This window comes from Oryza sativa, chromosome 7, assembly GCF_034140825.1.
Source record: "Oryza sativa Japonica Group chromosome 7, ASM3414082v1".
Taxonomy (NCBI): domain Eukaryota; kingdom Viridiplantae; phylum Streptophyta; class Magnoliopsida; order Poales; family Poaceae; genus Oryza; species Oryza sativa.
In genome coordinates this window covers 32653-171985 of record NC_089041.1, presented here as the reverse complement: position 1 = coordinate 171985, position 139333 = coordinate 32653, and the positions used below count along the sequence as shown (strand labels likewise).

The 139333-nt window shown below is 43.8% G+C and overlaps 16 protein-coding genes and 1 long non-coding RNA gene across 43 annotated transcripts; 10 read left to right on the top strand and 7 right to left on the bottom strand.

The window, feature by feature from the left end:
• Nucleotides 1-5726: 5726 nt before the first annotated feature.
• On the top strand, nt 5727-9577 carry LOC4342177 (la-related protein 6C). The gene is made up of 8 exons (XM_015790797.3): nt 5727-6316; nt 6455-6549; nt 6699-6770; nt 6932-7011; nt 7191-7272; nt 8454-8501; nt 8721-8789; nt 8921-9577. The coding sequence occupies exons 1-8, from the start codon at nt 5869-5871 to the stop codon at nt 9341-9343; spliced, it is 1317 nt and encodes a 438-aa protein (XP_015646283.1). The 5' UTR covers nt 5727-5868; the 3' UTR covers nt 9344-9577.
• Nucleotides 9578-14277: 4700 nt separating this feature from the next.
• Nucleotides 14278-17315, top strand: LOC4342176 (tobamovirus multiplication protein 1). The gene is made up of 10 exons (XM_015789264.3): nt 14278-14506; nt 14626-14716; nt 14866-14918; nt 15005-15097; nt 15184-15255; nt 15444-15562; nt 15670-15733; nt 16442-16495; nt 16769-16846; nt 16964-17315. Exons 1-10 carry the CDS (start codon nt 14363-14365, stop codon nt 17054-17056), a joined length of 861 nt encoding a protein of 286 aa, XP_015644750.1. The 5' UTR covers nt 14278-14362; the 3' UTR covers nt 17057-17315.
• Nucleotides 17316-20957: 3642 nt separating this feature from the next.
• On the top strand, nt 20958-30302 carry LOC4342175 (uncharacterized GPI-anchored protein At1g61900). 4 transcript variants are annotated; one of them, XR_010742284.1, is made up of 8 exons: nt 20958-21098; nt 21264-21428; nt 21554-22138; nt 23119-23364; nt 23519-23587; nt 28806-28949; nt 29638-29682; nt 29834-30302. XR_010742284.1 is itself a non-coding variant. In XM_015789084.3 (8 exons), the coding sequence occupies exons 1-8, from the start codon at nt 21050-21052 to the stop codon at nt 29911-29913; spliced, it is 1326 nt and encodes a 441-aa protein (XP_015644570.1). In that variant the 5' UTR covers nt 20958-21049; the 3' UTR covers nt 29914-30302. The 4 variants fall into 4 exon arrangements, 3 of the variants coding, with proteins under 3 accessions (XP_015644570.1, XP_066168139.1, XP_066168138.1); XM_015789084.3 differs by having other exon boundaries at nt 23519-23530; XM_066312042.1 differs by lacking the exon at nt 23519-23587.
• Nucleotides 30303-33074: 2772 nt separating this feature from the next.
• On the top strand, nt 33075-35908 carry LOC4342174 (uncharacterized). Its single transcript, XM_015790072.3, has 3 exons — nt 33075-33415; nt 34097-34222; nt 34306-35908. The coding sequence occupies exons 1-3, from the start codon at nt 33230-33232 to the stop codon at nt 35605-35607; spliced, it is 1614 nt and encodes a 537-aa protein (XP_015645558.1). The 5' UTR covers nt 33075-33229; the 3' UTR covers nt 35608-35908.
• A 617-nt stretch (nt 35909-36525) lies between these two features.
• Nucleotides 36526-42204, bottom strand: LOC4342173 (potassium transporter 22-like). The gene is made up of 2 exons (NM_001421953.1): nt 41364-42204; nt 36526-38846 (listed from the first exon to the last, which is right to left on the bottom strand). The coding sequence occupies exons 1-2, from the start codon at nt 42082-42084 to the stop codon at nt 36985-36987; spliced, it is 2583 nt and encodes an 860-aa protein (NP_001408882.1). The 5' UTR covers nt 42085-42204; the 3' UTR covers nt 36526-36984.
• A 4166-nt stretch (nt 42205-46370) lies between these two features.
• On the top strand, nt 46371-49115 carry LOC4342172 (probable tetraacyldisaccharide 4'-kinase, mitochondrial). Of its 2 annotated transcripts, none has more exons than XR_001547267.3 (6): nt 46371-46710; nt 46780-47088; nt 47262-47471; nt 48094-48188; nt 48503-48583; nt 48684-49115. XR_001547267.3 is itself a non-coding variant. In XM_015789673.3 (6 exons), exons 1-6 carry the CDS (start codon nt 46420-46422, stop codon nt 48840-48842), a joined length of 1110 nt encoding a protein of 369 aa, XP_015645159.1. In that variant the 5' UTR covers nt 46371-46419; the 3' UTR covers nt 48843-49115. The 2 variants fall into 2 exon arrangements, 1 of the variants encoding a protein (XP_015645159.1); XM_015789673.3 differs by having other exon boundaries at nt 48129-48188.
• Nucleotides 49116-53988: 4873 nt separating this feature from the next.
• Nucleotides 53989-55305, bottom strand: LOC107278403 (zinc finger protein 10). The gene has a single exon (XM_015790071.3). The coding sequence runs from the start codon at nt 55175-55177 to the stop codon at nt 54314-54316; it is 864 nt and encodes a 287-aa protein (XP_015645557.1). The 5' UTR covers nt 55178-55305; the 3' UTR covers nt 53989-54313.
• An 18996-nt stretch (nt 55306-74301) lies between these two features.
• LOC4342171 (very-long-chain aldehyde decarbonylase GL1-8) lies at nt 74302-76400 on the bottom strand. 4 transcript variants are annotated; one of them, XR_001547579.3, is made up of 8 exons: nt 76132-76400; nt 75479-75624; nt 75250-75369; nt 74949-75161; nt 74772-74852; nt 74577-74652; nt 74437-74488; nt 74302-74363 (listed from the first exon to the last, which is right to left on the bottom strand). XR_001547579.3 is itself a non-coding variant. In XM_015791107.3 (7 exons), exons 1-6 carry the CDS (start codon nt 76303-76305, stop codon nt 74580-74582), a joined length of 807 nt encoding a protein of 268 aa, XP_015646593.1. In that variant the 5' UTR covers nt 76306-76400; the 3' UTR covers nt 74302-74488; nt 74577-74579. The 4 variants fall into 4 exon arrangements, 2 of the variants coding, with proteins under 2 accessions (XP_015646593.1, XP_015646592.1); XR_001547578.3 differs by having other exon boundaries at nt 74437-74652; XM_015791107.3 differs by having other exon boundaries at nt 74302-74488.
• Nucleotides 76401-78902: 2502 nt separating this feature from the next.
• Nucleotides 78903-82353, top strand: LOC4342170 (BTB/POZ and MATH domain-containing protein 3). The gene is made up of 4 exons (XM_015791105.3): nt 78903-79506; nt 79597-79945; nt 80165-80441; nt 81894-82353. Exons 1-4 carry the CDS (start codon nt 79142-79144, stop codon nt 82088-82090), a joined length of 1188 nt encoding a protein of 395 aa, XP_015646591.1. The 5' UTR covers nt 78903-79141; the 3' UTR covers nt 82091-82353.
• LOC4342169 (transcription factor EMB1444) lies at nt 82354-88274 on the bottom strand. 14 transcript variants are annotated; one of them, XM_066312127.1, is made up of 14 exons: nt 87696-87842; nt 86867-86971; nt 86655-86781; nt 86023-86489; nt 85670-85870; nt 85245-85338; nt 85108-85149; nt 84939-84998; nt 83778-84699; nt 83515-83702; nt 83302-83379; nt 83096-83200; nt 82884-83009; nt 82354-82652 (listed from the first exon to the last, which is right to left on the bottom strand). In XM_066312127.1, exons 4-14 carry the CDS (start codon nt 86124-86126, stop codon nt 82578-82580), a joined length of 1995 nt encoding a protein of 664 aa, XP_066168224.1. In that variant the 5' UTR covers nt 86127-86489; nt 86655-86781; nt 86867-86971; nt 87696-87842; the 3' UTR covers nt 82354-82577. The 14 variants fall into 14 exon arrangements, with proteins under 14 accessions (XP_066168224.1, XP_066168225.1, XP_066168215.1 ...); XM_066312128.1 differs by having other exon boundaries at nt 85245-85323; XM_066312118.1 differs by having other exon boundaries at nt 83515-84699; nt 86863-86971; nt 87710-87855.
• Nucleotides 88275-89074: 800 nt separating this feature from the next.
• LOC136357163 (putative pentatricopeptide repeat-containing protein At1g74580) lies at nt 89075-91828 on the bottom strand. The gene has a single exon (XM_066312114.1). The coding sequence runs from the start codon at nt 91631-91633 to the stop codon at nt 89417-89419; it is 2217 nt and encodes a 738-aa protein (XP_066168211.1). The 5' UTR covers nt 91634-91828; the 3' UTR covers nt 89075-89416.
• A 5152-nt stretch (nt 91829-96980) lies between these two features.
• On the top strand, nt 96981-98136 carry LOC9268212 (uncharacterized). Its single transcript, XR_010742810.1, has 3 exons — nt 96981-97246; nt 97334-97497; nt 97724-98136. It is a non-coding gene; the product is annotated as an uncharacterized lncRNA (long non-coding RNA).
• Nucleotides 98137-103936: 5800 nt separating this feature from the next.
• LOC9272497 (laccase-14) lies at nt 103937-106120 on the top strand. Its single transcript, XM_015792243.3, has 2 exons — nt 103937-104249; nt 104329-106120. The coding sequence occupies exons 1-2, from the start codon at nt 104136-104138 to the stop codon at nt 105964-105966; spliced, it is 1752 nt and encodes a 583-aa protein (XP_015647729.1). The 5' UTR covers nt 103937-104135; the 3' UTR covers nt 105967-106120.
• A 459-nt stretch (nt 106121-106579) lies between these two features.
• On the top strand, nt 106580-107977 carry LOC4342167 (uncharacterized). The gene has a single exon (NM_001424598.1). It carries the CDS (start codon nt 106691-106693, stop codon nt 107606-107608), a length of 918 nt encoding a protein of 305 aa, NP_001411527.1. The 5' UTR covers nt 106580-106690; the 3' UTR covers nt 107609-107977.
• A 3287-nt stretch (nt 107978-111264) lies between these two features.
• LOC4342166 (probable proline transporter 2) lies at nt 111265-116005 on the top strand. Of its 7 annotated transcripts, XM_015789683.3 has the most exons (10): nt 111571-111719; nt 112345-112395; nt 113389-113503; nt 113586-113673; nt 113761-113985; nt 114233-114327; nt 114572-114761; nt 114874-114998; nt 115081-115296; nt 115413-116001. In XM_015789683.3, exons 4-10 carry the CDS (start codon nt 113646-113648, stop codon nt 115791-115793), a joined length of 1260 nt encoding a protein of 419 aa, XP_015645169.1. In that variant the 5' UTR covers nt 111571-111719; nt 112345-112395; nt 113389-113503; nt 113586-113645; the 3' UTR covers nt 115794-116001. The 7 variants fall into 7 exon arrangements, with proteins under 7 accessions (XP_015645170.1, XP_025882682.1, XP_015645168.1 ...); XM_015789682.3 differs by lacking the exon at nt 112345-112395 and having other exon boundaries at nt 111556-111719; XM_066311952.1 differs by lacking the exon at nt 113586-113673 and having other exon boundaries at nt 111556-111719.
• A 4261-nt stretch (nt 116006-120266) lies between these two features.
• Nucleotides 120267-122512, bottom strand: LOC136351048 (protein NRT1/ PTR FAMILY 8.2-like). The gene has a single exon (XM_066312606.1). The coding sequence runs from the start codon at nt 122169-122171 to the stop codon at nt 120387-120389; it is 1785 nt and encodes a 594-aa protein (XP_066168703.1). The 5' UTR covers nt 122172-122512; the 3' UTR covers nt 120267-120386.
• A 218-nt stretch (nt 122513-122730) lies between these two features.
• Nucleotides 122731-128654, bottom strand: LOC4342164 (uncharacterized). The gene is made up of 5 exons (XM_015791036.3): nt 128259-128654; nt 128060-128175; nt 124505-124748; nt 123214-124341; nt 122731-123135 (listed from the first exon to the last, which is right to left on the bottom strand). The coding sequence occupies exons 1-5, from the start codon at nt 128490-128492 to the stop codon at nt 122959-122961; spliced, it is 1899 nt and encodes a 632-aa protein (XP_015646522.1). The 5' UTR covers nt 128493-128654; the 3' UTR covers nt 122731-122958.
• Between the last annotated feature and the right edge of the window lie 10679 nt (nt 128655-139333).

Sequence of the window (139333 nt, the reverse complement as noted above, 5' to 3'; positions counted from 1 at the left end):
GGAGAGGCGGCGCGACGCGGCTGGACTCGGCGGTGGCGGCGGAGAGAGATGGTGAACACGGCGGCGGCGTTCCAGGGGCAGGGAGGGGAAACGGAGTAGGGGCCGGGGTGCGGCGAGGGACGGCGTTGCCGATGGCGGTGGTAGCGCAGCGCGGCAGCGACGGGAGCGGTGGTGGCGCGCGACTGGAGGTGACGAGAGGCAGCTGTGGCTCGGGTGCACGGTGGATGTGGTGTTTCGGCGGAGTTTTGTGGAAACGGAGCGGTGGCCGGTGTGCGGCAAAGAGCGGCGGAGCCGACGGTGCAAGCGGTGCGGCGCGGCGGCGGCTACAGCGACGGCGGCGTGCAGCCGGAGCTCGCCGGAAAGCGGCAGAGCGCGGGGGCAACGAGGGGAGAGCGGTTGGGAGTGCAGCGGGTTCGGGAAAATTGGGGAAAAGGGGGAGGATGGCACGGGGACCATTTTTATAGGCTCGGGGAGGAGAAATCGTGGCCGGACGTGGCGGATTTGAAGCGGCAACGGCCGGCGACGTGGGTGACATCGTGGGCGAAGTGGGGCTCGATTCGGTGCCAAAAATTGGGGAAAAACGGGGGAGGAGGTGGAGGAGAGGGATGGCTCCCGGTCCCACGCGAGAGAGGGCTCGAGGAGGCCGGGAATGGTGGCGACGTGGGCGGTTTTCGGCGGCCATGGCAGTTGCCGGCCCGGGCTGGAGGTTGGGGATGACAGGTGGGGCCCACGGGTCCCACCTGTCGGCCTGAGTGAGAGGGGAGGCCGGGAGGGAGGAAAAACAGACTTGCGCCAAAAGGGGAGGCAAGCCGGGCCGCGGGAGGGGAAGGAGAGAGGATTTTGGGCCGAGCCCGAAAGGGAGGAAGGGGAAGTTTATTTTGTTTTCTTTTTATTTAAATTAGTTTAATGAACTTTGTGACTTTAAAATTATTTCTTGAACTCCGAAAATTCACGGAAAAATCCGGAGAGTATTTTAGGGCACAAAGAATATTTCAAAATATTCCCGGCCAATGATTTTTAAGGGAAAATTTTAATTCTCCCATTATTTCACTTGATTAAATTGATTTAACTTTTATTTAATTTCTAGAAAATGCATTATTTAATGATTTTTAATCCCGAACGAAAATCGGGGCGTTACAAAGTCTAAACAATTTGAAGTCAATATTTTAGCTAAAATCACCTCAGCAAAAGGTCTGATGTATTTGCTGTTGTAAATCTGATCAAATTCTTCATAGCTCCAGTGTGTAGTTGATATGTGTTGCTCATATGTCATATCCTGCTGCTCTTCTAGTTCTGGAGAAAATCTACTGGTTGTTAAGATCATTGAATTCTGCAATATCAAAAAACATTAGTTAGTACTGATTTAAATGACTAATTAGGGAATTGTTACATAAGTATTCATAAATTTTTATTCTTACATCAAATGCTGGTGTCCGAAGTAGACTTGTAAAGCTTTCTTGTCCTCCCTGCATATTCATAGTTTACATATCAGTTCATTTATTATTTTCTCTTTTTTTGTTAGGTATATAATGTAAGTTGATATGCTTATTGTTTGTTGCTGTATGGTGACAGTTGGACTATGAATTATTTGGTGCATGAGGTTAGTGTAGCTCAACTGTCCTTCCTGCACAGTTATATGTTTATTAGTTTATAACTGCATGTATAAAATAGTTTTATATGCTACATCTATGCTTTTTGATTAGTGTACCTGTCTTGGGTCTGAGTTTAGCAATGTGAATTGATCATATAGCATTTGTCCTCCATAATTGACAACTTTTGATGCAATTGTTCCTATGGTATTGCTTAATTCTGGTGAATTGAAGTTTTTTCCTACGTGTTGTATTTTCCTGCATCCTGCATTTTGAAAAAGATAAAGATCAGAATATTAGATCAGTGTATGTTGCAATTGTTTTGTTGGAGCTTGTCGACCTGGTAGTTTAGAAACTTACTTAGTACCTAAATGGGGCATTTTGCTGCTGCTTCCTTCACCCTCCTGCAAATTGTAGATATTAGGACTTCCTGCATATGCCAGCCTCCCTGTAAAATTTATATAAATCATTAGAGCATATGTTAGAATCAACAAACATAATTGTAGATACCTTTATTTATTCTTAGAGCAAAATTTATCCAAATATATTTTCTGACTTGGAGCCATGTTGATGTTTCTTTTGCTTCCTTCAATCTGCATTGCATCATTTTTGCTCTCCTCTGATTGTTGTCTAATTGTTTCTCTTTCTTGTATTGCTTCACGACCTGTGCCATGGGAGAAATGAAGTATATGAGGTACTGATTTGTTAAATAGGTATGTCTTTTGAGAAACATTTGTATTTTTTAGCATGTATTGAGCTTTAGCAGTATATGTTCAGTGTGGCATTTGCATGTTTTATGTCAAACATGAATATATTTTTCAAATACGTTGTGGTTGCACCAAAATTACAATACACATACATGTTACACTTCAATTATACCAAAATTATAGTGTACTTACATGACAAATAAACTGAATTTACAAATGTAATTTTAGTCATAAATTGTTGTAATTTTAGTTATAAACTGAACCACATTTGTAGTGCACTTACTTGTCATATAAACTATTTTTACAATTGTAATTTTAGTTATAAATCACTGTAAGTTTTATACTTTTTGGATTTATTACATGTTGTATCAACTGAACTTACAAATGTAATTTTAGATATAAAGAACTGTAATTTTTGGCCATAATATTTAGGTCAAATTATGATTGTTAGCCTAGAATGGTTTTGCATATATTTTTAAAATTTCTGTATTTAGGCACATATGTGATTGTATTTCTGTGTGTTTGGTATTGAGTGGCAAGTGAAAGGAGTGGTATATATGTGATTATTATATTTGGCTATGTAGTTGAAGTTTTTGAAATTGTGAGATGTTTTGTACTTGAATAAGTAGTGTAGTGTTTCAATACCTTTTTTCTCCATGGATCCAACCTTGACTGGTTCAGTAAATTTCATTCCTGCAAAATTCATGGAATAAATTAGTATACATGTCCACTGAAACCATCTTACTAGAATAAAGTATTACATATTTATTTACATAGCTTATTCACAAAAATTACAGTGAAGTTACACGCAATATAAATTGTTTTTACAACTGTAATTTCTAATTTTAATTTTAATTTCAAATCACTGTAATTTCTACTTCCAGTGTTTGATTTTGCATATGTATGGCAGCATGGATAGTGCTATTTAAGATTGGGTGCTATGTTAATGTGTTTTGAGTGTTTAACCCTTTTCTAGTTTTGATAACAATGGTGTGAAAGTAGTAGTGTTTAACCCTTAATGTATTTTTTAATATTTTGCATCCTTCACCCTGCAGCTGAACATTTTCCTGTGATTTTTTTTTCAAAGTTGTACTATGATATTTTTTTAAATTTCTACATGATGTTCAGATCAACATAGTATGTGATTTTTTTAAAAGAAAATACCTAATTGTAGTTTTTCCTTGTTTGTCTCCCCAGATTCCTTGTTCTGCCTGATGCTAATTTTGACAGGATCTGCATATGACTTCATTTCTGCAAAATTTTATTGAATGTATTAGAATACAGCAATACATCATAGAGTAATACATTATAACTTACACAACAAATGTATAAAAATTACAATACACTTACATACACAATGACCTGAATTTACAAATGTAATTTTAGTTATGTAGGACTGTAATTTTTGTATTCCATGTGTATCATCTAGTCATGTTGATCTAATGAATCTATCCTGATCTAGAGATATAGATTTGATGTGCATAAATGATTCTCAATGATGATGTAACTGTTGCATAATGCATATATACTTGTAGTTGTATTAGTTAAATAAGTACTAAAATATTGTGGATTGGGCTCTGCATGTATTAAGATTGTTTATATGGCAGATCGAGTCATCACACATTTCCAAGATATTGAGTACCCTAGATTGTTTACTATGATGTTTTTGGAGTGATATTCTTTTAATCCTAGATTTGATTTGAATGGATTATTGGAGGGTCCTGCTCCTATATAATTCCTGAATGTTCTGTATGAGAGTATTAAATGTGATCTATGGTCTATATTCTAAGCCAAATATATAGAGAACTATGAATCTGTTTTGCTAGTTCCAAATTGGAAATTATTTTATCCAGCCATTTGTCTTAAATGAGTGAATACCTAGTATTGAGAAGTGAAATATGCAGGTGTTCTGTATGACAGATTACTAATCAAGCATCATTTTATCAATTACACTTCAATAATGCAAAAATTTATGTTACCCAAATTTACAGTGCAATTGTACTAAAATTACAGTGCACTTACATGCCATATGTACTGTTTTTACAAATGTAATTTTAGTGCAAATGCAATGTAAATTTCTACTTTTGAGCATATATGAATGTGAAATTGATTTGGTGGGTTGTTTTTTAGTTTCTGAACTTGTTTTTCATTATTTATCCCTTGTGCATATATTTGTTTTTCATATGGATTGTGCCCTATACCAATTGGTTTGTAAGTGAAGTTTACTATGGAACATGTCCTAATTCATGCTTGTGTTCTCTTAATTTTAGTTTGGTTCTGACTCCATGGATCTCAACTATCCTATCCAGCATCAAGACCAAACCCGGCAGCCATCATGCAGGTTAGTTGTCTCTAACCCATATCACCATACTACTCACTATTGTGGTTTTATTTTCTTTTTTGTGCTGCCCAACTGATACAGATATGTTTTGGAATATATGATGTATTTGGTGCTGGAACTCCTGAGTTCATGTTTGAATAGATGTATTCAGTTTTTAGATAGTAAACAACAGAAGTTGTTCTGTATGGTCTACCTGTTTGATTGATTGATAATTTTACAGTGCATTTGTACTAAACTTACAGTGCACTTACATGTCATATATACTGTTTTTACAAATGTAATTTTAGTGCAAATGCACTGTAAGTTTTACTTTCAGTGTATGAACTGTGCCCTGTATTTTGTTCAAAACACTCCTTATGCATATGGGATGGGGGCACGTATGGTGCTATGATCTAAGATTTGTAGTCAATTTTGAGGATGAGCACAGGTTTATGGAACATACCTAGTTTGGATTTCTTCCTTATTTCTTGTTTCTCCCCTGTGATTTCACTTTGATTTGAAGAATTTTGCTTTGGTTCAACCTTTTTTCTCTTCTTTCTCTCCTACTCGTTCTCCATGGTGTGCGTGGTGTTGCTTTTTTGGATCTGGTGTGTTAGTTTGGATTTGTGTTTGTCCTTTTTCTTTTAGCTTTCTTGGCAGCCAAGTTGATGCTTTTGGACAGGGTTGACTTTACTTCTTTGGGCCTCTCAGATCTGTTCTTTGTTTGATTTATTTTTCTAATTTGTTGTTTGGGCCAGATTGCAGCCCATGTTTTATCTGTTTTTTTTAGTGTGTTGGCCCAGTCATTTTTGGCCTTTTTTGGCTGTCTGTTTGGTTTTTTTTTACTCCATTGGATGAAAATCTAAGGGCAAGGAAAAATCTAGGTGATTTTTGAGAAAAAATCACCCGACAGATGCATAGGTAGTTCCGTGAAGGAATAATAAATTAAGGAAAGCGAGGCGAGTGGTGGTGGTGGATCGGAGGAATGGCCCTACATGTAAGCGAGTGGCCATTAGTTGCATGCTGACCTCGATCTGCGCGGGAGAAAAACACGGTCTCGCCTCAAAATCATGGCCTCCTTCTTCTCCTCCTCCAACCCTTAGCTTCTCGGTCGATCGATCCATCTAGCTTCATTTATATATATATGTCATCCATCCAATGCATGCAGTCGCTTCGCTAGCTATCGATCGATCGGTCGATCCAAGCTGCAGACACAATATTAATTCAATTCAATTGAATTCTTCGATCATCCATGGCGACGGCGCAGCAGGAGAGCATCAGCAGCGGTGGTGACGGCAACAATAATAATAATAAGCAGGTGGCGGTGGTGGTTGTTGAGGAGGCGTCGACGCCGTCGTCGGCCTTCAAGTTCAACGTGCACGCGCCGGAGTTCGTGCCTGCCATGTCGCCGACGGCCAGTCCGATGTCGGCGCCCGCCGGCAGCAGCAGCTTCTACTCCCCCTTCGGGCTCCACGTGCAGCCCGATCACTGGAGCTTCTTCCATGACCACGAGCCCGTCTTCTTCATGCCCGACTTCAAGTTCGCCGCCGCCGCCGCCGCCAGCGCGCAGCCCAAGCCCACCTCCGCCGCCGACATGCCCCACAAGATCGTCAAGCAGGTCGAGTACCAATTCAGCGACATTAACCTCGTCGCCAACGAGTTCTTGCTCAAGATCATGAACAAAGATTCTGAAGGTTACGGTACGTACGTCATTCCATTATATATATATATATATATATATATATATATATATATATATATATATATATATACTCCTATATATATTTCTGCTTGCTAGCTTAATTAGCTCCTAAAACCGTACGTGATTTTGCATTCAGTCCCCTTATCCGTGATTGCTTCTTGGAAGAAGATCAAGTCTCTTGGAGCAACCAATCAAATGCTGGTCAAGGCTCTTCGCACCTCCACCAAGCTGGTAATCAACAAACTAACTAATTAAGCATCGATCGATCGATCGATCGATATAGTTAGTATATGGTTCATCGAATATATACTTGCTTTGGGTACGTACATACTCCGATCCATCTGTGTGTTTTCGTTAATATATATATTTCGTGCATGCAGATTGTGAGTGATGACGGCAAGAAAGTCCGGCGGAGGCAGCCATTCACGGAGAAGCACAAGGAGGAGCTTCAGGTCTCATCACTCTGCTCTCTCTCTGTCTCGATGCATGTGTATATCTGATTAATTAGCTAGCTAGCTATATATAGTGACAATCAAATTAAAATTAAACAAATATATATGATACTTAAATTAATTAATTGTTGGTGCACGTTTATACGTACGCGCGCGCGCAGTCAAGGATGATCATAGCTGAGAATTTGCCAGAGGACTCATCGAGAAACAGCCTGGAGAAAATCTTCGGTGTCGTTGGAAGGTCAGGAAGTGCCGCCGGGCCTCAGATAGTCGTGTTGCATGCTTCCCACATTGTATACGAGTGTATTGTTTTGTGTGTATTATATTACTACTACGTTGTTGAAATAAATTATATTACTACTTGGCGTGCATATATATGTGAAAAATCGATCGATGGGGTGGGCCGGCATGCATGTGCAGTGTGAAGAACATAAAGATGTGCCACCCTCAAGAGCCTAGCACGGCAAGAGCTTCCAAGTCAGACACTCTAGTCAGTAACAAGGTATTTATATGTTGAGTAGTACTTTGTTAAGCTATATATACATCACTGTTTGTTTGTACTTTTCTTTTAACTACTCACACCAGATAGTGCGAAGTTCATATTGATATAGTAGGAAAAAAAATTATAAGATTACAACCCTCGGAGATTGTAACCAGGAAAAACAAAGAAAACAAATACACCGCTACCGAGAGTTAGTATATCTCCTCACACCACACCCTGGAGAAGACACTAGCACAAAATCAACCACCGCTAAGCGTGATTGATCGCCACTAGGCTAACAAGGGGGGTTGCAAATGCCCCGCCTAACACCGATTCAACCCAGAAGGACATCGAAAGACTTACGGTTATCCTCATGTAGAGAGATTGAGGAGAGGGAGAAGGCGAGAGAGAAGGAGATCCACTCGTCCCTCGCCTCAACTTGATGTAGACATCCGAGAGCCGTGAGCGGCAAATAAGAGAGAAGGCGATGAAGGCAAGGAACAGGACCTCCTAGACAGCGCCTTCAGAAAGACCATGGCATCTTAGACTTCATCGTTACCCGTTCAGAAGGACTTGGTTTTCACATGGAGGGCCCTGTCAAGGGTGAAAGGGTAGTCGCTCGATAGTGCCGCAAAGGGGAACGCGGCGTCCGAAAATGTCGCCATTGCCAGCCCGAGTAGTCCCAAGCTAGGCTTTCACCTGCAAACCGCCCCACGACACCAGTCTTTGCCACTCTCAAGCTCTGCCACCTGCACAACCTCTGCCACACCAGGCACCAACACCCCACCACCAGCCAAGCCTGTCCTGGACTCTCATGGACACAGGCTGCAACGGCCTTCCTGTTGTCGTGGTGAGCCGAATCCATCGCGCCAAACCACTCCGGCCGCCGGTCTCCGCACCCGACTCGTGCTCCGCCTCCCGCACCGAGGAGGAGCTTCGTTGGGGTTGATTTTCCCGCCACCGCCTTCTCGGCTGGCCGCTAGCTCGGGCTCCGGTGGCAAGGAGGGGTAAGGGGGGTGGCAGTGTGGGCGGCTAGGGTTTCGCTCATGAGCCGCCCGCGCAAGAGCGACATGGTTTTTTTTTTTTGCAGCAATAAAGTTTGTTTGTATTGTAGCAGACGACTCACTCAGAAATTCCATGGTAGAAACTAATTAAGATGCATGCAGTAACTGGTGTTATTGACGTATGTTCGTTGTGTGTAGATGCATGCACTGGTGGAGTACGAGAGCTCGCAGCAAGCTGAGAAAGCAGTGAGTAGAGTAGAGTAGTCGTTTTGTTTTTCCAGAAGAATATATATATATATATATATATATATATATATATATATATATATATATATATATATATATATATATATATATATATATATATATATATATATATATATATATATATATATATATATACAGTATGTGAATATACGCAAGCTAGGAGAAAAGAAATCAAGTGGAATGCATGCATGTATGCAGGTGGAGAAGCTGAACGACGAACGGAACTGGAGGAAAGGCCTTCGGGTGCGCACCGTCCTCAGGCGATCGGTACTAAATTAATTTTTATATATGATCGATCCCAAATTAAACTATAATAACCGTCCGGGCAATTGGATCATCAAATTAAATTTAAATTTTGAAATGATTTTTGATGCATGCATGGTCGCGTCGGTGGACAGCCCAAGTCGGTGATGAGGCTGAAGCGGACGGAGTTCGACCTCAACTCGGACGACGAGCAGTCACCGATGTCGTCGGACTTATCCCCCACGGCGACGGCGACGGCGGCGGAGTTGTCGGCGGAGGCGGCGGGTCACGATCAGGGCGGGGAGCAGCAGATGATGAACAGCAGCAAGAAAGGAGGAGGGTGGGCGCGAGGGGGCCGAGGGAAGCTGCAGGTGGCGGCGCCGCACAGCCCGCAGTCGGCCCCCGCCGGCAGTGTGGGGCACTTCGAGCCGGCGAGCCCTCGTCACAAGCTGCCGGCGAGCCCCCGCCACAAGTGCCCCTCCAGCCCACGCCAGCCGCCTCCTCACGCCCACGGCCCCAGGATGCCCGACGGCACCCGCGGCTTCACCATGGGCCGCGGCAAGCCCCTCCTTGTCTAGCTCCGATCCAGTCACATCACATCTCTACGTGTACGATTGCATACATGCCATGGATACTTCAGGCCCTCGATCGATCTTCTCTCCTTTCATTTTCTCCTCTTCTCTTCTCTTCTTCTTCTTCTTCTTTCTTTATTTTTTGGATTTTCACACCCCTTAAATAAAGAGCAACGGACTGGCTGTCTGCTATATCATATTCAAATACTTCAAGGTTATAATATTTTTTTTGTTACCCCAGTCACACAGAGTTTAAATTTGCTCTTAATTAAATGATGCCGCGCGACTTCAGATATGTTATTATGATCTTCAGTCTCCATATACCAGCTAGCTGTTCCCCAATAATATAATTAACCCGCTGCTATTTGCTTATTTGATCAACTAGGAAGGTAGCCCACGCATTCGCGCGGGCATACGTCGTACGCTAAGTATGCGACATTTATAAGAGTGAAATATTAATCGGAGATCAACCGTCACGATTTCTCCATAAATTGTTTTCACCGGTATTAATTGCTTATATAATATTAATTGCTTATATAATATTTAATTGCTTATATAATTGTTTTCTAACCTATTACTTTTATGTTATATCATATTTAAAGAATATCTATAAGCAATTATTTATAATCTTCTTCATCATTTGAAAAGAATATAGTCTTATTTTCTTTAGAAAATATGTCAACGAAAGTAAAACTAATGTGTTTTTCTTTTTTTTAATTGCATATATCATGGTTTATTAGAGGATGAATTGGGCAGGACATGAGGCTTCACTAAATGTATGGGTTTATATAGCCTAATATGATTGATGTAGTTTGAGAGGTGATCCATCCATGAACATTTTCATTTAGAGTGGGTTAGAGGCTCCACACAACCTAACATGAATACGATAATCACGAAATATAGTTGTGCGGTAATATTTTTGAAATGTGATGTCCCATGAATACACGCTTGTTTGTTATATAACATAGATCTAACGGTTAGAAATAATAATGGTTCCACCGGTTTAAAAGGCATAGTAGTATTCAAAAAATATAGCTTGAAAATTATGGTTGTTTTAATATCCAATATTATTGCGAAGTGAGTGTAGCTCAACTGGTTATGTTCCTTGTGATAGAACATGCCCACCTGGATTCAAGTCTTAGACTTGATACGGGTGCTCGTATTTACCGCTAATTATTCCTTCAGTGCTGACATACCCGTCGGCAGCGAGACGCTCGTGGTGATTTCGTCAATCTCAAAATATGTCGGCTCAGTCTTTAGGAGATACTTATAGGGGTAGGATGTGCGTGTGTGCGTTTATAGGGGTGAGTGTGCGCGTGTTGTCAGTGTCTGCGATTGTATGGTGTTTCTTAAACAAATACCCAATATTATAGATTGTTTCTCTTTGTGTGTTTTCATAAGGGTGAGTGTGCGCGCATTTAGAGTGCATGTGTTTTATAGTCTTTCTTAAAAAATGAATATTATTGACTGATTCTCTTTAGTTTGATAGCTAAAAAATAGGGAGAGGACGGACGATGTTTTGTGCGTGTGAGGGCGGGGAGGAGGTGGAGGAGATTTTATTCTTCTAATTTTTCTATATTATTTAAGTGAAATCCGATGATGGGGTGTTTCATTTTTTCTAAGAATTTCTAAGATTCTTAAAAAATAATGGGTAAAAAAAATATATTTTCCACCTTTCTAAAAGAGGAAAATATGAGAGAAAGGAAATAGGTGGTATTCCTTTTTTACTTGGACAAATAATTTAATGGTAGAAAACAATGAGTCCACCGTAAATTACTGAAAATCGATAGCCAAATGTTTTGTTTATTCTCAATATTTTTATAATTTTCTAATTTATTAAATGTCATGCGGCGACGTAGGAGCATTTGTAGGAGTGCTACGTGACATCCTGAGTATGTTTATAGGATGTTTAATGGACTTTTAGTATATAATAGACGATACTAAGAGGAAGTAGGCTAATGTAAAGGTATAAAGGATCCATTAATTTAAATATAGTGTGACGTGAGATTATAAGTGCCACGTAATGGCCTAAGAGCGCTTATAGAAGCACCACGTGACTATGTGACTATATTTGTAGAGTTATAAATTTTATTTCTTATAGTATAGAAGATCCTATTTTAAAAAGACTGTCGATTTTTTTTCGATGGTTATAACACCGTACATATATTTTTCTTTAGGGCTTTATAGCATTTTTTTATCGTGCGTTCACCGTACATACGTTCGTATGTCCCTTTGTATTTTTCCATCCAAGTGAACAGTTTATCAATATTCTTTTTTTGTCTTTATAGGTTTATCGTACACACGTACATTCTTTGTTTCTTTTTTAATAAACAGTACCTAAAGATATACTCCATCATACACGTATGTAAGTATTTTCATACGTGTACGTATGTATGTATTTCCATCGTACGTAACTATTTTCATTTTTCATGTATATAAGTATTTCCAAGTAAATGGCTCGGATATAGAAAGCATAAACTTTTTAAATAAATCTAATCCGACGGTGTAAAATAATGGGTCCACCAATTTAAATGAAAATCGATGGTGGGATTGTAGAATGCCACATGGCGGTTTAGGAGCGCTTGTAGAAGCGCCACGTGGCGGCTTCGGAGCGTTTATAGGATGTTTAATGGACTTTTAGTATATAATAGATAATAGATAGAAGATTTCAGGTGTGCAGCTAGCTGTGAGCATTTCATTTTGGCTAGCTAGAAACAGCAGTCCAACTATGATTCAGACATGTACGTTAGAATACAGTTGCATATACTACCTGACATAACAAAAATTCTGCATTTTTTAGAATTTGTACCGAATATGCTCTTCCGAAGTTTGCTATATAAATTAGAAATTGGAGTTGTAATAGGTACACAACATAAATTAGAGTCAGATCTATCATATGATCTCTTAATAGAAAGGCACATATATTGTGACCAAATGACGAGAGTGCGATGCATAGGCAAGGGAAAACTTGCTGGCCGAATAACCGCTCGATGGTCGTGACTAACCTGATACGTTGTAGTTATGCTGGAACAACGAGGAGCACCTATAATCAATGTATCGGAGATGTAGGCTATCGTTGAACTCTATTACCAAATATCGCGTCAATGTCATCCTAATCTTTGTATCTTCTATGACATTATTCTACGTCCAGTTACTAATGTCGATTTCAGAGTCGGTTTGTATAACAAGTGGTATAAGAACCTGCCCTGGAGGGAGATCCAATGAAAGAGGGACGATGGAGGTGCTCACACCGCGCAAGGTTACGCGTAGTGTTCGTGATATGATATTGTGCAATGTGGAGCACGTTGGCGATCAATTTGATCGATGGAGCTAGACACTTCGAGCAAGCAGTCTTGATTGTTTGATAAGTTGCTTTTACAAGGGAGATGGGTAGACATGATGTTCAAGATTGATTGAAACTGGAGACAATCGACAATTTGATGAGTGGAGTCGAACACTTCGAGCAGATGGCCCGAGCCTTTCGATAAGCTGTAGTCGACGGGGAGATAGCCTGACGTGGCACTCAGGGCTGATTGGTTGTTGATGAAGATGACGCCAATGGTGGCAACTTTTGCGTGCTACATGAGGATGTCTCGTGGCATGATGCGCAATTTTGTGCATGTGATGGGTTCGGGGTGTGCCTGTAATACTTGTCCCGGTTATCCATACTTGAAGCAGGAACAATAATAGGTTGCTATGTGGTGATCCGGTCTCGTTTCAGTCAGTATATTTTTCAAAATTCTCTTTTTCATTCGCATTTCAACTGCATTGTGCTGCTTAACCTCCCTCATCTACAATTGTAAACCACCTTTGTCATAGAGATTAAATAATAATAAATCATACGGATATCTGAAAGATTACTTTCCTCGTATGTGCTGCAAATTTCATGGTTTTGCGTGTCTTTAATACGGATAACCATGCAAATCATAAGCATAAATTCTCATTGCTCTTTGGAAAAGACATGAAAGAACTGTAATTATATTGAAGATAACACGCAATAGGGTAGCATGTTAAAAATTTACTTGATAGTACTTCTTCTGTTTTTTATTGTAAGATTTTCTAGCATGAATGTGGATAATGCTAGAAAGTATTACAGTATATAAACGGAGGGAGTACTAGTTATTGTCGGTTATGCTGATCTATTTAGCTTTTTAACGGAATTATTGAAACAAAATATTCGTTGCGCTATTTGAAAAATAAGTAATCAATAACTTTTTTTTACTGAAACATAGTACAAATGCATGTGTCCATAACGCGTGTATACTCACCCCTATAAACGAACACACGCACACCATATCTCTATGAGCATCTCCGAAATATTGGGCCGATAATTTTGAGATTAACGAAGTCACCATAGATGCCTCGCCGTTGACGGATACGTCGCATACCACTGAAAGAATAATTAAACGTAATTGCGAGTACATGTGTCAATTTAGAATTTGAACACTAATGGATTGGTTTCACCACAATAAACCGAAAGCTAAACTCACTTGGATTCTAAATATTTTTATTCGAATAGATGAATAGGTGTATTCCTTAAATATAATGTGTGGCAATTTTTAAAATAAATTAAGCATGGACTAGAATAGTCCACATGTTGTATTTTTTATATTATCTTGTTATTAGTAATTTGATATGAGACGGTGCGACGCAATGTTATCCATTTTGGAATGAACTCCACTTTGGGCCATATCCTATCATTAGGACATGACTCGGTCTTGTGTCGCTGACAGTGGGCCCTAAATAGCGCTATCGGTCGCCACGTGGAGCCCAGCTGTCCACGTACAATCTGCTGACGAGACGCCGTCCACCGCCCCCGGTTGGTCACTGTTAGGTGGGCCCCGAAGCGCCCGAGGCCGGGAAGAGACAGACGACAGACTGATGCGTGGGACCCACCACCACCACCCCTCTTTTCTTCTCCGCAGGCGCAGCTCGCAGCTATCCTCTCCTCTCGCATCGCAACTCGCGCGCACACAGAAAAAGAAAAAAAGAAAGAGTCAAGGGGAGGGAAGGCGAGAGAGAGAGATGAGGGAGCCGGTGGTCGTGGCAGCTTCTTCTGCGGCGGCGTTGCGGGGTTTCTGGGAGGAAGTCAACGAGTCGCCGGCATGGCAGGACGGCGCCTTCTTCTCCCTCTCCGCCGCATACGCCCTCGTCTCCGCCGTCGCGCTGGTCCGTCTCCCAAACTCTCATTCATTCACCTATAGCTACTCGATCTCTTCGCCGACGAATTAGCTCACCTCACCTGCAATATACGTACTATATATATATTCGATTTGATTTGAGTGCAGATTCAATTGATCAGGATCCAGCGCCGAGTGCCCGAATTCGGATGGACCACGCAGAAGGTCTTTCACCTCATGAACTTCCTTGTCAATGGAGGTAATGCAACGTCCCACGATCCCATCCCCTTTTCTTTTCTTCTTCTTATTCTTATTAATTCACTCGCGTTTGCTGATGCTTCGTATCATAATTTCTGGAGTAATTTTTACTGTTCCTTCACAAATTAAACACTTGTCTTTCTGCTGCAGTCCGTGCTCTCGTCTTTGGATTCCATCTCCATGTCTTCCTTCTCTCCGCAAAAGTAAGACCCCACTTACTTGAATACTAGTACTACTAAAAACTAACCATCAACAACTGATTGATTGATCAAAAAGCCGGCCTCCACAGGTTTATAAGTTGGTGCTGCTAGACCTCCCCGGCTTGTTGTTTTTCTCCACCTACACTCTGCTTGTTCTCTTCTGGGCAGAAATATACCATCAGGCATGCTTGCTTTTCACCATCCCCTTTTTCTTCACTGCCCATCTGTTATCCATTATTCCAATCAGTGAATCATCTCATTTTTGCAGGCCAGGAGCCTCCCAACAGATAAGTTAAGGATTATATACATAGCCGTCAATGCCATCATTTACACAATTCAGGTCTGTTCAGTCTCATCTTTGCACACACTTATATACTAGCTGTAGTAGCTTCTTCTCTTCCTGTAAAACCTATCTTCATAAGTATCTAGTACCTTTTCTGTGTCCCAAGTGATGTTGCTTAGGTACATCGTCTTTCTTAACTAGCTATAAAGCCTAGAATTGCTACATCTCATTGGGCTTGTCGACAGGTTTGTATTTGGGTATACCTCGGAATCAACGACAACCCATTGGTTGAGCTGGTCAGCAAAATCTTCATAGTAGTTGTCTCTTTTGTGGCTCTTCTTGGCTTTTCAGTATATGGTGGAAGGTAACTCCACGTCCAAAGCCTTGTGCCCATATTCTATTCTCTGCCTTAATTGTTCACTATTTATTTCCTTTTCTGAATGAATTGTAAGCTCTGTTAATCTGTGATAGGCTGTTCTTCTTGCTGAGACGTTTCCCCATTGAATCTAAGGGGCGAAAAAAGAAGCTTTATGAGGTGCCTGCGCGCTTCAAAACTTGCTCTAATTAAACATATTTCCTGTTTGGTGCACATAGAACTGGCTGTTGTAAATAAATTTATCTGTTTGATTAGTTGTTCGAGCCTATCATTTGGCTGATATTTAGCCACACCAATATTAGTTCTTATTCAATACTAGAAAATGAGGAGCATTGAACACTGAATTGCTTGTTATGTTTATATGTTGTCATGTAGTCCTGTAACTGTTATATGTTGTGTTGCCTTACCCTTTTGCATAACAACTCTAATTTATGATATAACTATCCTTTAATAGTGCCTAACTAGCATGATGCATTTGTTTGTGTGTGAAACTAAAAGAGCTACAACTCTAGTGCTTTTGTTAATAGTCGGATATACAGTTGTTATTGTCATAAAACTGCAGTTAAATGTATTTGACCAATGCACAGCTATAATCTGGACCCACCTCAATCGATGGTGGATAATACTATCTTTTGTCCACCAGTTAAACATGGTTATTTTCAGCCCTTGAGAGGAATCATCGTTCTTCTCGTTATTTGTTTGTTTCAGTAATTGATTAGAATAGAAAATTGAAAAAAATCTTTAATAGTTGTGTGGTCTACAGACTTTACATTGCTTGTCACAGATTGCAACTTGGAGTGGAAACATTTAAACTGTTTTGTGGCTACAGAATTTTCATTCTACCGTTGTTTTTTTGAAATGTCACAGGTTGGGACAGTGACTGCAATCTGCTGTGCTTGTTTCCTGATAAGGTGCATAGTGGTAAGTACTTGATTCATCATGACTCATTGATAGGCATTCAAGTATCAAGAATCACACTTATTTTTCTGGTTGGTCTGAAAGGGAACTTTGATGTTGACCTATTGTGAGAACGTGAAACATATCAACTATGGAGTGTTGTGCTAAGAGCACTATATTTATGGTTTACAAATACTGTTCCGAAACATCGGACATATATATAGATATATGTGGTTTCGTTTTTTGTTCTTGTAATAACGAGAGTTTCTCCTTGCTTTTGGTTTGACTTGATTGTAGGTGGCGATATCAGCATTTGATTCTGATGTATCTCTGGAGGTTTTGGACCATCCAATTCTTGATTTCTTCTACTATATGGTAAGCAACTACTAGTCCAGTAATTAAGACATTTGGAACTGGTACATACTAGTAGAGTATCGATAAATGCCTGCCCTGGACTAGTGCTCATGTGCATTATGGATTTATGGTGTACAGTTGACAGAGATACTGCCTTCAGCTCTTGTCCTTTTCATCCTCCGGAAGCTCCCTCCTAAGCGGGTGTCAGCGCAGTACCACCCAATCAACTAGCTAGAGGCCTCCTAGTTAGTTACTACATAATATGATGTTATTATATACTACTGTACTTAGTATGTTAGTTATGGGAAAACTTTGAACTCCTCCCAAAAAGAAGAAAGAAAACAAACTAGAATTGCGCCTGGCAAGCAGGAGCGGGATGCTGGTAGTGCTTTGAGCTGTAAATGATTGAAAGCGTCAACAAGGCCTTGTTACTTGGATGGATAGTCAGCTGCTCCATTAATGATGAATGAATTTTGGTGCTTGTGTAGTATTGTATAGTTCTCTCATATGCATGCATGTTTAGAGCGTACAGAGGTGATGCTGATTTGTGTGTGTTACAGCCAAACGTTTCCATCAGTGCAGGTGCAGTGCAGTGTAATGCAATGCACGGTGTTGTCCCCAACTATATCTTGGGCCTGTTTAGCTGATAAAATGAAAATTTTTGGGTGTCATATCGGACGTTTGACCGGATGTTGGAAGAGGTTTTCGGACATGAATGAAAAAACTAATTTCATAACTCGCCTGGAAACCGCGAGACGAATCTTTTGAGCCTAATTAAGCCGTCATTAGTACATGTGGGTTACTGTAGCACTTATGGCTAATTATGGACTAATTAGGCTTAAAATATTCGTCTCGTGATTTACATGCAAACTGTGCAATTAATTTTTCTTTCTATCTATATTTAATGCTTCTGAAGATTCGATGTGATGTTTTTACGAAAAGTTTTTAGGAACTAAACATGGCCTTGGATTATAGGTAGGTGGAGAGGTAAGCCTCATCCATCAAGGGTAGTCATTTTTATTAAAAATATATTCTACGGTTCCTAATACGCCATTACAATTTCATCTATTTTTTAAAGTTGTAACGATGCTATTATAACTCTACCGCTCTATTTGAGATATGCCACTTAGCCACTACATAAAGCTCATTCGGTGTGTTTTATCAAATATCTTGCAACTACCTTATCTTCTCTCTTCCCACCGACAGGTGTTGTTGCTCGCTTAGGCGGCTCCTTCACCTCTCTACTCACTCCAACGGCGATGTGCGCAAGGTCGAGATTGGTAGCTACTCTCTTTTCTTCTCTCCTCTGTCTGATATTTCAAATAGAAATCAAAGCTAGGGTTCCGTAACAAGAAAACGGTGATATAACCGATTACGAATTTACTAGGAAAAATAGCAATAGTTAAACTTTAATATAAATAAAACTCAAGAGACCCTAAAGAGATAACTAACTATGTAACGAGGTAGGAGAACGACCAAAGAGTCCTTACTGCCGTTCTTCACCAGGTTGAGGCGCACTTTATTTGGGCCAAGGTCCCAAATAAAGTTATAGGCGCAAAGACCCATGGCAGATGGTATAACACCATATTTCTTTAATTTCTGACAACCCATAATGAATTTTAAGATGAGGCTGGATCCTTTGAAAGGAGGGATCCAAGAGCTTTTCATTATATACTTGGACACAATGAAATTCATATGCACATTTGAGGGCTGTCTAAAGTTAGCGTTGTTTTAAGTTGTTGAATTGAATTCCAGACCTGGTTATGTTTGTCCTATGGTTATGAGTTGTGGTTGTGTAACTTTCCTATACCTCATCGCTAAAGTGGTCACCTATGGCTTCCTCCGCTTAACCTTGTCTCTACCAACCATCAGCTAAAAAGTTTCGTATAAAATCTGGAATAAAACCAATTATAAAATAAAATATGATATGCCATTTTTAGCCATTTCGTTAATTAATTAGCGTGTCAACGACAATAGAATACTACTCCTTATTGTCTCGTACAGTAATGTGTCCATTACATTTGGATTCGGGACCTTGTTTTAATTAGTTTGGTTTGTAAGCCATGCATACGCAACGCATGGCTTCCCTTTGCGTCCCTTGATCGCTAGCTTCTTCTCTTCTTCTGGGAGTCCTCATGCGCCATGGCCACGCTGACAGGTGGGGCCGGGACGGAGAGAGCAATTACTCCTAACCAGGGAAGAGAGAGAGTACATAGTAGACGTAGCTGACGGGTGGGGACCGCGTGTGCGGTGGGGTGGGTCCCGGTGCGCAGTGAGAGAAAGGGGACAGGGTGGCGAGGGGGGGATTCAAGTGCAGTAATGCACGTATTTAATGGCCACATCAATACTCAGCCTCCCCACACTCTTTTCCTCTACTATGCCTACCCTCACTTTTCTACCCCCAAAACCCTCCCTCCCTTCTCCCTTCTTCAAACATGGACTACTCCTACTAAAACTCTGATGATTTAATTGCCTAAGTCTTTCTCTTATAGTAGTACTCTCTCCGCTTCACAATGTAAGTTATTCTAGCATTTTTCATATTCATATTAATATTAACATCAATATGAATGTGGAAAATGCTAAAATGACTTACATTGTGAAACGGAGGAAGTAGTATTTTACTACTAGTGCATTTATAATAAATATCGATAATATCATTATTATATCACATCTAAATATGCAAATATCGATAATATCATTATTATATCACATCTAAATATGCAAGTGTGTCAATACTTAACTCTCTTTTCTTTGAAAGTTTGACTTGAAACATATCAAAAACAAATTTAAAAAAATTTGAGAGGCAGTCTTTAATCTTTTTGACAATTCAAGATGAGTATTTAATATTGGTTAACATGAGGATATATATTTTTTATAATAAATTCATGTCATAATTATATTTACGTGAAAAAGGAGTTTCATGTCTGGACACACTTGAGCACTTTATTTGCAACATGTAGCGGTACATAAAGAAGCACCGCCACACATAGGATACATTTTGTCGAATGAACGCTCGAGAGGGAACCCGTTCCGTTAAGGTGAACGCGAGCCAGTTAGTTATAGGCTCGACAGTCCAGCTAGAATATCTTTTTATAGACATTGAAATAACGTGAAGTAAAGACGAGCAATTAGAGGATTGAAGGGTATGCGAGATAGAGGGAGATGTAGAAGACAGAGATAGGGGTAACAGATTGTCGACGTTTGATGTATCGACTACGGTATTTATATGGTATGGGGATAATTGGTACTAGAATATACGCGAGACTGAGGTAAAAGAGATGGAGATAGGGATTTTTATATAGGTTCGGGCCCCTGAATTGTCAGGTAATAACCCTACATCCTATTGGCCGAAGCCGGTATTGCTCTTATTCATGATAATCACACCAGTACAATATTTGGGGTAACCTATCTAACTGTTGTCGATCTGGCGGTCTGACGATCTGACTCGTAGTCGACAACAGGGTAGCCTTCCTCCTCGAATCCGTGCCCAGCGAGATCAGAGATAGCGCTTTCGTCTCTCCTGACAGTATCCGGAGACACCGTAGGGTACCAGCCGTGCTTATCCCTGAAGTCGATATCCGGCGGCGTGTCTTGGCGTATGTAGGCTTCTATGTTGTGGCTTCTATGTCGATTGTGTTGGGTGTTGATCCTTGTCTCCCCTCTCCTCCTAGGGGGGCTTATATTTATACCCATAGGTGTCGCTTTGTCCAAGTAGAACTAGGGAAACCAATATGGATATAATCTGAGTAGTCCTTGTCGTTTCCATGTAGAACTCTGGTTGTCTTTCCTTATCCGGAACTCCTCATATATCCGAAGGTTGCTTCCGTATAGAACATGTATGTAGTGGGTCCTGCCGAGATTTAGTCAACTACTATTAGGTATGTGGTATCCATAACCCTGACACAGATTGATTTTTGTTTTCAATCGGTGTTGGCTGCGAGTATATAATTTAATAATGGAGTATTTATTTGTTTTAGGAGGAGTGAGGGAGTCACAAGTCAAAAGGCATGCATTTGGAATTGGAGTAGAAAGGGGGCGGGTGTACGTAGCGAATTTGCAGGTTTTGCTGCTGTCCGCCTGCCTGCCTACTTTCTCCACTTTTTTCTCCTCCTCCTCCTCTTCTTCTTCCTTCGTTTCGCCTCCTCTACTCTTCTAAGTTCCAACTTCCAACTAGCTCGACTCAAGTGAAGAGTCCGCCGCCTTTCCCTCCTCGCCGCCGCTCGGATGGGGATGGCCCCCGCCGGTCGCCTCCTCCTCATCTCCTGCCTCCTCTGTCAGTAGTTTGCCTCTTGATCCCTCCTCTGTTTCCTTTCCTTTCCAGTTTCCCATGCATTTCTTCTCTGTTTCACCAAATCTAATTGGGTTGTTTCTTGATTTTGATCTGTATGTGTGTGGCCACTGCTCTGAATCCGTTAATTAAATAAATATAAATGCGCAGGTGTGCCCAATTCATTTGGATTTGCATTTGCTGTGGAGGAGGAGGAGGACGGCAGCGGGCTGATGCCACAGCTCTCACCCACCGGCTCTCCCAACCCCTTGGTTCCCTTCCTCGCGCCCGCCCCTCTCGCGCCATTCTTCAACACCACCCCTCCTAACTTGTCAGGTACCCTTAATTACCTCTCCTCCTTCGATCTTCTTACACTTCTCTTATAGGAGTATAATATATAGGAGTATTAATTAATTAAGAGTACAAATAAGTAATTGCCAATGTAATTTTGGTGGATGCAGGCAAGTGCTCATTGAATTTTACTGCTGTCGGTGACCTCATCACCACCACTGCTGTCGACTGCTTTGCGTCCTTCGCCCCGTTCCTCGCCAATGTCATCTGCTGCCCCCAGCTCCAGGCCATGCTCACCATCCTCATTGGGCAGTCCAGCAAGCAGACTGGCTCCCTTGCTTTGGATCCCACCGTCGCTACCTACTGCCTCTCCGATGTTCAGCAGCTATTGTTGAGCCAGGGCGCTAGTGATGAGCTCCACAACATTTGCTCCCTTCACCTCTCCAATGTCACCGAGGGATCATGCCCCGTTAGCACCGTCGATGCCTTTGAAGCTGTCATCGACTCCTCAAAGCTCCTCGAGGCCTGTCACAAGATTGATCCTGTCAACGAGTGCTGCAGCCGCACCTGCCAGAATGCTATCAACGATGCCTCCCAGAAGATCTCTTTCAAAGACGGCGGTTTGACAAGCTACGCTGGTAGCCCCAAAGTTGATAGCTGCAGGAATGTCGTGCTCAGATGGCTATCCAGTAGGCTTGGCCCATCATCTGCAAAGCAAATGCTCAGGCAGATATCTAACTGCAATGTCAATGGAGGTACCCCCTCAAACTAGCAACTTCAATCTACTACCGGCCTTTACAATGCCATCAGCCAGTATGTTATGTTCTTTACAATAGACCACACACCCTGCTCCTGATCTATATTGCTTAGCATTTATTTAGCTTAGTTATTATTTAGTCCCTCTATAAATCAAACTGTTAGAAGTGCACCAGTCTGTTCTCACATCTTGCCCTGTGTAGTTTGCAACTGTATTCATGTAAACTTGCTTTCACGTGTCACTATATAGCACTATCCCCTGCAAGTTAGATTGATTTAGTTGAGTTTATATAGGCTATAGGGAATCAATGTTGGTATGTAAGTATCAAACTGATAGAAAGACCATTGATTCAGACAAGCACCAAAGAGGGAAAAATTAGTTCAAGTTGATGGACGCATAAGAATAAAATAGCTCACTCTTACTGTCTTACATGACCATAAAGGTATGCAAGTGCTGCAGACAGATCCTTTGGATTTAAGGGCGGCAGTTGATTTTCTTCCAAAGAGAACACCGTAATTTAAAGCAAAGCACTAAACAATCCATACATGATATATCTACATCTAAGCATAGTCTCTTGTGTCCATGTGGGTCTTTCGGAACACTTTGCTGCCATTGGAAGTTGACTGCATGGAACTCAATAGGAGCCTTAGTTCTTTACTTCAAGTATCTAGGTCAGTGCTATCATAATATGCTAGGTTCTGAAAACATGTGGGCCGTTGCCACTTATATTAGGTCTGATGGATCTCAGATGTATGAACTGGATGGAAATAATAAGAATCTTTAGTACACTAGAACTGTCATGTATGTACATTGAACAAGTTACAGAAATTTTCTGTACCTAGTCTTTATGACAAATTGTATTTTTCTTTTTTTTATCACCATCATTTTAACATAAGCAATTATGTCTTAAGTTTTGTTCTCACTGTTCAGTGCTTGTGTTCTTTATGCTGAGAAATTGTTTGCGTTTCAACTCTCCAGTTTGTCCACTAAGCTTTCCAGACACGAGTAAAGTGGCAAAAGAGTGCAGTGGAACTGTCAAGAATGGTACTTCATGTTGCAAGGCTATGGACAGTTATGTATCTCACTTGCAAAAGCAAAGCTTCATAACAAATTTGCAAGCTTTAGATTGTGCCCAATTCCTTGGTGACAAGTTGCAAAAGATGAATGTCAGTATGAATGTTTATAGCTCATGTCAGATAACTCTCAAGGACTTTTCTCTTCAAGGTAAGTTAGAAAAGAACATTCAGTTGTTTGTGCATTAAGATCATATTTTAAATGTCATTTGTGTATTTCTTGGAAACTGAATTGATGGAGTTTCTTTCCGTCGTTCAACTTACGTGTTTGACCGATTGGACCACCCTGCTGATTTGACAAACAGTTGGATCTCAAGGTATGTGAACATTTTCAATTATTTTTACCGGTCATATAACAGTTTATATTAACGAGAGTATGTGCATCTTCAGTTCTTCTGTTTGACTAGCCTAGCATTGGTAGAAAAATTTTTGGAAATATACTTGTTTTTGACTGGAATTGCAAGAATAGGCTGATTAGGGGAAGTTTTGCGGAAATATACTGGTGTCGCGCCTTGAATGAGCGAGAGAGCGATATCACGTAAACCATGCGCGAAAGCGGCGGCGCTATCGCTAATTGAGAGAGAGAGAGAGAGAGGGGTAATGCGTCGGTCTCGCATTCGGAAAGCGCGAGAACGAAGCGGTATCGCACTTTTGTAAATCGAAAGCGTGGGCCGTCCGACGCCGCCTGACGTACGCGGGCCACGAAGCGGTCTCGAGCTTTGAGTGCGCGATAACGCGTGCGGTATCGCTGTCGGCTCGCGCGAGACCGTAGTGGCGGGGGCCGTCTGACGCACGTGAGGCCCGGAGCAGTCTCGCGCTATGCGCCAGCGAGAGCGCGGTCGGTCTCGCGCTTTGCGCGAACGAGAGCGCCAGCGGTATCGCGGTCGGCTAGCGCGATACCGTTGCGGCGTGGCCCACCCCCCTAATCGGCTGATAATCCCGTAGGTGGCGACAGCAACGGCTTCGGTCAATATCGCGCTTCGGGAGCGCGAGAGCGGTCAGCTAATTGCGCATGCAAATCAGGTGCAAGTCGTTAATATTTCATGAGCCGTTGCTATGTAGAAAGTATAATTTTTTTTCATATTTTTTTATTATGTGTGCAACATATATACATAAATGAACATGAGAATATGTATATATTGAAAATAGGCAAAGATTGTGTACGCGGCTATGAGAAGAAAAATAAATATCTTGGAATTTGCAAAATAATGATATCAGTTACAGATACATATAGGAAAGAAACAATATATTACCTATAGAAAAATAGAAATTGAATATATATTTATTAAAAATATATAAAGGAGTAGAGAGATCATTCAAGAGCAATTTTTACAAAGTTAACAAAGAATATGAATTTAGAATATGTCATATTCACAGAGAAAATCACATTTGCATATTCATAGACTCGGATCTTATGACAAGAACCGTGTAGCGAGTTAACGAACTACCTAGTTCTTGCCACAAGATCGGGCCTAAGAATATGCAACACCGAGTTTATGAATTTGCAGTAGTAGGTCATATTCACAAAAGGACGCTGGAACTTGAAAAAAAGAGTGGGTGTAAGAATGTATTAAAAAAATCACATTTGTATATTCATAGACTCGATCTTAGGGCAGGAACCGTGTAGCGAGTGAACGAACAAGATAGAGCGAGTTCACCAACTACTCAGTTTTTGCCTCAAGATTGGGCCTAAGAATATGCAACACGAAGTTGGAACCAGCAGAACGTTTATGGAGAAGAGATGTAGTTGTGTGCTAGGTTTGGTTATTTATAGGGGATGGGAAGAAGCTGCGCGTAGTCTCAATTATTAGAAAGAGATGACGACGCGTCGGACTGCTTCACTAATCAATCCAATAATTACAAAGAGAGGACGCACTTTCGGCGCATCAGACTGTTTCACTCGTGAAGTTACTAATTACAAAGGGACACAGGTTTCTTCAGTCATGCCATGCCTATCGAGAAAAGTGATTGGACACTGTCACTTTCGGCGGCACATGCTGCTTCTTGTTTTCTTTAGTTATTACAAAGCGACGACGGCACTTTCGGCGCGGCGGAATCTTCACTGTTAAATGTGAATGATTGATTCTCTGTGAAATGTCCCGTGATTGGAAAGAGAGGATGCCATTTTAGGTGCGTATGATTGTATCTCTGTGAAAAGAAATTAGTGTGTAATGTAAGTCATAGTAGTAAAAAATAAAAGTAATATCCAATTTGAATCGCACGAGTAACATCGAAACTGCACTATTAATTTAATTAGTGAGACTATAATTTGTGTTAGCTGTCATACGAAAAATTATTAGTTAACCAAAAATCATGTGTTAACTGCCTGCAAAATAGGGCGTAAAAATATGATATATTTCGGAACTACGAAACATTGTACATAACATGAAGAATAACCAGTACAAAGAAATAATGTTCACTGCTAGTAATAGAAAGCCAAAAGCATAACAAGGTCCAGTTAGGTTTGCCAGCGAACTTAAAGACATAATGTTCACTTCTACTCGTCATCATTGTTAGTCATAGTCCTAGATGTTCCAGCTCGCTTTTTTGTAGTCTTTTTCCTTGCTCCTGCGGCATGTCGAGGGCCTGAGATTGACAGACGGTTTAGCTCATGGCGCTCACGGTTAGATCGACGCGGGTCATTGTTGTTTCCTTCTAAATCGCCAACCTCTGGTTGTGTGGGCTGTCACCTGGGCGCATCAACAATTTGCGAAGCCCAAAGCTCATTGGGTACCGATGACGACCCTCCACCGAAGCTAGACATGTCGCCGTACGATGCCGTGTAAGGCATCTGACTGCTTGCACCCGAGGATCTAGACGAGCGAGGACTACCCACTATTGAGTAAATATATGATATGCAGCTAGCACCCTTGACTCACTTGACGGTACTACTCGCATTGAAATATTTTGTTGCATCGGTTTGTCGTTATACATGGGCTTGCACTTTCTTACATTGTTGCTACCTTCCATGCAGACCGATATTGCAGGGGAGTTAGTAAGGGATGCGAAAACTTTGTGGGAGAAGCTTAGAGATGGTATCGCGGGTACTAACCAGGAAGTTATAGCCGCGGTTGACTCCCTCCGTAGAAAAGGTAAGCGAATCATGCGGCTCGCATCGTGCCGACATTCCTCGGACGTCTATACTCTGGCAACATCAAGGACGTTCGAGCCAATGCCGGAGCGTCCCTCTACCTCTTCCCGGCCGTCCACCTCAGCCCAGCCTTCAGCCTCCGCGCGACGATCCAATGATGGTCGGGCTACAGGAAGGTCAACTTCGTTTCGTGAGGCACCCATTATTCCGATAAATTATGTAGAAACTTGAGGTAGAACCTAGTGGGTGTAGAATTTATCAGAATAGTGGGTGCCTCACGAAACGAAGTTGACATTCCTGTAGCCCGACCATCATTGGATCGTCGTGCGGAGGCTGAAGGGTGGGCTAAGGTGGACGGCCGGGAAGAGGTAGAGGGACGCTCCGGAATTGGCTCGAACGTCCTTCTTGATGTTGCCGAGTATAGACGTCTGAGGAATGTCGGCACGACGAGAGCTGCATGATTCGCTTACCTTTTCTACGGAGGGAGTCGACCGCGGCCATAACTTCCTGGTTAGTACCCGCGATACCATCTCTAAGCTTCTCCCACAAAGTTTTCGCATCCCTTACTAACTCCCCTGCAATATCGGTCTGCATGGAAGGTAGCCACAATGTAAGAAAGTGCAAGCCCATGTATAACGACAAACCGATGTAACAAAATATTTCAATGCGAGTAGTACCGTCAAGTGAGCCGGAGGGTGCTAGCTGCATATCATATATTTGCTCAATAGTGGGTGGTCCTCGCTCGTCTGGATCCTCGGGTGCAAGCAGCCGGATGCCTTACACAGCATCGTACGACGACATGTCCAGCTTCGGTGGAGGGTTGTCATCGGTATCCAATGAGCTTCGGGCTTCGCAAACTGTTGATGCGCCCCAGGTGACAGCCCACACAACCAGAGGTTAGTGATTTAGAAGGAAACGACAATGACCCGTGTCGATCTAACCGTGAGCGCCATGAGCCAAACCGTGTGTCACTCTCAGGCCCTCGACATGCCGGAGGAGCAAGGAAAAGACTATAAAAAAGCGAGCTGGAACATCTAGAACTATGACTGACATTGATGACGAGTAGAAGTGAACATTATGTCTTTAAGTTCGCTGGCAAACCTAACTGGACCTTGTTATGCTTTTGGCTTTCTATTACTAGCAGTGAACATTATTTCTTTGTACCGGTTATTCTTCATGTTATGTACGATGTTTCGTAGTTCCTAAATATATCATATTTTTACGCCCTATTTTGCAGGCAGTTAACACATGATTTTTGGTTAACTAATAATTTTTCGTACGACAGCTAACACAAATTATAGTCTCACTAATTAAATTAATAGTGCAGTTTCGATGTTACTCGTGCGGTTCAAATTGGATATTACTTTTACTTTTTACTACTATGACTTATATTACACACTAATTTCTTTTCACAGAGATGCAATCATACGCACCTAAAATGGCATCCTCTCTTTCCAATCACGGGACATTTCACAGAGAATCAATCATTCACATTTAACAGTGAAGATTCCGCCACGCCGAAAGTGCCGTCGTCGCTTTGTAATTACTAAAGAAAACAAAGAAGCAGCATGTGCCGCCGAAAGTGACAGCGTCCAATTACTTTTCTCGATAGGCATGGCGTGACTGAAGAAACCTGTGTCCCTTTGTAATTATTAACTTCACGAGTGAAACAGTCTGACGCGCCGAAAGTGCGTCCTCTCTTTGTAATTATTGGATTGATTAGTGAAGCAGTCCGACGCGCCGTCGTCTCTTTCTAATAATTGAGACTATGTGCAGCTTCTTCCCATCCCCTATAAATAACAACCAAACCTAGCACACAACTACGCTATTTCACATCGCGATATCGCCATGTTATCGCACTTCCAAACAGCGAACATCGGTATCACACAGCGATACCCATGGTATATTCCCGCAAAACCTTCGCAATCCGGTATATTTTTGCAAAATCATCCGATAAACAGTATATTTTCAAAAAAATTTCAGCATTGGTAGTGGTAAGGAAATCTTTGCTATGTGAGGGAAGTCTATTTATTCTGTCAAAATAAATGAAGTCATTTTCACCTTGCCCAAAACAAAATCAGGAAAAGGAACCGAACTCTGAATATTCTTTCCTGTCCACTAACCTAGCTAGGTGAGGGTGGGAAAAGAAACCATTCTACCCTACATTTCTGAATATTGGGCTGCTCATTTTGATTTTGTTAAGGGATTGTAAAATGATCATGATTTGCTTGGCGTGGGAGTTAGTACATGAATTAGATTGATCAGCTTGTACCAATTGTTTAACTGAACTTGTTTTTATAGCAAAGTGCTGCTTTTTTAGTCTGCATTGTAGATTTACGTTGTGTTACCTTGACAAAATTCTATTATACTGACCAAACTGTATGCAATAGCGTTTTTGAGGCTTCACTAGCTACATTGAATTTAACCTTGTCAACTTGTGAATTGCGTATCAATTGATTGCATTAATTGTTCCTGATTAGTTTTTTTATCGTTTTATGCAGAATCTGGATGCCTTCTTCCAAGTATGCCCTCGGATGCATCTTTTGACCCAGCTACTGGGATTAGTTTCACATGCGATCTGAATGATAATATTGCTGCCCCATGGCCATCTTCTATGCAAGCATCGTCTTCTTCATGCAATAAATGTATGTTGTATATCTATTGATCATGTATTCCTATGCGCTAGTTGTATTTACATGTTTACGCACGTGCGCCTTTTTTGTTGTTTCTTAGGCTCCTTTTGGATCATAGGAAAAGTTTCCTGATCCCTGCAGGAATTGAACTATTTTAAAGTGAATTTAATGCCAAATTCCTATGTTGCAGACAGGTCCAAAAAAAGTTACTCAGCCAAATAGATTAGTTGTGAGCTTAAAAGTTGAACCCTTCTTTAATTCATCTACTGTTATTTTTCTACCTTCTTCTGTAAAAACAATATGCAATTAAGTCTGAGTTGCCAATTCTATGGTAGAGTGTAAAATATTCCCCTTGATTCCCTCGCTAAAAAAATTTTAAAACCTTCTGTTTCTATGTTGCTGCTTCCTCTTTTTTATTTTTTTTGATCATTTTGAAGAAAGTTGTGGATTTTTTTTTTCACTTGTTGAGGGCATCCTCTTCTTCTGGGAAAGAAACCTCTTTGATCAATAAATTGCTTGTCTCTATACAGCTTTTGTCCTGGCTTTTTAGGTTCTGATTTTTTAGCGGTTCTAGCAAAGCTGTAGTGACACCTTTACAGTTGCATGGTGTCACAAGCTTCTTGTGGTGCTTGAATGTATGTGCTCTGTTGCTTTTATTTATTTTAGGTTCTCACTGTAAGTTCTGTTATTTTGTATTCAGCTGTTAATATTCCAGAGAGACCTGCTGCGACATCGGCACAAAATGGTAAGGCAACATGTTTATTTTTCTCTATCCATTCCGTGGAAACAGTATTCAACAATCAACACTATACTTGAGCTATGATATATCTCTGAATCAGTATAGGAGCTTTATATTTTGTGGTCATATGAATTAAAGGTGATGTTTCCTGTCGCAGGTGTCAACCAGAACAGACTGGAGCTTAGCCTACTTATTTATCTGGGCACCCTTGTTGTTGCTATTTGGCTACAAGTCTAGTCCAGTTAGCGAATTATTAATTTCAGATTCAGGAGAGCTGATTGGAATTGTCAACTGCGGAGTTTTTGTGCTTGATGATCACATCAAAGTGTTGTAGGTTACATGTGCTTTTTAGTTCCTGATAGCTGTTAGTGTAATTTCTTGTAAGCCATATAATAGTAGTAATAATTTATTATGCCTTTGTATAGAGAGAAAGAAGGGAAAAAAATTAAAGGGTGTGAAATGCGCAGGACAATTTAGCAAGACCACTGTTGTCTGATGGGAGTACATCATATTGGGATGGACTACACTCCATTATTGTTTAGAATTTATATTATTCAATTGTTCATTTTCTGATGTATGAATTAATCATGACAGAGAATCATATAATCTCATCTGAACTTTGACAAGGCTCTGTAGCATTGAATTGGACAATTAGCAGATGGAGAGGGATTCCTGTGAATGTGGACATGCCTATGCCAGTTGTTGCTCACCTGAACAGATAAATGGAAGGAGGCTGCTTACCGTGATCTCTCCTTCTTGCAGACACACACACACACACACACAGCAGGAAGATTGATTCGTCCGTTCAAGATACAGGTTCTGCAGCCTAGCAACAGTTTAATTTGTGCTGTTGCAGTTGCATGACAGCTTACCGTGACATTACAAGCTAGTAGGTCCATGCCACTAGTACAGATAAGCAGACACATGGAGTAGTATAAAGAAGGATAAATAAAGAAACGTGCAGAGATAGTTGTATATGGGTTGACAAGCAGATTATGCCATGAACTACCTGGGGGACCAAAATTAAATCAGCAAGCATTGCATAGTATGTTATGTCTCAATATACAGTAAGAGAAATGGCGTGTAGCCTGCTTGCCTGAAACGCCAGAAGAAGCAGCAACAAACTGGTGCTCATACTGTAGTACTTTGCGAGATCAATATGCAAAAGTAATACTCCTATATATGTGCCATATATATAGTCCATTATATATATGTTGGAACTTGGAGTGAGTACGTAATCGATCGATGTAGGTCATTAGAATACATATATTATCCAATATAGTACTTCCTCCGTTTCGAAATGTTTGACACCGTTGACTTTTTAGCACATGTTTGACCGTTCGTCTTATTCAAAAACTTTTGTGAGATATGTAAAATTATATGCCTGCATAAAAATATATTTAACAATGAATCAAATGATAGGAAAAGAATTAATAATTACTTAAATTTTTTAAATAAGACGAACGGTCAAACATGTGATAAAAAGTCAACAGCGTCAGATATTTCGAAACGGAGGGAGTAGTATTATAGTTTAACCCCGACTTGATATATCAGGCAGGCAGGTGCACATCAGCGTTGGGTAAGGATCCAAATCTGCATGTATCCCACAACGCCAACATCAGCGTCAAACATGGCCCTGTCAATTTGGCATATAGTATACACTTCCTCCGGTATTTTAACGTATGACGCCATTGACTTTATAACCAACAACCAACGTTTGACCACTCGTCTTATTCAAAAATTTATGTAAATATAAAAATACTTATGTCATGCTTAAAGAACATTTGATAATAAATCAAGTCACAATAAAATAAATTATAATTATATAAATTTTTTAAATAAGACGAAAGGTCAAACGTTTGTCAAAAAGTCAACGGCGTTATACATTAAAATATGGATGGAGTATATAATATGGTTTCCCTCCCTGATATATATATTCTAGTCCTCTTACAAGAGTCTAGATATAGATCAGAGATTTAATCAGATGTATACTTTTCTATCCTGCTTTATATTCCCCTAGATAGCTAATTAATTAAACTAGAGCTAGCTCCCCTTAAGTTCCATGCATAAACTAGGAGTACTCTAGTGTCGATCGTACTCATGGATGCGATGTTATTTTATTAATCGAATGCAGATCTAGCAAGCAAGCACAATGGCATGAAGTAGCTAGCCTAACCAGGTTGAAATATATGTAATCTCAGTGAGAAAAAAGTGTTAGGCAGGATAGTATCTATCAATATCATCGCCTGTATAATCACAGATTCCTTTACATGTCCTTCTTTCGATCTTTACATGTACACTATAGTGATGAATAATGCAACCTAAAAATATATATTACGCACACGCAAATAGCTATCAACATGAATTTTACGAGATCGGAGCGGATACGATACGTACTTATTTGAAAATCGAGGAGTTGCTGGATACGTATCGGAGCGTATCCGTACTCCGTCGGCGTGTCGGATATTGATACGTGGCCTGAGTGGTGTATCGGGGTAACGTAGCCTGTCACTACCCCAGGCAAGAGGAGGAGCAGCAGCAGGAGGCAGCAGAGAAAGAAGAAGAGTAGGCAACACTGTTGGCGGTTGGTGCGGGGCAAGGGAAATATGGCGAGCATCTCAGTTCCAACATTTCTCTACTATTATAAAAATTAAAGATATTTTTATGAGTTAGATTTTAAGTTCGTTTGCTTTTGTAAATACATATCCGTATTTGAGTTAGTTTTAAGATCGTTCACTTTTGGTAATACAAAAGGAATCATATAAAAAAATATGTTTAAAAAAACTCGCATGTTAATTTGAGACGATCGGACTCCTAACTGCAACTCATGATTTTCTAAAATATATATATATCCAAGAGAACTCCCACCATGAATTTCATCTTAACTAAACCATATAACAATAATAGGACTAAAATAGACTTCACCTGTTGCAACGCATGGACATTTTTTCTAGTCAAGAAAAAAAGAAAGATGTATAATGTTAGATCTTGGTAGGTTCAAAAATATAACAATAGTGTAGATTGATCGATATCGTCATAGAAATTGAAAGAAAGTTATATATGAAATCTAAGTGTGGTATAAAAATCTAAATTGTTTTCCACTAGTCTAAGAAAATAAAAAGGAGGCAATCTTTTATAAGAATCTGTAGATTTTACACCAAGAAAAAGAAGTTGAAACACAAAAATTTTTGGACATAAATGTGGGGAGGAGGAAGAATGGATGGACGTGGTGAAGAGTGAGGAATCTAAAATAGTAGAACTATTGAGGGCATGGCCAGCCAAGCAAACCAAATGACTTGTTGCTCATCATCATCATCATGGAAATACTCTATTTTGTATATGCACATGCACATGGGCATACAATGCAATCCCCAAAGGCCAAAGGCCAAAGGAAGGAGAGAGAAAGAGAGAGTTGTAGTTGTAGTAGTACCTCCTCCTTCTCCTGTGATGGTCTCCCGGCCTCACACATGACATGTGCATGCGAATTGCCAAATGCAAACGCAATTCGTCGGATCCTCCAATCCAATAACTCTGCCGCCGCCTTCCCCTTTCCATGATCCCCTCCGCCCCTCGCCGGACCGCCTGCCCCTGCCGGTCCCGTCGCCGCAATGTCGCCGCTGGGAAGGCGCCTCCGCTCGTCGCCTCGTCGGTCACGGCCAGGGCCCTCGCCGCCGGCCTATGGAGGCTGCGCCAAGCGGAGCGCTCCGCCGCCGCCGCTGCTCGCCGGCAAGACAACCAGGTGCGCGCTCCTCCCTCGTCATCATCACTCGTTGACTGGATGGATGCATCATTTCATTTGGGGACATTCTTTTTCCCCTTTGTGTTTATTCATGCAAGAGATTTAATCCGTTTTCGATCGTCACGCGATTTAATGCCTTCTTCTTCATCATCATCTTTTCTTTTTCTTAAAACAAATATAGATCAAATCTAGTTGGTTGTAATTTTGACTTTTGTCCACTAAAGTTGCCTCCTTTTGTGAGTTTTGACTGCCCAAAGATTATTTTTTTCCCCTTCACTCGGCGGCGCCCCTTAATTTGATGATGATGATCCTAGTCTTGTTTGGCAGGCATGACTAATTTGGTCTGTAAATTCAATTCAGGTCCAAATTGATTGTCCTTTATGTACTTGTCTTGTGTTTGATTCCTTGATCAGGGCCTGACATTTGTGTACTACTGCTAGTACCTGCTGTTGCTGGTCCCTTCCTTTTTATTACCCCCAATTCCCCAAAGCTAAATGCAGCAAGCAACTATAACTGTAATAATCCGATAGATCGATTGGCTCTTGATAAAAATAAAAAAAACCAAACCATATGCCAAATCATAGAATGAAAATGCAATCAGCCATGTAAGCTTTGTGTGTGTGGGGGTGAAAAAGATATGAACGAGGAGTCTGATTGGGGATTGCTTTTTTTTTGGTGCAGCCTAGGCCTAGCCTCCTTGGTGTTGGTGGACGGAAAGGGAAAGCGCCGAGTGAAATTCATTTTGGAATTGGGAGGAAGCAGCAATGTTGTAGGAGCCATGGCAATGGCAATGGAATCTTAGACAAGGTACACACTACATATAAGTACTAGTAGTAGATTGCAATTGGCAATACTAGCAATGAACTGATGATGATGTATGTATGGATCAGATTGAGGCGGCCTGCTCTTCTTCATATTCATATTGTGGTTCCATGGAGAAGGCAACCAAATGGGACAATGGCAAGAAGCAGAGCTTGGTGAAGAAGGAAATTGGTTCCAGCAGCAGCAGGAGGATGCGATCATTGGAGAATGCGCTGGAGAAGGCGCGAGCAGAGATTGTTGAGATGGAGGAGGAAAAACGGTTGATGAGCAGGAAGCTGAGGAAGGTGGCGGAGGAGAAGGCGGCTGCGAGGGAGGAGCTGAAGCTGGAGCGTCATCACCGGCGGGAGCTGGAGGGCGCGAACGGCAAGCTGGTGAAGGAGGTGGCGAGGGCGAGGCAGAGGGTGGAGACGGAGCGGAAGGCGCGGGAGCTGATGGAGGAGGCGTGCGAGGAGCTGAGCAAGGAGGTGGAGGAGGACCAGGCGGAGGTGGAGGCGCTCCGCCGCGAGTGCGTGTCGATGCGGGAGGAGATGGAGGAGGAGCGGCGGATGCTGCAGATGGCGGAGGTGTGGCGGGAGGAGCGGGTGCAGATGAAGCTCTCCGACGCCAAGGCGGTGCTGGAGCACAAGTACGCCCACCTCAACACCCTCCAGTCCGAGATGGAGTCCTTCCTCCTCCGCCATGGCCACCGCACCCACAACCACGCCCAGCACCGCCGCACCGTCGACATGTTGGCCGCATCCGTCCGCGGCGCCAACGCCGACGACGGCCTCTTCCCCCCCGCCAACACCTACAAGAGCCCCCACGCGCCCGACGACGTGGACAAGGTGTTCGACCACTTCCGCCGCAACAACACTGACACCTCCAGCAGTGTTGCCAGCCCAGCAACCGACCTTTTCCTAGAAAAACTGGAGGACGACGATGATGGTGGCTGGCCATGGGAAAGGGAAACCCCTCGTCCTCCTCCTCATCATACTAGCAATGCTGCTTGCAGTAATAGCAACGACCATGGCGGGAGGAGCGGAGTAACGGAGGAGGAGGGCGGGTCCGGCCGGAGCAGGCGGTCGGGGAACTTCAACACAGCGCTGATACGCAGGCTGTGGCAGTCAGCCATCAGCGAGAGCAGGAGGAAGACAGCAGCTTCAGCTTCAGGGAGAAACAGAGTCTTGCACAACGGCTTCTCACCATCGAGGTCCAGTACTGTGGTCGATCAAGCAGGATCAGCAGCTATGGAGAAGGAGAATGAGATTAATAGCAAGAATAAGAAAAAGAAGAAGAAGAGCCTGATGGAGAAGCTGATGGAGGCGAGGATGGACGATCATCACACTGCAGACAAGCCTTGCCAACCACAGATTATCAATTATGCAAGCTAACAACACACAGATTATTACGGACTACCTTATTACCAGTTCAAAATGCACGGATATAGTACATCTAGCTCCATCCATTGATACAAGACAACATCATGTAAGTATATGCACATTCATATGCTGGTGTATGTATGTACTTAGTAGTATATCTCATCTCTTCTCTGTACATTATATATTCGCTTTATTACTCACTCCATTGTACAGACTACACAATACTGATCGATCCAATCATCCCATCCACACATCTATGGTCCTTACGCAAGGGCCAAGTCTCGCTGTACATATGGACCTCATTTGCTACCTACCTCTTTGTTGGTCATTTTCCTCCATATGCGTAGGCTAAAGTCTATTGACCCTCCCTGAAACTTAGCGAGTTTCTTTTTAGGAGTAGCTATATTCGTGGCACCATATTTTTCACCAAAAATAGTCGGATCCTTTTTACACTATAAATCACCTACACTATACCGCTAAATTTATTTGTCATTCAAAAGTTTGAAATAATAATATACTAGAGTTACCGTGTAATTATATTGTAAGTGCAATGTAAGTACTGTGTAAGTGCACTCTAGTTTTTCTATTTTATCTGCCACTTCCTCACCTCATCTTTGTGCTCTAGCTACTTCCTCCGTTTCACATAACGTAAGACTTTATAGCATTGCCCACGTTCATATATATGTTAATGAATATGTGGGCAATGCTAGAAGGTCTTATATGTATTATTCTAAAATTTATTATAAATATGTAAAAGTATAGGTTAAGATTATAATTTCTCTGACGATAAAACACATTAAAAAATAGATACTTTTAACTTTTTAAATAAAACAAATGATCAAACGTCACGTTAAAAGTCAACGTGTCATATATTAAAAAACAGATTAGCACGTTTATACAGCGCAACACAAGTAGGGGTGATAAGTTAAATGGAGGTTGCAACAAGGAATTGACAATCATATGATCAATATATCTGTGCAAGCTTCTACAAGCATACATACATACAAACATGTAGGAAGAACCTGGATCAATTCAGTGGTCTCCCATCCCATGCATCCAATTGTACAATTAATTATCAATCAGCAATACTAGCAACTAGTTACATACTCCTCCGCTAGTATATGTGTATGTATATATATGATCACTATATATACTGGCATGCATGCATCAATAAAGGCACTTATAGTTATGAAGCTAGCTTAGCTTAGCTTAGCTGCTAGTACTAACCATAACCAGTGGAGTATACTGGAGTAGCAGAGAAGAAATGAAGAACTAGTAGTAGAGTAGATGGATCGAGATTGAAATAATGAAGAAGGAAGAAGAAATGAAAGCAATAATTAAGGAAGGTTTGCTTATGAAGGAATGGATGGGGGATGCATGAGAGATCGATCAGATCTCGTAGGACATGCCGACTTTGAGGAGTTGGCTCCTGGGGATGGCGAGCATCTTGTCGCCCTGCCTGCAGTTGCGGCGGAGGAAGGAGTAGGCGTAGTTGACGACGAGCTTCTTGAGGAGGGAGGAGTGAGGCCTCGCCACCACCTCGCTCTCCCCGAGGATGAACACCACCCCTTTCTCCATCTCCCTCTGTATGAACCGCTGCTCCTCCTCGATCCGCGCCATCTCCTCCAGGCTCATCTTCACCGCCACCGCCATCAGCTGCCGCCCGCTCGCCGCCATCGTCCCCATCTCCGAGAACGACTCCGCCGGAGTAAGCATCTCCTCCGCGTAAACGGAGCGGCGCTGCTGCTCTCCCGTGGATGCCGAGTACTGAAGCAGCTGGCCCAGCTGCTGAGGCAGAGGCTGTTGCTGATGCTGAGAATGCGAGTGGAGCATGGCCACCGACCTGGCCCTCTGCAGCTGCAGCCTCTCCGCGTAGGAAGCCGACTTGGGTATGCCCATGCTGTCGCAACGAGAGCTCGGGTAGCTCACCTTATTATTGGCGGCGGCGCCGTACAGGTTGACGTCCCGCACGTAGTACTGCAGCCTTTCCACGAGGTTGGCGACGAAGTCGCGGGCGTCCTCGAGGCGGTCGCGGTAGCCGTAGCGCGCGACGCAGCGGAAGAGCTTGTGCTCCTGCGGCTCCACCTGGCGGAAGAGGAAGCGCTCCGAGGGGTCGACGTGCGGGACGGGGAGGTGCTTGACGGAGACGAAGAGGAGGACGGTGTGGATGGAGGGGATCTTGTCGATGAGGTGAGGGAACACCGGGGGGATCCCCTGCACGAGGTCCGTGTAGAAGAGCCCCACACCGGGCACCCTCTGCAGCTCCCTCCGAGACACAAGCTCCCTCACCCTCTCCGTCGACACCGTCCTCTCCATCTCGTACTTGTACCTCCTGACGTGCACGTAGTGCCACACCCCCATCACCCCCATCAGCACCGCCGACATGGCCACCGGTATGTACCCGCCGTGCGCGAACTTGTAGAGCACCGACGTCAGGTACACCGACTCGGTGGAGGCGAAGACGCAGGCGAACACCAGCACCCACCCGATGTTCACCCGCCACACCAGCACCATCACCACCGTCAGCAGCAGCGTGGTGATGAGCATCACCAGCACCACGCAGATGCCGTGCGCCTCGCCGATCACCACCGTGTCCCGCGCCGCCACCGTCACCACACAGGCGGCCGCGCCCAGCAGGAGGTTGATCTCCGGGATGTACACCTGCCCCTGGTACTGCCTGGACGTGTGCACCACCTTCACGCGCGGGAAGCACCCCATGGCCTGCGAGTGGGAGATGGTGGCGAAGGCGCAGGAGATCATGGCCTGGCTGCCCACCACGGACGCCGCCAGCGCCAGCACCAGGGTTGGCCAGAACAGCACCTGCGGCGTCGACGCGTAGAAGGCGTCGCCGACGTGGTCCGGGTACACGCGCAGGTAGGCGGCCTGCCCGGCGTAGGCCAGCAGCACGGCCGGGACGAGGCCGAAGGCGAAGCTGAGCTGGATGGAGCGGATGCTGAAGCAGCCGAGGTCGGCGAAGAGTGCCTCGGTGCCGGTGAAGCAGAGGAGGACGCCGCCGAGGGAGACCCAGCCGTGGCGTCCGTTGCGGCGGAAGTAGTCGAGGATGTACTTTGGGTTGAAGGCGCGGAGGACGCCGACGTCGTGGGCGGCGAGGTTGTACACCCCGACGCCGCCGATGAGGAGGAGCCACAGCAAAACGACGGGGGCGAACAGGTACCCCACCTTGTCTGTCCCGAACCTCTGCACCGCGAACAGCATCACCAGGATGCCCACCGTCACCCACACCACCTGCTCTGCAATGCATTTCCATTCCATTCCATTCTCATCTTATTAGTTTAACTATTCAAATTCAAATGTTTTTATAAATATAATAATTCTTTCTTCACATGAATATCTACTTGTACCGACATACTAATTACTGAATACTTCTACTACGTACTATATATGACATGGATGGATTCATTTTGTAGCAATTATACGTTGACTGTGTTGAAGCAGTGAACGATGGTGACAGTACTGCATAGGTGTCGACCTTATGTCTGCATCAAATATATTTTTCACAGGTTTCACACCAAATTAAAGATGTACAGTACTGTGTGTACTGTAGGTGATAGATACTCCTAGATGCTTAGTTATGACCGTGTTTAGTTTCAAATTTTTTCTTTAAACTTTCAATTTTTTCATCACATTAAAACTTTCCTACATACACAAACTTCTAACTTTTTCGTCACATCGTTCCAATTTCAACCAAACTTCTAATTTTAACGTGAACTAAACACACTTATGGAATACTATTGCAAGCTCGCTTTGTAAGCTCTGTACCATTGACTGACACTTTTATCTCTATTTACACTACTCCCTCCGTTTGAGGTTATTTGACGTTTTGACTTTAGTCAAAATTAAACTGTTTTAAATTTGACTAAGTTTATAGATAAATATAGTAATATATATAATACTAAATTAGTTTCATCAAATCAATAATTGAATATATTTTCATAATAAATTTATCTTGGGTTGAAAATGTTACTACTTTTTTTCTACAAACTTGGTCAAACTTAAAACAGTTTGACTTTGATTAAAGTCAAAACATCTTATAAACTGAAACGGAGGGAGTACAATTCATTGGTACATCTCTAACCCCACTAAAATTATATTGAAAACCCACATACATGTACATAATATTTGTGAGCATTAGTATTTAAAATCGTGACCCTGAATTAAAATAGGAAGTTCTAAGTAGGATTACAATTATAAAATCGTAAACATAAAAATCGTGAAAATGATATATTTATACCTATATAAAATCATAAAAATCAAACACTTTAGTTAGGATCGTAAAGTCATAATATGATATGACATAATCGAGATCGGTTTTGACACTTTTGCTATATGTACGTGGTTATATATGCCCACCGGCCTTGCAAAGTACATGTATGTATGGTTTATCAATTCCTACTATTTCAACTAACCCGATAATTAGATTGTAGCTTTTGCTGCAAACTGACGAGATATGGGAATGCATGATTCATACTGCTGGTCCGGGCTTAGCTAATAGTAGTATTGATCCTGCACTCTTCCCTCTCGGGTCAAAAAGGAGTGATTAATTAAGCCGGAAAATGATGTTTTAGCTAGAATTAACGCATGCAGGACCAATATATACAAGGGGATATAAATCAGCGCAATTAATAGCAGCTAGCAGTCTGTATCTGTCTGTCTATCAATCATCTGAAGCTGCAGGTACCACGCACAATACTACGCGTTAACCCAGCCTTGTTGATTGATTATAAATAATTACCTGCATATATCTATCTCCATCATATCGATCGCTATGTCCATCGATCACACTATCTAGCGAGCTAATAGCTCCTCCCTTTTTTTTGTAATTACTAGTATTCTTCTATATTAACCAAGTTCATATTAGATTGAATATACAAATGTCAATAATATTCATGATATGGTTCAGATGGCATGGATATTCATATCCCTGGATCGAGATGAAGATGCAGGGATATATCAGAATCGGTCGTAGGCCATAGATAATATGAGTTTGAAGCTACTGCAGGAGCAGCATCGATGGCGAAAGCAACGCAACGACAAACAGAGGTTCCAAAGTCGTGGTTTTCTCTTAACTGCGGGAGAGCTACGTGTATACTATATGATCATCTATCTATATATATAAAGTTTTGTACGTCTATCAACTCCATAGACACACCAAACTAACAAATATCACTAAAAAAAATAGTTAGAAAAAAAATTGTATTAAAGTTATTACATCCACTTATAAAGTCCTACCTTCAAATTCATCCTACATAAAAAGAAAAAAAATATTCCGACAAATTTATATACAATGAATTTGAGGTTCAGATTTTATACGTATGTGTAATACTTATGCACAAAATTTTCTAGATTTTTCAGTGATATATTTGGTAATTAGTGTGGACGTAAAGCTTATGTGTACAAGATATATATATATTTTCCCCGCACATACATATAGCTAGTTACATGTTGCTTTATTTGCAATTAATTAACATCTTAATCATCTTAATTGATTTTGTTTGATCGATCGGTTTCGATCAGCGTCTTGCCAAGCAAGCCATCTGCAGGAGCAACAACCTAAACCTACAGGAGTACAGGTACATGTACAGTAGCTAGCTAGCAAAGCTGTATATATACGTATCATGGATATATGTATGATATATACATGCATGCAGATTAATCGTGGAAATTAAATAAAGCAAAAATATATTAATAGGTAATAGAAAAGGAGTAGAGCAAATACTAGACTAGTAGGAGTAGGAGTAGGTAGGTACCAGTGTTGAGGTGTGGCGCCTTGTCCTTGAGGCCACCGACGGCGGAGAGGACGGAGATGGCGGGCGTGAGGCAGGCGTCGCTGATGACCATGGCGGTGGCGAGGATGGTGAGGAGGAAGAGGGAGATGCGGACGGGGCGGCTGTTCTCGAGGAGGTCCTTGACCCACTGGGCGCGCTCCTCGGCGGTGGAGGCGAGGCGCTGGACGGAGGGGCGGCGGAGCGAGGAGGACTTGCTGATGTGGAGGTGGAGCTCGTCCTCGGCCTGCTGGTTGGGGACGAGGCTGACCTTGGCGTGGCGGGAGATGAGGGAGTAGAGGGCGAAAGTGCCGCCGTCTCCGTCGTCGTTGGCGCGGAGGGCGATGTAGACGTACTTGATGATGGTGAAGAGGAGGAAGCTGTAGATGATGAGGGAGAGGACGCCGAGGAGGTCGTCGGTGTGGCGGATGCCGCCGTCGAAGGTGGTGGAGTAGACGTAGAGTGGGGAGGTGCCGATGTCGCCGTAGAGGACGCCGAAGCACTGGAAGGCCAGACGCAGCGTGCGCGCCCACCCCTCGCCATGCGCCTGCTCATGCTGCCCGGCGCGGCTCGCGTCCCTGTACAGCGAGTCCTGCCGCTGCACCGCCAGGCTCAGCTCACCCTCGCCGGAGTAGTAGTAGCTCGGGTTCCGGCTCATCATCGCCACTGTAGTAGTACCCGCCCCCTGCCCCTGCTGCTGCGCCATCGACAGAAAGGATCACTGCAACGAAATCACTAGTTGTATTGTATTGATGGAAGCAGCTGCAGGGAAGGAGTACGCTTCGCCCCTTCCCCTGCTCTGCATATGCTCTGCTCTCTACCTATATATATGGAGTTTGCATATGCTCTGCTCTTTATAAGGGCAAACTCCTCTGCTCTGCTCCACGTGTCAAACACACATATACAAGAAATATTCAGTCCCACCTGCAAATTGACCATCATATTATATATGTTACTGTATAATTTACTAGAAAAAAAAATATCCATGCGTTATAATGGGTGAAGTCTATTTTAATCTCATTATTGTTATATGATTTAGTTAAGATAAAATTCACTATTGGAGCGAAGTTCGCATGGATATATATATATTTTAGAAAATCATGAGCTACGGTTAGCAGTCCAATCGTCTCAAGTTAGCATGCGAGGTTTTTTATACATATTTCTTATATGATTCCTTCTGTATTACCAAAAGTGAATGATCTTAAAAACCAACTGAATTACGGATATGTATTTTCAAAAACAAACGAACTTAAAAACCGACTCATACACGGATGACGTACCAAAATACTATAATAATAGAGATAGAGAAGAGATATAGATTAAAATCAAAACATAAAATTAAAACCGACTTAAACACGGATGGCGGACTGCGGAAACATCTTCAATTTTTATAATCCACTTAAACACGGATAATGAACCGCGGAAATATCTTCAATTTTTATAACCGACTTAAACACGGGTGACGAACCACGGAAACATTTTTAATTTTTATAATAGTAGAGATAGAGATAGAGATAGAGATTTTGTCCTTTTTTTTCCCTCTTCTTAACAAATATAAATACCTCATGTTCGATAATAAGAAACAAAAATATGAATGCTTCCTTTTTTTTCTGTCTACCTAGTATATGCACTAGTACGATCAAGATCGTCCACGTAAGTACGTTGTTGATCATCTGGTACGATCGAGCGCCTCATCAGGCAGGTCATACATGCAATTAGGCAATATATACATCTAATTATGATGGAAGCTGCCTATCTATCTATCTATATTTATTTTGGATGGTCTTCCATGCTAAGGACATACTACCATCTAATCTAGTCCAAGCTAGTACTTGTAAAGAGTTCGTTAAGATGATATATATCCATGGAGTTGAAAAAACTCAATGCAAGCAGGCCGCTCAAGGCACGTACACACCCAAAGCTTACCTACAGCTAGCGATGCCTGCATCCCTCACAGCCACATATCGATCAATTTCCCATCAACAAAAAAAAACCCACATATATATAAATTTGTTACAAAAATAATCAGGCAGCTACTAACACGGGACTAGCGCGATTTAATTTGCACTGATCTAAATTTTGATAGTTAGCTACACTTTGACTAAACCAATTAGCAACAAGACCACCAGTAGTCGTCTTGAAGAGAAAGAATGGAAGGAAGAAAAAGGAAAATGAATCGAGAAAATGAAGTTACTTTTATAATAATTGGTTATAGCTCTGATGAGCAAAGATAGGGATGTTTTATTCCATTATCTAAAAAACTAGAGAGCAACGAAAATGATGGATGGATGGCCTAGCTAGTATGAATGGAGCCGGAATGCATGGCCAATATTGTGTCCCTTCAATCGATTCGTTCACATATATATACACTGATCTAAGCTAGCGTTCACACACTATTATACATGATGATCATATATACAGTCAGATCGAGTAAATCATATATATATATATATATATATATATATATATATATATATATATATATATATATATATATATATATATATATATATATATATATATATATATATATATATATACTCCCTCCTTTGACACCGTTGACTTTTTTAAACATGTTTGACCATTCGTCTTATTCAAAAAAATTTTATAAAATATGTAAAACTATATATATACATAAAAGTATATTTAACAATAAATCAAATGATAGAAAAAAAATTAATAGTTACTTAAATTTTTCAAATAAGACGAACGGTCAAATATTTTTAAAAAAGTCAACGGTGTCAAACATTTTAGGATGAAGGGAGTATATACTTATGTCGCACGCGCGCCCAGGCAGGCCTTTAATTGTTTGTTGCACGTACGATGGAGCTAAGCATGTGGTCGATATTGTTTTAGCTGATGTCCGTCAGATAGATGTCCTTCAATTAATTGCTTAGATTTCTCTTAGATGGCCTTCAAGTAATTTATGCTCAAATCGTCAGGTTCTTGATGCATGCATGCATGCCTGCCTGCCTGCGGCCCTCGTTTAGAATGAGTTAAATGCCACGCACATTCCACAAACAATTAAGATGTACCAATATTTTGCAAATTTCTGATCTCATCGACTGCTTTGATTTTGTGCCAGGCCTTCCTCCAGCTCCAGCATCCTCTGATGCGAACGGTAGTAGCCCGATCGACAAGTTAGGTTCAGGGTGGCGTCGTCGGAATAAGGGGGAGGGGGAGGAAGAGATGAATTAGAGAGATGGTCGTGGAAAGTGGTAGGCATCAGTCTGAGCGAGGAGAGGAAGAGAGGAGATCAGATGAGGTGGCACACAAATCTGAAAGCTAGCTAACAATACAAAATCTGCAAAATTTTTAGAGACTACGTTTTCTATCAAGTAATATGTAATAAACAGTTTTAAAAATACTTTTATACGAGCATTAGCGAATCCAAGACAAAATCATTACTAATTGTTATTGCGGAGACGAACGCATGGACTCCAAACATTTTTTTAACTACACGGCAGACGCAGACATACACGCGCACACACCACTCCATACGTAACACCACATTCACACCCTTATGAATGCGTTTCCTAACACATGCTACGTAAACCAGCGACGCATCTATGATCTCTCTAAAATCATGTTGAAAGTTCATCTGCATATGCATAATATTCGTAGGCATCAAGATTTAAACCGTAGTGGATGGAGTCATGGACACACGATTATACCACCACTACTCCACTAGTACGTGCTTCCCCGGCCTGGACTCGACACATTTCAATCCAACTTAAGAAAAAAAACACATTGCAATGATGAAAACAAGAAAATATATATGCTGCTCACTACATTCGAAAATATAATCGATATGAAAAGAAAATCATGGGTTGTCGATTAACGGGATTATCGGAATTTTATCGGTGATAAGAAAAAAAATCAGACAAAATTTGTTAAAATTTCGCTCAATTTGTGCAGGAAATCCTAGCTAGTATTTTGTATAGACCATTTGGTATAAAAAATAACATATGTAGGGTCTGTTCATTTTGATGCCAAAAAAAACCTTACCAAATTTTGGCATTGCCAAAATTTTGGCAACTATGTTAAAATTTTGACAACTTGTTAAAATTTTGGTAGGATTTCTTATATCAAAATTTGGCAGCGAACTAAATGTAGCCACTTTTTTGTCAACTTTACCAAAATTTGGTAAGGTTGAAAATGGCATCAAAGTAAACAGGCACATAATATGCAAATGATCAGGATAAGTGCAAAAAAAAAATGATGTAGCCAGTCAAAGAACACAGTGTCACGCATGCAAATTCAAAAAAGGCCGAATTTTTGGCTGATACTTCCTCCGTCCCAAAATAAGTGCAGCCATGGTTTTCCACGCCCAACTTTGACCGTTCGTTTTATTTGAAAATTTTTTGAAAAAAATTAAAAACATAAGTTACAAGTAAAGTACTATTCATGTTTTATCATCTCATAACAACAAAAATGCTAATTATAAAAAAATTTCAAATAAGACGAACGATCAAAGTTAGGCGCGGAAACTCATGGCTACACTTATTATGGGACGGAGGTAGTACTGTTTTTGATGGGTACCCACCAAGAAACACGAATTTCGGAAATTTCGAAACATGTGTTGGGCTGTAAGAGCACCCGCAATGGTAAAGTAAGGTGCTCTCTATAAAATATTTATATCTCAGCAATAGACTAGATTAATAGTAAACCACCTTAATAGTATGTCTACATGGGTATCTATAGCTCTCTCATGCATTGCCTGTTTTTCTCTATAGATTATCTCCAGGTTAGTAGATAGCTTTGCTCTCTCTCTCTTCATTTAATCTCTTCCAAGTAGGACAATATACTGACATGGATCTCTTATAGAGAGACTATAGATAACTATTGCGGGTGCCCTAAGGTGAACCCATTAATAACAACCTAGTACAGAAATCAAACTTGGTTTTGCTGTAGAATTAGTTAGACCGGTTTTCGTGCAGTAGGAGGCCGGGACGGAGGAATTAATATTGGGCCGGCTAGCAAGCACACTTTGCATTGGGCCCATAAACAGAAGGCCCAAGGCAAGGCAAGAGAGAGAGAGATGGAGAAGTGGAGGCGAGTGGTGGGTGGGGTCGCCGGCACGCCGGATTCCGGCGTCCCTGGTCTCCCCTTCCTCCACCGCGCCCTCCTCCTCCCCCTCCTCTTCGCCGCCTCCAAAGCCCTCCGCCTCCTCTCCCACCTCCAGCGCCGCACCTCCACCTCCACCTCCCTCCCCGTCCCCGTCGTCAGCGTCGGCAACCTCACCTGGGGAGGGAATGGCAAGACCCCCATGGTCGACTTCCTCGCCCGCGCCTTCCACCGCATCGGCGTCTCGCCCCTCATCCTAACCAGGGTAGGCTAGGGTTGGGTAGGCTACCCTATTCCTTTCTTTCTTTCTTAGTAGGTCTTTCTTTCTTTCCAGGGCTACGCAGGCGGCGATGAATCCAGGATGCTCCGCCGCCGCCTCTCCGATACCTCCGCCAAGATTGGTGTCGGTCCCAATAGAGCGGCTGTCGCTACCTCCATGCTCCGCAAATATGGTGCTCAAATTGGAGTCGCCATACTAGACGATGGGATGCAGCACCTCAGCTTGCTTCGAGATGTTGACATTGTCATGATCAACGCCCTCAATCCTTGGGGGAACAAACATCTCATTCCACGAGGACCCATGAGGGAACCACTCACTGCACTCACCAGAGCTCATATTCTCCTCATTCATCATGCTAACCTGGTAACTACTCCATCCATACCAAACAATTTCATTTCAGCACTTTCTATGATCAAAGCCCATGAATAGACAGATCCTCCATCCAGTGCCAACAACCATATTTACTAGTACTTGAAGCAAACAAATCCATTTCTTAATTTCATATCTCAAACAACCTTTACTACTATACTCCACAGGTTTCTCAACCACAACTTAAAACAATTCTTTCCACGGTCCACGACAATGGCGCAACATGTCCAGTCTTCTTTAGTAAATTGGTACCATCGCATATTTTTCAAGTCAACCAACCCATGCACAGGCTTCCTCTTCATGTGCTGCACGGTATAATCGTGCTATGCGTTTCTGCTATTGGCTGCCCAGATGCTTTCATTCATTCTGTTCAAGAGGTATTCCCACCTTTCTTGTTTTTATCACTTTGTCTACAAACTTTTGTCCTTGTCCTACCTATCCTCAAATATGGAACGATGGTTGTTGTGAGGTTGTAATCCTTTTCATTATAAGGTAACCTATGCATTATTGCAATTTAATGCTACCAGGCTAACTGTTAATCAACCCCCACCTCCTCTGAAGAAATGAGTGATACAATGACAGATAAATCTGCAATAGAAAGAAGATAAAAAAAAAGATGTAATCCAAGTAACAAAATATGGTGTAGTTTCTCTGCTCCCAACTGGAGTATAAGAAATACCTTTTTTTGCAAAGCTGCAAAAGGTGGCTGTCTTCCTTTAATGTTTACTATTAGAGCTCTCAGCTAAAACAAACAAGACAGTCAAATCACCACATGATTGGTACATTCTTTCTGGCTCATTTGCAATGCTTGCTTTTGGGTGTAGGCTTTTACTACATCCTGTCCAAAGTTGGTAATTCCATGGTTCAAAAATGATTGTGAATGGAGATATCTACCAAATATTGGATCTATGTGTTGCTCTGCTCAATTTTGGTTAATTCATGCCATGCTAGATTTAAACACAAATCTGAATTGAGTAGTCAGCTAATCCTTGTCATCAGGAAATTTTAGAATGTTATTCATTCATTGGCTGTAGATTGGCCCTCTCAAGATTGAAAGGTTGGATTTCAGCGATCACCATTCCTTCAGTTCTCATGTAAGTAACACCATATTGACATTGGCAGAGTGACCATTCCTTCAACAATTGAAGATGCACGCACTTTCAAAATGTGATTAGATTGAAAAGCTCAATGATACATAGTTTGAGCATGCGCATGCAAACCTTTCTTTCCAATGTATCTGTAATATTAACTGTTTCCTAAAATAAAGAGAACATATCTAATTGTTAGCTCAGTGGTACTAGTCTAGATGTTGCAACGCAGCATTTTTGTCAATCTATAGTTTCTTAGTGCTACCACTCTGTTGATTCTTACATGGTGATTGTTTTTCTCTCGTTGTTGCATACAATAGGACCTGCAGCTTATCCAAGACACGTTGAAGAAGCTTGTGTATCAGCACAAAAATAATGCTGTTGTCTTGGTTACAGAGAAGGTATTTGCCTTCTTAATAGAGCACTGTTTCCTGCTACAACTTTTTTTCATCGTCCATTTTGGACTTTTTAATTTCGTTCCTTTCTCTCTGTGTGTGGCAGGATTATGACCGTGATCCAGATGTCCTTAGGGCACTGGATGCAAAGGTTTGGGTGTTGTCGTCTTGTCTGCAAATTATACCCCATGAGGGACAAGGAGATGATGAATTTATGAGGAAAGTGAGGGAGATTATTACAGCGAGTAGGCACGTGAAATTATAGGAGGGGGCCTAGCCAAGAGTTGCTGAACATTTAGTTAGAACCAGCTGTAAAAGAATTTTGAGGCAAAACTATTTTGCCAGTAGGATCTGGTACTGCTGCATCTTGTTCAGGATTGGTCGATCAATTCAATTCCTGTTGCAGAATATGCATTATTGATCTAGTTGTATTTCCGTTGGATCAATGAATTAAAACCCCAATTTTAGCTGGGCTTGATCGAACAGAAAGTGAAGTGCTGCCCTGAAACACCAGCTTAGCTGCTTCAGTATTCGGTCCTGTTGGCCTCCTCTTGCTCTGCTTCCTATTTTGAAGGTGAGGTCAAAGTGGCGGGTTGGTTTTATATGAAAGAAAGCTCATAGGACAGCAATGGAGAAGGTTTCTGCTGTCCATGAAATTCTCGTCAGCTGGCCCAACCATGCTTGCCGTTGCTGGTTTAGTCTTTATATTGGACAATGTTATTAGTTGGTACTATATAACCATCAATATTCAGCACCTACCTATATACTACGGAGTATGTCCAAATATTTTGCTCGCCATATGCTTCTGGGCTTCTGGCCATGGCTTGAGTTTGACAATACTCTGACGGTTTGGCGAATGAATGAAAGGCCCTTGTCTCAATTGGTTCAGTTTATTAAATTGTTAACTTTGGATGTGGAGATCGACTGGTATTGGCAACAGAGTCAGCTGGTGGTCGTTGGATTGAGCCTCCTCAATCGATATAAACAAAGTCAGATATTGAAATATCTGACTGACAAAATCCACACTTAAAAAACTGGAGCACATTCATCTGGCAGAGGCAGCCAGCGCGCGCGCGCATAATATATGTGCTGCAGAATGACATGCATGTTCAGCTGCTCGCCCCCGCGTCGCCTCCAACGTGGGCGACTCAGGTGGTGGAAACCTAGCGGCCACCGCTGGCCCCCTCCACCTCTCACCTCCGCCTAAGCGAGTGGCCGGCAAAGCCGGCGGCTCACGAGGGCGGTGGCCACCTCCAAATCTGGCGCGGGCGGAGAAACGCCGCTGTCGAGGCCAGCACACAGGAGGAGGCGGAGGCGGGGAAGGAAGAGACCGGCGAGCACGTGCTAGGTCCGCGTCGGCGCCAGGAGGTGGAGCCACGAGAGGAGGGGGCGGCACCGACGGTTGCTGCTGCGGCGGCGGCAACGGGGCGGCAGCGGTGATTGCGGGGCGGTCACGACAGGCGCCGCCAGATCTGGCCGGCATAGGAGGACGTCACGGGCGGGCCTAGCACAGTGTGGAGTGGCCGGCGTGGAGACGCGGCCGATGACGCGGAGGCCGGCATAGCGCGCAGTGGCCGGCGTGGAGGTGCGGCTGGCAGCATGGAGACGCAACCGACGATGTTGAGCGGTTCCGTCGTAGGACAGCAGTGCAGCCGCACTGGCTCTGGCAGCGGAGAGGCCGTTGGTGGGCGGCGAGGTGGTGGCGGAGCGGAGGCATCGGCGCTGACCCTCGTGGTCACCGGTGGGCTTGACGGCAGGGTCGTCTTCCTTGTGGTTGGCCTGGCAGACACCTTGTTAAGAGAGCTCCTCCCCTTCTTTGTAGAGAGCTTTTAGGCAGGGATGGAGGCAGTGGCTGGTCTACAGGGAAGACTTAGGTTGCCAAGGTGATGATGTTCCTTGTCCGAGCTCCCAAAGGTCGGATTCGACGAGGAGACCGACGGTCGGTGTGGTGGAGGCGACCTGGGTCAGCACATTGCGGAGCGGTGGTGGGGTAGAGGGTGCTGGCGGTGAGGTCGTCTTACTTTTGGTTGGCCAGGCTACTGCCCTGTTAGGGGAGCTCCTCCCCTTATTTGTGGGGAGCTTTTAGGCAGGGTGGAGGCGGTGGTCGGTCTATAAGGAAGAATCAGGTTATCGAGACAATGTTGTTCCTTGTCCGAGCTCCCATAGATTGGATTCAACGAGAAGGTCGGCGAGCGGTGTGGTGGAGGCGGCCTGGGTCAGCGCGCTGGTGACGGGGTGATGTGGTAGTCTTGTTGATGGCAGGATTGGAAGCCGGCCAGTGGAGGGGCGTCGGTCGGGTGTGGCGGAGGCCATGTGCTGCCGATGTTTGGATGGTGGTTTCAAATTGGGCGACGAACAACGGTGGTAGGGTTGCAGAGGGTTCCAAGCGAAAGCTTAGCCTAATGTTTCATTGGGCCAACAGTGACTACGCTTTTGGATATGGTAACCCTACTGAGGGCGCTGTTGAGGTACCCCTCCTCCCACAGCAAGAAGCTCTGGGTGAAAACCTTGTCTAGTTCTTTGGATGGACGACAAGGCTTCTTTCGACGTCGCAACTTTCATGAGGACATCGTTTTTAGAGTCTAAGCTCTGTGGTGGTGTTGTAGACCCGGTGGCAACCGGTCTCGCATAGAGACGGCCGGTTTGGTGCTCGGCTGCTCTCTCTGTAGCGTGTGTTTGGATATTTGGAATATGGTTCGGGGCGTGTGCTTTGGTGCACATCCTGCTGTCGATGAAAAACTTTCTTGTAACCTTTTCTTCCTATCTTAATAACATTTAGATGATTTTTTTTGGTCATCCCGGCAAAATATATGCTGCAGAATGCATGCAGATGCAGAGGAGACTAACGTTACTGCTGTCGGATACTTTCTTTGTTTGATCCAGGCATATGGAGTATATATGTAAGGCTCTCCTTTTCCTTTAATACTCGGACTAATTAAGTAGGAGCTAATTAATAATCGACGTAATTAATAGCTAATTAATAATCGACGTAATTAATGCATATGGAGTATCTCTGTGTGCGCGTGTGTTTTCTTAAAAAAAAAGAAGTGTTGAAGTACTGTGCCTAATGTTGGTGGGATCCACAAAGATATAGAAACATCTGTACTAGCTAGTACACAAGTTCTGTATACATGCATGTGTATGATATCAGATGCTGAGTACATAATTCCTTCTCTCATTGATGAAGCATAAACTGCAATGTACACATTGTCATCGTAGCTAGGGAGTACTATGCATATACATAATTAATGATATAAATTAATACATTTGTACGTATATATATGGTCCAGACTTGAGAGAAGAGGCATGCGAGCAGTTGATCGATCGATCATGCCAGCATATGCATACATATATGGGTCATGAGAGAGAGAGAGAGAGAGAGAGAGAGAGAGAGAGATTCTTTCATGCAGAGCTATGTCGACGGACGATGCAGCAGATGACAGTACAGTGTTTGAATTATTCCATGGCAGTATCGATGGATCGTATGCATACGCATGTGCCTCTTCTGAGTACTGGAATGTGTCAGCATACTGCATATATTGTGTGTGGGTGCCAATATAATGCAACTACTCTATATGCTTTCCTCGCTAGCTAGCTTAATTGCTTGTGATCTCTGTCTCTACATATGCTTGCTAGCTCTAAAACTAATTCCCCTCTCTCTCTCTCTCTCTCTCTCTCTCTCTCTCTCTCTCTCATACTAGTATAATTCTCTTCATGATCAGGCCATGACTGCACACTCTTACTAGCTAGCTAGCTTCTGAAACCATATATTAGCAAAGAAGCTAGCTATAGCTGTTTCTGACTACTTTCATGGTGAAGAGGCTGAAAGTGTACTTAGGTTTTTTTTATTATAAGTTGTTTGAATTTTGTCTTAGTCAAAATTTAGTTTGATCAAATTTATAAAAAAAATTAGCAACATTTACACCAAATTAGTTTCATTAAATTTAACATTGAATATATTTTGATAATATATTTGTTTTTATTAAAATTTTTACTATATTTTTTTACAAACTTAATCAAACTTAAAGAAATTTGATTAAGAAAAAAAAATTAAACGACTTATAATATGAAAAGGAGGGAGTACTACACAGACATATATAGTTTTGGGTTATAAGAATTCTGGCAATTTTCGCGTGCATTATCATACAGATGATATATAAATAATCATGATGTAACCACCTTTCTATCAATCTAATCTTGATATGATATAATAAAGCAACTAAGCAAGAGATCTTTATTTTTTTTTCTTTCAATATATATGCTTGACTGCCCCTACATATATATGAGGGGAGTGTACGAGACAAGAACAGACGAGCACCTTGGCTTCTCTACTGTCTGCTTGTGGCCTGATCGATGACCTAAAAGAAGAAGCAACCTTTGCTTGCTTGGCCACCCCATGGATGGTTGGTGGGAGAGGAGAAAACACCCAACTTAATTAATTGTATATGCTGTGGAAACGTAACCATATATATATATATACCAGCTGCAGCTTAACTAAGAATAATAACTCCTCTAATCAGTTTTTGGTTTAGATCTTGAAAAAAAATTGTAGTTGTAGAAATAATCCTGAAAATGAAAAAAAAGTTAGAAACTGGTTTTCCTAACTTCTCTAGATACTTACCAACTACTTCTCAAAATCTAAAGTTATTCCAAACACGCCCAAAGTTTGATATATAGATCGCAAATTAACTCAGGTCTCTCTCACGGGACAAACATGCCCATAGTTTGATAGATCGCAAATTAACTTAGGTCTCACATGATAAACACGCATCAAACATACATAGACGAAACATAACTATGTATGCATGTATATGTTTATTGAATTGTTACTTCCCTTTAGATTCAACAACCAACTATATATATAGACTCCTCAGCTACAAATACCATAGATTTTGTTGTTAATTTCATGCTGTGTTTCTTAGAATAAATCTAGAAACCACATTAGTTTACAAAGACAAAAAAAGGCTTATATTTACTTATTAATCACTATTTGCATCGGTCGATAATTCCTATATATATGGCACGACGACTTACAATGATTCAATAATAATAATTAGCAGCGCACATGACCAGAATATAGTGATTATCATCAACATTTAATGTAATTCACAAACAAGTACTGAATCGTATATCAGTTTGGTCTAAACATGTAAGCATGAGATAATTCAAAATGACAAATTAACATGGATTCTAGTTATTTTGATCATGATGAGATCAAAACTAATTAAACTACATATTGGAAATTTTACGAGAGGAAGCAAATAGTTGTGATTTGATAAATTAACATATACACAATGTTAGCTTGCCGTACAAATTGCAATATATGTCGTGAAATATGGCTTAAAATGTTGAGCTGCAATTAGTACAGATCATATATATCGATGTGCAGACATGAAGAACATATATAAAAATGTGTAATTGAAGGGAATATATATATAAAAGGCCTTTGGCCAAATTAGGACACATATATCAAGTCACTTCCGATTGAATCATGCAAGAACAATCAGAACAAAGCTAGCTAGGAAAATAATTAAGAAGCAGCTAGCTAGCTGAGACAAATTAACACAGGGCGGGAAGAGATGGAGGAGAAATTGAAGACGACAAGATCGATCGAGCACATGTACACACTCAAACATGGTGATCAGATCGAATTATAATGGCACAAAACAAGAAGAAAAAAAAATCGATATATGCAAACTAGTAACTTCAATTTAGACCGGAGTACGTAGGTACTAGCTAGGTAGACCCAAGCCTAAGCTCCAGATCTATTTCTTGCCGGCCTACCATGTCCATGGCCAGCTGATTAACAAGTATACTGGAGCTTGGGATTACCTTATTATTACTTGCATCAGCCGCTGCAGGATCATCTTCTCGCCGGCGTTCTCTCTCAGATGAGTATGAGGGCGTCGGAGTCAACGGCTGATCGACACGCCTTCGCTTCCTCCTGATCTCCTCCATGGAGATGGAGATGGAGTCGTCGTCGTCCTTGCCTCCTCCTAGTCCTAGATCATGAGTTGTCGCAGGAGCAGGAGCAGGCATGGTGGTGATGAACAATCTTGCCTTGTTCCTGCTCTCCTTGATGATGGTTGCTATGCAGGAATTAGGAGACGAATTAGTGCCCTGCAGCTGCAGCTGCTGATGATTCTGATGATGATCAGCGGTTGTGGATTTAGGGCTGGAGATTTGTAGAAGCAAGCTAGGAGGACTAGGAGAGTCTGGTGCTGCTGCTGCTGCAGGTAAAAGAGGAGGAGGAGGAGGAGGAGGAGGAGGAGGCGCGCAGATGCTGACGGTTGGTGGAATCGGGTCGTCGTCGTCGTCGTCGCACTGCCGGAGGCGAGCGCGGTCGCGGCGGTGCACGTTCATGTGCCCGCCGAGCGCCTGCGCCGACCGGAACTCTCGCCGGCAGAAGCTGCACGTGTAGGAGCGCGGTGGCCACACGCAGCCGCCGAGGTGCCCCGCTGCGTCCTGCGCGAACGCCTTCTCCTCCCACGACGGCTCGGCCCCTCCGCCATGAGCCGCCGCCGGCCAGCCGGATCTAACGCCGGCGCCCCAGAGAGCCCAGTAGTGCTTGGCCATGCGCTCCATGGCGGCGGCGTCCATGGCCTCGATCCCCTCCCTCCTCTTCCTATAGCTAAGCTAGCTAGTGGATCGATCGATCGATCGGAGTATGTATGTAGGGTCTACCAAGCCAAGACTAGTAGCTGTAGTTGTAGTAGTATAGCTGCTGCAAGAGAGAGAGAATGCTAATAGTGCATGATGCCAAGTTGGAGAAGGCTGTGTTTTTGTTGTCTTGCGTTTATGTGCTAGCTAAAACACTACTATACGTATACGTATACGTATAGTATGTATGTACCTACGTATATATGCTTCTCTTCTCATCTTCTCCTCTCATCATCATTTCAGATACATCCATCCACCATGCATATGATGCCATAATGGCTTATGCATATCGCTGTACAAGTAGTACCGCTACACTTTAGCACATACATTTCTATGCTAGGGCTAAAATCCAGGTATCCGCCGTACAACCTTATAGAAAAAAAAATACTTCTCATAGCCAGAAATGCCATCCTTCCTGCCTTATTACTGTCCCTCTATTCTCAGAATATAACAACCTAGTACTGAATCAGACACAACTTTTGTACTACAAATCTACTCCTTCCGTCCCAAAAAAAGACAAACTCTGGTTTCCGTGCCCTGTCTTATTTGAAAAAATTATGAAAAAAATTAAAAAGACAAGTCACGCATAAAATATTAATCATGTTTTATCATCTAACAACAATGAAAATACGAATTATAAAAAAATTCATATAAGACGGACAGTTAAAGGTGGACACGGAAACCCAGGGTTTGCCTTTTTTTTGAGACGGAGGGAGTAGACATGTTCTCTGTCCAGATTCGCATAGTACTATGTTGTATCTAATTAAATATTAGGTTGTTATACTTAGCATGTAGAGAGTACTTATTATGCCACTGATAAATAATTGTACTCCATCCTAAAATGTATAGCAACCTAAATACATGATTATGCATATGCTAGTACTACGAATATGGACAAATCTATTATATATGTCACTACTATATTTTGGAACGGAGGAGTATGATTTATTTACAACAATATACAACACAGCTAGGTAGTACCATTATTCCATGACATTTTTTTAAAAGCAAACCTGGTTTCAAGCCTCCTTTGATTTGTAGGAAAAATATACAAAATTTAGAGGATTTCAATCTATGGAAAAAAAATCCTATAAAAGGCCTTTGAAATAAATGATTGAATCCTATATTCTCCTTTAAAATTTTAATAGAATGGACAACCTTATAAGAGATGTTAGAGAAAAGTTAGCAAGAGCTTCAACCTCTAGTAATTTCTCTTTGAGTCGATTTCATACGTTTTTCCTGTAGCCCAATCAAATGATCATTGTTGTGTTTTTTCTGTGTTATTTTCTTTATCTTGCACTCACATTCCCGTTAAAATTTTGTATTTTTTTATTAGTCTGTTTTTTCAGTCATGCATTTGAAATGAGCCCTCAAAGTATCTTCTTGGTGTATATATATAGATTAATTAAATATTGGCAATTTCACATGACCTAATCACAATCTTTTTCATATATACCTAGCTGTGTGCCCAAACTTGATGAAGTTCGATGGGACGACAAAAATTCTCAAGCGAATATTTATTTAACAATACAGAGGGAGTATTTGTTAGTATTAATTAATCGGGAGTATTTGAATTGAGGTGTGCTAGCTAGCTGGCTGCTGGTAAGCGGTAAGTCATGTGTGTCTCTTGCTTTGGCGCATGCACCGTACGACGATGCATTTGTTTTCTGCACTGCGTGCTTGTGCGAGTGCAGTCAACTGTTCTTCAACCGACGATCTCTTTCTTTTCTTTTCTACTACTACCTCATTCCCTAAATATTTGACACCGTCAATTATTTTAAACATGTTTGACCGTTTATCTTATTCAAAAACTTTTATGAAATATGTAAAACTACATGTATACATAAAAGTATATTTAGCAATAAATCAAATGATAGAAAAAGAATTAATAATTACTTAAATTTTTTAAATAAGACGAACGGTGAAACATATTTAAAAAAGTCAACGGCGTCAAATATTTTGGGATGGAGGGAGTATTACATACTACTGTACTACGAATGTGTGTATGCTTGTGATGTTGATCAGATGGTCACAGGGAGGAAGCAAACATTTGAGTCCTCTGCAACTTGTCTCGGACAAACATATATATACACAAGGGAACAAGAATAAAATGGGTGGCAGTTTTGTATCATCCGGACATGTTCTGGGAAGAAGGAATATTTGGCGATTTACATTTTAATTTTTTTCCTGCAGCTGGGCGAGGGAGGCCCTACATATATATATTTGATCGATCCCACCATGTTACAAGTCTATATATGTGCATATCTAACTTACAAAAAGGCTATATATTTGGTCCATAATACATTAGCTAGTAATTAAATAATTGTATTGCTACATATAGTTAGTCCATATATATATATATATATATATATATATATATATATATATATATATATATATATATATATATATATATATATATATATATATATATATATATATATATATATATATATATATATATATATATATATATTATTAATACATTAGCAGATTAGCTAGCTAGTAGCCTAGCTAGTACGTATATACCCCAATACATACATATAAGTTTGTCCAAGTTAATTCCATCCATATACACACCTGACTGCACTTTATTTCATAAATTAGAGTTTACTTGTCAATCTAGTGGAATGCTTAATTAGCTTGTCTAATTAATTAAGCAAACAATCCGAGCTGTGCTAGCTATCATAATGTGAACACATGACTGATGAAGAGTAGACATGATCGTCCATTTATTTGGAGCCTTTCTCAATTTGCCCAATTGTGCAAGACTTGATTGTTCCTCTTCAAAATAATAACATTTTTTGAGATGCACTTGATAGTGTAGTGGTAAGAGTCAGGTGTGTGGTTTCAACCCAACACACTCACAATAAAATGGAAGAGGTGGGCGGCGATGAAAGAGCTCGATCAAGATGCTGCATAGCTCCTACCGCTCTATACCCGTCAGGCTCCATTCGTTATCGTGATGCCTATTACACCATTGATAAGCTCCCTATCCCCACCCCACCCTTCACTCGGTTTAGGCGAGATTCACCTCCACAACACCTATGCCACAAGGCGCGTATGCTACCATTGTCGGGCCCATGACTCCTCCACTTTTGGTGCTAGCACACCCGTCATGTCCACCTTTGCCACCATGCTTATTACAACTATGCACCCCCCCACCCCATGCAGGGGCATAAATAGGTATGGAGCAGCTAGGGCTTGAGTTCCATGCCTGGTTCCATAATCTCCATTGTAATATGAAAAAATGCTATTTAATTTGAGAAAAATATTTGGACTCCTGTTAGTTCAGCCATACGCGTGAAGATTTTCTGACTCCACCACTGACCCATGCCTCCTCTGTAAAGAGCCCTAAGCTTTGCAACACACTAGTACATAAACAATTTATCCAGACAACCAAAACCGATTTTCACATCTAGGCCATCGATCCGTCTACACCCAAGTATCTGCGACAATCTCCATTTTTCTATGCGGGTGGTGCACGAAAAATAAAAATCCGTAAAAAAAATAAAAATCTCAAAAATTCAAAAATAGAAACCCTAGCTCCTTGATTCATCCCCAAACCCTAGCCTGCTGCCGGTTGATGTTGTCGTCGCCGCCACCGTCGCTGCCAGAGTGCTTGCCGTAGTCCGCCGCTAGATCCGCGCAGGGGAGGGTGGAGAAGGCCGCTGGAGCCCTCCACCATAGTCGCCTGAGCCCTCACCCGGGCCGCTACCGCCGCCGACACTACTATACATAATAGATTTTCCTGGACGCTACCCCTTTTGTTTCCATGCGGTTCGTAAGTGGAACCGCACGGGAAAATAGGGGGACCAGCGCTGGGTTGTCGCCCGCACAGAAAAATTGATTTTCCTGTGCGGTCCTCCTAAACGGACCGCACGAGAAAATAAGCCGATTTTTCCGTGCGGATCTATTAAGAGAGCCGCACATGAAAATAATATTCCCTCTTTTCCCTCTCACCCACTTCAACATTTCCTCTCATATCTCTTTTTCTTTCTCTCCTCACCCCCTCCCCTCTTATCTCTCTTCTCTCTCCCGTGCATAACCTCTCTCTCTCATGCCTCTCGTCTCCTCTCTCCTTTCGGCGGGCGATGGCGACGGCGGCGCGCGGTGACGGCGGCGCGTGGCGACAGCGGCGGCTCGACGACAGCGGTGGCGCGATGACGGTCGGCATCGGCACGCTGCGGCCTCAGCTCCACACGGCGGCGGTGGAGGCGCGAGATCCAGCGGGCGGCAACCGTCCCCGCACGGATCCGGCGGCCGTGGCCGCCCTTTCCCCGTGCGGGATCCGCTCCCCTTCCTTTCCTCCCCAGATCCGGTGGAGGGGAGGGGCGTCGACGGTGGTGCGGCCAGAGGGGAGGACGGATCCGGCGGGCGGCGTGGAGGCCGCCGCCGCCGACGACGACAAGGAAGAGGTAGCGCCGCCGATTCTATGTATTTTATTTTCTAAAAAATATTTTTTTCAGTTTTTTGTTTTCTCGTGCGGGCGCTGTCGCCCGCACACGAAAATCTCGATTTTCCCAGACCACTAGGTGCGTTTAGCCGCACGCAAAAATCGGTGTTGTAGTAGTGTGAAGCCCTCGCCCGCCACTGCCGTCGAGAGGGAGGAGAGGGGAGAGGAAGTGACCGAGAGAGGAGGATGCCATAAGAGGAGAGTGGTGAGAGGACTTAGAGGGGGAGAGAGAGAGGAGGGGAGAATAAAAAGAATGGGGATATGGGGTAATTTTCGCATGCAGGTCACTTAAGGCTCGCATACAAAAATAGACCTGTTAAGGAGCCATATGCGAAAATATAGGTCGGTTTTTTAGGCGCAGCCAGTTACGGTCCGCCTGCAACCTATAGGGGTCTTTGTATAGAAAAATCGTTTGTGTAGTACTGAGTAGTGACCATCACAAGTCGCCACATGTGACGTGGATGCCATCAAAGCAAAGAGTTTGGGTTAGCTGACAATATGGACCCTACTATTTTTATTTTTAACTAGATTATGATGTATGCATCATCTTTTTTTTCTGGGGGTGGGGGAGAGGGGGATTGTTAATATAAATTGCTTGAAGAGTAATACACGCGGTATAGGATTTGGGGTGATTTTAGATTAAGGCAAATTTTTCTACAGGACATCGCGACTTTGTGGAATTAGCTCCAGGACACCGCACGAAGTGAGTTTTGGGGGAAGACACTTCCAAAACATGGCTATTTGCCAGAGGACACAGCACCCATTTGTTTAGTGTATTCGTGCTGACTAGACTTGAGAGGGCCCACATTTTGACGCATCTAAAGTCTATTTTCCCTCCCTCGCGCTACTATACATCTTCAACCTCCAGCTCTCGTGCCCGTGCGCCACACTGTTGCCTCCCCCTCCAAATTCGGTCGATCCCGTTGCTCGTTTCAAACATTGATTGAGGGGATTTCTTCCCCTTATCCTCCTCTTTATTTCCCCTCAAGAATCGGAGCAAATCACGTTGAATATTGCGTGGATTCAAAGCGGATTTCATCTTCTATTTTTCTAGAGAACTCTGACCAATCCATGCAAATCCCGTTAAATATTGCCGCTCGTGTCCGCTGGCAAATAACCATGTTTTGAGAGTGTTTTTCCTCAAAAGTGACTTCGTGTAGTGTCTTGGAGCTAAAACCGTACAAAGTCACTGTCCTGTAGCAAAATCTGCGTTAGATTAACGGGGATAAAATGGACGTCATCCAATTAATATTCTTCCAAGTATAGCACGCCAAGAAATTTAACATGAGCACCAACATGAAGAGAAATTTAAAACTGGATACATAATTAAGCAGGTTAACTACACAACCCTAATCAGATCGAACTAGCTGGTGCATGCAAATATTGAACAAACTAAAAGGCTAGTTAGCTAATTACTAATCTCTACTAGCGAAAAGGTAGGCTGCGGACAGCATATATGTGCGTTCGCTTGCACTACTCAATCACCACTTTTTTGGCCTTTTTAACTTGTCACTTCATCTGTTCGATCGAGGCATACGTCACTGACTGCAACTCTCTCTATTGATCGATTTTATTCGATATGATATACGAGTCAATGTATCCAGATAGATTAGTCTCTCAAGTCATAATAAAGTCGATGCTTGTGTGATGCCTCTGTCCATCTTGTGACCTTTTTCTTCTGTTTCACTGTCATCTAGCTATAAATTAATTATGTAGTGTCCACTGATCAACGGTCTCTCTTCCCATTTTGATCATTTATTTAATGATGACAATAATACTTCTTAATTGTACTAAAAGTAAGCTAGGGAGGCGTACATACTGATTGATTGATACACTTAGGGCACCCACAATGGTTATCTATAGGCTCTCTATAAGATATCCATGTCAGCATATTTTCCTACTTGGAAGAGATTAAATGAAGAGAGAGAGCAAAGCTATCTACTAACCTGGAGATAGTCTATAGAGAAAAACGAGACAATGTATTAGAGAGCTATAGATACCCATGTAGACATAGTATTGAGATGGTTTACTATTAATCTAGTCTATTGCTGAGATGTACATGTTTTATAGATAGCACCTTACTTTACCATTGCGGGTGCTCTTAGGCTGTTTCTTTTGTTGGCTTTCCCAACTTAATCTCCTCTTTTTTTCATGCGCATTTTTTCTAAACTATCAAACGGGGTGTATATTTTATAAAAATTTTCTATATAAAAGTTACTTTAAAAAATATTATTAATCTATTTTTTAAAAAAACTAATATTTAATTAATTATTTGTTAATGAGTTGTTTCGTTTTACATTACGGAAGATTAGTTAATCGATCTCTGGTTGCTAGCTTTAGAAATGATTTTCTTGTGAGCAGGTACAACATAGTACAATAATATTTCCTTCATTCCTCATTGATTATATTACAACATAGTATTTGATTTAATTAATGATCACATATTCTCGAAATTAGATGCACGATTCTGAAATCGAAGTTAATAATTCATCGGCGTATAATGGTACGTAGGGCTTAAAATCTTCTATGGATATCGATCGGAGTATATATCGATTGGGCTTGCTAGCTAGCAAATTTCCTACTGCTAGTAAAAAGTACGAGTAGTAAGATCGAGGAAGCAGCTGCACGCTATCTTTTCGGTCGACACCGTGATCTAGGTAGGTAAGGTAGCAAGCTGCTGCTCTTATCATGCATGATTGTCTCGGGGCATCTGTGTATGTCCCATTACTCTACTATATTATTAGTACTGGAAAAACTATTGAACAATCCATCCATCCATCGGGGGGCCGGCTGGGGTAGCAAAGATTCTTATGCTCTTGGCTCTACATGCTCCTTACGTTTACCCTTTTATATATATATATATATATATATATATATATATATATATATATATATATATATATATATATATATATATATATATATATATATATATATATATATATATATATATATATATATATATATATATATATATATATATATATATATATATATATATATATATATATATATATATATATATATATATATATATATATATATATATATATATATATATATATATATATATATATATATATATATATATATATATATATATATATATATATATAACAAAAAAAAAATATTACAAGACTACAAACTCTGAAAGGTCGTAACCAGGAAAAACAAAAAACACGACGATCACACAACCTAGGAGAAGACACTAACACCAAGCCGACCTCCAGCCAATTCCTGCTAGGCTTAAAAGAGGTTTGCAAACGCCACGCCAAATACCGAAACCACACATGTCATCGACAAGCTTCCGCTTATCCTCACGTGGAGGGGTTGATGAGAGGGAGAGGGCGAGAGAGAAGGAGATTCACTCATCCCTCGCATCAACCTGATGACGACAACCAACAGAATGTTAGCAACCAAACCGAGGGGAGACGGCAAAGGCAGGGAACAAGGACCTTCTAGACAACGCCTCCAAGGAGGTCATTACGCCTTCTGCACCACCATCGCCCGTCTAACTCGAATGGGTTTTCACCCGGAGAGACATGCCAGGGAGGGGAAGGTTATCCACTTGACAACGCCTCAAGGAGGGTTCATGGCGCCCAAAGCCGTCATCATTGCCGACTCAAGGAACCTCAAGCTAGGCTTTCACCTATAGCACCCTTTCCCACACCTCTCATAGCCACCCCAGAGCTTCACCACCCGAACAGTCTCTGCCAGCTTGCAGCTCTACCACTCCAGCGCCCCACCACCGGCCAGCGCAGCCCTCGGTACCATCGCGCCATCCTCGCGTAGCCCCAGGCGTTGGCCTCCTACTGCCGCCGACGCTACCCGCGCAGGCCTCGCACAATCCTCTGTACCACCTTGTAGGCCTTGCTCAGCCACCCATGCTGGCCTCCCGCAGTCGTCATCACCATTGATGCCGGCCTCACGCTGCCACTGCCGTCACCCACTCCACCTTTCTCCCAGCGTCCCAAGCCACGTCGGTTATTTGACCCTAGCCAAATCTGTTGTGGAGACTTCGGATCTAGCAACGGGGACCCTGCATCAGGCCACAGCGGCGCTGGATCAACAACCTCATGGTGGGGTTGGCCGCCCCGAGCTCCTCCAGCTTGCCAAGCTTCACATCACCTCCCATGTGTAAGAGACAAGGCGTTGCCTGGATTTGGCCCCGTCACCACCATCCTAGCTTGCCACCTGGTTCTCCAGGAGGCGTGCTCCGATGGCGGCAAGATGGGGGAAAGGGGGAAGGGGGTGGCGGCAGGTGGCTAGGGTTGTGCCCTGAGCCTCACACGCGAGGACGACGCGGGTTGCCTCCTCCGTGAATGCTAATGTACCACCTACTTATCCCCTTACTTTTGCTAACTTTAGGCTCATTTGAAACATAGGAATGAAAAAGAAATGAGGGAATAAAAAAGAATATAATCTGATAGGAATGTATGTGCAAAATAGAGGATTGTAAAAATCAGAAAAAATATAGGAACAGAAGTTTTATTGGATTGTATGAAAAACATATATATGAATTAGATGAGAGAGATAGACTCAAAGGAAACTTCCCATTAGGTTGGATCTCATGTTAAAAATTCTTCAAAACTTGTATGGATTGAGGCATTCTTTTGTAATTTCATAAGATTTCAATAGTTTTCAATCTTTTGTTTTCAAAGTACCATATAGAAAAAAAACTTATAGGATTAAAATCCTATAAAATTCCTATGTTTTTCATTCAATTCAAAGGAGGCCTCAATATGCTTTTATTTAATGTGTGTTTTGCTTATTTGTTTTATAAATTATATCTTATAGGGGTTAAATGATCCCATACTTGTATATTAAGAATATATTTTAACTTAAACTTTATGACTATGTGCATTCAATTGATAATTCAATCACCTCTTCATTTTCAATAAAAATGAACTAGTAGGAAAATCATCTATAATAATATATAAAAGAATCGGTCCGCTAGTTTGAGTATTGTATTTACATATACCTAGTCTTAGTTGTACCTGGCAAGGGGAATTTGTTCCGTGTCAATCCAAGGGAAAATCTTAGCTTCCATAAGGGTGGGAATGGGGAAAATTTATCCCTGCGCGCTAACCTATACGGGACTAGGGACATGATAGTCTTCCTTTGTCCCCTTTTCCATTATATCTTCGATGTGTATTTATTTTTATGTAAATTATTATATGTCTATATATATATATATATATATATATATATATTTATATATTTATTGTTGATGAGGTGTTGCGACGAGGTAGTCATCTCCAACCCCCAGCTGATATAATGGAGAGAAAAGAGGAGGGCAGCGGTGATGATATGGCTAATACGCTGGATTAATAATAAATTAAGCCATCTAGCTAGGTTGGGGTATATCGGACGGAGTGAAGGATTATTGGAACCTGCTGGCTGCTGCTGCTGCTGGCAGTGGGTGGTGCCCACGAAGAGGAGGACGGTAGCCAAGCGTCGACGTACTGCTCGCCATCCCGGCCAGTGACATGGCACACATAAACATGAAATTAAGGAGAGGAGAGATTCTGACAGAGGATAATTAAGAGGGGGAGGGGGGGAGGGGAGGGGGAGAGAAGGCACGTCTGATGTCCCTCACAAAATATCCTAGCATCGTTATATTTTCTCTCGTATAATAGCATATATGTTTTCTTAATTTATTATTTAAATATAAAAATGACAATATAATTTTCAATTTTGTACTACCTTTATGAAACTACTAATGTATAATATCCATATTGTATTTTATATACGTGTTAGTTATTAATTAATTTTTAATATCAAATTTTAGTTATTTGTAAATTAATTATATTTCTATATGGACTCTAGACTCGTCTTTCAATATTTGTTTTATTTTAATTTTAAATATTCGTTATCTGTAGATTATATTTCTATATAGACTGTAGGCTCTTCTTCCAATATTCTTTATTTTTAATTCTGAATTTTTATTATTTCTAATTTTATTTCTATGTGAAATCTAAACTCATCTTTCAATATTCTTTAATTTTTAATTTCGAATTTTGGTTACTTCTAAATTGTATTCTTATATTGACTTTAGACTCTTCTTTCCATATTTTTCTAAATTTTGAATTTTAGTTATTTGTAAATTATATTTTTATACGAACTCTAAACTCTACTTTTAAGTTTATTATGTTTATTTTGAATTTTAGTTAGTTTTAAATTCTTATATGGACTCTATACTCTACTTCTAATATTTCTTATTTTTAATTCCGAATTTCTATTATTTCTTAATTGTATTTCTATATGGACTCTATACACTACTTCTAATATTCCTTATTTTTAATTTTGAATTTCTATTATTTCTTAATTGTATTTCTATATAGACTATATACTCTACTTCTAATATTCCTTATTTTTAATTCCGAATTTCTATTGTTTCTCAATTGTATTTATATATGGACTCTAGTCTCCTTGTCTAATATTCCTTATTTTTTAATTTCGAATTTCAACTATTTCTAAATTGTATTTCTATATGGACTCTGTTTTTCTTTTTCTCCGATTAATATGAGAATTTCTAGGCCGTGAGAGCAAACGTGGATGCTCCTTTTTCTATTACTTTAATAAGTTAATAGATTTAAAATATTAATTTGTGATGCAATAATATCAAGTTCTTTTTGAGTGAAACACAGTAATATATATATAGTTGCATGCACGTTAATTTGGAATCAGATAAATGATCACTACTGTTTTTTGAGCGTGCGTTTCTTTTCCTTGATGTTCTAAAATCTGTGCCTTGCAAACCTCTAATTATAACTAGACAACACGCTACTGTATACAAAACAATCTCGGCCCAACCCTTGATTTTTATTATGGCTGCCTTTTAATTAATCTATAGGGTAATAATATATAGATGTTGTTATTGTGGCTGTTCACTACCAGATCGACTTGAGAGAGCAGTACCGTTTATTTATTTATTTTTTGTCGGCCCGCAACCAACTCACAGAGTTAATAACTTTAATTATATATGGTTTCGCTTGAACCTACAGAAAAATGTCTAAAAAGTGTGTTGGTTCTAAGTAATGGTTGCAAGTGAACCTAAGTAGTTGTGTCATTTTATGTGGTATATATATAAGTGAAGGTGATATCAGGACACCTATTTGGTTGCAAATTAATTAACCTCATTATCCCCTACGATATCAGCAATATAATACTTGATATGTGTATCAATGATGGAAGAGTATTGCTCTAAAATGATGTCTATTTAAAATCAGTTGTGTGAACCTTCGCAGCATTTGAATGATTTGTGAATCTTTGAGTATATGAATGCTTGGATGCATTGTGATATATGTGTTGAATGCAATTAGATTTCTACTGTGTGCTTTTATTAGCTGCTTTTCCCCAGTATCATATCCGATCTCTTATTTCTATAAACCTAATGTCCACTAAACACCAAAAACTTAACATGCAAACATAGTATTTATCAACACTCTTAAAACATACATGCAAGCATGCCACATCAACCCATTAAGCACACAGAGCTCAACATATAAGCATATAGTAATTATATCTACAATTTATTTCATTCTAAAACTAAGCATACACATGCTACATCATCATTCTCAAATCATTTTATTATTTCTCCAATATCTAACATATATCTCGTAACAAAGCGTGGGACACTATCTAGTTATTCTAATTTTAAATGATCAGTCGACAGAAATCAATCAAAACTTCTAAAGCTGGCTGAAGACCAGCTATTTGATTGGTCCACTTGGCACAAGTAGCTTTGTAGATAAATCATGGAGTCCTATGTGAAAATTAAATAAATAAATAAATACACATAAACTAAAAAAAATAGATGCTACATTGCTTTAGTTTTCTTGTAGCTTGCGATCCTGAGACTTCTAAACTCACTCAATAAATTAAACTGCGATCATCTAGATCCTTCCAATGATTTAACAATATACTACTATAGCAAAAGAAAATTTAGACAAAACAAACAAAAATATTAATAAAATGAGAACTAAATAATGTTATGTTGGAATTTTGAAAACAAAATAACAGTGGTTAAAAGAAAAGGTCAAGACTTCCTTAAAAAAATCAACAATTCAATACAATATACATTCTAAGTAGGTCTCTAAAACCAGAGTAAAGGCAAAATAAATGGAGAAACACAAAAGCACAAAATGTAAAAAATAAAACGGTGCCACACCAACGTCAATTTATAGTGCTCATACAATCGTCGGTGACATGCTAGAACTGGTCATTCAAATTTGGTAAAAAAAAATTTGAAAATCTAAGAGCTCTCCAACAAAAGTTTCTAATTTATTAAAAGCTACGGAAGAGAATCCTCTGACTTACTTCCATGCCTGGGGGTCGGGCTGCTCCGACCCCCTCTGCAGGACGCCATGTGTGCGGGGTTAGGTGGGCGGTCCCAATGCGCACCTAACAGCATTTAAGGCGGCCTGAGCAGGCGCGTTACGCCACATTTAATGTGACGTGCTGCGCACCTGACTGGTCTGTGATCGATCGAATGACTGATGGGACCGAGGTAGTGCGCCTGCACACTAGTCACACGTCAGGCGGCGTGCCGCCTGCCATTCCCCATCACGTCATGATGATAATAGGTTTTTAGCCTCTCATCCTGGCCGAAGTCGGTTCATCCGCTCTGGTCAAAGTAGGGTTTCCGTTTTCCGGTGCAAATGGGAACCCATAAGTCTTTACCCATTAAATGGTGAATGACACGGGTGTCCCCCGTGTCAGCCGGTTCGATTTGATGGGCCCCATGCTGCGGCGCCCGTGTGTGTGGCTTCCAAGTCAAGCAACAAGACATGGGATTAGGGCAAGTACTATAAACATTCAAACACAAGCCCCAAGATGCCATATAGGACTAAATAGTGATGTGGAGAAGAGAAGAAAGATGAGAGAGAAATAGTCACCTCTCATGCAAGGGGCAACCCCTGCACAAACTTTAATAAACATGTGAGAGTCTTAGAGATATTGGGGATTGTGTGGTAGAGGTAACATATTATACATGTCACCTCTTAATTTAATTATGTATATCATGCATAAAATTGGATGTGGTAGCCATCTCTACTATAAAACTTGCCCTTAGAGCAGGTACAATAACAGACTATTAGCTAGCTGCAAACATATTTTAATGAGATAAAAGATGAGATAGAAGAGCAGCAGGCTACAGATGTGTAGCCAGCTGCAGCGCGGACTCCAAGACACAATGTGTGTATGACATGTGAGATCATATATTAATAATAGTATAGTAAGAGCAAGTACAATAGCAGGCTATAAAGCAGCTATAAATATATTTTAAAGAGATAAAGGAAGAGAGAGAAGAGTAACGGGCTACAGATCTGTAGTCAGCTGCAGCACAGATTCCAAGACGTATTGTATGTATGACAGGTAGGACTAGATATTAATAGTATAATAAACAACTATTGTATGAATTGGCTATTGATTGCTTATAGATGAATTGAAGTTAGTAGTGGGCTATACTATTAAACTTGCTTTTATAGCTCAATTTTGAGTAACCAAGAGGTGGCAAAGCATGAGCATTCCAGGAGTGCCACGTTGCAGTTGGCTATAGGGCCATGCCTACGTATGGCATTTCAACGGGAGGGAGCACGGCTTGTCACCACGTTGCAGTCGCTTCGTTTTGCTTGCATGGGAGGGAGGGTTCCCAATCCATGCTAAGAAACGTAGACTAATTTATTATTATAAATATTGTTAAATTTTTCTGTAAACTTAATTAAACTTAAAAAAATCTAAACGTCTTAAAACAATGAACCATGGGTGCATGCATTGATGGCTTTGCACTCGAGAACGCGTGCATCCGGCGCCGGTCGATGTCGATCTGCAAAGCTTGCAATATCGACAAGAATAGGCAGCTATAGCTACGTGTCTACTCCAACTGGCTAATAAGGATAACAAATAATTAATGCTGGATGACAGTGGGCTCAGACACTTCTTTTTATTTTCTTTAATGACTGGATTGGTACGTTGTGATGAGGAACTGTCGATCTTCAAATAGTTGATGTTATCGATAACTATCGATTTGGTGGAAACTTGGCACACGATCTGACTTTCGATCAACACAATCAAAACCCTATAATCGCACCACGTCTTCTCTGGTTATCAACCGTGCCAAAACCTGATTAATCTCGCCGAGAAGACTAATCCCTCCATGCGATTCAAAGAACACAAGTAAGAACAAGATAGATTGCAACTCAATTGCAAATGAATAACTAAGCACTTAAAATTGGGGTTCTACAAACCGAACAAGCGACAAACTACAATGGCAAAGATAATCTAAGAAAAACCAGACTCTAAACGATGACGGTTACTGAATAAATATGATTAGAAATGTCCTAGTGTTAGCCTTAGGGTGTCCACCTCTTGGACTTAACCCACGACACAATTAAAAGGCCCAAGGTCTAAATCAGACTCGGACTAGATGAGGTATGTGGCTTGTTTTGCATACTCTCAATAGTTCGGTACGAATTTTTACATGGGACCAAAACTATCTGAAAGTAGACTCCATAAAGCTTTCCAACAGGTACTTATGGGTCTCAAAATTCCTTCTAGATCAGTGGCTAGATCCGTTTAAAGTTGATGTTGTTAGGAGGCCAGAATCCGAATTAATCCAAAACATGCAGAACTTTATCTCTTACTTTCTATGAACCAAAAGTGATGATAATGTTGGACTAGACTTGGGAATGGTCTTGTATTAGCCTCCAATCAACTTCATTGATCATTCAAACATTTCATGAGTCCGCTCTTCTTTCTTTCACCCATACAAGTATTTCTGCAAACGAGAAGATGCAAAACTCATAGTGCAATAGTGTTTGTTCAAATACATAACATGTAGATCTCACATAGAAAGTATACACCTTTAGTTGATGGATACATAAGGTAGCCGTGATCATATCCAAGCTAGTGATGTCCTCATCACGTTGATGCCACATGTATGCAAGCTCTTCATTAAAACCGCCCAAAACAGTGCTAGGGGTAATTCACCTGGTATGAATAATTGAGAGTGTAAAATATATGCTATTTGAGTTCAAGGGATAATTTGGTCTACCGCGATAGTTGGCAATTTGGACTTTTTTCCCTATATTTAGCATCTAAGCATACGAAATGTAAGGAAACAAGACAGATTTACTCATACATGGTGAGAAAAGAAAAGAGAACTCAAGACAATCAAGAGGTAGCACACATTGAAAACAACTGTAATCTATCCCATGTGATTTAATGAAGTCCTTTTTCCCCGAAAAAAAAAGTACCACATATGGAATGGAAGACGGACACATACACTACTGCGGTGGTGTTCTTTTCTCCTGAAGATGAAGATGAAGATTAAGTTTTTTACACAAAACGAGGCAGTATTAGCGTATGATTGATTAAGTTTTAATTATTACAAACTTAAAAATAGATTAATATAATATTATAGAGCAACTTTCATATAGAAAGTTTTTGCACGAAACGCACCGTTTAGCAGTTTAAAAAGCGTGTCACGAAAAACTTAATATTAATCACCCCCCTTGTTGGACTAACGAACGCGGCCGTACGAATAATAGAATGGTTTGCGCACCGTCGGCCAAAGCAAGGCTGTTGTCCAGCGCGCAGTTTTTTTAAAAATTACTCGGTGCAGTACAGACACTCACAACACACTCACACTCACCTCTATGGACGCATGCACGCAAACCCTATCCATATGAGCATATTCGAAGACTAGGCCGGTAAATCCTGGAGATTGACGAAGTCACCACATGCGCCTCGTCGTTGACGGGTACGTCGCCTACCACTGAAAGCACAAAGCCGTTAAATCTTGGAAAATTCACACCCGTGGGGAGTTGAACCCGGGACCTAATGTGTTACTGAGGCTCTTGTAACCACTAGGCTACAGGCCCTTTCGCTTCCAGTGCGCAGTTGAGGACGCTGCACGCTCATCATGGTTTACACAAAGATCAAGAGGTGATTAATTTGGGTCAGGATCGAAATAGATGGGCCTCACATGGTGGCTGTTGCGTTTTGTTCTTCTAACGACTAAGAAGCGATCTAATCCACCGATCCTATGGTTGAGAACTAACGATGACATGGAACATCGAGGTTTAAGTTTTAGGGTCTTAATTGTAGCTAGCCTGTTGTCCCTTCTCTTTATTATAATTGGGATTTTAAACATCAAAGTTTTGCTTTTCTTTTTTACTTTTTAAAAGTCTCGCTAACCGCCATTGCTTTACTTGCTTTGTCATCTCAATAACGTAATTGAATTTATTTTATTTTTTATTCTAAATTTTAATTAATCTCGTACTATGTTGGTTTTTTATTTTAGCATTGCTTATATTTTTAAAAAAAAAATTAAGTTATCTATATATTATATTCTTACTTAAACTTTAAAAAATCAGAATTTATTTTTATTCCAAATTTTAATTAAACTCGTGTTGTGTTGTAATAGACTGTTTTTTCAATATTTTTTTTATTCCAAATTTCAGTTATTTCTAAACTATATTTCTGCTTCAAGTTTTTTTAAATATATTTTGATTTTTTTTCTAAATTTTAACTAATCTCATATTGTGTTCTAGATAGATGGCTCTTTTACTATTTTTATTTTTCTGAACTGTAGTTATTTTTAAATTGTAATCTTACTTGAACTCTAAATTTTCTTTTTCTCTGGTTCACATTGGAATTTCCAGCTTCCGCAATTTCTAGCTCTCCAAGTGATTAATATTTCTCACCCCACTAAATTTTCTTGTCGAATCATGCATGGATTCTCACCCCCATAAGACTAGTCAACACGATCAACTAAGGCCTTGTTTAGTTGGCAAAAAAAATTTGTCCCTGCATGCTACATCGGATATACGGATACACATTTGAAGTTTAATAACAAAAAAATTACAGATTCCGTCAAAAAAACTGCAAGACAAAATTATTAAGCCTAATTAATCCGTCATTAGCAAATATTTACTTTAGCACCACATTGTCAAATCATAGCACAATTAGGCTTAAAAGATTCGTCTCGCAATTTCCTAGCGAACTGTGTAATTGGTTTTGTTTTTTTTCTACACTAGAAAAATGCCCGTGCGTTGCAACGGGTAAAAACTATTTTAATCTTATTATTATTATTATTATTATTATTATTATTATTATTATTATTATTATTATTATTATTATTATTATTATTATTATTATTATTATTATTATTATTATTATTATTATTATTATATGGTTGAGTTAGGATGAATTCATTGTGTGAATTCGCTTGGATTTTAATTTTTAGAAAATTAAGAGCTGCAATTATGAGTTTGACTTTTATCTCAAGTTAGCATCCAAGTTTTTTTAAAGAAATTCCTTATACGATTAGTTTTGTATTTCCAAAAGCAATTAACTTAAAACCCGACACAAACAAGAATAATGTATGAAATTACTGGTAAAAACATCTTTAATTTTTATAATAGTAAAGATAGAGATATGGCACGCTATTGTTTCCCGTTAATAATTTTTAGTTTTTATTTCTTTCGTGTAATAGGAGGTGAACAGATAAATTTGCAGTTTTTATTTCTTTTCGCAACAATAGGAGGTGAACAGAGATATATTTGCTCGTTAGGATCTATTAATTATACTTGATTGGGCAAAAAAGCAACAACGATGCAGCCATGCACATGCAGGCCATCTCCATCGGTATTTCCTTCCAATCTAACCAGGCGCACATCTCTCCAATCTGTACGGAGTACAGAGCCAAGTCCATCTCGCTTGATCGTGGCAATAGTAAAACCGAATCGGACGGGGTGGTTCGGATGAAGCAAAAGGGAAACGCATGTGAACGCTTAAAAAAATGGCAACGGGAGCATTTGGATTCGATGGCGATGTACATGGGAATCGGATGTGGACGCGGCACTGCTTCCCACGGATCATGTCAGTAGTTTTTGAATCAGAGATAGCGGATGACAATTAGACTCGGATACAGACAACTTACCAAACCACCGGTAAAAACATCTTAAACTTTTATAATAATAGAGATTTAATACTCTATGTATATATCAAACATTCGATGTGACAGCGTTTGGGAACTAAACAGGCCCTAAAATATGCAACCCATGTCAATTAGTCCCAGGCCAGGTTGCACATCAACCTTGGTAACACTCAATATAGATGATGGTTATCACAGCCCGTTATCTTCTTCCAGGACCAGCTAGCTACTCCCTCCGTCCCGATCGGAAAGACTTTATTCAGGTATATAGCAAAAAAAAAAGGTTAATAATAGTCTTTCTAGGACAAATGGAATACTTACAAAATGGAGTAGATAACACAACTATACTGTTTTGCATGCGTGTAGCGTACTAGTACTGATCATCATCATCGAGTAGCAGCCCAGCAAGCATGCACACCATCTTCATCATCATCGAGAAACTAAAACCAAGTGAGTGATAGATGGATACTGCAATGAAGAAGCGAAAGGCCCCGTTTTAGATGGGCCAGGCAGGTCCAGGCCGTTTACAATTTGGGACATCCTGAAACACTCCAGCCAGGGCCCATATATACAGTAATAATTTTGCATTTCTAACATCCCAACAAACAAGACACAAAGTCGTCATATCCCGATCTGAGCAACACCAGTGCAAACAAACATCGATCCTCAGCAAAACTTAACCTTTTATTTTGCTTCAAATTAATCGCAGGACACCTCTACCCCCAACTCTGCAGTCCAAAATTACAATGGAGAATTACAGCATGAAGAAAACTAATAACAGGAGGAGCACCGCATACATACACATGTGCCCTAATCAAGGTAGCAGTGGTTAAGACGCCTGCCTGCCGTTTTGCTTCAATCAACGGAATGTCTCATCATCAGTACTACAACACATGAAAGCTCATTGGGAATAAGGCGCCAGCAAAGGGATAAGAGCTCACAATTTACAGATGCTTCGTCCTTTCTTTCTCCTCTAGGGCCTTTGTCTTGCGGTAATCTTTATCAGTCCCAAACAGCCTTTAGCAAGACAGTCAAAGAGCAGCTCATGTAAGGGACAATACAATGCTCCATGCAATTCAGTAAAAAAAAAAAGAAAAGAAAAAGGACAATTAGGTCTGTCCTCGATAAATTCTCACCAGTCCATGTAGATGAAGGTCGACGAGTAATTCCCAGACTTGGTGTAGAGAACACGGTGATGATAGTCATGGAATTCAGCGCTGAAATGTTCAAGGCCACGCCTTCAGTCACATGCACAAGTACTGAATGAACAATGTTCAGGGACACAAGTATGTACTACAGCTTAGCTTACTTACCCGCCATACAATGGCAAGAAATTGGACGGGCTCCATGGGAAGTGGTAGCCACTGTGAGCCTCAACTGTCTCCAAGACCCTCAAGACCATCCACACCCAGAGAGTGAAGAGGTGAGGGCCAGTAAGGGCAGGGCCGGCCACGGTAGCAAAGCCCAAGAATAGAATCTCAGCAGGGTGAGCATATTCAGATGTTAGGCCAAAGGGTGTGGCATATCTGCTCAGAAATGCATGTGTGACGATGTGTTAGAGATGTGCATATAACGGCTGCACGTAAAAAGAATGTCAAGAGAAACGGTACTGACTCATGGTGGACGCTGTGAACATGCTGGTACAGCCATTTGGTATGCAGTGCCCTATGCCCCCAGTAGAATATGAAATCCTCAAGCACAAAAAAGAAGAGCACTTGGGAGACGACAACTGTCCTGCAATGCAGTATAGGAAGAAGAGGTTAACATTCATTACCTGCTTGCATATGTTGCCTCTGGCTACTGAGGGAGTAGCATTTATATTTCCATGGAGAAAATGGGATACCAGTGAGGCAGCGGAAGGGTGCTCCTCAAGCCCATGAATTTGAAGGTGCGATATGATAAAATGGTGAGAGGGAGATTGACGCAGACATGGTAGAGAACGAGACGCACTACACATCTGTTCTGGTAATCGGGTGTATTGCTCTTCTTCTGCAAAATACAAGAAGAAGAAATGAGACTTGAGCCAGGTCGTAGGAAAAATACAGCCAGCACAGAGCAGGCAGAAAAACAGGTGGGTGTTATTTTTCATTTCAACCCTTGCCAACAAAATGGCAAGAATGGGAACATTTTTTTTCATCCCTCCAATCCGGCTTATTTGTTTTCAGATTATTTGCTGCACGCTTTGAAAAATATACATTTTGTCCGGGAAAAGAACTTGTTTGTTGAGTTAATTTATGATGAGAATATGTAATTTATCCCTATAATATAATAAATGTGCCGCTGAATAATGTGTTTGAGACTGATAACATGAGCAACAGTTAAGCAGGTAGTAGTAAATAGAGGATTTGTGCAGGCAGAGGTGTAGGGTAAGGGGGGAAGGGCCCAGGGCCAGGGGTGGTGGTGAGTTGATCGAGTGCAGGGTGGGGAACGGATCGATCGGCGGCCTATCACCAAATGGATGGATGGACAAGCTAAGGGATCGGAGTGGGTTGGTACCTGGATCTTGTACTTGGAGAAGAGGCCGAGGCGCTCGAAGAGGAGAGAGGGGAGGCCGGAGAGGAAGAAGACGCTCTCGTGGAGGAGGAAGGTGCCGATGGAGGCCAGCTGGAACTCGCTGAAATGCGTGATGAGGTACTCCCACGCCGACTCCAGCCCCGCCGCCGCCATCATCCTACCTTGACTCCGGCGAGCGATTGCCGCCGGCGAGGAAGAGGGATCAGGGGATCTCCTTTCTCTCTGCACTCTGCCCTTCCTTCCTTTTTATTGAAGAAGAGGAGGATTCCCTTCCCTTCTTCTTCTCTTGTATTGTATGGACGGCCCGATCTCATCTCATCTCTCATTTTATTATTTTCTATATTCTTATACTCTATAGAGAGGTGAGAGAGAAGGAAAAAGGAAAAAAGAAAGTGGGGCCCAGATGGCAGGTTTCGTCTCGTGGGCCGGCCTTGTCGTGTTGTTGGCCCGTGCTCATAGCCATATTGCAACTTGCCACCATCCATCCATTACCTATCTACTGTAGTGGAGTATCGCTATACTAGGAGTATATATATAGCAAAATTACAAGCTTAGCTACCGGATTAGTGTTCCTTCCTGTGGGCGATTCTAATCTAATTACCACGCATATATACATATCATATCTACCTGCACATCTTCGATCCATCCATCTGCAGGATCATATCATATCTCTCATGCGCGCATGTCGATCGACTAGCTACTAGTATTACGTTATTTTTCATTTTTTTAATTAATTATTCAGATCAAGCTAGCTATTAGCTACTAGAGCATGCAAGCACGTACAGTTATTACAGACTGACCGAGTCACAGCCAACCAAAACACCAAACACATGCATATATAACTGGCCTACACAAGTAATTAACTAATGTGGTATATATGGATGTTGCAGGCTACCTTAGCTTGAAACCGGCCGGAAATCATCTCGTTCATTCTCATCCCATTACCTGCTTCATATATCCGCCCACAGTAACTACTGTTAATTGTTGAACCAACCCACAGCAGTACAGATTAATTGACACCACATGGATATATATGCAGCAATTCACCAGGTACTCTCTTCTCTTCGTTTCATATTATAATTTTTTAAGTCAAACTTTATTAAATTTAACTAAATTTATGAAAAAAATTAATAACATATAAAATATGAAATTAGTATCATTAATATAACATTTTATATATTTTCATAATATATATTTGTTTTGGGTTGAAAATACTATTATATTTTTTTTACAAATTTAGTCAAACTTCTAGAAAAAAAAATAATTGCTCCGTCGGAGTACTACTAATTTTTAATGATGCATCCATGCCATGTGCAACTCGATCAATCGCCCTCCATACGCATTGGCCTCAAATTAATTATTTATTAATCCAGATTCCCACCATCTACTCTCTATGCTTGTATTTTATTATAACACGAATTGTAACAAGTACTTCCCTCATCCTATTCTAAGTGTAGCCATAAGTTTTCGTGTTCAGCTTTAATCATTTATATTATTTATTTATTAAAAAAAATAAAAAATATAAGTCACGTATAAAGTACTATTCATTATATCATCTAATAACAATAAAAATACTAATCATAAAATAATTTTAAATAAGACGGACGTTCAAAGTTAGACACAGAAACTTATGACTGTAGTTAAAATAGGACAGAGGGAATACTTTGCTTATGTACTCTGTTCTTAGCTTTTAATATATTTTTATTTAAATCTTATTAAAGAAAAGAAAAAGGGCATGGTCCTCCTTGCTCATCTCCCACAGATATCTAAGGCCACTATCGAATCACATAGTCTCGGAAATCATCTCGTAGATCAGCCCATAATGATCTTTTGCTTGATAGCTCTGCATACTTAACTAGTGTCGACATCCTACCTTGATGGAGAGACCCGATACGATTGCCCGTTGATCGGAGGCAGGGTGGTATGGCACACCAACAATATAATTGCCGCTGTGGCCAGATGAAGAAGGACGTGGCTCAAATCATATAGTATATATTTTGTGGTCATGCAAGATCATAGCTCCAAGATCATATAAGTTGTTCGACGTTACATAATAACCACTAAAATATTTCAAATTATTTTTCTACATTTTATTTGTATTTTTTTATTTATAAGAGCGATAGCATCTATCATTGACAAAGGACAAATCATGGAGAAATGGTTAAAAAGGTGCTTACAAATTACGAAAACGACTAGTGTTAGAGAAGTATTAATTGGCAAGAGTAAAACATGTTACATTTGGAATATTAGCCTTAGCAACCTAAAAATATTGCAAATTCAATAGTTTTATAGAGAGTAAAGAGAGCGAGCGAGAGAGAAGGTGCGTAAGAGTAGAAATTTTACCGACTAAGTGACTCTCACCTCCTCTCACGCGTAGGGAGGGGCCGCCATTGTTATAGACCCACACTAAATCTCCCAGCAGATAGCACCTCTCTTTAGCAACCTATCGTCATAGAGAGACCCAATGAACCCTTGGTCGAATGTAAGGTGATATAGCTAACGATACCTGTAACAATTTATCGTGATGCTAAGATGGATATGTCGTGGCTGTGAAAATTGAGCAATATGATAATGACAAATGGAAATGGTACCTTTGAACATGTCTGATTATGGTACATAACAACCACTAAAACATTATGAATATTTTGTACATACATTTTATTTAAAATAGTTTTATAGTCTCATGAGTAAGAAAGAAAGAAAGGAAGGAAGGAAAGAAGGAATTAAGAGAAAGGGCGTATTGTATTGTAGGCAGGCAGCAGCTGAGGCTGAGCGACCGTCCCCCGACGCCGACGCCGACCCCCGTCTCGTGAGGGAGGGAGGGTCATCGCCATCGAATCCCAAAAAATCACCCGCCGCCGCATCCTCGAATCCAATCATTCAATCAAGGAGGAGGAGGAGGATTTGGATTTGGATTTGGATTTGGAATTAGGGTTAGTGATTCCCCATTTTTTTGAGGGCAATCGATCGAGCTTAGCTAGGGTTGGATGCGATGACGGCGGCGGCGTCGTGGTCCCGGTCGGTGACGGAGACGGTGCGGGGGTCTCACCAGTACACGGTGAAGGGGTTCTCGATGGCGAAGGGCGTAGGGGCCGGGCGGTACGTGAGCAGCGACACCTTCGCGGTGGGCGGCTACCACTGGGCCGTCTACCTCTACCCCGACGGCAAGAACCCCGAGGACAACGCCAACTACGTCTCCGTCTTCGTCGCCCTCGCCTCCGACGGCGCCGACGTCCGCGCCCTCTTCGAGCTCACCCTCCTCGACCAGTCCGGCCGCGGCCGCCACAAGGTCCACTCCCACTTCGACCGATCCCTCCAGGCCGGACCCTACACCCTCAAGTACCGAGGCTCCATGTGGTATTATCCCTTGCTTTCCCAATTCCCATTCATTCATGTTTCTTCTATGTAGCAATTCAATTCAATTCATCTCTTATACATACATACTAGGGGCTACAAGCGCTTCTACCGAAGATCACTCTTAGAATCATCCGACTTTCTCAAGGACGACTGCCTCGTTATGAACTGCACTGTAGGCGTCGTCAAGAACCGTCTCGAAACACCAAAGAACATCCACATCAATATTCCTCCATCCGACATGGGCCGTTGCTTCAACAACCTCCTCAATCTCCGCATCGGCTGTGACGTATCTTTTGAGGTGGGTGATGAAAGAGTCCAGGCGCACAAGTGGATTCTTGCTGCCCGCTCCCCTGTATTCAAAGCCCAATTCTTTGGTCCTATTGGGAATCCTGACCTACACACAGTCATTGTCGAGGATGTAGAACCTCTTGTCTTCAAGGTAATTGCTACATGCTGAATCAACAACTTTCCTATCCTGTGCACTCCTAAATCCCTTCCTTGTTGAGCATCTTACTAATCTTTACTTCTATCTACTGTTTCATTCACAAAACATGTTCTCGATCATGTCTACTTCCTAGGCCACATGCCATTGTATGCTTTGTCATTCGATCGAAAATATCCCCTCACAGTAAATATGCAATTTCCCCCCGCAATGCAGGCAATGGTGAATTTCATATACTCTGATGAACTTCCTAGTATTCATGAACTAGCTGGATCTGTCTCAACTTGGACATCGACAGTAGTAGTACAGCATTTGTTGGCGGCTGCTGACAGATATGGACTAGATCGGCTACGTCTGCTATGCGAGGAAAAGTTATGTGATGAACTCACTGCTGAAACAGTTGCAACAACTTTAGCCCTAGCTGAACAACATCATTGTACTCAGCTGAAATCTGCTTGTCTGAAGTTCACTGCTGTTCGGGAAAATCTGGGAGGTATGTACTATGCTCTCTGGATTAATTTTTTTAGGCCTTTGTTGAAAGAACATAATGCTGTGTGTACCCTGTTTTCCTATTTTTGCAACAGAACAACCTTATGGCTGACAAAATAAAAAATAATTGTTGTGGTATTTCCTAATTCTCTGCTGTGCTATTGTATTTAGTGGTCTCCCTACCAACCAAAGGTTCATCAGTAATATTTCATCTCCTGGTTTAGATCCAGAGTGCAACAGTGCTGAAACAATCAAAACAGCCAATTAGGTTGTGCCTTATGCAAATGTAGGCAACAAGACAGTGCCATGTATTTTGGAAGGATAATTGCCCTATAATGATAAGCTTGTAGCAAATAACGATTTGATATCAATAATAGGATGTGTGGTGCAGTATTACTTGCCTTTTTATTTCATTTTTTTTAATGTTGATAGGGTTGATGGGACTTCCCTTTTCGGGTGTTTATTTTCTGTTTCCTTTCTAAGTGTCATGGGCATGGGCCAGGCCCATGCAGCAGTTTAGGCATGATAAATTAGGAACAAGTCAAATGAAGATAGGGGATTATCTAGTTAGCAAAGAGATGACTAGATGAGGTTCATTAGAAAGTTAAAGATAGGGATTGTATTGGTTTCTATAATACTAGAGATTAGTTCCTTGGATGTCAAGTATGCCCTCCCCGAATATAAAGGGACCCCGTGTACTCTATTATCAAGCAATCGATGAATCTCAGGGAGAAGCACTGCCGCCACTATTAGAGGGCGAGTGCCCTATCCCTCGGTCTTTGGACACGTACCTTAGCCAATCCATAACATTTAGTCACATCATCTGAATCGAAGCACCTAAGTAATCATTATACAAAGCTATTGACAACTTCTACAGACCACTTGTTGTAATTGGTTTCTTTTTCAAATTCTAATCCCTTTGAATACGAGCTCACTAGAAGTGACACAAGTTACCATATAAACTTAAGGAGAAGAATGTCACAACCTTAAGTAGTTGAATTCTGTAGCCGTATTGGATTTGCAAATGGCCGGCCATTTTTATGGACTATATATGAACCAGAGGAGATGTGACATGCAGTAGAAAATCAATAGCACATGCAGTTTGTTTGATCGGTACCCCTCCAATTCGTGCTAACGGTTTCAGTGCACTTTTGCAAACTCTTTTAATAGAAAGTTCGAAGTGGCTTTGTACATTATTCTTTCCTTTTTGATTTACATACTGGAGACCTTTCCTACCATTTCCTGTTAAAAACTGCCATTTACATGCCTCCTCCGTGGACCGATGTTTACGCGGTTGTATTTTTCATCAGCACTACTTCCATGATGAGTTGTAATGTTGTGTCTTATGCCTGCATTTATTATTTGCTCTGTTAAGCTATATATGTGGTGTTGTCCAAAAATGTATATGTACATATTTGTGTTTATCTGTTGGCATTTTCATGTTGTGATTTTGCAGCTGTGATGGAGACAGAAGGATTTAATTACTTGGAGGAGACATGCCCGTCCCTGCTATCTGACTTGTTAGCTACTGTCGCAGTAGTGGATGATGATGCTGCGTCATTCAACCGGAAGAGGGGAGTCGGTGGTAACGAAGGAGCGAATCCTGTGGAGAGCGTGGAGGCTAGTGATAGGCGCATCCGCAGGAGGGTTTAGCCGGGTTAGAACTAATGTAGGCTTTCTTCTTGGTTCCTCCTCTCTATGCTTGCCATCAACTGTACACTATGATCGTAGTTTGTGTGATGTGCTGTCATGTTATTAGTGGTGAAAGTTTAATTTGGACACCGTTAACCAACCTCTTGCCGTGTGAATAATTTCCTATTTTGACTACGCCGTTTCGCAGCAGAGATTTTAACCTTGCCAGTGGATTGGATGTTATGATTGGTATCTGCTGATTATATGTGGTGTTAGCATTTCAATGGATGCCAATTTGCAATGCTTGTTGATAGCCTATATCTGTATTTTGTTACAAGTTTATAACATACATTCATGTCCTGTGGTTACATACATTCTAGCAAGAAAGCAGGCGACAGCAGTATGCATGCAGTAGATTATTCTATCAAACCGGAGCCTAACATACTATTATTGAACAAGCCCACAATGATCAACATGCAGACCCATGGTAGATGTATGATGGTAGAGCTCAGCTCCATCTCTGCTTCTGCAACAGGTGCATCAGTGGGTATAGAATCTGCATCTGGTCGAAGCCTTGTGAAGCCTGTAAGATGCATCACATCGATTCTGATCAGTCTCTTTTGGATTTCCGTAGTTGTAGTGATTACTACTACTCCCTCCGTTTCACAATGTAAGTCATTCTAACATTTCACACATTCATATTGATGTTAATGAATCTAGACATATATCTATCTAGATTCATTAACATCATTATGAATATAGAAAATGCTAGAATGATTTATCGTGAAACGGAGGAAGTACTAAATAGAAGTACCTGGATGACAAAGCGAGCCCAGAGCTTGTCTGAACGGCTCTCCAGCAACCCTTTCAGTATGGTCACCTCAAGGTCCTTCATCACATGCGCAATCTCAAGAAACACACCGTACTCCTCACACACCATCTGCCATACATACAAAATGTTAATTACTAGTATTTGGCTAAGCCAATCGATTGTTTTAGCTAGCTAACACTAACAGCATCACTTGCCTCGATCAGGAGGAGATGACCCGGCTGATCGAGCACTTCAACTTTCAGAGGACAGCTTCCCGGTTGCCTCTTGGTCGATCCCTCGCTGTTTATTATTTTCTCAAGCTGCTCTCGCACCATCATGTTCCAATAGAAAGCAATTAGGCATTAATGTTAGACTAAAATTTGCAAGAGATCCAACTCTGGAGAAGCACAACCGCGCGCACCTTATCGGCTTTCTCTGATACACACTGGAGAAACTGCATGTGTGCTATGGTTTTGTCCAAGAGAGAATCAATGCTGCACTGTTTTAATTTGTAAAAAGAAGATACAGTCAATAATCCATTCGCTTCTTCGTTGCCAAAAGATAAAACAAACAAACAGATAAATAAAACATCTTTAGTGGAAGGTGAGACATCAAATAATGCTAGAAGCTGAACCTTTGATGTATTTGGAACAAGCTGCCTCAACTCCATCATCCTGTCCTGAATCAATTGTCTGTCTCTTGGTCTTGGTCTATGGAGCCCAGTTTTTCTGCATCTCCCCTTTATTTCGACTGTTTCCCTGTGCATGCCTTCAATTGGATCACTAATGAAATCTTCTTCAACCAAGATGGCCTTGTTAGTTTCTGTAAGGGAAGAACCAGTCATTGTACAACTCATGAAGCCTTCGTCGATTGAGATAAGTGAAAAGTCTTGACCACCTGGGAAATTCGGAACTGATGATTCATCTAGTCTCGGTACATGGTCATCTTTCTGAATTTGTGTTGCGCATGAAACTGGAGAATCAGTTGAATGAGAAGATTCACTGTTTGATGCCCAAATAACCTGGTCATTTATAGCATCTAGTAACAGCTCTGCATAATCGTTGTTTTCACATTGTTTGTCGAATCCTGCTTTATTTCCATTTTCTTGAAGGAGCGCAGAGCTTGTAGATTCTTGCTGTCTATATCTGATATGCCACATGCAGTCTTCACGTTCCTCCCTGGAGATTGGCTCAAGAGTTTTGTGCAGCTCTGAATGAAATGAGGGATTTGAAGTCACAGCATAATCATTTACACTGGTATAGTTGTTAATGTGCTCTTGATTTTCACGTTCCATTTCTGTCAGGATAAAGTGATCGATATTACCATATCCTGGATCTTCCGCATGACTTACTGATCTGCAGCTCATTTTGCTATCTGAATTGATCAACTTATCCATATAGCTTATGTTTGCCTTATCTGCCTCAGAGGCTGTATTGCAGCGAGTAAATTGAGATAGCTCTTCATGAACATTGGTCCAAATATCACTGTCATTACCATCCAAGGGTTCAACCGCGCAAGCTGTTAGACTAGTGTCATAAATGCTTACAATGCTATCTTCTGTTGATGCAAACTCCAACACAGGAAAGGCATGTAGGAGACTAAGGTGATCATTGTTCAAGAGCTGAGCTGAACTCTTTATGGAACGAAAAAAATTATGGGGCACAACATCTGGAGAATCCATTGGTAGCATTGCAGCAGGTTGTCTCCCAGTATTTGAGTAACCAAACCCTGTGCCTGAAGGACTGCCAGATATTGAGGCATCATAAAGCTTATAGAACAAATCCTTGATGAGTGCCACTGATGTTGAACTTTCTGGAACCTGATGGTTGAAAATTTGGAAAGTAAAATATACAAATGAGTTATGCAGTAAGATATCTAAAACCTTTGGCTGGAAGATAATGAGAGCCTCAACATTAATCTAGGTTATAATTGCTCCTAACATAACCATTACTTGAAGATTCAACCACAAGAATGCTGTTTTCCTCACTTAAAATCGTAAAAGTAAGTAGGCCAAGTGGCCAAGACATGGTTATCAAAGGTTAGTTAAGCTGAACATACCAAATCTAAAGAGCCCAGTTGAAGAACCCCATGAGGAACCACTGGTACAAACAGAATTGTCTACAGGTAAGAAATACTAATTGTCAGGTTAGTAAAGCAGGAAGCTATTATTCCTGATACCACAGGCAAACACTGATTTAAGAGGATACCAGATAGAGGTTTGTCTTACCTTGATACCGGCTGCAAACTGAAGTTGCCAGTCCTCGTGATACTGAAGTGAAAAATAATGTTGCTGAAACCATGTCCTGTGCTATGCAAGCTCTATATTACATGATTTATGGAACAGTAACAGTAAGCTTAACTCACCTTATACATAAATGTTGAAGAGAACTCATAGGAAGAAATCCAGCAATGTTGTCCCGTAAGCGCTACTTTACCAATAAGCCTGTTAAGTTTGGAACTGTTACAGCTACTACAGTGCTTAGCAGATACTCCCTCCGTTTCAGGTTATAAGATGTTTTGACTTTGGTCAAAGTCAAACTGTTTCGAGTTTAACTAAGTTTATAGAAAAAAAATAGTAATATTTTCGACCCAAGATAAATTTATTATAAAAATATATTTAATTATTAATTTAATAAAACTAATTTGGTAATGTAAATATTACTATATTTATCTATAAACTTGATCAAACTTTAAGCAGTTTGACTTTGACCAAAGTCAAAACATCTTATAACCTGAAACGGAGGGAGTAGAAAGAAAATGAAATTAACCGCCTATGGTAGCATGCTTACTCTTCTCCTAGAGAGTATGTATGGCTGGACATGCTCAGTAATGCTGCCTCAATGGGGCACAGTGGATAGCTTTGGTACTGGTCATTGTTGTACAAAGTAGACATTACTATCTGGTTCTTGCTATCAATGGGGCTATCATAAAGATCTCCTTTGATTTCTGTGATCACTTTATCGACATAAACATCGCCCCAAGTCAATATCCTGAAACCAATGGAGCAATTGAAAGAATGAAACCATGATGTGCTAAAAACAAGATTGAAATAGTTTGTCCTACTAACAATATTTGAACCGTATAGTGTATTTCCCCATGCATCTGGTGATAAAGATTAGGAAAATAAAACAATAGGGCTTACCCATGATGTCTATTGCCTTGGAATGACCATAGAAGAACATACTTCCATATGCCATCAGAACACAGGCCTTGCAACAACTGGGCGTTCATCCTCATGTATTTCATGCATTAACATATATAAACAAAGCTGTAGAACTGAGAAATTGTCAAGGTGCTAGCTGCAGCGGTAAGATGCTCGGCCGGCTTGCTTCCAGCGCAGACAAGCAGCTCGTCGTCTTATCAGTTGGCCAAAGAAACCCAGAAGAACTACTCCCATAACTCGCAATTCACCTGCAGTGCAAGCTCCTAGCTTGCAAGGTCAGAAGCAAGAGGAACAATAAATCTTGAAGCTCCTAGCTTCCACGATTAAAAGCAACAAGCACAACAATTCAGTATCCATCCAGCTTGTGTTCAAGGGGCAACATCTTCCTCAACTCAACAGGACAAAAAGGCTATGCAACTGCTGTTTTAGTTTTGGTCCTGTAGAGCCTTTTTGTTCAGAACAACAAAAAACATGATAAGAAATTATATTAGAAAATTCCTAAATAAAAATAAAGAGCAAACTGTGCATCCTACAGAAACTAAGGTTCCACAAGAGAAGGATTCTGGTCAATTTGTTTGTAGATGATTAAGAAGGTTTAAATTTGATCAGACCTGAAACTGGAGTGTGATCCCTCCGTAGAAGAAGCAAGCAACACGAGAGAAGAGGAGCGGTGCTGCTGCAGCCTGCAGGTTTGATGGACACTTAGGCCTCCTATCAACTCCACTTAATTTTCAAGGCCTGCCCGGTTGTTAATGAATTAGTAATACTAATAGTAAAGCATTGGAATCCAGCTACCGTGCTACAAGTCAAAACATTAACCTACTATTGGTCCAATTTTTTGCAGGATGATGGAACTAGAGGCACCATTTCAAGAACCAGTTGCATAAGCATTATGCTAAGTAGTCTGCATCAACGGCCCCACCAGTAGCTTTGATTATGCAAAAGATATTAAGACAATTAACACAGCATCTCTGTTATTCATTTTGTTTTCTCTCAGTATGACATAAGCTGAAAAGGACAGAATATGGCGTAACAGGAAGCAACTAGCCCGACAGCTTTGAAAAACGTCCAAGTTAAATGTAACCATCTCCTTGTTTGCTTAGTGCTTACACGTACTTCATGCTGATTCAGCCTTATGGTTCAGTTGGTCCACTCATACCAAATCTAATATCTATGAGCAAGGATACAACACAAATGAATACCTCAACTCACAGATAAATATATTATCCTGTGGTGAAACCTTTTGCCTATAATATTTAATTTCAAATAAAATATTAATAAAACTTTAGAATACTTTCTCAAGTGAACTACAAGTATATGTTTTGTTTTTCTTGACTCAATTTTTTTTAGACCATGAGCTTTTCATTGAATTACTCAACCAAGTGCGAATCATACAGCATGTTTGTCTGCTTTACACACGGATGAGTAGCTAAATTAGTTTTATCGTTTTAGCATACACAATAATAAAAGAAACAAAACTCTTTCTTAGCTCTTGTATTTCCTCCAGGATATGCAAGATTGACGCCCGATGCTAACAAGACCAAAGTGAAACTAGAGATATCGGCAGTCCCTCTGCACCATAACATGATCAATCCCCCCAACTCAACAATCAAATTAAACACTGCAACCAGAGAACATGAATAGGATCATACCACTTGGACATTACCGCGATAAAAGCCTCCTTAGATGATTAGATCACCACACTGGAGACACCTTGAGATTGGTCAGCATAATGCGCAGTTGAGCACCATCAACATTTATCTCAACACACCCTGTTGGCAGTAATTGCCAATATAATCAATCTTATGCATGTTGCTTTCTTGACAAATTAACGGCGGGAGAGGACAGTATCATATGCCCGCCTACAGTCTGCACCGGAAAAGCAATCTGACCAATATGCCTCCAATGCATAACAGCATGAGCCGGCACTACAATTACTGACATGCCACTAGAAAACTCACACCTTCAGCTGAACTTTATATTTCCACAAAAGCCTATAAATTGGATCTTCACCATCTTGGGACGTGCCAATGTGGCAAGATGCTTATCACCTCTCTCTTGCCTTTTTCAACTAGCAACCTATAAGCCGGTCGGACTTGATACAGACCATGACATCCATGAGCCCATGCCCCATTATCCTGCTCGAACCAACCTAAGGGAATTTACGTCAGTGCTTATATCAGGACAATCAGGTTATCATCCATTGTAGAACAATTCCAACTCATTTGGCTCTTCTTCATTAAATCAGCAATAAACAAAAAGATGGTCAGTTGTGAAGAAATGAGTGAAAGAGTGCATATTGATCAGTCGTGAATTGTGATAGCTCGCAAACCTGGTATCAGTTCTGTGACCGATTGTTTTGATTAAACTGGTCTCCAATGCCACCTGGCCCAAGTATGCAAGTGATGCTTACCTCTCTTCTCATTTAAACAGGTATCATTTATACTTGGCACCAAACCATAGAGTTACAGTACCTTTTAGCATATTCTAGCTACTACCATAGTTTGACAGGTCAGAGAGCCACTGACCACTGGCTCATTTTCCTGTGAATGAGTAGATAAAACTATACATGAGCGACCTGGAAGCTGATGGTCCCTCCCATCTCCTTGTCAGTTCCAGCTTTAATGCCCAAACCATTTTTGATAATAATAGAATCCCAAAAACATTTGAACAACAGCCATACTGTTCTCTTGCTGAAGATTATGGTATGAATGTGGGAATTGACATTTCCTTTAAATATAACTATTAATTTGGCTGACCGTTGAAGATCTCTTTAATCTTATTCTCAGCAGGTCGGCACAATCTGAATGGGAAGAAGAATCCAAGTGCAGAGCAAATGCAGTTGTTTCGAATTCACACTTCTAGCCCGGTTAATCTAAACATGTAAAAAGCATAAATGTTAACTATTACTCCAGAAGACAATGGCAACAAAAAAAAAAGAAAAAAAAGTCGATACCAACCTGGTTCACGCAGAAAACCAAAAGTATCTTTCCAGGGCAAGAGAAAACACAGGAGTACTTCAAAACATGAATAGTATCTGAAATCTTTGTATATGGTTGATGTTCCAAACTATTAACTACTACCAACGGCCTTGCAGTCCGAGACAAACATTTTTTTGCGTGAAGTATGAAATTAAATGTAGAGAAGACTCTAGCCTAGTGTCCTTAGAATATGAAGTACAAAGAATAGCCACAGACCTTCTGTCGTTTTCCTGCATTTCGGATCAGATGCTCTCTGTTTTCCATATTCTAAGCAATATATGGTAGATTGCACCTGAAGTAACAAAGTTTGACTGCATACAAGATCCTGGAGAACTAGAAACATAAACACTTGTGGGTTGGTTGACACAACAAAGCCATGCTGTCTCTAATGATTATGAATGACTGAGGTTGTTGAGCAACAACATTCGGTGTTTTCTAGTTAATTTGTTATCTCTAACTCCTTCATGCAGAACTTCATAAGTAGGGTAACTAATGTGACCCTTCTTCATCAAGTCCTCAACAAGTATCTTTGGTGCAGCTATCTCCTTCTTATCAGCATTCAAGATGGTATCAACAACCTCAGGAACTACTCCGATTTTCACCATGATGTGAATAATTCCAACAGCTTGAAAAACACGATGGTTCACTGTTAGTGAGTTTATTACACGACCAAATGTTGACATCGAAGGAATAAAACCCTTCTTTATCATTTCTACTAGATGCATGTATGCACGGTCAACATTTGCAGTCTTGCAGGATCCATCAATTAGAACACGATAAGTATATGAATCAGCTCTATGGCCCTTGCTGAGCATCTCATCAAAAATCTTTTCTGCCATATGCATATTCAGTTTCCCAGAAAACGCACCAATCAGGGTATTAAAAGTATCGGCTGTTGCAGAGTACCCTTTCTCCTCCAATTTCTGAAACAATAGGTATGCTCCCTCAAGATCACCATTCCTACAGAACCCATAAATCAGTGTGTTGAAACTAACTGCATCAGGATGCAATCCTTCTTGACTCATCTTCACTATCACCTTCGAAGCTTCTTCCATTTTATTAGACCTGCAGAAATTCTCTATCAGTATGTTGTATGTGATAGGGTTTGGATGACAACCTTTAAGGATCATCTCTTGGAATGTTTCATTGACTTCATTGACCTTCCCAGCTTTGCAGAGGCCATTTAGGACTGAATTGTATGTGATAGTATCTGGAGCGATGCCATATTCCCACATTCGTTCAACAAGCTGAAGAGCACTGTCCAGCTTCAACCTCTTGCAGTACCCATCAATCAATGTGTTGAAGGTAAACACATCTGGAAGGTAGCCTTTCATGATGGCATCGTTCATGACAACTGTGGCGTCCGAAATATTCCCCATTTTGCATAGTCCATTGATGACAATATTGTATGTTTGAATGTCAGGATGGCAACCTTCCTCAGCCATCTCATTCATGACCTGCAGCGCATGCAAGATGAGCCCCTGAAGACAGAGCCCCTTGACAAGAGAATTGTAAACGACAATATCAGGCTTGATTCCCTTTGCCTGGGCCTCATTAAACAGCTCCAATGCCCTCTCAACGTCACCCTCAGCACATAGGCCGTTGATCAATGAGCAATACGTGACCTGGTCTGGCACAAAACCTTTAAAGACAGCATCCTTCAAGAGCTCAGTAGCTTCTTGCACCATACTTATCTTGCAGTAGCCATCGATGATGGTGTTGTAGGTGAAATCATCGGGCAAGCAGCCCTGATTCATCATCCTGCGAAGATAGTGCATGGCTTCCTGGGGCATCGACTTCTTACAGAGTCCACGGATGAGCGTATTGTAAGTGACGACGTCAGGAACAGCGTATGCACGCATGCCATCCACAAGTCGAACAGCCTCGGGCAACCTGCCAGCTTCACAGAGTCCCCGGATCCATATATTGTAGGTGAAGAGGTTAATAGACATGCCCCGCTGGATGACCTTTCCAAGAAGTAGGCCAGCCTCCAAGACATCCCCTCTCTTGCAAAGAGCGTGTAAAACCTTGTTGAAAGCGGCGAGGTTGGGGAAGACATGGGTGTGGAGCATTTGATCGAACAGTTGGCGCGCGTCGTGGGTGTGGCCGTGCGCATAGAGGCCGCAGACGACGGTGCAGTAGGCGACCGCTCCGCGGTGTGGCAAGGCTCGAAGGAGGCGGAGAGCGATGTGTGGGCGGGCGGTGAGGCAGAAAGACCTGAGGCGGATGGTGTGTGTGTGGAGGTCGGGGGAAACGCCGGCGGCAAGCATCCTGACATACACCTTGTGGGCCTGGTCGTGGTAGGCGGCGTCGACGAGGGCGTCCATGATGGCGTTGTAGGCGGGGGCGGCGGGTGGGCAGGCGAAGAGGTCCATGCGCTCGAAGGCATCCACGGCGTCGCGGAGGCGGCCGGCGCGTGCGTAGGCGCGAATGGAGGCGACGTAGAGCGGGTGGATGGTGGCGGGGGAGAGGCGAGAGCGCGCGGAGGCGACGGCGGCGTCGACGGCATCGACGCGGCCGGCGGAGGCCAGAGGGCGGATAAGGGCACAGTAGGCGGGAACCGTGGCGGCGGCGGCGGCGGCGGCGGCATGGCATTGCATGACGTGCATTCGCCAACCGGAAAGGGAACATGAGGGCCACCACCGTCGCGACCTCCTTCCCGCCGCCACTGCAGCCCCCCGCGAGCACAGTCGCCGCCGCCGCCGCCGTCACTGCCTCCTCCTCCTGCGGACGCCACCGCTGGATCCGTCTGCCGGTTTGGGGGCGATAAATTGGAAAGGAGTAGTAGTTCGTAAAGGTTGGATAGGAAAAGGTAGGACCAACATTTCCTCTTGCTTATAGGTAGGGGGTGTTATGATCCACGGATGTAAAGTCTTTGGTATGTCACATCGGATATTATATAAGGTGTCGTATGGGGTGTTCGAGCACTAATAAAAAAAACTAATTACAGGATCCGTCGGTAAACCTCCGTCATTAGCAAATGTTTATTGTAGCACCACATTGTTAAATCATAGAGCAATTAGTCTTAAAAGATTCGTCTCGCAAATTAGTCACAATCTGTGCAATTGGTTATATTTAATCCTATATTTAATACTTTATGCAAGTGTTCAAACGTTCGATGTGACAGGGTGTAAAGTTCTGGGATGGGATCTAAACAGGGTCGTAGTACATTGTGTGAGAGATGCTATATCACAGTAGGGCCCACATTGGACCCACCTTAAGATCCACTCGAGCATTATACATTACTCATGTCCTGAGGCACGTTCAATGCTTGATGGTGTCGACGTTTGAGGTCACGACTACGGTATTTGTATGGTATAGAGATCGTCGATACCAGGGTATATGCGAGATTAAGGTAAAAGAGATGGAGACAAGGATTTTTATACATGTTAGGGGCTCTTATCTAACAGGTAATAGCCCTGCTTCTGTTGGCAGAAGTCAGTGTTGCTATATATTCATTACAATCACACAAGTACAATATTTGGGATAACCTATCTAGCTGCTATCAACTTGGCAGGCAGGATCAGAGCCAACTGGCGGCTCACTCGGGCGGTGGCGGAGGCGGAGGTCGCTCAGGCGGCCGATGGAGAAGGTAGCTCAACCGGCCGGTGGGGGAGATGGGGCTCACTCGGGCGTCGATGGGGGAGGTAGGGCTCGATCGGGCGTGCACCGGCGAGGCAGATCTCTGTCGGGTGCCGGTGTAGGAGGCAGAGGTCGCTCGTGCGGCCAGCAGCGGGGGCAGAGGCGCGTCGCCATCCTTGGCTCCGCCCTACACAACGGAGTCCTCGGCTCCCCTCTATCGCCCAGCTGCCTCCGTCGTTGTCCTCCAATGGAGCTAAGGAGATGGAGGAGAGAGAGAGAGTGAGTCAGTGAGTGAGCGATTGGGAAAGAGATAGAGTAGAGAGAGATAGAGAGGGTGAGAAACTGACAGGTAGGGTCCACCTATTTTTTTATAAATGGATTGCTGACTGGAGGGCCACGTAGGATCAAAACCACTGCAGATTGAGCCTAGGGGGTTGTTTGTCTGGTTTATATAGTTGGGGGTGAAGGATGTCCGGTTTTGTGGTTCAGCCTGGGGGGTTGTTTGTCCGGTTTACATAGTTGTGGGTGAAGGATGTCCGGTTTTGTGGTTCAGCCCGAGAGTTGTTTGTCCGGTTTACATAGTTGGGGGTGAAGGATGTCCGGTTTTGTGGTTCAGGGGGATAATTCGGTCGACCGTGATATTTTGGGAGGGGGGTAATTCGTACTTCTTCCAAGCTATTGCCATATGCAAAGTATTGCAAGGACCAATCTATTAGTATTACTACTACTTGATAAAATGGGTAGTATTGTTATCTACGTGCTAAAATAAACTTAGAAGGTTTACGAAAATGCTACATTATAGTATTCCATCTAGAGAAAACCATATTATGGATTTGGGTCGACCGGCCAAAGATGATTTCTCCACGAGTGCATAACATAAAGAATACTCTAACACCCTGTGACTGGCATGCTCCATGTGGGATGAAAGGAGAATCGGCACAACGCACTCCGTTGCAATTACCATCGCCCCTCAGACGCCATCACCCCTCCTTGCTAGGTGGTCGTCATCTTCACGGACGACGCTGACTAACTTGTCATCTTTGATGACAACAGGAAGTCAGTGAGAGGGAGGCAGCGCAAGTTCATGATGGTAAGAGCAACGGGTGGCGCTATCCCACCCACATGCACGTCAAGGTGGAAACACTCTTCAACCATTCTTGATGATGGGACTCGGTACACATGTGATTGATCCGTCCAATGAGGTCTTAAATGGATGGGATTGATGGTAATGACCACCCCTACTTGCACGAGCAAGCTCTATGATTCGATAGAGTGTGATATTTTGGTGTTATTCTTCTGGCCAATCAGGGTGGACCTCCTCTGATGTCAACTTCCACCAGTAGCAGCAGCAGCCATTTCCTCTGCCGGTGGTCTTGGGGACATTGTCGTCACAACCAATACTACAAAATCGATTTTTCATGGCGTCAATCTATTTTTTTCTCTGGCAGCCATACGCGAAAACCGCCAGCGAAAATGTAACAAGGGGTGAGGGCTAAGGACCGCTAGTGAAAATAGATCTTCGCTGGCAGCCAAGTTAAAAGGGCCGCCGGCGAAGATATATTTTTTTTCTTGCGGCCCACTTAAGCAACAGCTAGCAAAAATAGGATTTTCGCTGGCGGAGACTAACAAAGACCGCAAGGAAAAAAAATCACCCAATTAAATAGAGTTGTGCGCCAGCCTCCTCTCCCCTCTCCCTCCTCCTCCTCTCCCCGTGCAGTGATGGTGATGGAGATAGTGGTGGTGCTTGGGCTGGTGGGGGACCTGTGGAGAGCGAATCTGGTGGCCTCCTGCCTCTCCCACCGCATCTCTCCCACCTTTCCCAGATCCCTCTCCTCTCCCTTCGTCTCCCTCATGGGTGGCGGCGGTGGCAAGGGGCGCGGCTGCATATCTGGTGGAGACTCAATTGGGCACGAGCGGTGACTTGGGGCATGGGCGACAGGGAGGGGACGGATCCAGCGGCGGGCGGCGAAGGAGAGGGCAGGTTGTGGTGGAGGAGGTGGATCCGGTGGCTGGGAAGGCATGGTGGGCGGAATTGTTGGCATTGACTTAGGGGATTGTTCCTTCTTGTCATTGACTTCCTCTTCAGACATGTTGGTACAAAACACGCATCCCACCAGGCGTGCCAAATCTGCGTTGATGAAAAATCCGCACTCAGCCGATGGTGTCAGATCTGTGTTGGTGCGAACTATGTCGACGAACACAATGGCCAGGAAGATCTTCTTAGCTCCAATGCAGGTCTAAATATTGATGAGATGCGGGCGTGCCAGTCAGTTTGATCCTGCAACTAACAAAATAGATAAATATGTCTATCACCAAAGAGCCGATAGACTGACAAGCCGATTAAGCGATGCTAACCGATGCCGATACCAGCCGATTTCGGTAGGGTTTTGAGTAATTGGCTATATGTCCAATGTAGATTCTGACACTTGAGTAAATAATGACATAAAGACAATCGGCTGATGATAATGTAATGAAACAATAATATAATTAAGTAGAAACCAATCGGCTAATAAAGATATGATAGAATAAGCGCTAATCCAAAGGTTAAAGCATACATCGGCTGGAGGTCCGATGTCGTTAAATCCAAACAATTAGATAAATAGTGAAACCTTGCTTGTGGTCGGCTAAATCCAACTTGTATGTAATCCTTATAAGCCGATGCAACGTCCAGATAACTCATCGTCTGAAACCCCGATGAAACCCTTGTTGACAATTAAAAAGCAAGCTAGAGATTATGGTTGTAACCACGACTTAGTAGGTCAAACTTAACTGATGCAACACTAAGTCTGAAAAAAATAATATCTAGATAATCAAGCCTTTGATTGTTTTTTAGGATGGTTGATACCTTAGCTAATCTAGATCGACAAAACAATTTAGCTGATACTGGGAATACCCTAGAAAAGATCTGATCGTACAAGTAAATTGAATAATTGACTTAGATTAACTAAGATATATGATAAATAGGTAGGCAAATATATCAACCAAACCAGAGCGATCCAAGAGATGGAAGCAATGTAGCCTTGAACAACAGCAATGTAGCCGACACAATTGCCTAGGGCCATCGAAACGTAGGACTTACCCCTTCGCCAGATATCGGAAGCCGATGCAGCCCTGCGTTAGGTGCCAAGTTTCGCCAATTGATAAGTAAAAACCTCGAAAAAGAGGGTGACGATGCGCCGAGAGTAGTTGTACTGATCATGAAATAGTTTACAGGGACCTTGGGAGTACATATTTATACCCATGGGTACACGATACAAACTTTCCTAAAGATAAAAGAAAAAACATAGAGTCCTTATCGGACACTAAACACACTTTCCTAAAGATAAAAGGAAACTAACACACTCTTCTTAATTAATAGATAAACTGCCATGCCACATCCTCCTTGAATTTGGTCTCTTTTGGATAAGCTTTATTTAATTGATTAACTTCCTTAACCAAACCCATAAAAAATCCGACTACTGGCAATTGATAATGCCCATCGGCCGATTCTAGGACTCTGAAGCCGATACTTACTCTAGGCTTATGATGACTTCAGAGCTTACCAAATTTTGGCGTTAACACCTCCCCACTCCCAGATCCGGCAAGCAGTGGGTTGGGGCCACATGGTGACCGCGGCTCGACTGGCAGTGACAACGGTAACCGCGGCAGCTACGACGATGTCTGCAGCGAGCTCTGTCCTTCGCCGACGTAGCTCGATGATGGCAACCGATGACTAGGGATTGGGGATTCTTTTTGCTCCAAAAAATGTTTTCTACGGTGGATATCTTAACATTGCCGCCACAGTCGGCCACCAGTGAAAACGGTTTTTGTAGTAGTGAGCGGTCCCTCTACCCTACAAATATTGTAAATGTTGGTTCCACCTAGGGGTGGTAATTGGTTAAGACTTATGGGTTTTTTCACAACCATACTTAACTCCCATATATTCTTAGGTTAAAAATGAATAAAAGTTCAGCCCATTGCCTAACCTTCAAATTCTTCCAGGCTAAAGAGTTAAACCCATTACCACCTCTAGTTCCACCCGGTTATATAGACCTGACATCCTCTACCCCCAACTGAAGCTCCCACAGCGATTTGGAGTCGTGTGTTCGATCGCCGCGCTATCCACGTCGCCCCCGAACACCCAGGTAGCCAGATTTCGCGAGCGAGCGCCGGGCTGTGGGATCTGGTCATTTTTCAAAAAAAACCCCTTGATTTTACCGATAATTTGTTATAGATCCCTAGACGTACATTCCTCAGTCATGTATTCTTACGCACCGGCCCTATGAAATATGAAATATCTTATGCTAAGAAGAGAAAATTCGGAAAACAGGAGTGCGCTCTGAAAAGCGTAAAATGAGGGGTCTTTTTGCGAAACCAAACATCCCTGCAGGCTCCACCTCCCCCAAACCCTAGCCGCCACTCGACCGCTGTTCCCCTCTTGCTCTCTCCCTTGCCCTCACGGCGGCGGCGGCAGGCCATCGCTCGCTTTTCTCCACCATCGACGACCAGTCCCCTTTCTCCTCCATCGCCCCTCTCGTGCAGATCGGAAATGATTTCTCCTCATCCCGATTTGACCTCTGGTTCGACCGATATGAAGCAGGCGGCGGCCGCGCCCGCGAAGAGCACCAGTTCGTGCGAGGATGCGTCGGTGGCCAAGAGAGGTGATGATTTTTTTTCTCTTTTCGGTGCGTGTGTGTTGGTGGGATGCGCTTGGGACTGAGCTATTAGGTCTTGATGCTTTGTTGCAGATCAAGGAGGAGATAGCTGGCGGTCACTGCGGCGGAGGGAATCTGCCTGGAACTTGTTCGTTCTTGATGTCATTCTCAAGAGCACTGCATCTAGGCAGTGGATTTTGCTTGGATTCGCTTGTGCTTTGACGCCGGTCTGATGGTATTTGGTTAAAAAATGCCAGGTCTACTTTCTTCCCTTTCCCTTACCTCAAATGATTCTCTTATGGTTTGTGGCTGGAATGGAGCAATCGATTTGGTAAAAAATGTCAGTTAGTGCAAGCTACAAGACTTGGCCTTGTGCTGCTGGAGCAGAGGTTGGCTGCCTACCACTGCTGTGTTGTGTGCTGCGACATTTAATCACCAAACAAGTACTAATAATCTACTGATTTATCTTATGTTAAATGGCAGGAACTCCTATTATCTATCCTACTGTTTTTTGGGTTGCACAATTGGAACTGTCAGATTTTTTTTGGGTTGCACAATTGGAACTATCAAAGATGGGAGGATGTGTTGGTTGATGTTCTAATGCTATCTGATCATCTTCTTCTCCAATGAGAAAAAAAAATGAAGCTGGCACTGCAACTCCTGCAATATAAATCTGGGCAACCATTCAGCCTTCATATATCATAATGTGTTCCCAGATTTCGAATGATATGTTACACATGAACTGATTAGGATGGCTAGGAGAAATTTGGTTCTTTCTCCAGATGATGCAGTAACGATATAATGACCTGATAAGCATGTACTTATACAACAGCTAAGCAGAAAATTGTATTTCATTGTTCATAACAACTGATTTGGCAAGCATTTTGTGGACCTAACTTATGTCTCATTTTTGCCTTGCTGCATCTAACCTGCTCCATAGAATCATTTAGCCGATGTCCTGACTTGTGCTCTCTGCTTACTTTGATGTCTCAGGAACATTATGCTGACAAAGTGACAATTAGTCTGGACTGTAGTCTTGGCCTGAAACATATTTCCCTGCAGGCTTAGAATGCATATTACAACCCATAACGTATATTTGCAACTGTTGATACTTTGATTTGGTTTACTTTTAGAACATAACCTGGAATTTTTTTCTGTTCCCAAATTTTGGTAAGTTAACTAAACATGTTTTTGGAGTATTTTCTTATTTTGAAATTTTGGCCAACTAGCTCCTACCATTTCTAACTTTCATCTCTTATTAATTAACATTATGATTACGTTGGAAAAACATACCTGTTTAACAGGTAGTTGCCAGGTCAACAATGATGCCTTTGTTTTAAACATTCTAGATTAGAACTTGTCGGAGAATGAACTCCTCCACCAGGGAACCGTGAGGCCTCCCTTTGTGAGTTCGGCCGGGGGCAGCAAGTGAGATTCGAGGGCTTGGTGAACGAAGCTGTGTCATCTTGAGGGAGTTATCCCCCTCCAAGATGATGAGACAAAAGGAGTTTATACAGGTTCGGGCCGCTGAGAAGCGTAATACCCTACTCCTGTGCTTAGCTAATATTGTGAGAAATTACAAGATCTCCTTGTTGGGGTAGAAGGTGGGTAGAAGGTGTTGATCATCAGGGGCTCCCGCCCCCCCTCCTACTAGGCCTGGACCTCCTTTTATATCTCAAGGGGTTACCACATGGGCCTAAAAACATAACTTAGTGGAGAAGGATTACAATCTTTGCATTAAATGCATGTCTTGTCTCTTGACTTGGGAAGCAAGCGCACGTCATCTTGATGATGAGGCCTATCAAATCTTGCCGCCTGACACGGGGGGTGCCCCTGTCAGTCACCATTTAATGGGTGAGGACTTCTGGGCTCCTATTACACCGGGAAACGGGAGCCTTGCTTTGACCAGAGCGGGAGGACCGACTCCGGCTGGGATAAGAGGATAAGAACCTCTCACCATCATTATTTGATGGGACATGTCAGGCTGCACGTCGCCTGACACACAAGCAGCGCACAGGCGCACTACCCCAGTCCCATCGGTCATTCGACCGGTCACAGACCGGTTAAGTGCATTGCACACCGCATTAAATGCGGCGTGGCGCGACTACTCGGGCCGCCATAAATGCGGGTAGGTGGGCACCTGGAGGTGGACACTTAACCCACTGTACATGGTGACCTAGAGAGGGGGTCGGGGGAGCCCGACCCCTAGTCACGGGAGGGGGCGGCCGCCGCCCAACCTCGGGCCCGATCCCCCCTCGGGGGAGGGCCACGTGGCGCCTGGGGCAGCCTTCTCCCTCTAGTCTCGGCCAGGGAGTGGCCGCCGCCCCACCTCGGGCCTGACTCCCTCGAGGGAGGGCCACGTGGCATCGGGGGGCAGCCTCCTCCATCCAGTCTCTGGGAAGGAGTGGCCGCCACCCCACCTCGGGGGGCAGCCTCCTCCATCCAGTCTCTGGGAAGGAGTGGCCGCCACTCCACCTCGGGCCTGACTCTCCTCCGGGGAGGGCCACATGGCATCGGGGGGCAGCCTCCTCCGACTAGTATTTGGGAAGGAGTGGCCGCCACCCCACCTCGGGCCTGACTCCCCTCCGGGGAGGGCCACGTGGCATCGGGGGGCAGCCTCCTCCATCCAGTCTCTGGGAAGGAGTGGCCGCCACCCTACCTCGGGCCTGACTCCCCCCCTCAGGGGAGGGCCACGTGGCATCGGAGGGCAGCCTCCTCCGACTAGTCTTTGGGAAGGAGTGGCCGCCACCCCACCTCGGGTCTGACTCCTCTCCGGGGAGGGCCACGTGGCATCGGGGGGCAGCCTCCTCCGACTAGTTTTTGGGAATGAGTGGCCGCCACCCCACCTCGGGCCTGACTCCCCTCCGGGGAGGGCCACGTGGCATCGGGGGGCAGCCTCCTCCCTCTAAACCTGATACCCCCGGACCCATATCACCGATAGAACTGAAGCTACATCAAGTTACAAACTAGGCCTCTTGCAATATATGGTCAAAAATAAGATCCACTTTCATGACATCAAATTCGTATTTCAACAATTCAATGAGGGAAGTATTTCATAGATGCGACCAATCAGGCATATTTCTATGCTTTTGACTTCAAATTCAACCTGCTACTCAAGATTCATCGGATTGACGTGAGCATCAAAATTAGTGTAATTAGCAAAGCATTGCTGAGAATCAATTCATGTTATATATTTTGCACCAAAATTTGTATCCTGTTGTTGCTTACTATTATAATGAAGCAGTTGTCCTAAGTGACATTAAGATTAAGAATCAGTGTTATTTGTAATAACAACTAGATCATGTTCATGGTGCTTGCTGTTACAATAATATGATGATCAATTTTTATTAACTACAGGTTTGATTTTAAGCCGCCGACATTGTGTGTATGCACAACTTGCTGTTACAGTAATGTGATAAGTAATTTTATTCACTACTGGAGAATTTTGTAATAATTTTTTATACATTTTTATTTTGATACACGATTCGTCTGAATGAATTGATACGTTTAGGTTTAATATCGATAGGGCGCACAACGTGCGCCAAAATGTCTAGTATCATACAAGACACCCTCTAATCTCTATCATATATATGACTCTATAATTGTAAAACAAAACAAGATTCGTCAACCGAATATACCTACAGTATGGCATAATTTTTTTAGTAATTACACGCAAAGACATTCACGAATGTGTTTAATTATTAATTAATCCTACACGCTTACTAAAGAGATGGAGACCTAAACCCGAGCTACACGCTGTTACGAAAAAGCTTAGTGCTACTTTTTATGCTTTACTCTTTCCGGATTGATAATACTTGTCGCTTTGGATAAGAGCATGTTCTAAAAAAAAGTAACTTTAACTATTATTTTCTATTATAATATGTACAAAAGTTTTAACAAATATATTATTTTATTAAAGTATTTTTAAGACTAATCTATACATGTAGTCACCATATTTAAAAGATAAATGTTTTAAAAATAATTTATAATCAAAGATTCTAAAGTTTGACCTCACTCTTGTTTAAAATGACAAGTATTATCAGCCCGGAAGAAGTAAGATCGAACGGTAGAGATAGTAACGGTCAAATACAGTTATTAATCAGTGGGGTCTAGGGACGGAGAGCTAGAATAAAATAGAGATCTTGGGCGCCACTTTCTTAATTTAATCTACTTAATTTCGATCGAGTTTATGCTCGGTTACCGTGAAAACCGCGTGGTAACCACGAGACATACCGTGGTTTAAAAAACTGAAAAGTTTACCGCGTGTGGTAACCACGCGGTTTTGTAAACCCTGGGTGTGGGTGCCTATATTTGTATCCATGGGAGTGCACATGAGTTATAGTTAAAAATTTTCTTGATCAGCTTTCTGGGTACCTCCTCTTATACTTCAGCCCGTCCCTGGTGGGATCAGTTTTTGCTCATATCAGCTCGGGTGTACGTACTCGGTACAGTGTTTATATATATTTGGTAGCTAGCTACTAGGTGCGGTTAGTTAGCTTACCAAAAAGCCAGATGATCGATCTCACCGTCTCACGTACGATGATAGATCGATCCAACGAACGATATGATGGTGGCATACATATGCATCCATATATATAGGACGCGACCCAGCTGCAAGTTAATTATTATGCTTCATCTGTTGCTGTTTGCGCGTGGCAGCTAGTCAGCTAGTACTAATCATACATGTATAACCCTGTTTGATCAATCTCTTTCAGAACAGTTACAGTATTAATCATGCATGCATCAGTCCAAATTAATAAGCATAAGCGCTAGCGCTTCCGTCGCTAGCTTCCTTGCTAAAAGAAAAAGAAGAAGCTACGTACCATAGCTAACTGCAACTTGTATATGAACGACAATGTAAATAATCAAATCACCATTCATTCAAACATTAAGTAATGTGAAAGTTCACTGACGATCAATGTGACCTTTTTATTGCTTTTTATTGCCTTTTTATTGCTTTTTATCGGTTTTTAGTCTCGGTTATTTTAACCGGGATTAAAAATATCATATTTAGTCCGAGATTATGTGTCAGTTGCACAACCGGGCTAGAAGGGGTTGTGAACTAGGAGCAAAAATGTCCCCAGCAGTGACTGTGTTTGGGTTGCGTTTATAAAATAAAAGTATATATATATGTAAATTTGGAGGCACAAATTAAATAATTAACATATTTGCTAACTGCTTAGGGTTTCCCAGCAGTGGCTATGTTTAGGTTGGCATCTCCAGCGGCGATGGAGCTATCGAAGACGGAGAATATAGCGAGGTGGGGCACCTCGTTACCACTTGACTCGTCATAAATAATAATTTATGGGTTTTCGCGTCGCGGCCCGGCTTGCCGCATCTAAATATAGAAGTGTATCGATCTACAGACTCATTTATAAGTCAAATTCATAGTTAACCCGCTAATCAAACCGACGGGTTACGTACTATTTTTGTCTATAAACGGGTTCGCGGGTAAACCCACTTGCACCCTTAGATAGGGGGAGGGTGTATCCGTGTATGGCTCTAACGTCGACGAGACGCTGAGGCCGGGGCGCCGTTTGGGGGGGGGGGGAGGGGGGCAGGGAGGAGCTCAGCGGTGCGTTGGCCTGAAAAGAGTGAGTGATGGAGAGAGGGAGTGGAGGAGATAAGTGTGAGTTATAATAGATACACGAATCTTGAAGCGATGTAACGATTTTGAGTTTGTATAATTTTGGAGCGTTTTCTATCGACAGATTATACATATATTGTTGGGCAATCTCCATTAACTAATTAATGATCAAAATTTCAGTGGGCCACACAAAAAATGTACATGGTACTGATGGCCGGTTTAGAGGGGCGCACGCGCGGTAAGCGAAAGAGCTCCATCAGGCAGCTCAGCATGCAAAGACCTGCAGCATGCAACAAGTTAATTGTTGCGTGAGCAATATATTTATTAATTACTAGTATATAGTAGTTGCATGTTGTCTCTTTAGCTAGCTAGAGATGCAAATGCAATGCAGCTTTCTGATCACCAACTCCGCTCCTTTTAATCGCAACTACCTATATAGATGGAGACACTGCCTGCTGGCGCCTGCAGCGACTACAATATAGTACATATATACTCGCTCCATTCCATCCCTAAATATTTCACACCGTTAACTTTTTTTTTAAACATATCTGACCGTTCATTTTATTTAAAAATATTTAAGTAATTATTAATTCTTTTTCTATCATTTGCTTCATTGTTAAATATACTACTACTACTCAAGTTTTTGAATAATACTTATAAAAGTTTTAAAATAAGGTAAACGGTCAAATATTTTTAAAAAAGTCAACGATATTAAATATTTAGGGACGGATGGAGTATTACTTTGTCAACAAACAAATTGGCTAGCTAGAATTGAAGCAGGTACTCCTAATTAATAATCTTGCTTGAACTAAATCTGCAATGCAGGGTCTCGTCGTTGTTTAAAAGTGTTAATGGCCTGGTGTCTAGCTAGCTTGCCGACTACATGGCCATGCATGCATGCAGCTGCAGAACTTATTAGAATATATACATTTAGTAGCTTAATTGCTAGCTAGTGGTCACTGGTCAGTATAGTACTCAGTGGAGTACGTATTACTAGGAGAGTACGTGCATATGCAAGTAGTATCAACTATGGCTAGCATGCACATGCATTCATGCATGGGCTTAAATTAGTTTGATATATATAAAGCTCTAGTTAGGAGATCGCATTCTCCAGCTGGTGGTTATTCGCTCTGCTCTAGCTAGCTAGCTAGCTTAGCTCAACACTATATAGTACTGCATGCGTTTGATATATATACTCATCAAGATCGATCATCGTGGTCGATACAGATTCCAATCCAGTAGTGATCATCATATATATCGATCGATCAGTGTGTGTTACGACTGCACAAGTGCATAATATATAGATGCATGGCTCCCTCCCTCGGCTCCGGATCAACAAGAATATTACTAATTGTATCATTATTATTATGCCTGCGGCAGCAGGCTGTGGTTGATGCTGCCATCGTGGAGCACACATTCCATGTATGTAGTATGTGCATTTTAATTAGTTATATATATATTGATAGATGAGATGATCAATGGATGCATGCATATGATGCAGGTGGGCAACCTGACGGTGGAGCGGCTGGGGCAGCGGCAGGTGATAACGGCGGTGAACGGGCAGTTCCCGGGGCCCAAGGTGGAGGCGCGCAACGGCGACACCCTCCTCGTCCGCGTCGTCAACAACTCGCCATACAACATCACCATCCACTGGCATGGCGTCCTGCAGCGCCTCTCCGCATGGGCCGACGGCCCAGCCATGGTGACCCAGTGCCCCATCCTCCCCGGCTCCGGCGCCGGCTCCTCCTACACCTACCGCTTCAACGTCACCGGGCAGGAGGGCACGCTGTGGTGGCACGCCCACGTCTCCTTCCTCCGCGCCACCGTCTACGGCGCCCTCCTCATCCGCCCCCGCCCCGGCGTCCCTTACCCCTTCCCCGCCCCTCATGCCGAGCACACCCTCCTCCTCGGCGAGTGGTGGAACGCCTCCGCCACCCTCGTCGACGTCGAGAGGCAGGCCTTCCTCACCGGCGGACAGCCCGCCAACTCCGTCGCGCTCACCATAAACGGCATGCCCGGCCTCTCCCACGCGCACAAGGAGATGCACCACCTGCGCGTCGCTCGCGGCAACACCTACCTGCTCCGCCTCGTCAACGCCGCGCTCAACTACCAGCTCTTCTTCAAGGTGGCCGCCCACAACTTCACCGTCGTCGCCGTGGACGCCTGCTACACCGACCCCTACCACACGGACGTCATCGTCATCGCGCCAGGCCAGACGGTGGACGCCCTCATGCACGCGGGGGCCGCGCCGGGGCGCCGCTACTACGTGGCCGCCCAGGTGTACCAGAGCATCGCCAACGCCACATACAGCGCCACCGCCAGGGCGCTCCTCCGCTACGACGACGACGCCAAGGACGCCGCCAAGACAATAATAATGTCGCCGCGTATGCCGGTGCTCAACGACAGCGCTACAGCGCAGCGCTTCTACGGCAGCCTGACGGGTCTGCTGCGGGACGGCAAGCCGACGGTGCCGCAGCGGGTGGACACGCGGATGGTGGTCACCTACGGCCTCGCCATCGCGCCGTGCTTGCCGGCGCAGACGCTGTGCAACCGGACGCGGGGCTCGCTGGCGGCCAGCATGAACAACGTCTCGTTCCAGCTGCCGGCGACCATGTCGCTGCTGGAGGCGTCGCGATCGCGTTCGTCGGGCGTGTACACGCGCGACTTCCCTGACCGACCGCCGGTGATGTTCGACTTCACGAACGCGGCGGCGGTGAACAGAAACATGTCGTTGATGGTGACGTCCAAGGGGACGAGGGTGAAGGCGCTGCGGTACAACGAGACGGTGGAGGTGGTGCTGCAGAACACGGCGGTGCTGGGGACGGAGAACCACCCGCTGCATCTCCATGGGTTCAACTTCTACGTGCTGGCGCAGGGCACAGGCAACTACTACTACCTGATCCGCAAGAAGAAGATCCGCAAGAACCTGGTCAACCCTCAGCAGCGCAACACCATCGCCGTCCCCCCCGGCGGCTGGGCGGTCATCCGGTTCACGGCGGACAACCCCGGCGTGTGGCTCATGCACTGCCACCTGGAGGCACACCTTCCCTTCGGCTTGGCCATGGCCTTCGACGTCCAAGACGGCCCCACCCCCGACGCCATGCTCCCCCCGCCGCCAAACGATTACCCCCCATGCTAAATTAATTAATTATACTCCACTAGTATGCAATTACATTAATTATTACTAATGCATGCAAACGGAGAACTCCTATATGCTAGCTAGTACAAAACACATCGAATTAATTTCATTTCATTTTTGCCATGCAGCAATATATTCAAGGATCGATCATGCATGATCCAGTTTTTTTTTTTTAAAAAAAGTTTAATGACGCAGCATGCAGTTGAGTTGAAAATGAAGGTGTTTTAGTATTTGTTGAACGACGCAGCCGTCTTCGCCGCCATCGGGCGTTGGCGCTCTCCTCCCGTGTGCCCCTGCCTGCGTCCTCCACCAGAGGATGGATGTTCTTTTTCTTTTTCGACAATGTAAACCAACCCACCCTACTCAGGTATAATCATCTTTAGCGCCCAGTCTCCCAGAGAGAGAGAGAGAGAGATTGTTGGGCTGGGGGTCTATAGGCAAGCCACGTTAATTATACAGGCCCATGAGTTACTCCTAAATTGACTGTCCAGTGGGTTGTGGGTTAGGCCCTCGAGTCTTTGAGAAAACAGAGAGAGTGGAAAGGCGTGCAAAGCAGAAAGCAGCAGCAGGAAAAGCAGATGAGGGAGGCAGAGCACCAAACCAAGCGCTATCCACTCTCTCTCTCACATCACATTTCACCACACTCCACTCCATAGACACAGATCGAGCAACGCGTGCGTCGGAGAAGAATGCAGTCGGAGATCTGAGAAGAAGAAGGTTAGCCATGGCCATGGCGCTGCTCTTCCTCCTCCTCCTGCTGCCGCCGCCCACCGCGCCCTTCTCCCTGGACTTCTTCCCGGAATCCCCATCTCCCCCGCGCCTCGCCCTCTCCGGCGCAGCCTCCCTCCGCCCCACCGCCGTCTCCATGGCGTCCCCGCGCGCCCGCCTCCAGCTCACTCACCCCGTCGCCCTCGGCCCCGCATTCTCCACCTACTTCTCCTTCTCCTTGTCAGGCCCAGGCTCCCTCTCCTTCTTCCTCACGCCCCACCCCCACCCCGACCGCCACCCTTTCCTCCTCGCCATCGTCTTCGACGCCGCCGCCCGCGTCCGCATCGACCTCGCCGGCCATACTACGGGTACGGCCGCCTCCCACCTCGCCCCCTCCTCCGCCCCCGCCCGCCTACATTCCTGGATACACTACAATGCCACCTCCGCCACGCTCCAGCTCCGCCTCTCCGCCACCTCCCGACGCCCCGCCCTCCCGCTGCTCTCCCTCCACCCGCTTCCTCCCTCCGCCCTCCTCCTCCTCCGGACCAAGCCCATGCTCGCCGGCTTCACCTCCTCCGCCACCAACTGCACCCTCTTCGCATGGGCCTTCCGCGCCAACAACACCATGCAGCACTCTCAGCCGCTCGACCCCTCCCACCTGCTCACCACGCCGCCACCTCACCGCCCACAACCTCACCCCCACCATTATTACCCCTGGCTCTCGCTGCTCTTCGCCGCCGCTTGTGGTGCCATGCTCACATTCTTCCTACTCTTCGTCTGGTACTCCCTGCTGGCCACGCGCCGCCCTGTCGCACCAGTCACCACCTCCGATTCCGACGTCGTCTATGAGAAGATTGTGCTTGTCGGAGCCAAGGACGACGACGCCCCCGCAGCCACTACTCCGTCTCCAGATGTAGCTGGTAACAACAACTAGTCTCTAGTCTTCTTTAGCTGTGCGCCTGTGCCTCTGTTAATTATTCATCACAGCACAGGGAGTATTTCCTCTTTTAATTATGCCCTCTCCCAGTCCCAGTTCGAGTGTGTCATGTGTGAGTGCTGTCTGTAAGTAGTAGTACTAGTTAAGCGTGGTTTGGTGGAAAATCTGCAGATTTTGCGGGCAAATCTAACACCGCAAACTCTGCAGTTTCTCCTCAGATTATTAGAGGTTCAATTCAATCCTGTTTCATCCACTATCTTGTACTCCTAACTCCCAATCTGTCATCCACTACCTACTGCTGCTATTCTTTTCTTCTGATGCTCAGTGATGTGCATGCGCTTACTCCTTTCCTTCTCATCTCTGATTATGTATTTGATTTTAAAACATACAGCATCATCATCTCTCTCTCTCTCTCTCTAGCTGAATGCTTGCGTTTATTTCTCGACTATTTCACTACAAATTTGAGGATATAATGTAAATGATTGGCAAAACTTCCCTGCTGTTCCCAATTCAACAAGGAAAAGACTTCACCCAATTCCTGATTATTTGCAGAAGGGTTCTCACCTCCTGTTGCATACTCGATCCGTGCCTTTTCTAGCTATTCATCTTCAATTCACATATCTAATACTTCTGCTTTGCAAAACAGCTTGCAACAGGTGTTTAATTTAAACCTCAACTGGTTGCCCTTTCATAAAGCTCCAACTGCATAGAGGCTCCTATTGCAGGTTCATGACATCTCAAAGCTGCATAACAAATCGCAACAGCTACTCATCTTGCTTATGTACGTTTGTCTCAGCTTGCTTTCAGTTGGCCAAAGCCACTTTACATTGATGCAATAGTGGCTCTAGAGTCCTGAGTCCATTATGGCCTCTACCGGAATACTATATATATATATTCCCTCATTGTTGATTTCAGTTAAGACCCGCTAGTTCTACTTGGAATTCAGGGTTGCTTTTCATTAGGGTAGCTATATTTTGGAACTAGGTGATTCCCCGCGCTTTGCTGCCGAAATTACTAAGTAACTTTTAAATTTCTTTTAATAATCGAGCTAAAAGTAAAAATTGTATTAGTTATTAACAACAAATAAAACTGGCTTGTCAAACTATGTTCAGAGAGAAATACATTTAGTAGACTTTGTATGAGATTGTAGATGAAATATGATATCCTGCACTTTGATTGTATGGATGAATATATGCAAAGCATTAAAAAATGATGGATATATATATGTTAAAAATATTGTGAAAAATAATGTGAAGGAAGATGATTGGATGTTGATTGGTAGAATTCAATGAATTATAGTTGCATGCTTGCATACGTTTTGTTTGTAATTATTGCTAGTGGGATGATGAAGTGATATATATATTTGCATGTTGAGCTTTAGGACTAGTAGGTTATAACTTTATAGTAAGATAGGATATGATGCTGCTTCATTGTAGCTTAGCTATTTACTTTCTGGATAAGTTTTGTCACAACCATATAGCTTGAAAAGCACATATATATTTCTATCATGAAATATGACTGCCTATAATTAGCATACATCTGGCTGTGTGCATCAGCATGCAAAGGCAGGGGATGTAATATCATCTTCCCCTTATCTTTAAAAAAAATACATGGCATGCATGATGATGTGAATGTCCTAAGTAACACAATTCTGACATCAGGTGTAAAATTTTATGCTCATGATCAACCATTGGCATGCCATGTATTCTTTGGTGTCATTAGTCAGATTTCTCTCTAGAGAGTTTGTGTCGAAGAAAGTTGTCTTGTTTCCTCCTAGGGGCTGACTGGCATTTTCTCTCTGATTTTGTATTGTAAGCCTTTTTTCCTAGAGCAAGAGCAATGTTTCCATTTAGCTGAATGCATATATGTCAACAAGAAGTCCGGCATATGTTTAGCTAAGGTGCACCACAATATTAGCTTCTCTCCTAATGAGAAGCAATTTTAAAAAAAAAAACAGTCAGCTCCTTAGTTTGAACAAAAATTGGTAGGATATGGTCTGAGAACCTGTTTCGGCGACTACTTCGATCGAACCCAGTCAACCGTCAACTGAATTCGGTCTCTGCAACTATATTCCTGCATGCCTCCGCTGATAGGGCATTGAAGAATTTGAAGCATTCTTGTCATTCTAATCTGAAAACATCTCTGCAAGCATATGCCTGGCTGCCTTTGTGCGTTAGTGTGCTTAGGATCTTGTACCGTTTTGATTGTTCTAATCTGAAGCTTCCGATTTCATCGCAAACAACAATGGTTGAAGCACCTTGCCCTTCAGTATTTATGTACAGTATATCAGAAGAACCATCTATCGTGCTCTGCTGGATTGGTAAAATCTGTCAATTATGGCAAAAATAGGAATCCAAATTTTCTTTTGCAGGGGAGAAATAGGAATCCAGCAGTGTGTTTTACCTGGACATATGCAATGCATAATCATCTCTCTGCACAATCATTCAAGATCCGTGTGGTGTTAGAAGTTTCAACCTCCGCCTGCATGATGTTCCCAGATATTATTACTGTTTACTAGGGAGAAATGGGTTTTTGTGGTAAAAACTTGCTTAGAAAAAACCATATGTTGTTGCCGTTGTTGGGGGGCACGTGAACTTGAGTGAATCAAGCACAGCATGGTAAGCCTTTGGCATCCTTCGCAAGTTGCTCATCCAGAAGGAAACGACCCTTTTCCGTTATGGAACGAAATATTTTTTTGTTGTTTTTTTTATGATGTTAAATTATTATTTTTTTAATGATGCTCTGGTCTGGTGCCAATCATTTCCTCTTTCTGCTCATGGATGATTCTGTGACTGTGAAAGGAGAAACTGGAGTTATGTTAACAGACACAGACAGACAGCTGAGTTTTATTAGTGTTATGGAGATGGAAACCTCTGCTGAGTTTTGGCTGGGCCTGTATCCCCAACAAAGTTAATGTTAGCGTGCACGTTATATATATGTGGAGTATTTCTTCTTCTTGGTAGCAACCGCCTCGATCGGCAACTCCAATCAACAAGCAAAGCCCAAACCCAAGCCTCAACGGAATTCAGCATATACTCCACTCCACTATTGTTTAGTCCTAGTAGGTGCTCTGCTGCTGCTGCTGCTTTCTTTCCCTCCTGTCCTCTCCTTTTCCCTCCCAAAAAGAAGTAAAATTCCTCTAGAATCGATTCGAAACGGATTGATTGCCCCTGCTTTATTATCGAAAATCAAACAAATATTGGATACGAGAGGTGGAGCATATATAATTACTACCTCTATTTTTTAATAGATGACGCCGTTGATTTTTTCTCATATGTTTGACCATTCGTCTTATTAAAAAAATTTACGTAATTATAATTTATTTTGTTATGAGTTGGTTTATCACTTAGTACTTTAAGTGTGATTTATATCTTATATATTTGCATAAATTTTTTGAATAAGACGAATGTTCAAACATGTGAAAAAAAGTCAATGGTGTCATTTATTAAAAAACGGAGGGAGTAATTGTTTTACTTATGAAAAGGCCTCTCCGTCTCAGTCCACTGACGATGCATGTGAGTGAGTGAGGGTCCCTCTCTTTCTTTTCCTTTCCTTTCCTTGCTCCTCTCTCAATCGTTATGAATTATGATACGGGGGCGGGCGCAGTTGATTGATTCCTTTTTTTTTCTAACCAAAAATACAATACAAGAAATGGGGATCTTTAACGAAAAGGGGAAAAAAGTTTATTCCTTTGTTTAGTTGTTTGTTTTACATTCCACTCTACTAGTGATTAATACTAGGAGGGAGGGTATGATTATGAAACGGAAAAGGAGAAAAAAACTAGTAAATTTGTTAATATTCCATGTTCCTCTGCAATAATATGTGCGATGTGGAGTGCAAACGAATGGAACGGATTCCATTTGTTGCTACTTTTGGGGGGGCTTTTAATAATTTGGCTATGCTTTTGACCTAATAAGAAGACTCCTCTTCTTCTTCCTCTCGTTGCCGACGTTGCCATTGCCAGGAGCAGAAGGAGGCCCCCCAGGAGAACGGGGTGACGGCGCTGCTGCTGCCCCAGGCCAGTCTACCTGCAAGATGAACATCGACATGGCCAATTCCGACGACAAGGCTCTCATCTCCGAGGATACAGCGCACCAGATTAGCGCTGGTAATTTTTCATCTATATATATATATATATATATATATATATATATATATATATATATATATATATATATATATATATATATATATATATATATATATATATATATATATGTTCTCTTGTTTGTTTTATTATCAGTACCTGACTCAACAAAGATGAACACCACAACTCATGCTTATGTATGAGCCTATCATACATATGCCAGCGTATAAAGTCGCACTTTTGTGCGACTATAACCTCTCTCTTTGTTAAATGTGTTAACATTAGCTTAAGTGTTTGAAGAAAATAACTTGCACGAGTTGTAGCTGTAACACATGTTTATATTAATTTGTAACTAAGAATATTGTCATAACAACAAACAAATTTACCATACAATGTCATTTGTAGTAATATTGTAAATAGGCATGTAATTTGAAATATCTAGGTCGAGTTCTTATCTCTACTTTCTCAACTCATCTCCCTCGTTTTCCGCGCGCACGCTTTTCAAATTGCTAAACGGTGTGTTTTTTGCAAAAATTTTCTATATAAAAGTTCCTTTTAAAAAAATCATATTAATCTATTTTTCAAATTTATTTTAGCTAATACTTAATTAATCATACGCTAAACGCTATTTCGTTTTGCGTGCTAGGAGTGAGGGTTCCCGAACACACCTCTAGCCATTTTTCAGCTTAATAAAATGGTGAGTGTAGTCTTTTCCTCCTCTATTCTACCCTCCTTATCTATGTAACCATAATCGCCCACTTTGTTGTCGCTTGAGCCGTCGCGTTAGCGTCATCTCCGTCGCTGCATGACCCCCATCCTCCTCTTATGTATCCTAGGTCCAGCTGCTACATAAGATGTTACATTCCTACTACATCTGTTGTTTCATGACCATGTTTATTTTTCGCTTGTGATACCTATATTTTATCAAACTTGAATTGCAATTAGTCGTTAGAACTAATATTTACCAATGTCCCAATAGCCCATTTATGAACCAATAGGCCAATTATAAATTTATATTTGTAGCATGCGCCCGTTTAATTATTAGAAATAAAATTGTCAAATGGATATACATTACATGTTCACAATTTTGAGTAGTTTTAGGGTCTAGAATATTAATTTAAATAATACATGATATCGATTATAATTATAAACAAACATACGGAGTTACACATAAATAAAGCTTTGTAGTATTAATTAGATAATTTTATAATATAGTATTAAAATAAGGGGTTGTCTGCTAATGGCCTAAACTTGGCCCAAAGCCTTAGTAGGAAAGGTGATGTAGTGGCGCTTTCCTCTTCTTTTTCTCTATACATCTAGAAGTCTCCTCTCTCATCCAACGGTTGTGCTTTGCCATGCTTTTTTTCTTTATGTGGACCCAACGCTATTGTTTTGCAACTTATGTGGCTCATTTTATTACATTTTGGGATTCCCTTTTCACTTGTAGAGATATGTCTCATCATAACTTAGGGTATGTTTTGATTGATGCCAAAATGAACCTTACAAAATTTTTGGCAATGGCAAAATTATGGCAAATTGGCAACATTGCTAAAATTTTTTAGGATTGGCTTAATAATGTTACCAAAATTTCATACACATTGCCAATATTTGGTAACAAACTAAATGTAGCCACATAATTGTCAATTTTACCAAATAATGGTATGGTTTAAAATATCATCAATCTAAACAGGTCCCTAGTGCCAAAATAGACGCTATCCACGGCTAGATTGAAAACAAAAGGCTTCTTCTGTCAGCTCATTCATGTTCATCATCCTGCAGAGACCCCGTTCATGTTCATAGATGAAGTAATTTCCTTTCTTAATTTCATATATTTTCAGTGATGCCTGTTCTTATTTCTGTTTATCTGATTCCTCTACCCAAAATTAGAGTCATGTCACTTCGGCCTGAACCAAAGGAGAGAAAGAGAAAGAGAGAGCAAACGACCTTATGGTCTTTCAAGTCAATCTGCATATCAGTACCATGGCTTCACATTTCAATCTTCAAAGTAGCATGTATGATTACTGATTAACTCCTGAAAGTCTTCTTTCCTTTTCACTTTCAGATCCTTGGTATCAAGTTGGATTCGTTCTGACAACTGGGGTGAATAGTGCATATGTTCTGGGATACTCTGGATCAGTCATGGTCCCTTTAGGTTGGATTGGTGGGACATGTGGCTTGATCCTAGCTGCTGCAATATCTCTGTATGCCAATGCTCTCCTTGCTCGCCTTCACGAAATCGGAGGCAAACGACATATTAGATACAGAGATCTTGCTGGGCACATATATGGTAAATATTTCTATGAGGTCTACTTGATATTTGATAATGCGGTGTTTCATTCTCTTTTCCTTTTTTTTTCTCTTTTGTCCTGTGACGGTCAATTTTAGAAATCAACCATCATTTCCTTAATTTATTCCCCCTTGCATCATATCTCTGAAATTTCATACTTGTTTTATTGGATTTTTAATGCATTTCTGTGGTTTTGTTTATTAATAGAAAAGGTGTGATTGAATTTCCTTTATTCTGGTGACTACAGGTAGAAAAATGTATTCGCTTACATGGGCTCTGCAATATGTTAATCTATTCATGATCAACACTGGCTTTATAATATTAGCTGGCCAAGCCTTGAAGGTACAGACTACAGAGTAACGATACCCAGCTTTTGTTATGGTGAAAACCAATCTGGTGAAAATTCCATGTTGCTCTATCCATATTTATTCCCTGCAATATCTGGCCCTTCTATATCTCAGTATCTAAGTTTAGAAATTTTGCCAGAATGCACGTGTTGAATTTATTTCCAGAAAGAATAAATTAGTTGATGGCATATGAAGTCTTTTCCCCTCCTGAACTCACTTTGTGAACTTCCTCTGTGCAGGCAACATATGTATTGTTCAGGGATGATGGAGTTCTAAAGCTACCCTACTGTATAGCATTATCTGGGTTTGTCTGTGCTCTTTTTGCCTTCGGAATTCCTTATCTCTCTGCTCTCAGGATTTGGTTGGGATTCTCAACATTTTTCAGTCTCATCTATATTACTATAGCATTTGTGCTATCGCTTAGAGATGGTATTACACATTGTTTCTTTGTTCAACTGTCCTGCCAATTTTGAGACCATGATTCATTGCATTTCCATTTGTCGTCATATAAAATTTCATTATTATTTTTTTCTTTTGAAAGGGATAACCACACCTGCAAAGGATTATACTATTCCTGGATCCCATTCAGCTAGAATCTTCACTACGATAGGTGCTGTGGCAAATCTCGTGTTCGCTTACAACACTGGAATGCTGCCAGAAATTCAAGTGAGTCAGTGTAGCACATATGGCCAGTGACTAGTTTATTTGCTATGAAATTGCTTATCTTATGTTTACTACAATATTGCAGGCAACCATAAGGCCTCCTGTGGTGAAGAACATGGAGAAGGCTCTATGGTTTCAGTTCACTGTCGGTTCGTTACCTCTTTATGCCGTGACCTTTATGGGCTATTGGGCTTATGGATCCTCAACATCAAGTTATCTACTGAATAGCGTCAAGGGGCCAGTTTGGGTAAAAGCTATGGCAAATCTATCAGCGTTTCTTCAGACCGTCATAGCATTACATGTAGGTCCACTCCACCTCAGTAATTTTCCAATTGTGTGTGTTTTTTCAATTCACAGTTGTGTGTGCGTGTGCGTGTGCATGTGTTTTTTGAATTTACTTTTATAGTCAAATGTCAGATATTCGCGAGCCCAATGTACGAGTTCTTGGACACGAAATACGGCAGCGGACACGGTGGCCCTTTTGCGATCCACAATGTGATGTTCAGAGTGGGTGTAAGAGGAGGCTACCTGACTGTCAACACCTTGGTAGCTGCGATGCTCCCATTCCTTGGCGACTTCATGAGCCTGACCGGAGCTCTCAGCACCTTCCCCTTGACATTCGTTCTTGCAAATCACATGTACCTGATGGTGAAGAGGCACAAGTTGTCCACCTTGCAGATATCCTGGCACTGGCTCAATGTTGCTGGCTTCAGCTTATTGTCCATCGCAGCTGCAGTTGCTGCGCTCAGGCTAATCATGGTCGATTCCAGGACTTACCATTTGTTTGCTGATCTGTGACTGTGATTGAGACCCAAATTTTCAGTGCAAACATGCACCTTGAATGATCAGCTGTAATTTCTTCTTTTTCTTAGGGGTGAACTACCGCGAGATGTTTGCCTCAAAACGTACTGTAGTGATGTTTTTTAGAACAGTAGTGATATATTGTATCATTGTACAACTCTGCAGGTTGAATGAATTTTGTGGCCATCGTGCATACCTCTTACTACTTTAGAAGTGGAGTCCTTTTCCTTCCGTTCCGTTCTCACTTCGTGTGCGTAACCATGTAGGATCCATTACTTTCTCCTTAATCTATCCACCCAACTAATCTACAATTATATGGGTCTGGCCTGCCTGCATCAACCCAACCAATCCCTAATTATATGGACATGTCTCGTTGCGACGCACAGATATATTACTAGTTTTTTTAGAAAGTTCACCCCGGGGGGGGGGGGAGTTTCCCACATGAATTTCATTTCAAAAGAAAGTAGTATATGGCATCATTAATTTACAGAACGGCGAATTGAAGAGGAAAGAGTTCCCTTCCAAGAGGAACAACTATTCTATCTTAACTTTTGAAGCGTTCGACCCAGAGGGTTGCATTGGTGGGGGGGGGGGGCAATCTTGCTAGGTTTGCCATATCCAGAAGGAGTGAGCAAAAGAGCATCCAATGCATATACGAAAAGTCATCTCTCTTCACCCTCACAAAGGTCACAACCCCCTGTTTGCACAATGTTCTTGAATAGGTTTTGTTTTGTATGGATTCTCTCTTTTGCTAGCAACTAGGCAAAGAATTTGATTTTTGGTGGAGCTCGGCTTTTCCAAACAAATTTCTAATTTTGGTCGTTCATTCGATCTTCATTGAAGGACTCGTAGATTTGTTGGGACATCAAAATACTCCCTTCCACCCCTTTTACAACACACCTAATATCATGTAGATTGTTCACCGAGGTATTTGCAAGGATCATAGCTAGGCCCTGGATCTGATCATTCGCTATATTGTACAACCTGGGAACAAAACAATCCCTCAAATCAGCAAAGAGTACCTGAGCCACCGTGGCATGCATGTTTGTCCCCAGCATGCGTGTACAGGTCTGAAATTTTTCTTTTGAGAGGATACTCTTCAACCCATACATCATACCGGAATGAAGTTCGTTGCCCATTTCCAACAATAACCGAGGTTAAGTTCTACATCTTTAAGATCAAGTTTAGCATGCATGTCATCCCAATGTGTCCCCATGAGTTTGTCATAGAATAGAGACGAGTTTTCAAACTCTTGCCAAAATCCACCTTTGCCCAAGAGGAGTCAGTAGAATGTAAGTGGTGCAGTCGCTTGAGGAGGAGAGCTTCATTTTGTTTATGCAGACTTCTGATTCCTAATCCTTCTTTTGCCTTAGGCACACAAACATCAGTCCATGCTACTAAGCATCCAGCTCCGCTGCATGAATGCTCCCTATGCCAAAGGAACACCCTTCTTATTTTTGTCGAATGCTTCAACCGACCCTTTTGGTAGTTGGACCGAAGCCATTGTGTAGACTGGGAGTTGTTTAAAACTGTGTTCACTAGAATCATTCTTTCTGCATATAAAAGTAGCTTTGTTTGCCAAGCCGCCAGGTGCTTGTCCGCTTTGTCAATCATAGGTTGTAGATTAGCCTATCTGAGTTTGGAGCTTGACAGAGGGAGTCCCAAATAAGAGAGGGAAGCTATCTACTTGACGTCTTAGCACAACAGCTAGTTCAGCTCTGTCCTCTTGAGTTGTATGCATTGCCACCGGAGTACTCTTATTGTAATTGATTTTTAACCCTATTGCTTTGGCAGAACTATCAAGACAGTACTTAAGTTCTTGCACATCGGTCTTGTTTGCTTTGCATATAAGAATGGTATCATCTGCATATTGCAAAGTCGCATAGGGTTTTTCTGGATAGATGGGGTACCTGATATGCGCTGAGCTTTGTATAAGTTTTTGAAGAACATCAGCTACTAGCTAGAATGAAGAGATACATGGACATAGGGTCCCCTTGCCTAACTCCTTGTTGTAGATTTATCCAATGCCCAGGCACTCCATTCACCAGAATGAATGATTTAGAGGTTTTCAACAAGGTGTCTATCCATCTGCACCATTTAGCCAGGAAGTCTCTGATAGTCATAATTTTCAGAAAACTATCCCAAGCCATCGAATCAAAGGCCTTTGCAAAGTCTAGTTTAAACACTGTTGTTGCTTGCTTCCTTTTGTGGCAACACTGGATTAATTCGGTTGCATATATGAAGTCTTCATATATGCTTCTTCCCTTAAGAAAACTAGTTTGGTCTTGATCAATCAAGGAAGAAAGTTATCTTTGAAGACGATTAGCTAGCACCTTAATTTGCAATAATCTTCATTGCACAATTTTGCAATGAGATGGTGCGATAACCGTACGTATGGCGTGTTTGTTTTTGTATGTTTTGGCAAGAGTATAATATGTGCTTGGTTAATCCTTCCCAAATCTGCTTCTTCATTGTGGAAGCTGTTCATCATCCGCATAACATCCGATCCTATTCTATCTCACGCCGCTTGATAAAAACTTGGCCCAAATCCATCTGGGCCCGGCGCACTGTTTCTATCCATTTGTCGGACGGCGCACAATGTAGCTGTGATGGGTGATAGGGGTTTGGGGTGATCCCAGCCTGATAGCGGTCCCTCTAGGGGTTTTTTTTTTGAGTACGCAAGGAGCACATCTTTGTATTAAGGATGGAAAAAAAGTTTAATTAAAGGAAAAAACAAGAAATGAAGGGGACGGGGTACAGGAATACAAAAGACCAAAAAGATCTATTCTCCTATCCAATTTTGCGACCTCTCGACAGTTGGCTGTGGCATGGAACTCCGGGATGGCTGCTCGCGCAAGTCCCTCTAGGGGTTGGGTTGCAGAGAAAGATGTCCTTGATCTCAACATCATCAGCAGGAATGGTAGGCGCATTGGCACCAAAGATAAAAGCTAATTGATTTTCCTTTTCTAGAGGGGTCTGCCTCAAAGTTGTGGTGAACTGTCGGAGGTAGGACCACATGAAGAAAACCTAGGTCTTCAAACAGTAAGCCTAACCCCCAAAGGTTACCTCAGTATCGATCCTAGAAGCTTGGCTTCTCCTTCTGTTGAGTTGCCTGGTTGTTGGTTCTACCGCCATCTGCTGCTGGCAGCTGTACCTCTCCCTGAGCAGGACCGCCTTGTTCCCCTTGCTGCAATTGTAGAGTCTCCATCCAATTCCAGCACGAGTGACTTGAGCGTGGGAAAGGTGTTGCAGGTGTAGTGAGTGATTGACGTCATCGAGCTGTCTGTCGGAACCTTAGCTTGCGGACCCAACGAGCCTGGAAGATGGGGTGGTGGGGGGCGGAGGGCGCAATGGTGGAGGCAGCGAAGGAGGAGGAGGAAGGCAAGGATGGGAAGGTGGAGAGTGCAAGAGAGATGGCAGGGGTGGAAGCCACCAAGGATCTATCTACATGAATCCATCCTAACGGTGTCCGGAGCGGTAGCGACGAGCACAAACAATGGGGTCGCGGCAGCTGCGGACGAAAATAATGCTCTTGAGCGGTGTTCGGTTGGTGGTGTGACTAATGCCGCTCGCTCGGTAGGAGGAGTGGAGTAATTTGCTCTGAGGCAAAGAGACAGTGATCGAATTCATTAAAGGGGAAACCAGTGTGCTTAACTCTTGACAAACAATTGGTTCCTGTTGACAAATTTGAATTTTTCGCTCTTGCTCTGATGATTGGAGGAAGCAGGCAAGGTCAAGGACACAAACTCCAACCTTTCAGCAAATCTTTGTTGAACCCAGATCAGCGCATTTGAGGCTGAGATTGTGCACCGAGAATTCTTGCGACCGAAAATCGAACAACTGACAAGAACCATGAGCGAGGCAACGCTAGAACTGACTACTAAAGAGGAGAAAATACCCAAACCCAAAGAACGAACAGAAAACAACTCTGATGGAGAGGAGAACCAGAAGTTCAAAAGATTTTTGATTGTAAGAGAGTTTGCACAAGTAGAGGAAGGAGGCACTATCACATCAGATTCTATTAATTAGTTGGCTGTTAATTAGTCTATGAGGAGGGGCCTAAACATGCAACGGTTGATTGAGTGATGAACGCTTCAGATGTTATCAACGGCAAAGTTTGCCGTTTGCCTCAAAGACAGACGATGCGAACCTCCATTTGGGGGTAGGAGAATCACAGGCCAAATGCTAGAGTTGACCCGAGGGACACACAGACGAGTGGAAAAGCAGGAGTCTCTTTTTTTTTAAAAAAAAATCACCCAATTTAGGCACATATCCAATCCGAGGTGGGTTCCAGATTCTGTCGAACGCAGGTGGGGTGGGGAGGATGGAGCTCTGAACTCGAGATAACTCCTTTGCCAATCCCCGTCGGTGAGCGCCATGGCGGCGCCGACCCCAACGTCGCCTCAGGCTCAAAATTTGTTCCGAGTGATTTTGACATATTACTAGTTGCTGTAAGAAACGTTATGCCTATGACAGAAAATAGCAGTATGTATGTTGTAGCATTTGGGATTCGAGGTTGTAATAAAACAGTAACTAATACTGGTTCTGAGAAATTGATTCAGATTGTAATAATCTCCCGGGTCCCGGCCCTCAAGTCTGAGCGGCTGCTTCAGTGGTGGTGATTGTCTTGCACCTGTACCAGTTGGCGATCCAGAGGTAGACGAGGAAGTTGACAGCACTGAGCGCGGCGAGCAGCCAGAAGAAGTAGTCGAGGTGGCCGCGGTTGAGGTTGTCGGGGATCCATCCGAGGCCGCCGCCCCTGGTGGATGCGGCGGTGACGATGACGACGAGCAGCGTGCTGAGGTAGTTGCCGAGCGCGGAGGAGGTGAGCGAGAGCGCGGTGCACGTGCTGCGCATGTCGTCGGGCGCCTGGTCGTAGAAGAAGTCGATCTGGCCGATGAAGGCGAACACCTCAGCGGCGCCGATGATGAAGTACTGCACCTGCCAGAAGATGGAGATGGGCAGGTAGGAGGTGGAGTCGAGCATGCCGTGGGCGGCGGCGACGCGGAGGCGCACCACCTCCAGCACCCCGGCGGCCACCATGGAGAAGACGGAGATGAGGAGGCCGATGCCCATGCGCTGGAGCTGCGTGAAGCCGCGCGGGTGGCCGGTGAAGCGGCGGGCGGCGGGGACGATGAGGCGGTCGTAGACGGGGACCCAGGCGAGGACGGCGAGGGTGTCGAAGATGGAGAGCGACGCCGAGGGGATCTTGAAGGTAGCGCCCATGCGAGGGTCCAGCGTGTTCCCCTGCAGCACGAACATGGTGCTCATCTGCCCGTACACCGCCGACATCACGATCCCGCTCGCCCACACCGGCAGCAGCCGCACCACCGCCTTGAGCTCCTCCACCTGCGTCACCGGGCACAGCCGCCACCTGCTGCCGGTGTCGTCGTCCTTGTCCGTCGTCGGTGTCACCACCGCAGCCCGGTCCAGCCACCTGAACTGCTCCGTGTGAGCCAGCCGCCGCGTCCCGCAGGCCAGCTTGTCGCCCTCGTAGAGTAGCGCGGCGGCGTCGGCGGGCAGCGCCACCCTTGACTTCCTGGCGGCGGCCACGACCACCTGCAGCATCCTGGTGAGCGGGCTCCCCCCGGGCTTCTGGTGCCTGTAGAGGCTGCTCCCCATGAGGAAGCTGGCGACGGCCACGGCCATGGCCACGGCCGGGATGCCGAAGCCCCACCCCCAGCCCACGTTCATCTGCACCCAGACGAGCACCGACGACGCCACCAGGGCGCCGACGTTGATGGACATGTAGAACCAGTTGAAGAAGGAGGCCTTGCTCCGGTGCTCGCGTGGGTCGGCGTCGTCGAACTGGTCGGCGCCGAAGGAGGAGACGCAGGGCTTGATCCCGCCGGTGCCCAGGGCGATGAGGTAGAGCGCGACGAAGAAGGCGGCGCTCTGGCCTGGGGAGGGCCCGCACGAGGAGGCGGATATTGTGGCGCAGTTAGGCGGCTTCATGCCTGGCACGGAGGCGCTCATGGTGAGGAGCGCGAGGCCGACGATGTAGAGCGCCATGAACGCGGCGATGGTGCGGTAGCGACCGAGGTAGGCGTCGGCGAGGAAGGCGCCGACGAGGGGCATGACGTAGCATGTGCCGGACCAGTTGTTGACGCTGGCGGCGGCGCCGGCGTTGCCCTGGCGGAGGCGATCGACCATGTAGTTGACGAGGTTGGCGCTCATGCCGTAGTAGGCCAGGCGCTCGCAGCACTCGTTCCCCAGGATGAACGGGCACGCCCTCCACGTCCCGCTCTTGCTCCTCACCGCCGGTTTCCCCGCGTGGTCCGTCGTGCCGTCAGTCGTCGTCGCCTCCATCGGAGCTGCTACTACTCCAGCTGCATATGTAACCGAAGCACGCGGTGGCGGCGATATATATAGCATTAATACCTACCAATCAAATGAATCAATCGACGCGCACCCAACCGGAATCCATACCAAGTACACACGTACCACCGAATCCATCACGGTTTCGTTGATCCCTCTTTTTTTTTGTTATTTATGTCTCTTATTATTTAACAAGTACTACGGTTTAATCCCACAGATTCTTCACTTCTTTTTTTTTTGCATTTTAGAGTCATTCAAAAACATTTAGATTGGAGTTGTGTTGGAAAGACCTATATTGATGAACCACATGCTGTCAATTAGCTTGCACTTGCACAATATTTTTGCATTGAAAAGCCATTCGGAAACATTTCAATTGAATTGGAGTTGTACTGAAAAAAAGGGAAATCTTACTGATATTTGTGAACTAAAAGCTGTCAGTCAATTAGCTTGCCCTTACATTTGCATGGTTTACAATGCCACGTGTGGTTACATCAGGCATTTGATCATTCATATTTGGTTCAAAACCCCAATCTACCACAGTAACTTCAAGCAAAAACGCTGAGCTACGCACGTGCATAACCATTCCACATTTCAATCTTTGAAACGCACGAGCAAATTAACTGGGTAGTTTGCTTTTAGTTTTATGAATGAATACACTACAAACAGCTAATTACATTGACCAACCTAATGAGGTTTTTGACTGAGCAGCTAAATCATCACAGCAAATAGGCAGTACGCAGAGCGTCACAAAAGTAAACCCAACGCTAAGCTATTACCATATAGATACAACTGCCTTTCAAAATATTCTGGACAACCAACGAGTACCTTGTCGACAACCTACCACCTACATGCTCTGAAAATGCTGCTGATCGCCGATATCATCATATTCCGCAAAAGTTGCGTGAGCCCCATCTCCAACAGATGCATCATCCTCTGTGACGGCAAACCCAGGTCCAATCACATCGACGCTACAAGATGAGCTTAGCCTGTCGCCTGGATGGACACCAAGATGTTTCCTCACCTACAAAAAGAACGAGGCCAGGTAAGCTACATCAAAAGCCAGTTAAATTAAGGCGAACAACAGTTTTCGTTTGCTTACATTCATTTCAGGCACGTCAGTAAGGACTGCAGGGAGAATGTTCACCAGCTGGGGATTACTTGCAGATGGTGTTGAGGCTATAAGCCTCATTAGTGTTTCCCTAGCGCTTCTCTCAACCAAAGATTCTGTTTCTGGAATCAGGGGCTTCAAGCTAGGGAGCAGGGTAACAGTCGCAGACATAGAAGGCCCGCAACTCACCAGGTAAGCCTGGCCAGAGGAACACACATCAATGACCGGGACATGCACAATGGGGTCAGACATCAATGGTGTGAATGTTGGAACTTGTGAACCATGCAAGGATACAAGTGGTGAAGTAGGAAGCGGCAGGTGAAGTAAAGGATCACGCAGTATCGATGGAAGATTAAGTGACGGGAGATCAGTTGTATCCATCTTTGCAGAAACTGTTGAAGTCGGCGGCTGATCATTTGATAGCAGAGAACTCAAAGGCGGCAAGGGCAGTGGTTCTACAGATGTAACTGGCATATGCAGAGGGGTTACACTGTACTGCAGAGAAGATGGGCATGGTGGGCACCAGCAATAGTAAGGCTTAAATGGTTGCTCTGTAGAATCCTTAGGAAGTGGATATTGAGTCGCAAGAGGAAACAGAGATGGCAACAAGGGAAATGAAAGAGGCAAGTCTAGAGGAGGTGAATTAGCACTGTTTTCAGAACAGTCCCCACCACACTTCTCACTGGCAGAATCAGAGCTAACAATCTTCGGTGTCAAAAGATTTGCGTCATCAGGACCAGTTGATGAGCTCAGCCAGTCCCCACGTCGCTTCAGCTTGTCTCTTCCAGCAATCTTTGCACACGACATCCTTGGCACTCCATCTTTAAAAGCACCACATCTGGGACTCAGACTAGTTTGGTAGACAGAACTTGCTTTTGCTGCATTAGCTGCAGAGGTGCAGAAGCGTGAAGACTTGGAAACAACTGATGAGGGCTGTAAATATTGATCTTGTGGGCTTGAAGCGCCCAGGAAGTCATTAAGTGATCCCAGCGATTTAACATCTCCAATACTTGATGCAACAAGATAAGCGTGTAGATGAGTGGCAAAAGCATCCAGTCGTGAATCTGAGATGCCTGTGAGATCAGAGAGTGTTGGCCTTCCCTGCAGTAGATTTTTCATCTGCACACAAAATGTAGATAGAAGAATCAACATTCTCAGTAATATTGGCACATTTTCATAGAAAATTGTGATGTCGATTTTTAGTCTAACACGAATTGCTCAAGCTTTTATAGTCACCCATTTATGTAAAAAGCTGATAGACTGTATGATACAAAACACGAACCTTTGCAAGAAGGTCCATCCCGTGTTTCTTTGACTTCTCAGCACACCAATAGTAAAAAACTTTAGATTCTGAAATCCTGATGAGGAAAGATCGTCCTGTATTATCAGCTGAAATTTCTTCAACACAAACTTCTGAAACTTCATGGTCATTGTTCAGGAGAGCTAGTTGCTCCGAATGACCATCATCACCAGCAAAGATAATGCACATGCTCGATGAAGGAAGAAGACCAAGGCTCAGCTTTCCTCTGCACATAGAAATTGATGCACATGAGACCCTTGAATCCTTATTTTAAATGAAAATAAGATAATTGACAAATAAATGTCTATGGAAAGTATTGCAATGGCATCATTGTTTTGCACTCGATTGGCCCGCTTTAGTTCTTTTGGTCTATAAATTCATACACAATATAAAGTAGCATATAAGATAAATGTACACTTTTAGTTGGACACTTGGACTGAGTGGGTCAATGGCGATACCATGAGTGGATAAACACAAATCCCCTTTTGCACCATCAATAAGAAAATAAAGGGGGAAAATGAAATCAATTAAACGAAGAGCAGAAGAGAAACTTCAGAAGAAACATAATGGGAGATAAGAATTAACAAAGGGGAAAGAAGGGAAGTGGTAAACAATTTCAAAATCTAGCCTCAGCAATAGATGAGACCAGAAACACTAGACAAGTGTAGAAATGTAACATGCACTGACGCACAACATGGCAAAACATAAATTTCGAAACATCTGTGGGACTAAATGATGAGTAAAGACATTCATAAATCAACTTAAATTGTCGTGTTTGACACCTTTTTCCAAAAAAGAAAAAGAATAAAAAAACTCTGTTTTTCTTTTTTTGATGGGAAAACTCTTTTTTTCATAGAAAGAAATAGGAGTAAATAAAAAAAAAGTAAATGGCCAATTCTTTGACTTTCTTATTACCTTGATCAACATGAGCATGTAAAAACCAAACATAAACTAAAAATATTTCCCTCACAGGTAAAACCTTGTAGAGCAATGATATTGATAGCAGGAATACTTTTTTACAGCATAAGGGCATAATAACAACAAGAACACACCAAGTGCCATTTTAAGTGGAAGACAAAAGATGTAGCACATAGTGTTTAATGGATAACACGTCAAGAGGGGAAAATAAAAGGCACAGTTTGCAAACACAACGATTCATCGACGGTGCAACTTGTAAAACACTGTCACTGTGAACTAACGAACCAAATATTTACATTTACAGCGTGAGCCGAGTGAAGCAAATACTAAAAGTACTCTGTAAAGTAACAACACCAGAGATGCTAGCAATAATTAGCTGCAACCACAAGCATACTTTATAACTGCACATCATATAAATTAATGAAAAGTCCACTTCCCCCTAAAGTATTCTGCTGGAGCATTTAACCCCGCTGAACTACTTAAACTGGCCCACTTCACCTCCTCATGAAATTTATCCTTTTGTTTTTCTTTCTGCAAGTCATGTTTTAAATTGAAATTTGTGCGATGACAGATAAGAAACCTAATGTTCTCGAAAAATTTTTAGAACTTCCAACCATTTGGATGGGTTGGAAGCACCTACGAATGATTCAACCATCAAAATGTAAAAGTATGTACAATATTGTAACAAAGATTGCACTGTCATGTGTCATCTCACAAAAAAATCAACCTATAACACAATTTGTACACAGAGAATTAAAAAATAAGTAATTATATTAGGGGATGAAGTGAGCCAGTTTCAGTAGTTTCAGGGGATAAAGTAAGCTGAGCCAAAAAAACAGTTTTGGGGGAGGTTAAATCCACTGAAATGGTAGGGGGAGTAAAGTGAATTTTGTTCCTAGAAGTAATACCAGAAGTAAAAACAACAATAAAAAAAGACAGCACACTCTTCACAGTTAGATATAACATCTAAAAGCATCAATAATCAGGAATCCTATTAATCAAATCTCATCCAAGACTAGAATTGTACTGTTAATCATTATCAATGCAGGCAACATAATATCGTAAGGCCATGAAAGAAACTACCTTCTCTTTCCTCATATATCAGAGATTATGACACACGCCCAAATTACCTACAAATGAAAAGACATATTTATTTGGTAGGATGAACAGTGCCATCGCTCATAAGATGAAACATGTAATCCTGTAATCAACAATTTCTAGTATAATACTTCTTAATTAGGTGAGAATTCTTGAAAATATCTGCTCATGAGAAATTATTATATGATATGAAGTGAACAAAAGAAATGACATGAATGATCATGTCAAAATCAGAGTATCACTGTATCGGACAAAATGCTTAAAATAGCAGAGAGAAACAGAAGAACGAAGGAATTCCGTAGCATAATTCTGTGACACAGGATAGTGACTGCATGAACACAGGTCTAACTGGATTAGTGTACTGGCATGAAAGAGGCAAAGAAGAAAAATAGGAGGACCAGAAGGCATTATTATGCTGACCGGAGAAGTACAAGGGTTTTCAGATTGTTTTGGATATGGCAATATTCAAAAATCTATTGAAGGAAGCACTTGCAATACTTGCCCATGCAAGCAATGGACGATTCATCGCTTATTACTAAGTCTTCTGACTGGACGATTGTAACATGGAACATATTCCTAACAAAAGAAAGGACCACCAGAATAGAATGGCCACTACTACCACGCTATTATTTTATATAAAAAAGAACAAACAACTGTGCAGTTAGACATATTATTTTCATTTTCCTTCGCTAGGTGCAAGCTACATAAAGACATATGGATAAATAGGATTCAAGATACCAAAATTTTGGAGACAACAGTAAGCGATCCCCATGCAAGTTCTTACAACATACTAGCTTGCACTTGCATATGAAGTAGACATAGTTCAGGAAAAAAAACGTAAGAAAAGTTTAGTGGGCCATTGGAGACAAATTAATAGTAGGGCACACAATTTCCAAACACAAGTATGTTACCATGGACATGCTCAACAGGCGCCAAACATGCTATATAATCCCTCAGCAGAAGAGTTTGTGCTGCCTACTTGAGAAGTAGTAGGGTAAACATGCAAGAATTAACATGATCAAACCAATGAATTGACAGTTCTCATGACATGAATTGACAGTTCTCATGACATGAATTTGTGGTTTCTTTTTTTCTTGTGTGTATGGGGAGAAAAAGACATACAGATTTTTTCTTTGTGTGTGTGGGGAGAAAAAGACATACAGAAGGGCGAAGGCAAGGCTAGTCCAGTACAAGTGAAGTTGAAAGGAGGAAGTTCTAGTTGCAAGGAAACATTGGATCAATCCAAGAGTAGAATGTAAATGCTAATAGGAACCGATAAGAGTAAACAAGCAGTTTAAAGACTTATGCATGCAAACAAGCAGGAGGCAAATCAGTGATGCCCTTGTGTATAACAATCATCACGAGAGTCGTTACCAGTAAATAAGGTTGAGAGAATAAATAAAAGGTTCAAGTGCAAGTATTCCTCATTGTTTGTTGTGTTGAAGAGAGGAAAAGTGTAACAGTACAGGAGAATCCAAGCAACGCAAGGGGGAAGGAAGGAAAGGGAAAGAAGCACGGTACCTGATGGGCGTTGGGCAGAGGAGAGGACCATGGCGGTCGACCTTGCCGACGCGAAGAGCGACGAGGGGAACGCAGAGACACCTGTAGAGCAAGCCGACCTCGGACGCCTCGAAGTGCTGTTAGCATGGATGGATGGAAGATGAGATCGGGTAGGTTTGGGGTTTGTTGTTGCAGAGAAGAAAGGGAAAGGTGTAGGTACCTGCGAGAGGTGGGAGATGAAGCGGTCCTCGGCGGCGCCGCATGAGAGGTTGAGAGTGAGGAGGGGCCTGAGGCGTTCGTCGGCGCGGCAGGCGCCGAGCAGCTGGTGGCGCAGAGGCACCGGCTGCTGCTGCTGCTGCGTCGTAGAGGCCTCACCGCCGCCTTGCTCACCCGATCGGGACACCTCCGCCTCCTCGTCGCGGGCTTCGGATTCCCTGGTCGGCGGCGCGCCCATCGCAGTCTACTGGAGTACGTGCTAGCTAGGGTTTGGGATCGGGGTCGGGGATGGATTGGATTGAGAGAGATTCTGCTCTCTGGAGAAATTGGATTTGGAGAAGAAGAAGAAAGAGAGGAGAGGAGGGGAACCACAACCAGATCGACTCCTCCCTCCCACCACAGGTCCACACCACAAGATACAAGATATTATTTGGGATCCCCCTTCTTTCTTTCTTTACACTGCCACGTGGGCCCCGCTCCACCATCTGCGTTTCATCGGGTGGCCACTGCTATTTTCTCCACCATGTTTTTCGCCATATTCATTTCCTTTTTCTACAACTAAAATTAAAAACCATTCATACTTCAACCTTTTTTTTCATAAATTTTGGACTTCAATTTTGATTTGAGTGGGTTAAAATATATTAGGCCATGCCAAGTTCACCGATTATAGCGAGCCATTTGAGGTTTTAACATTGATATATTTGCTGTGGATTTAACTTGGGGTGACTTTTTTCATTCACATTAAACTGCTTCCTTCGTAAAAAAAATCAAATACTTGTTACTATCTTAGACTAGATTTGTAAGCATAAGTTGATTTTTTTAATGGACTAGAAAAGATACCCTTGCGTTACCACGAGTAAAACCAATTTGATTTGTGCATATGTGTCGTGGATTAATCACTGCCTATTGTTTCGTTTATTCATGAGCTTATACTAATCACTTATTTCTAAATAAAGACTATTTGTGTGCAAATATTTGTTCTTAACGACTCGAAAGCAAAATCTATAAAATAAAGTACGATAAAAAACCAAAAATTCAAATTCAAAATTAAGTTCTAAAATTTAAAATTTGGCTTATAGTAGTAAGCATAAGCCAAACAATGAGGCCTTCAAATATGAACTAGATTTGTCGTCCAACTTTGACGGAGCGTGAGGCTCCTCACCGGGAGACTGCGCAGGCCCCCCTTTGCCGGTTCGGCCGGGGACTCAGGGTGAGATTCTAAGCTCTCTGTATGTGGAAGGTTCGCTAGACCGGAAACACACAAGACACGGGCGATGTATACAGGTTCGGGCCGCTGAGAAGCGTAATACCCTACTCCTGTGTTTTGGGTGATCTGCGTATGAAGGAGCTACAAGGTATGAGCCAGCCTCTCCCATGTTCTGGGTTCCCAATCTGGAAAAGTCCAGTCCCCATCTCAGTGGGCAAGGTCCTCCTTTTATATCTTAAGGGGATACCACATGCACCATTTCTCTCTTTTTTTGTGGGGACTTACCCCACCTTTTCATAAATGGACGGAGATTTGTATAGTTGCCGTCCGAGTCACCTTCTGATGAGACGGGCCACAACTACCTCCACTTTCGCCGGGAGCAGGTGCGACGTGGAATCGTGGCTGTCTGCTGACGACATGACCGGTGTCAGACCAGTCACGTCGGTCATTCTTGTCCACCACGTGTCTGCTTAGCAATCTACATGTTCGCCCTTCTTCACACAACATCTTGCCTGCAATGGTTAGGATGAAGCCTGGCATATATCTGACCAGGACTAACGTGCCATCTCTGGGAGGTAACACGCTAGCTCCAGCTGGGGACGAGCGTCTAGAAGCCCTCGTCCTGACGGGATGGGGCGAGGCGTGTGTCAGATCGCCTGTCGCCACCTAACCCGCGATCTGACCGGTCTGTGACTGGTCACTGACCGGATAAACTAGTGCACTGCACTGTGTTACATGCGGCGTGACACGCTCAGCCAAACCGCAATAAATGTGGTTAGGTGAGCCCCACTGTGCTCACCTAACCCATACACGCAGAGCAAAGACCCACGAGGGGTCGGGGCGCCTCGGCCCTCGGGGCCGAGGCGGGTGCGGCCCGACCCCCTCGGGGGGACTAAGAGGAGGGCGAACACATCACCCTCGGGCCCGACGTCCCTCGGAGGTGCCAGGCCACGTGTGCGATTGTGTCTGCCTGAAACCTCTAGTCATGATACTCCTGATCCCATGTCACCGACAGTAGCCCCCGGCGTTATGCCAGGGCGATCGCCCTCTTTAAGGGAAACGGTCGGGCGTGACGCCACTCCTAAGGCCTAGTGACAGGTGGGACCGGTCTCCACAATTGGGCAGAAACCCAACGGTCACAAACCACGCACATCGGCAATGGTAACTCGGCTGTCAACAATGAGCGGTCTCTTCAAGACTGCCACATTACTTGAGTAGCACACGAATCTGGACATGGCGATTCGTTTCGTCTGGAGATATGGTAACGTTGCTTCGGTCGGCGAGCGTAATTAACGCGCGCACGATATGATCTATCTCGACTGCCACAACCGCATATCCACCTCATGCGCCGCAAGCGGGCGAATGGGATTAGTGGAAGTGTGGGCGCGAGAAACGAGGGGGCGAAATAGTGGGCGCGAGAAGCGAGGAGCCGGGCACAGCGTTGGCAAGAGTATAAAGGCACTGAGGAAGGGATCTGTTTCCTTCCTTTCGCCATTATTCCCCTTGTCTTCGCCGCTTGCGCCCTAACTCCTTCTTTCCTGTGCCCTACCTTCGCCACACGCGCTCACTCTTAATCTTCTCTTTCTCCGGCGCCATGGCACGGGGCTCCGCTCTGCTCGATGGTAGCGTGCTGCCGCCTTCCCGCATCGTGAGCGAGAGGCAGGCTGGGCTGTCGCGCCGCTTCATGCCGGAATCTGCCACCGGCCGGGAGATAGTCACGCTGGGCGAGGGACGCCCGGCGCCAGACTACCCGGGGCGGTCCGTCTTCTTTCTCCCCTTTGCAATGGCAGGGCTGGTTCCGCCATTTTCTTCTTTCTTCATGGATGTTCTGGAGTTCTACGATCTCCAGATGGCGCACCTCACCCCCAACGCGGTGATGACATTGGCCATCTTCGCGCATCTGTGCGAGATGTTCATTGTGGTGCGCCCATCTCTTCAGCTGTTCCGGTGGTTCTTCACCGTGCAGTCGGTGTCGCCGCCTTCGGTAGTCGGTGGCTGCTACTTCCAGCCACGGGGGCCGGTGCTGAACCGCTACATCCCCTGCGCCCTCCGCAAGAAGTGGGACGACTGGAAGAGCGACTGGTTCTACACTCCCCTCGCCGACGAAGCGCGCCTCCGACTTCCGAGCCAGCCCCCGGCGCAGGCCTCCAGCTGGCGGGCGCCGGTAGATCTGGGGGATGGCTATGACGCCGTCCTCGACCACCTGGCGGGCCTGCGATCCCAGGGGCTCACAGGGGCCATGGTGTACGGCGACTACCTCCGTCGTCGGATTGCGCCGCTCCAGCGACGCGCTCGGGGCGCCTGGAGTACACCGGGTCCGAAGACTTCACGAGGACCCACCAGGGAGTGAGATGGGACTGGGCTCCTGAGGACTTCAAGATATTGGTCCAACGGGTGCTGAATCTCAACTCCGTAGAGGCGGCCCTCATTCCCCAAGGAATCCTCCCCCTCTGCAGCGATCCAGACCGCGCCTCCATCCTGACCATTATGATGGCGGTCGGGGCCTCAGAGGAGCGAGCTCCAAAGGGCCACGACGGCGCAGGCGGGAGCCGCAGGGGGGAACAATCTACCCCGAGAGGGGGTCGTGCTTCTGGGTCCCGCGACAGGGGCCCGGGGAGCAGCCGCCCTGCCGACGCCCGGGGGAAGAGGAAGCAGGGAGGAACACCTCCCCCATCTCCTCCCCGAGGGGGCGGGGCGGCGCGTGCCAGCAGCAGGCGCCCGGAAGGGGCCGCGCCAACATCGCAGCCCGAGGGGGAGCGCAAGAAGAAGCGGCCCCGCAAGATGGGGGAGACAGAACCATCTCGGGGAAACCTCATTTCCCCTCCAAAGTGGTCGTTTAACCAACCCCCTCGCAGGTTCGTCTCTCACCCATCGTGGCTGTATTCTCTTAACGCGAGTTTTCACTCACCCATCTTGTTCGTCTTCTGGTTTTTTCTTTTGTTTCAGCGAGATCCCGTCGCGTCCCTCCCGCCATTCCAAGTCCGGCCAGTCTGAGGCCGAGGATCCGGCGGCCGCAGAGGCCCTCAGGCGGGAATCTGACCGGCGAGAGGTCGCGGATCGCCTACGGGAAGCCGAGGAGGCCGCCCAGGAGGCCGCCCGGGCTGGCCAGGCCGAGGAAACCGCTCGGGAGGAGGCCGCCCGGGCCCGCCAGGCCAGGGAAGCCGCTCGGGAGGAAGTCGGATTTCGCCAGGACGAGGCGATGGCGACTTCCGAGGCAACTCGCGACGAGGCCGCGGGCGCGTCGCTTGAGCCCACTCCCTCGGGCGACGCTCAGGCGACAACTTCTGGGGCAGCTGGCGACGAGGCTGCGGGCGCGTCGCTTGGGCCCACTCCCTCGGGCGACGCTCAGGACCAACCGGGTCCGGGGGACATCCCCGAGTCCGGCACTTCCATCGGCGGCCCGAGCCGCGTGGCATCCTCTCCAAGGCGGCTCTTCCCCACGCCTTCTATCGCCCCACTGAACGCAGAGCCCCTTCTGCAGGCCTTGGCCGCCGCAAACACCACGGTGTTGGATGGGTTAAGTGCCCAGGTGGAGGTCCTGCAGGCAGAGCGGGCGGAGCTCGACGCCGCGTGGGCGCGTGTCGAAGAGGGGCGACGCTCGGTGGAGGCCATGGTGGAGGTGGGCCGTAAGGCTCACCGCCGGCACGTCTCGGAGCTTGAAACCCGTAAGAAGGTGCTGGCGGAGATCGCCAAGGAAGTGGAGGAGGAGCGGGGGGCTGCCCTCATTGCCACCACCGTGATGAACGAGGCGCAGGACACCCTCCGCCTTCAATACGGGAGCTGGGAGGCGGAGCTAAGGAAGAAGCTCGACGCCGCCCAGGGGGTGCTTGACGCTGCCGCTGCCCGAGAACAGCGGGCGGCGGAGACCGAAGCGACGTCCCGGCAGCGTGAAGAGGCCCTTGAGGCGCGCGCCATGGCGCTGGAAGAGCGCGCCTGCGTCGTGGAGAGGGATCTGGCGGACCGCGAGGCCGCCGTCACCATCCGGGAAGCAACGCTGGCGGCGCACGAGGCTGCTTGCGCCGAAGAAGAGTTCACGCTCCGCCTCCGCGAGGACGCGCTCACCGAGCGGGAGCGAGCTCTCGAGGGGGCCGAGGCCGCGGCGCAACAGCTGGCGGTCAGCCTGTCCCTCCGCGAGGCAGCACAGGAGGAGCAGGCGCGCCGCAATCTGGAAGGTGCCCGCGCCGAGAGGGCCGTACTGAACCAACGGGCCGCTGAGCTCGAGGCGCGGGCGAAGGAGCTGGACGCGAGGGCGCGCAGCGGCGGGGCGGCCACGGGCGAAAGCGACTTAGCCGCCCGCCTCGCAGCTGCCGAACGCACCATCGCCGATCTGCAGGGCGCGCTGGACTCGTCCGCCGGGGAGGTCGAAGCCCTCCGCTTGGCAGGCGAGGTAGGGCCCGGCATGCTTTGGGACGCCGTCTCCCGCCTAGATTGCGCCGGTCGGCAAGTGGGCCTCTAGAGAGGGCGGACCGTAAAGTACGCCGACAACCAGGGAGGCCTCGCCCAGCGCCTCTCGAAGATGGCCGGGGCTCTCCAACGGCTCCCCGAGGAGCTCGAGAAGACAATTAAGTCATCCTCGAGGGATCTCGCCCAAGGAGCGGTGGAGCTCGTCCTGGCGAGTTACCAGGCCAGGGACCCCAATTTCTCTCCATGGATGGCGCTGGATGAGTTCCCTCCTGGGACCGAGGACCGCGCGCGCGCAGGTCTGGGATGCCGCCGACCATATCGTCGACAGCTTCGAGGGCTCGGCCCCTCGGCTCGCGTTCGCCCCCAACTCCAACCAGGAGGGCAATGCCGGTGGTGCAGACGACAGTGACGACGAGGCCGGCGATCCGGGCGCATCGGATTGAGCCCCCAGACCCCCGCCATTCTTCAGTTTTTTCTTCTTTTCTTTCTTCTAAGGCCTTCGGGCCTCTTTTTTGTATAGATCAACTTAATCTGTAATCAAAAATGAAGAAATTTTTGTGTTAATTTCATCTTGCTGTGAGTATGAGATGAGGATGATCTGTGCCGTGGTCCTTTTGTGTCTTAGCTTGAATAAGGGCTTGTGCCCAGGTTCTAGTCCTCAAAAGGCGCGGGGAGATCCACATGTCGAGACTGGCCAGGCCGGGAACGTGGTGACCGAGGGTTATGGGTGACCCGATTGTGGGTTTTTGCCGATTCCCCCCCGGAGTTCACCACGCCTCGGGGCACGGCTCGGTTCTGGGCCCCGTTTGGCGATTTTAGCCGACCCGAGCCCCCGAGGGCAGGATTGAGCACGAGTGACCTATTTCAAGTCAAGATTCTTCAAAAGGAAAAAACAGCACAGATACAGCCTTTAGGAAAGTGAAACTGCTTTTATTGAAATACTAAAAAAAAAAGAAATAAGAATGTGCATGTGTGGCAGCCCCCGGCCAACCCTACACGCCCGAGGGGGTGCGGGGTTGGCCCGAGCCCGAAACCTGACACCCGACCCCCCCCTCAGGGGTAGAAGCGACGAAGGTGTTCGATGTTCCACGGGTTAGGCAGCTCAGTGCCATCGCCCGTGGCCAGCCGTATGGAGCCCGGCCGGGGGACGCCGACCACTCGATACGGACCCTCCCACATTGGTGAAAGCTTGCTCAATCCAGCACGCGTTTGGACGCGGCGTAGGACGAGGTCGTCGACGCAGAGTGATCGGGCCCGGACGTGACGCTGATGGTAGCGTCGCAGGCTCTGCTGGTAGCGCGCGGCTCGGAGGGCCGCGCGCCGCCTTCGCTCTTCCAAGTAGTCGAGGTCATCTCTGCGAAGCTGATCTTGATCAGCCTCGCAGTACATGGTGGCCCGAGGAGACCTCAGGGTGAGCTCGGATGGGAGAACCGCTTCCGCGCCGTAGACGAGGAAGAAAGGCGTTTCCCCGGTTGCTCGGCTTGGTGTAGTTCGGTTTGCCCAGAGCACTGCTGGCAACTCCTCGATCCATGAATCGCCGTGCTTCTTGAGTATGTTGAAGGTCTTGGTTTTAAGGCCTTTGAGGATTTCCGCATTGGCGCGCTCCACTTGGCCATTGCTTCTGGGGTGGGCAGGTGAGGCGAAGCAGAGCTTGATGCCCATGTCTTCGCAATAATCGCCGAAGAGTTCACTAGTGAATTGGGTGCCATTATCCGTAATAATACGGTTAGGCACTCCAAACCGGGCCGTGATGCCCTTAATGAATTTAAGTGCGGAGTGCTTATCGATCTTGACGACCGGATAAGCCTCGGGCCACTTAGTGAACCTGTCGATCGCGACATACAGATACTCAAACCCGCCCGGGGCCCGCCTAAACGGTCCCAGGATGTCGAGTCCCCAGACAGCAAATGGCCACGAAAGTGGTATGGTCTGCAGGGCCTGGGCCGGCTGATGGATTTGCTTGGCGTGGAATTGACACGCTCTACATCGCCGGACCAGGTCGACCGCGTCATTAAGAGCTGTCGGCCAATAGAAACCCTGGCGAAAAGCTTTACCAACCAAGGTGCGCGAGGCGGAGTGGGCTCCGCATTCGCCTTCATGGATATCGGCAAGAAGCACAACACCTTATTCCCGAGGAATGCACTTCAGGAGGATTCCATTAGCCGCGCGCCGATAGAGGGTCCCTTCTACCAGCACGTAGCGTTTGGAAATGCGATGGACGCGTTCACTCCCTTCGCGGTCCTCGGGTAGAGTCTTATCTGTGAGGTATGCTTGGATCTCGGCGATCCAAGCAATCAATCTAAGGGAGTTGGGAGCACTCCCCTCGGGTCCCGAGGCCTGGACTCCGACGGGCCTCGGGGGCCGGTCAGGTGCATCCGTCTCCCCTAAGGGGTCGGGTCGCGCCGACGGCTGGGCAAGCCTTTCTTCAAAGGCGCCCGGTGGGGTCTGGGCTCGCGAGGACGCGAGCCGTGAGAGTTCGTCGGCAATCATGTTATCCCGTCTGGGCACATGCCGAAGCTCAATCCCGTCAAAATGGCGCTCCATACGCCGTACTTGGCGCACGTAGGCGTCCATCTGCGGGTCAGAGCACCGGTACTCCTTACAGACTTGGTTAACGACCAGCTGGGAGTCGCCTAACACCAGGAGGCGGCGGATCCCCAGTCCAGCTGCCACTCTGAGTCCGGCAAGGAGTCCCTCGTATTCTGCCATATTATTGGTCGCTCGAAAGTCGAGGCGGACCAAGTATCTGAGGACGTCTCCGCTCGGAGAGGTCAACGTGACCCCCGCACCGGCGCCCTGAAGAGACAGGGAGCCGTCGAACTGCATCACCCAGTGGGCGGTGTGAGGCAGCTGCGAGGGGTCCGTGCTGGCCTCGGGGATCGAGACGGGCTCGGGAGCCGGGGTCCACTCTGCCACAAAATCGGCGAGGGCCTGGCTCTTGATAGCGTGGCGTGGTTCAAAGTGCAAATCGAACTCAGAAAGTTCGATTGCCCATTTCACCACCCGTCCTGTACCCTCTCGATTATGCAAGATTTGACCGAGGGGGTAAGACGTAACTACAGTGACCCGATGCGCCTGGAAATAATGGCGCAGTTTCCTCGAGGCCATCAGAAAAGCGTAAAGCATCTTCTGGGCCTGAGGGTATCGGGTTTTGGCGTCCCGGAGGGCCTCACTAACAAAGTAGACGGGCCGCTGCACCTTTCGGTGGGGCCGATCCTCTTTGCTAGGGGCCGCATCCCTGGGGCACTCTTCGTCCAAGCAGCCTCGCGGGGCGCACTTGTCTCCCTGTGCTGACTCGACCCGGGAAAGAGCAGGGAGAAGAGGCCCCCGAGCCGAACGGAGGCCTAAGGCCCCTGACGACCGGAGTTGGCCCTTTACCCGCTTGTCCGACGACGCCAGGAGCCCCCGACCCCCAGGACGGCCCCGAAGCCACTGTGGGAAGGCCGCCCCTGTTATCCTCCGACCTCGAGGGACGTCGGGCCCGAGGGTGATGTGTTCGCCCTCCTCTTAGTCCCCCCGAGGGGGAAAGGGCCGCACCCGCCTCGGCCCCGAGGGCCAAGGCGCCCCGACCCCTCGTGGGTCTTTGCTCTGCGTGTATGGGTTAGGTGAGCACAGTGGGGCTCACCTAACCATATTTATTGCGGTTTGGCTGAGCGTGTCACGCCGCATGTAACGCAGTGCAGTGCACTAGTTTATCCGGTCAGTGACCAGTCACAGACCGGTCAGATCGCGGGTTAGGTGGCGACAGGCGATCTGACACACGCCTCGCCCCATCCCGTCAGGACGAGGGCTTCTAGGCGCTCGTCCCCAGCTGGAGCTAGCGTGTTACCTCCCAAAGATGGCACGTTAGTCCTGGTCAGATATATGCCAGGCTTCATCCTAACCATTGCAGGCAAGATGTTGTGTGAAGAAGGGCGAACATGTAGATTGCTAAGCTGACACGTGGTGGACAAGAATGACCGACGTGACTGGTCTGACACCGGTCATGTCGTCAGCAGACAGCCACGATTCCACGTCGCACCTGCTCCCGGCGAAAGTGGAGGTAGTTGTGGCCCGTCTCATCAGAAGGTGACTCGGACGGCAACTATACAAATCTCCGTCCATTTATGAAAAGGTGGGGTAAGTCCCCACAAAAAAAGAGAGAAATGGTGCATGTGGTATCCCCTTAAGATATAAAAGGAGGACCTTGCCCACTGAGATGGGGACTGGACTTTTCCAGATTGGGAACCCAGAACAAGGGAGAGGCTGGCTCATACCTTGTAGCTCCTTCATACGCAGATCACCCAAAACACAGGAGTAGGGTATTACGCTTCTCAGCGGCCCGAACCTGTATACATCGCCCGTGTCTTGTGTGTTTCCGGTCTAGCGAACCTTCCACATACAGAGAGCTTAGAATCTCACCCTGAGTCCCCGGCCGAACCGGCAAAGGGGGGCCTGCGTAGTCTCCCGGTGAGGAGCCTCACGCTCCGTCATCTGGCGCGCCACATCTTGCCTGCAATGGTTAGGATGAAGCCTGGCATATATCTGACCAGGACTAACGTGCCATCTCTGGGAGGTAACACGCTAGCTCCAGCTGGGGACGAGCGCCTAGAAGCCCTCGTCCTGACGGGATGGGGCGAGGCGTGTGTCAGATCGCCTGTCGCCACCTAACCCGCGATCTGACCGGTCTGTGACTGGTCACTGACCGGATAAACTAGTGCACTGCACTGCGTTACATGCGGCGTGACACGCTCAGCCAAACCGCAATAAATGTGGTTAGGTGAGCCCCACTGTGCTCACCTAACCCATACACGCAGAGCAAAGACCCACGAGGGGTCGGGGCGCCTCGGCCCTCGGGGCCGAGGCGGGTGCGGCCCGACCCCCTCGGGGGGACTAAGAGGAGGGCGAACACATCACCCTCGGGCCCAACGTCCCTCGGAGGTGCCAGGCCACGTGTGCGATTGTGTCTGCCTCAAACCTCTAGTCATGATACTCCTAATCCCATGTCACCGACAATAGCCCCCGGCGTTATGCCAGGGCGATCGCCCTCTTTAAGGGAAACGGTCGGGCGTGACGCCACTCCTAAGGCCTGGTGACAGGTGGGACCGGTCTCCACAATTGGGCAGAAACCCAACGGTCACAAACCACGCACATCGGCAATGGTAACTCGGTTGTCAACAATGAGCGGTCTCTTCAAGACTGCCACATTAGTTGAGTAGCACACGAATCTGGACATGGCGATTCGTTTCGTCTGGAGATATGGTAACGTTGCTTCGGTCGGCGAGCGTAATTAACGCGCGCACGATATGATCTATCTCGACTGCCACAACCGCATATCCACCTCATGCGCCGCAAGCGGGCGAATGGGATTAGTGGAAGCGTGGGCGCGAGAAACGAGGGGGCGAAATAGTGGGCGCGAGAAGCAAGGAGCCGGGCACAGCGTTGGCAAGAGTATAAAGGCACTGAGGAAGGGATCTGTTTCCTTCCTT

Excerpts from the sequence above, each read along its gene's own strand:
- LOC136351048 (XM_066312606.1), bottom strand. The coding sequence starts at position 122,171 with ATGCTATATATATCGCCGCCACCGCGTGCTTCGGTTACATATGCAGCT.
- LOC107278403 (XM_015790071.3), bottom strand. The coding sequence starts at position 55,177 with ATGGACGCCGCCGCCATGGAGCGCATGGCCAAGCACTACTGGGCTCTC.
- LOC4342171 (XM_015791106.3), bottom strand. The coding sequence starts at position 76,305 with ATGATGGCGGCGGCGGGGCTGGAGTCGGCGTGGGAGTACCTCATCACG. Across the intron at positions 75,370-75,478 it reads ACCCTTCCGCTGCCTCACTG|GACAGTTGTCGTCTCCCAAG; the intron begins GTATCCCATTTT and ends ACTGCATTGCAG. Across the intron at positions 75,162-75,249 it reads GTTCACAGCGTCCACCATGA|ATATGCCACACCCTTTGGCC; the intron begins GTCAGTACCGTT and ends ATTTCTGAGCAG.
- LOC9272497 (XM_015792243.3), top strand. The coding sequence starts at position 104,136 with ATGGCTCCCTCCCTCGGCTCCGGATCAACAAGAATATTACTAATTGTA. Across the intron at positions 104,250-104,328 it reads TCGTGGAGCACACATTCCAT|GTGGGCAACCTGACGGTGGA; the intron begins GTATGTAGTATG and ends CATATGATGCAG.
- LOC4342172 (XM_015789673.3), top strand. The coding sequence starts at position 46,420 with ATGGAGAAGTGGAGGCGAGTGGTGGGTGGGGTCGCCGGCACGCCGGAT. Across the intron at positions 47,089-47,261 it reads TCATTCATCATGCTAACCTG|GTTTCTCAACCACAACTTAA; the intron begins GTAACTACTCCA and ends TATACTCCACAG. Across the intron at positions 48,189-48,502 it reads ACCATTCCTTCAGTTCTCAT|GACCTGCAGCTTATCCAAGA; the intron begins GTAAGTAACACC and ends TGCATACAATAG.
- LOC4342166 (NM_001421952.1), top strand. The coding sequence starts at position 111,647 with ATGAACATCGACATGGCCAATTCCGACGACAAGGCTCTCATCTCCGAG. Across the intron at positions 113,986-114,232 it reads TCTTGCTGGGCACATATATG|GTAGAAAAATGTATTCGCTT; the intron begins GTAAATATTTCT and ends TGGTGACTACAG. Across the intron at positions 114,762-114,873 it reads TGTGCTATCGCTTAGAGATG|GGATAACCACACCTGCAAAG; the intron begins GTATTACACATT and ends TTCTTTTGAAAG.
- LOC136357163 (XM_066312114.1), bottom strand. The coding sequence starts at position 91,633 with ATGCACGTCATGCAATGCCATGCCGCCGCCGCCGCCGCCGCCGCCACG.
- LOC4342170 (XM_015791105.3), top strand. The coding sequence starts at position 79,142 with ATGACGGCGGCGGCGTCGTGGTCCCGGTCGGTGACGGAGACGGTGCGG. Across the intron at positions 79,507-79,596 it reads AAGTACCGAGGCTCCATGTG|GGGCTACAAGCGCTTCTACC; the intron begins GTATTATCCCTT and ends CATACATACTAG. Across the intron at positions 80,442-81,893 it reads TGTTCGGGAAAATCTGGGAG|CTGTGATGGAGACAGAAGGA; the intron begins GTATGTACTATG and ends GTGATTTTGCAG.
- LOC4342176 (XM_015789264.3), top strand. The coding sequence starts at position 14,363 with ATGAGGGAGCCGGTGGTCGTGGCAGCTTCTTCTGCGGCGGCGTTGCGG. Across the intron at positions 15,563-15,669 it reads TTTTCAGTATATGGTGGAAG|GCTGTTCTTCTTGCTGAGAC; the intron begins GTAACTCCACGT and ends AATCTGTGATAG. Across the intron at positions 16,496-16,768 it reads TCCTGATAAGGTGCATAGTG|GTGGCGATATCAGCATTTGA; the intron begins GTAAGTACTTGA and ends ACTTGATTGTAG.
- LOC4342174 (XM_015790072.3), top strand. The coding sequence starts at position 33,230 with ATGATCCCCTCCGCCCCTCGCCGGACCGCCTGCCCCTGCCGGTCCCGT. Across the intron at positions 33,416-34,096 it reads CTCGCCGGCAAGACAACCAG|CCTAGGCCTAGCCTCCTTGG; the intron begins GTGCGCGCTCCT and ends TTTTTGGTGCAG. Across the intron at positions 34,223-34,305 it reads GCAATGGAATCTTAGACAAG|ATTGAGGCGGCCTGCTCTTC; the intron begins GTACACACTACA and ends TGTATGGATCAG.
- LOC4342167 (NM_001424598.1), top strand. The coding sequence starts at position 106,691 with ATGGCCATGGCGCTGCTCTTCCTCCTCCTCCTGCTGCCGCCGCCCACC.
- LOC4342177 (XM_015790797.3), top strand. The coding sequence starts at position 5,869 with ATGGCGACGGCGCAGCAGGAGAGCATCAGCAGCGGTGGTGACGGCAAC. Across the intron at positions 7,012-7,190 it reads ATCTTCGGTGTCGTTGGAAG|TGTGAAGAACATAAAGATGT; the intron begins GTCAGGAAGTGC and ends ATGCATGTGCAG. Across the intron at positions 8,790-8,920 it reads GCACCGTCCTCAGGCGATCG|CCCAAGTCGGTGATGAGGCT; the intron begins GTACTAAATTAA and ends GTCGGTGGACAG.
- LOC4342173 (NM_001421953.1), bottom strand. The coding sequence starts at position 42,084 with ATGGCGCAGCAGCAGGGGCAGGGGGCGGGTACTACTACAGTGGCGATG. Across the intron at positions 38,847-41,363 it reads GGCGCCACACCTCAACACTG|AGCAGGTGGTGTGGGTGACG; the intron begins GTACCTACCTAC and ends AATGCATTGCAG.
- LOC4342169 (XM_066312120.1), bottom strand. The coding sequence starts at position 86,126 with ATGAAATACATGAGGATGAACGCCCAGTTGTTGCAAGGCCTGTGTTCT. Across the intron at positions 85,150-85,244 it reads CTTCAACATTTATGTATAAG|TATCACGAGGACTGGCAACT; the intron begins GTGAGTTAAGCT and ends TTTTCACTTCAG. Across the intron at positions 83,010-83,095 it reads GTCATCTCCTCCTGATCGAG|ATGGTGTGTGAGGAGTACGG; the intron begins GCAAGTGATGCT and ends TATGTATGGCAG.
- LOC4342164 (XM_015791036.3), bottom strand. The coding sequence starts at position 128,492 with ATGGGCGCGCCGCCGACCAGGGAATCCGAAGCCCGCGACGAGGAGGCG. Across the intron at positions 124,342-124,504 it reads GGATGGACCTTCTTGCAAAG|ATGAAAAATCTACTGCAGGG; the intron begins GTTCGTGTTTTG and ends TTTTGTGTGCAG. Across the intron at positions 123,136-123,213 it reads CTGACGTGCCTGAAATGAAT|GTGAGGAAACATCTTGGTGT; the intron begins GTAAGCAAACGA and ends TTCTTTTTGTAG.
- LOC4342175 (XM_066312041.1), top strand. The coding sequence starts at position 21,050 with ATGGGGATGGCCCCCGCCGGTCGCCTCCTCCTCATCTCCTGCCTCCTC. Across the intron at positions 21,429-21,553 it reads CACCCCTCCTAACTTGTCAG|GCAAGTGCTCATTGAATTTT; the intron begins GTACCCTTAATT and ends TGGTGGATGCAG. Across the intron at positions 23,365-28,784 it reads CAAGGACTTTTCTCTTCAAG|TTTTTTTATCGTTTTATGCA; the intron begins GTAAGTTAGAAA and ends GTTCCTGATTAG.